Source organism: Epinephelus fuscoguttatus, linkage group LG23 (assembly GCF_011397635.1).
Source record: "Epinephelus fuscoguttatus linkage group LG23, E.fuscoguttatus.final_Chr_v1".
Taxonomy (NCBI): Eukaryota; Metazoa; Chordata; class Actinopteri; order Perciformes; family Serranidae; genus Epinephelus; species Epinephelus fuscoguttatus.
In genome coordinates, this window is record NC_064774.1 from 33,042,963 (window position 1) to 33,157,453 (window position 114,491).

Consider the following 114,491-nt stretch of genomic DNA (forward strand, 5'->3'; position numbering starts at 1 on the left):
TAAGCTATGATCTAAAAGTCAGCCACGTACAGTGCGGGTGGAACACTGGACACCAGTTTGGTTTGACCACTGCTGCTGAAGCTCCTGTGATGTCATTCAGCGGTTTTGCCTGCACATGCGGATCAGGATGCGGCAATTTCTTGCTGAAGAAACCCTTGGACGCCCAGATCTTGGTTTGTCTTCCAAGCTGTTGGTTCGTCTGTATTTCTGCAGAGTGTATCCAACTGCTGAAGGACTGCATCTGCACTTCCTGGCTTTCTGGCGGCAGCTGTACCCTTCCTGGCTGAGAATCTTTATCTTCAGGCGTGTTTCCTGCGTTAGGTTCCTTGTTTTAGCCATTTTTGTGTCTGAAGAACGTTCAAATGTGCTGTGTACTAAAAGAAATTGCACTTGAAGACCTAAGAGTGATTCTTAATGCAATATTTCACAAATGCATGGGGTGTCCGAAAACTTTCTTCCACCACTGTATATTCTGAGTGTAGTGGAGTAGAAGCAGAAAATGGCATGAGATTAAAATACCCATGTAAAGTAAAAAAAAAACAAAACAAAACCCAACAACCTCAATTTAGTACTTAGTACAGTACATGAGTCAATGTGCTGAGTTACCTTCCACCATTATTTAGCAGAGGGATGCGAAGTAACTGAAATTACAGTAATTGGGATCAGTGGAACGAATAGTATTTCTTTATTCCACCAATTTAATAGTATTAGTATTAGTAGTAATAGTAGTATAATATTCATGGCCACCAATATTGACTTAACATTCCTAGGCCATGGAAATAACACACTGGAAATCTTGAGTTGGGTGGTGTTCCCCTTTAAGAATAGCTGAGAATGTGTCCCTCTTTGGACATAAAAAGTAAGTCAGTCACAACACACTGGGTGTGTCAACTTTGTGTTTCAGGTTTATTAAACCACTTTTCCAGAAAATCATGTGGTTTACCAATTTATTTTTAAAAACATTACAAAACTTAGAAATGTGCACTCAGTAGAGTGCAGATCTGTGCCAGGAGGCCACCAGAGCTGATCGCTGCCACTCTGTCCCACCAGGCTCCCTTTCAGTCAAAAAGATAACAAACTTTTCTTCTTTTTTTGTCTTGTATCTTGCCTAACTTTAGTGAATCATATTACATCAGCCATGGAGTAAGTCTGCAGATGCTCTAGTTCAAAATGAGACCAAACTTTTCAATGGATGTCGGTGTTTGAGCCACAATGAAGACTAAAATGTGACCTGCAGATTCAGAAAGGCTTCTTGTTTTGAGCTGAGACAACTTCCAGAAATGTATTTAACTAAGTGATTTGGCTGAGGACTTGAAGCCCTGACTGGTTGCTCAAAAGGACTAAACAGTCAATGGCAGTATAAAACATTCAATAAAACAGTTTTTTTTCAATAATTATAAATCACTGCAAGTACAAGAGGTCCATGAGCATACTGTCATACTGTGTACACAAAATATTAGGCTGATGGGTCCAGTAGTATGTGAAATTAGCTGCAGGCTTACATCTGGTGGAGACAATAAACAAACCTAGTATTACAGAATTGTTGAAGCCTTTGAATTCATTTGGGAACGGAAGAGAAGCCATTCTTCTAAATTCTAGTGGTGAGGAGTCCTCAATTTTTAGATTTGGATCTCATGCTGTGTCTTCAGTGTTGTCTGATTCTATGAACGTTGAGCACAGCAGTAAAATATATCTGTATTAAAATATATTTTATTCAATGAAGAACACATATATTTCACTCATATCTGAAAGTATATCTGTAATTTTAATGTTTACAGATAAGCAGTGTTCTTGAGTGAGCTGACCCTGTGTGAACTTTGGTTGGAAATACAACAATTGAGTTAAGTTGTAAAACTCCACCTACACTCAGTCAAGTCATATCCTTATATAACCCAGTGTAGACCTTTCCACAGCAGAAATTCAAGATTATCGCAGCAGGAAAAGCCCAGCTGTAAGTGACAACATTAAAAATCACTGCTTTCCACTTACATAAGTTAGATCCAGAGTCCTGGTATCATGCATGCCACCTCCCTGTCATGGCTTAATGGACACTTGATGGAACTGAGTCATTGTTAACCCATTCAGTTTCACCTGTGCTTTTCCTGCTGTTACAAGTCAAACCGCCTGCAGAGAGAAAGGACTATGGATCTTCAAGATTGGCTAATCAGTTCCTGAGGACTCTAAATGGGAGTCCATGACCCGGTATGATGACATCAGCGGTACGTAGTGCCTCCTGGCGGTTGACCTCCTGCACTGCAGTGTTCATACTCAAATCCCGCCAGCTGTCTTCATCTGAGCAGCACTCAAATAAGTCCCCTGCAACAAGCACTGTGCCCACTGAGGTTTCCGTCACCTGGACGCTGACATCTTGTCCTGTGTGGCCTGGACTGGGGACTACAGTTACCTGTGGGAGAGGGGAGACACTGTCAAAGCCTAGGGGAAAACCAGCAGAACATCACAAGAGGCTACAAAGCTCCGTCAAAATCTGACTCCTCTTCGTTTTCATCGTATACACGCACACACACGCATGTATTCAAAACTGGAGTCAAAATTTCCTAGGATGATTTATGTGTATGAACATATTTGTTGCACAATTTATTTCATACTTTGACATCATTTAACATGCACATTTTTCTTTTCCTGTTCATCATTATGAATTAAGACTCCATGTACATTTTTGTTAAACTTAATTTCTGAGGTCCATCCACAGTTTGTACAATATAAAGCTGTCTTTCCTCACTGTAGTGACAACCCCCTCCCTTCCACACTCTCCCTTAATTCTCTACCAAATTTCATTTAACACATTTAATTGAGATGTAAAAATTATTGAAATCTGAAATTCATTGAATACATTTTATTTGGTTAAAAAATGTTTAAGTTTACAAAGAGAACACATTTAGCTGAGGTTAAAAATGCTCATAAGGATTTGTTAGGGATGGGTTAAGAGGTCGAGAATAAGTGTAAGGTTTGGCTTGGATAGTGTATTAGTGTAAACTTGGTGCTTTTTGCAAGCTGGCCAGTCCAGCTAGCAAAAATGGCCTGCAAAAAACACCTGGAAAAATCCAATGATTTTATGGTTGATTATTTTATGGAGCATACAGAGCATACACAATGCATCTCTATTGCAAGGTTAGAGCAGTATAATCATGTTCCCATAAAAGGTTTGTGCTATCTATCTATCTATCTATATGTATATATACACACACATATATATATATATATATATATATATATATATATACACACAGGGTACGACCCTGTACCGAATTATTGGGCGCAGGATATTATTTTATTTTATTTTATTTTATTTTGTTTTATTTTAATTCCGTTTTTGCGAGCCGAACAATTTAAAATATCTAGTTCCCCGACGGACATAACTGAGTGACGGACCGAGTCCTGTAAATCTCCGCTTTCACTGTCCTCCGTTTGGGAACACTTTGGTTTCAGGGTAAAATACAAAGATGGAAATAAACAAGTTGACAAAACCAAAGCAGTGTGCCGACACTGCAGAACAGCGGTCGGGTATGTACTTGGAAACACGTCTAACATGCTAATGCATCTAAAGCGACACCACCCGAGTTTGAACGTTAACCATCATGACTAGAAAAAGCAATCTGGTGCAAACTACGATATTGTCGTCGTTTAAAAAGAAAGAGCGTTTCCCTGACCATCGCACTAAAGAAATAACCAACGCCATTGGAGTTGAGTAAAATTGTTTAAGCTGCACTTTAGATATAAGCATGTTTTGTTTACTGCACTTTAACAAAGTGGGAAAGCTAAGTAAGTTCCTAGTAAATCTGAATCTGAGCAGGCTTTAAAGCTGACCAGCTGCACTATACGTTTTATTTTAATTGAGTAAAACTGTTTAAGCAGAAATTTATATTTATATTTTTCATTCAAAAAATGTGTTAAAAAAACTGCAGGATTTTATTTTTCACTTTTATATTTCTATTTTCATTCAAACAATGTGAAAAAGCAGGATTTTATATATATTTGTTTCACTCAAAAATTGTGTAAAAAGAGTTAACTGCTGTGGTGGTATGTTTTAATAAGGTTACCAATAAGTAAAAGATATTTAATAATTGTCTATTTTTTTCATTACTGTACCGAAAAAAAAAAACGAACCGTGACTTGTGTACCAAGGTACGTACCAAACCGAGATTTTTGTGTAATATATATATATATATATATATATATATATATATATATATACACATATATAGATAGATATTTATGATCTTATGATGAAAACTAACTAAAGCTCATGTCATTTTCCTTGCCTCATGCATTGCAGGGTCAACTTCCGCTTCCTATATATCTTGCCACACCCATCTACGTGATGTCACACCAATGAGAGCATGCAATTTTGATTACGTGGTTTCAAAGTTATAGAGTGCCGAAGTCACGCCCCTTCCGGTAGAGCTCATGGGACCATAGATCGGAAAAAATATGAATGGCAGTGGGGAGAGCAATATTATCTTTTGTTCCCGTTTGAGTTGCGACATGAAATCTAAATATGTTGTTAATGAATTTAAAACATAAATTTTAAGGTCAAGAAAGTCAAACTTTGTTGTAAAACTGTTGAGATATAAGCTTTTGAAAAAAAACGTAATTAGAAAAACTACATCTACGGAGTAGATTGCTTGGAGTGACTGCAACCTGGCACAAAACACACAGACATCCTCAATCATAAATTGATTAATCATAAAACAGTGGAATTTCAGAGGGGAGGCCAAGCTGCAGGAAGCGAGTGAGAGCTATGACATCACATACGCGATCTCCTCCTGTGTACTCTTGAGTCTTTCTGGTTCACTCCTACTCCTGTCATTTTTACCTTCCCGGCTGCTGATCAGAAATGAACAAAGACCCCGCTATCACAATGCACTCATATGCACGCAAAGCTTTAGAAAACCAGCTCGAGGTTTTGGATGGATTATTAAACCCCGAGAACCCATCTACAATACCTGAGGAAAACATTAAAGATCGATGGCCAGGAAAGAAAGCAAAAAAATTGTCCAGTGAAGGAGACGACGAACAAACTGTGACAAACTCTGCCTTAATGACAGTGATGGAGAGAATTGAAAAAATACAGGAAGAACCCCTCAGAAGACTGCAATCTCTTGAAACCACTGTTAAAGATAACACACAAACAATTAAAAGTATTACTGACTCGCTGGAGTTCCTGGGGAAACAAGTGGAAGATGTGACTCTCCATGTGGACTCCCTGCAGAGTCAAGTAGAAACACTGGAGAAAGAAAAGGCGGTGCTCCGCGACAAATGGATTAACCTGGAAGCTTACCAAAGAAGATGGAACCTCCGAGTGGCTGGGATCCCCGAACAGGCCGGAGAAGACATCAAGAAAACCATCATCGACATCCTCGGCATGGTCTCTCCTGACATCGCTCAACACCTGCACTTCTCTATGGACATCGTCCACAGGCTTGGACCCCGCTCTGCGGACCGTCTCTCCAGCCGCCGCATCACTGTGCAGTTCCTGTCTCACACCCACCGGGACAAGATCTGGAGAGATGCGCGAACCTCTAAGCTGCTCAGGGAGAGGAAAATCAAAATCTTCGAGGATCTGACCCAAGAGATGAAAGATGCAAGGAACAAGTTGTGGCCGCTGGTGGAACAAGCAAGGAAAGAGGGAAAGAAAGCCGGATTCAGAGGCTCCTATGCCCTCATTGACGGTAAAAGGTTCACTGTGAATGATATGAAAAATGACACTTAGTCCGGGGCACAATTTGCACAGAAGAAGAAGACCCCCCCCCCTTCCCTTTTTCCTTCCTTGTTTATAATGAACCTTTTGTTATAATTTAATTTTTGAATTAAATTGTTGCCTTACCCTGGCAACTAATTGACTTTCTAATTGAGTTTCTCCTTCAAATCCTCCCTAACTAAACCCTCACAGTTCAGGTGACCTGGCTTCCTAAGCAAGAATTACTCTCTTTATATGCAGAACCTGTCGTAGGTAGGTAGGTAGGTTTATTTTATTTGATATGGACATCACAAACACATTGAGACTGTCCCAGTGGACAGACCAGATGCCTTTGCTTAGGTGTGTGTAGCACACGTGCTAATTTTCAACACCAGTCCATAGGCGGCTTTTCTGAAAACACAGAACATATAATTAACGTAGAAGCCTGGTGTTTTTGTTTTTTTGCACTCATCCTAAGAGAGGTGTGTGAGTGCCCTGTTTTTAACTTTAAGATGAGGGGGTTCATGAATTATTGCATTGTATTTCTGGTTATCTATCCTGGTTATCTAAATATCCTAACCTGCTGTTTGTTGTTGTTGGTGATTTCAATGTTACGGTAGACAACTCTGTAGATAGATCGTCCCCCAAAAATAGAGCAAATTCTCTCTCCAATGTCATCTTATTTATGCAGAAATTTCAATTAGTAGATATCTGGAGAAAAAAGAATCCAAATACTAAATCCTATACATGGGCTAACAAAACTGGTACCTGCAGGTCACGAATCGACTACTGGTTAATCTCAAGTAGTCTAGATGAAAATAATATCCATGTTAACATCTTGACTACCCCGCTCACAGATCATAAAACTATAAATCTTCAAATTAATTTTAGACCCAATGCCAGTACCCACCAGAATTCATATTGGAAACTCAACAACTCGGTCTTAAAACATAAAGTTGTTACAGAAAAGATTCAGTTTCTAATAAAATGTTACTGGCAAAGGGCCTTGAATGATAAATGTTTCCAAAAAAACTGGGAACTACTGAAGTTCGAGACAGCAAAATACCTAAGACAGTATGGATCCTCTCTGGCCAAACTAAGAAAGGAGGAAGAAACAAAAGTAATTACCAAAATTGCCACTCTTTCTCAGTGTATGCCTGAAGATTTAACAGAAGATGACAAACAAGAACTAACTGAGCAGCAGCTCAAGCTAGATGAAATATACAGAGTTAAAGCAGAAGGAGCTTATGTGAGATCCAGAAAGCAATGGTTGGAAGAAGGGGAGCAAAACACAGCATATTTTTTTAGGCTGGAAAAGTCACGCAGCAGAGCGAACTGCATTCAAAAACTCAATATAGATGGAGCTGTCACAGATGATCCACAAAAGGTATCCAATCACTGTTTAATGTTTTATAGGAACCTGTATAAATCACAATATGATGAAAATGCAACAAAATATTTTTTTGGACATCTTTCTCAGTTAAAATCTATTAGTTTTGACCAAAGGGACCTCTGTGACAAGCAAGTAACCTTAGAAGAAGTCAGATTGGCCATTCAGCAAATTAAATTAAATAAATCTCCTGGAACTGATGGCTTGACATCTGAATTCTACATAACATTTTGTGATAAACTTGCCCCCTTCCTCCATGGTGTATTCACTGAAAGTATCCATAATCAGACTCTTCCTCCTACCTTATATCAAGGGCTTCTAACACTTATCCCTAAACCTAATAAGGACTCACTCCACATTGATAATTGGTGACCAATCTGTCTCCTCAATAATGATTATAAAATCTAGCTGGAATCTTTGCCAAAAGACTTAAAGCAGTACTGGATGACATTATTGATGAAACACAAACAGGATTCATGAAGGGCAGACATATATCTAACAACATAAGACTTGTTCTGGATCTCATTGATTATGCTGAATACTGCCCTGATGACAGTTTTATTTTATTTTTGGACTTTTGCAAAGCGTTTGATACCACTGAACACAAATTCATGTTCCAGGCACTACAAAAATTTGGCCTTGGTAAATATTTTTGTTCAGCAATAGAAACCATATATAAGAAAGCGAATTGTTCAATTAAAATGCACACAGGTACTTCTCCACGTTTTGATTTAGGTTGTGGAATCAGGCAGGGTTGTCCTGTGTCACCATATTTATTTCTGATATGTGCCCAATTGCTCTCTGACTTTATTAAGCAGAGCCCCATCAAAGGGATATCTATAGCAGACAGCGAAATCGTCATCAGCCAACTGGCAGATGACACTTCCTTATTTCTAAAAAATGCCTCACAAATTTCAGTTGCTGTTAACCGAATTTCAGTTTTTTCCAGAGCATCCGGACTTCACCTGAATCTTAGTAAGCGTGAACTGCTCCCACTCAAAACCTGTAATAGTACATCCATCTCCAACATACCTGTAAAAGAGTCTGTCACCTATTTGGGAATCACCATCAACAAAAACACAAGCAACAGGTGCCCTATGAACTTTAACCACATCATAGAAAAAACACAGAAAAAAATCAACTCTTGGCTCCAGAGAGATCTGTCCCTTCAGGGCAGAATTCTTTTATCTAAAGCAGAGGGCTTATCTCGGCTCACCTATACAGCAATACCTTTGGATGTAAATAAACAGACCACTGCAGCAATTGACAAAATTCTATATAACTTTGTGTGGAAAAACAAAATTCATTATATAAAAAAATCAACTTTAATGAATTCCCATGAAAATGGAGGATTTAACTTTCTTGAACTTCATTCCCAACTACATATTTTCCAAAGTTGGTGGCCTTAATTTTTTGTTACTCTGCTCCTACAATATTGAAAAACTCCCCACAAAACTAGCCAACTTTCATAAACAGATACTTCTTTCCTGGTCTCTGGTTTATAAACATAACTTCACCCCCCCATAGATATTGTATTTGGAACAACAGGGACATACTGTACACACACAGATCACTTTTTATAGAGAACTGGTTCACCCATGGCATAACTTTAGTCAGTCAGCTTCTCAGACCAAACGGCACATTGTTATCATACTCAGAATTCTTAAATAAATACACATTTCCTATTCCTCTGAAAGAATACGCAATAGTATTTGATGCAATACCCTCTGGTGTAATTATGTTGTTTAAGAATGTCACATTACCTGAAACTGACCCATTACCTCTGGAGCCTGTGCAGACAGAAGTCGGGCGAATCTGCTTCTCAGTGAAAAAGAACAATAACCGTACTGTACGTGCACTATTCCAAAAAAGAAATCATCAGTACCCCCAATGCCGTATCATACTGGAACAATATATTCACAAACCTGATTTGGAAAAACATATGGTCCCTCCCTTGTAAATATTTCATCACAAATAAAACCAAAGAAGTAACCGTCAAACTCATCCACCGAATCTATCCCTCCAATCTATTTATGCAAAAATATAAAAAAGACATAAACAAATTCTGCTCCTTCTGTAAACAGGCTCCAGAAGACCTTTACCACCTCTTCTGGTCATGTCCCCACCTGCAGATTTTTTGGAACAATGTCACTACCTTCATCCGTCAGCATATTGACAACAATTTTGCTTTGGAGTATCGAAATGTATTGTTTGGTTTCTTTTCAGTCCCATCCTCCCAAATAGACCAATATTACATAATTAATTTAATATTATTTTTAGCCAAAGCTCATATCCACACCTGGAAATTCAGTAATCAAATACCATGTACTTACCGTCTTGAAAAGGAAATCAAATAATACATTAATACAATTACTCAATCTGAAAACAAGAAAGCCATAAAGACTCTAGAATTATTTTCTTTGTTTCCATGTTTTTGAAATGATTTTGTGTTGGCCTACCAGAAACATATTGTATATTTTGTTTTCTCTCCTGCACTTTATGATTTCATGTAATCTTTAATTGGGATTATTTTATTTGCGCATGTAACCCCCACCCTCCGTTTATCTCTGGCAATGTGAGTATGATCAATAAAGAAAAAACAAACAAACAAAAAAAAAAACTCCTGAGTCTTTCTAATTAAAAAGCTTATATCTCAACAGTTTTACCACAAAGTATGACTTTCTTGACCGTATGACGTATGTGACGTCATAGCTTTCGCTCGCTTCCTGCAGCTTGGCCTCCCCGCTGAAATTCCACTGCTTTATGATAAATCGATTTATGATTGAAGATGTCTGTGTGTTTTGTGCCAGGTTGCAGTCACTCCAAGCTGCAGGAAGCGAGCGAAAGCTATGACGTCACATACGTGACCGCCTCCTGTGTAGTTTTTCTAATTACGTTTTTTTCAAAAGCTTATATCTCAGCAGTTTTACAACAAAGTATGACTTTCTTGACCTTAAAATTTATGTTTTAAATTCATTAACAACATATTTAGATTTCATGTCGCAACTCTAACGGGAACAAAAGATAATATTGCTCTCCCCATTCACTGCCATTCATATTTTTTCTGACCTAAGATCCCAAGAGCTGTACCGGAAGGGGCGTGACTTCGGCACTCTATGGCTAATCAAAAATTTTCTTTTTTTCTTTTTTTCACTCATCAGGTGAGAAAATAAACCCTGTAATTATACTGCCCCATTTGACCTTGTGTCCCAGTCACCCTTACTTCACCCTACACTCCAAGAATCTCTTGATCTCCTCTTGATGCATGTTTTTTAAGTTGTAGCCTAGAATTTTGGACAGTGACTTTCAGTTTAGGTCTGTTTTGAAGACTTCTGAAAGGACAAATGTGTTCAAGCTAATGAGAAAAAGTGGACGACTTCGGCCTACTTAAACTACTGTCATACCCAGTTATCTTACCTGCTTATCAATGGAGTACGCCTGTCCCTCTGCCAGCTGGTTGGGACGGTATGTGTCCCCTTCACTGACGTCATATCCCACAATCATCACTGCTGCTGGAAAAACACTCAGATTACCTACATGGTCTGAATGTCCGTGAGTCCCCACCACCACGTTAACGTCCCCTGGTTCCAGACCCCTCTCTTTCAGTGTCGTTAGAAGAAAGTCCCGGTCCCACGGCCCTCCGGTGTCCACCAGAATAGTCCTGGGTCCTGTTATGAGGGTGATGGTCCCGTCGGCTCTAAACGTACCGTCGGTTTGAGGGAGACAGTATCCGGCTTTAAGGACGGTCACGGAGTACGGCTGACCGGGGAAGTCCAGCTCTGACAGGGGGACAGTCTGAAACTGTCCACAGGCCACTGAACTGTCTGTCCCCGACATCTCAGCATGGACAATCAGTTACAGCCATAGACATCTACTTTCACTGTTAGATGCAAAGCAGCAGGACAGGCGCACACTGCCACCTGCTGGACCGGAGTGTGCATGATCATGGCAGGAAGTAAAAGTTCTTAGGTAAAATAACACTTTATTGATTCAATTTCCACACGGGGATTTTATTAAGCACACACACGACACGGCAGCTCAAGGGTCAGAGGCAAGAGAGAGAGAAAAAAAAGACTGAGCCATAAATACGGAAAAGACAAAAATACAAATTACTCTACAACAACCAGCAGCATCCGAACTGCATGGACTTTCTAATATAAAATGGAATACATGGCAGAAGAGAGGCTCTGGCTGTGTTTTTACGGAGGCTATAACTTCACGTCCTTCAACATTCCATCTCTGTGTTTTTTGTTTTGTTTTTGTTTTTTATTTAATCTTTATTGAAGATAACAACAGCAGAGTTATTAATACATACAAACATTCAAAAAAGAGCCAGGGGGAATTTCAAACAAAGATATCAGATGATGAGGACAAAGAAAAAGTTTTTGCAGCTTTCTTGTTTTAGGAATCAGGTATGCTTTGGATGTATTGTTCAGTCTCCTTTTCAAAGGTTATGAATGAAGGTTTTGAATGAGGACATTTGGCCTTGTGAATATGATATTTCCCTAAGATGATCAACAAATTTATTATATAATTATTTCTGTTTTTTGCTTTGGTTGTTATGGAGACTGAACAGTACCTAGCCTACATCTTTCCAGCACAGAAAAAAAAATCAGTCAATCTCGGCCGTAATGTAGCCTACTGGGTTATTTCTGCCCAGAAGGTGGCAATAAAGGGGCAATGCCAAAACAAATGCAACATTGTTTCAGGTTCAGACTCACACAATGAGCAGTCCACGCAAATAACTTTCTTAAATTCTAACATAAAATGCTTGGCAGGGTAACTATGAAATCATTTAGAAGACACCTCCATCACTTTATTAGTATGGGAGGTTCCACACATTGGTCCAGTGCAGGTCACCAACAAGACCAGTCCAGTATTGAACAGCAGAGTGGGAAGTGATGATATCTGTCTGAAATAATCATCTACATTTATGTGGGGAGAAGTTATGTTTATAAATTAATGACCATGCCAAAAGCATTTGCTTATGAAAATTTGACAAGGATTAGGGGGAGTTTCTCTATTTTGTAATCACATAGAAGAACATATACAAGACCTCCAATGGTAGAGAAAACGTATTTGGGTATGAAGTTCCAAGTGGATGTGGGACTATGCAGAGATTGTTTTATCCAATTGACTTTAAAGGTATTATTAAGAGTAGTGAAATCAAGAAGAAAATTTAGACCACCAGAATCACAAGTGTTCATAATCACAGACGTTTTTACAAAGTGTGTCTTGCTCTTCCAAATAAAGTGGAATAATAATTCATCAATGACATTACACAGACATGGGGATAGCTGCATAGGTAAGGTGAGAAAATCCCTCTGCCTTAGTTAATAGTATTCGTAGTTTCAGAGATAAATCTCTCTGAAGCCCAGTTTTTTCCTTGTCTTATCAATAAACAAATTAAAATTTTCAGAGCATCTATCTATCTATCTATCAGATTCTTCACAATGGTAATAAAATATATGCAAATTACGTTCCCACTTTTACGCAGATGATACTCAGCTCTACATATCCATCAAGCCTGACACGTCTCATCAACTGACTAATCTAGAACAAAGCACACAAGAAATCAAACAATGGATGTCATAAAAAAACTCCACCTGTGCTCTTGACCCCTCCCATCCACACTTGTTAAAGGATAACTTCGGTATTTTTCAACCTGGGCTCTATTTCCCCATGTGTATGTTCGCGTATGATTCATAGGTACAACTCGTTTTAAAATTGGTTCAGTATTGAGGGAGGCGGATGCAGCCGGGAGCCGCGAAATGAGCTAAAACGGTAACGGGGGCAAATGCGTCCCGTATAAGTTTGCACATTAAAAGTGCTTTTTTTGCCACTGACCGGTTCAGATCGCCAGTGTTATCTTTGTAAACAGCATACTAAGCGTTTCCCTTACCTCTGGGCTGTGTGACGTCATCTCGTGAGAGCTTTGCTCCACTGTTTCTGTAGCTCTCTACTCGTGGGACAGCCGTTTTCTTGAGGAAGAGGTGTTTCAGGATTGGATGTCTTCTCTTCTTCGGCTGGCAGTAGTCATCTTGGGAGAAATGAGCACTGCAGACCCAATGGTCTGCAAGGCGCAGTGTCTGGACAGGAGTGTTAGCATCCATTTGTAGCACAACTAGCCACAACTTCAGCATCTCGCCGTCCGACAAAGGCAGCCTATGAAAGTTGTACGGGGTGTTGCGTGACATCCTGTTCTTGCAATTCGCATAAGCACAAACATGAACCATTGTTTTCAATCAATGCAGTAAAACTCTCAACTGTACTCTTCAGGCAACAAGCAAAGCTCTCACGAGATGACATCACAGCCCAGAGCAAGTGAAGGGTAAGGGAAACATTTAGCATGCTATTTACAGAGATAACACTGTCGATCTGAACCGGTCAGTGGCGAAAAAAAAAGCACTTTTAATGCGCAAACTTATACGGGACGCATTTGCCCCCGTTACTGTTTTAGCTCATTTTGCGGCTCCGGGCTGCATCCGCCTCCCTCAACACTGAACTGAAATTTTAGAACGAGTTGTACCTATGAATCATACGCACACATACACATAGGGTCCAGGTTGAAAAATACCGAAGTTATCCTTTAAGGACTGCCTCCCTGCCGTCTCCTCAATCATCCCAGAAATGATCAACTCATCCTTTAATTTCGGTTCAGTCCCTCAAACACTCAAACTGGCTGCTGTCACCCCTATCCTCAAAAACCTGGACTTGATCCTGCCAACATGAATAATTCCAGACCCATCTCATATCTCCCCTTTACGTCAAAAATACTGAAACATGCTGTTGCCTCACAACTTAAAGCCCACCTCTCCTCCAATGACCTGTTTAAACCATTTCAATCTGGCTTCCGCTCACAGCACAGCATGGAAACTGCCCTCCTCAAATTCACCAACAACCTTCTCCTCGCCACAGACTCTGGTCACCTCTCAGTTCTTATCCCTCTTGATCTTACAGCAGCCTTTGAAACACAACCACACAATTCTCATTTCCTGCCTCCCATCTTCCCTCAGCATCACCAGTACTGCCCTCTCCTGGCTAAGGTCTTACCTCACAAACTGACAGCTGTTCATCAGTATTAACAGCTACACTTCCTCCCTTGCTCCTGTGTCCCAAGGCCTCCCCCAGGGTTCGGTGCTTCGTCGCCTCCTGTTCATCCTTTACATGCTCCCCCTTGGCAACATTATTTGCAGCCATAGTCTCAACTTCCACTGCTATGCTGATAACATCCAGCTCTACATTTCCACTACATCCATCACCACTTAAACTCTGTCCACTCTGACCACCTGCTTCAATCAAGTCCTGGGTGCAAGCCAACTTCCTCAAACTGAACTTCGAAAAATCTGACATGATCATCATCGGTCCCAAATCCATCACCAAAACCTCTTACAACTTCTGCCTCACCGCTGACAATTCCACTCTGCATTCCTCCCCACACATCCGCAACCTCGGATTCATTTTTGACAACAACCTCTCTTTCGAAAAACATGTCAGTCACATCACCAGTACTGTCCTTTTTCTCCTAAAAAACCTAAAAATACATAGATCATCTCTGCCCATCACTCTCCCCCTCTGCTGCCGCAACTCTCATCCATGAACTCATCACATCCAGAATTCACTGTGACAGCATTCTTTATGGTACACCATCCAAAGTCCTAAATAAGCTCCAATACATCCAGAACTCTGCTGCCCGTCTGCTCACCCATTCCCGATCCTGCAATCACATCACCCCTGTCCTTCAGAACCTTCATTGGCTCCCTGTCCCACAATGCATCCAATTCAACGTCTCTCTCTTCACTCATAAAGCCCTCCATAACCAGGCCCCATCCTACCTCACCGACCTGCTCTACCTTCACACTCTTTCCTGTAGTCTCTGTTCCTCTGATGCCAAACTCTTGACTCCATATCTCCGGACCAAGCACTGGACCTGGGGCGATGGAGCCTTTTCCATAGCCACTCCCTCCCTCTGGAACTCTCTCCCCAAACACATTCAAGATCGCTCTGACCTCTCCCAGTTTAAATCCATCATCAAAACTCATCTTATCAAAACTGCTTTTAATGTGTTAGTGATGTGTGTATTTTACTGTATTCTATTTTATGATAGTTTCTAACTGATGTAAAGTGTCTTTAAGTACCATGAAAAGCGCCCTTCAATGTATTATTATTATTATTATTATTGTTATGTGACTATCTTCTGGGCCCTATTTCAGAGAGCAGGCTCAACAAACTCTGAGCATAATCCCAATCTCTGAGTTGACTGAGCCTGAGCTGGGAAACTCTGAGTTCCCCTCATCTCAGGCTCAACATACTCAGAGTTTTCACTAATCCTGCTTTCTGAAATAGGGCCCTGGACTGATTTTCAGTATGGATATCCAAAGAAATTTTGGCAAGAACATTTCACTCAAAGAACCTGATTTGTTAATAATATTCAAAAATCCAAATTTCTCCAAGAATGAACAATATATAATTAATTTGCTAGGCTATATATTTTAGCATAATTGTATAGTCATACAGTAAATTTCACTCATATCCTGCTTTCAAAAAAGCACCAGATCTAGATACATATCTTAAAATAATATCAAACTTAAAAATATGTAATTAAAACTAATGACTTAGTGCAAATCTTATAACTTCATAACTAATAAGGTAAACCCCTGTCTCTGTGTTTATGTGTGTGTTCATACAAACTGTCTATTTATTTTTGTCTGGTTTTGTACAGTTGCATCGGTTTACTGAAGTCTGTGCTTCCTTGTCTCATTATTTTTCATTTATAATTTTTGATCATTAAGTACCACTTACAACGGAATGTACTGATCACTGAGTGCACTGGGTTAAAACTGTTAATACAAAGTTAAAAATAAAGTTTAAAAAAAGTATGATGTATCTGGCGCGGTTCGATGACGTCATATTAGCGCTAACATAACATCCATGTGGAAGTGTGTGGTCAAGTTAAACCCATTTGTTGAGTTGATTTTCTCGGTTGGTTTGACTGTCTGTGGTTGGATATCTGGGTATTAAAGGGCTTTAAAAAGAGTTTCGTTCTGAGTTAAATTATAGTTAAGAACTGTGATATTAAATGCTGCCAGTTAGCTTTCTGTACAGAGCAGCCGACGCGCTAACATCAGCAGCTAGCTGACAGAGCAACATTAGGCAGCAGACATCAGTCTTCTCTTCTCTTCCCAGATGGCCGATGACAGCGTGAAAAGTGAAGCTCCAGCCCAGCAGGAAAATGAGAATGGAGACAGTCAGATGAGTCAGAAGACAGAGAGCGGTAATGGAGAAGCTGCAGAACAAAACCAAAATGTGTCCAAAAGGCAAAGGAAGAAGCTTCTGAAGCAGCAGAAATGGGAAGAAGAGAGGGAGCTGCGAAAGTAAGTTCGCTCATTGTAACGCTGTCCGCAGCACTGTCAAAGTCAGTGATGGATTCAGACACAGAGGCTCGCAGTCTATTGGTTTAATATGTGCTATTGGACCTCTTTAAGCATTGTGGAAATCTCTTCTGCTAAATGACCAGGTACAGTAGAAGTCAGCAGTGATGAAAAATCTGGATTATTACGATTTGTTACTGATGCACGATATTGGGTTTTTGCCAATATCTGATATGCTGATATGTAACAACTTATTACCGATATATATACATTTTTTCTCCCAACCTAACTTTAGTGAATATCAAGTTTCTTCTGTAGCAGAATTGACATCATATTATGCATGCATGCATGCATACTCTTATCATGATGGCCCACCAGCAGATGGAGACATGAAATACCGTGCTTTTCACTATATGTAATATTCACTCATTGTGCAAAATAAGAAAAGCATGTTGTCTGATTCTGATAATTCATTTTAAAGCTGATATCAGCCGATACCGATGACATGCCAATATTGTCGTGCATCCCCACAATTGCAGCTATATTCTTGTAGTTCCAGCCATTCTGTCTGTTATAGTAATGTAAATCCTTAAAATGAGTGCACCTAAAATGTTTTTAAAAATCTTGTCCATTATCACTATCATAACATGAACTGAAACTGCTGACTGCTGCATGTTTGTCATCCAGTGTTTCATTTGCCAGTCATCATAGCATCACAATATTTTGCATGGAGACATTGTATCGATACACAGATGCCAGGAATCAATATTTTATCATATAAATGATTTTTTGCAAATCCACATTTTAATATAACTTTTGGTACTAGAATAATAAAATCAATTGCTTTTTCACTCCACTAGATGGTGCAGATATATTTTTTTCCTGGTGAGGTAACCAGAGGTCTCAGTTGGCAGCATTTGGCAGGAAGTTCATCAAAAACAAAGAGGTCTGGACTTATTTCAGATTTTTTAACATGGAAGGAAAGGTGCATTTGGATATCACTTATGTGATTTGCAAGCAGTGTCATATGAGAATAAAATTCTCCGGGAAAACTAAACCTGCTCTGCCAAAAAATCAACCAACACCGTACATACTTCCATCCAATTCTGAGAGAGCTAAGAAAATAACACAGTCCATCACCTACCTCGTGTGCAAAGATTTGCTTTGCATCATATTTTGCTGCAATAAAAATGATTTAAGGGGCGGCACGGTGGTGTGGTGGTTAGCACTCTCGCCTCACAGCAAGAGGGTTGCCGGTTTGATCCCGGGCGTGGGAGCCCTTCTGTGCGGAGTGTGCATGTTCTCCCCGTGTCAGCGTGGGTTCTCTCCGGGCACTCCGGCTTCCTCCCACAGTCCAAAGACATGCAGATTGGGGACTAGGTTAATTGGTAACTCTAAATTGACCGTAGGTGTGAATGTGAGCATGAATGGTCGTTTGTCTCTCTGTGTCAGCCCTGCGATAGTCTGGCGACCTGTCCAGGGTGTACCCTGCCTCTCGCCCGATGTAGCTGGGATAGGCTCCAGCCCCCCCCGCGACCCTCAAGAGGATGAAGCGGTTAGAAGATGAATGAATGAATGAAAATGATTTAAGTCAATGAACAGACTGAAAACTTTATCTTATGAGGTAAAACTGATGTTGACAAAGTTTCCCTTTGGGAAATAATTTGCAGTTGAAAAGAAATATTTTATTACAATACTCAGCATATCACAATATTGTATTGCGACCTAAGTATCCTGATAATATCATGTCGTGGGTCCTCTGGCAATTGCCACCCCTGATGAATACCCATGTTACACATGTTTTATGCAAACATCACACCATGAGTCTGGTAATAGTCAGCATTTAATTTTTTTTTATTAGTATAAGAAAATCTGTTCTAACAAATCTCATGGAACATGCAAAACCAACAATGAATTGATCCAACCCAGTAACAAGTAGAATATACTCCAGAAATAATAATTACAGCACAGAGTGTGTATTTACTTTAGACATTAGACTAAAAAGCGTGAGTCTGCAGCATGCTGTCATATCATGGCCCACATTTATCTGTCCTGTGCTTTCTGCTGCAGGCAGAGACGGAAGGAGAGAAAGCAGCAGCGTCGCTTACAGAGGGACAATCATCAGGAGGAGAAAGGAGGAGAGATCCTGAATGTTAGGAAACGTCCAAGGAGAGACGTGACTCCCAGCTCACTGAGGCTGGTGGTGGACTGCAGTTTCGATAACCTCATGCTGATAAAGGTGAACAGCTCTCCGGTCTATACTGAGATATGAATCGAGGTACTGACTTTCCTGATCAATAATCTTGTTGTGTTTTCAGGATGTACGGAAGCTTCACAAACAGATCCAGCGGTGCTATGCTGAGAACAGACGAGCCTTGCACCCGGTGCAGGTCAGTGACTACTGGCTGACATGAAACAGCAGAGACAGTCCTGTGTGATGTCTAACAACTACTCTCACCTCTCCAGTTTTATCTCACTAGCCTGGGAGGACAGCTGAAACAGAGCATGGATGAAAAGGACAAAGGATGGGTAAACTGGAAGGTAAGCATGATGCTACAGTAAATGACATTTACATAGATTTGAGTTTTCACAACCAAGCAACTCTTTTCAGTCTGTCTTTGTTGGGGACAAGTTCCTTCAAGAAGGCTGTCCAACTGAATTTTGAGGTTATTATGTCATGCCCAAATGAACATCAGTCAGTAACTGACTTAAGGCACTGAAAAAAGTGCCATGATGTTAAAGAGCTCCTACACATGTACACTGATTCATAAGAGTGCCCCTGTTTGGCATTGTCTGAGTCATTATGGACAGTTGGAAAGAAAACAGATGAAAATAGATGCAGCAGAACCCAAGAGTTTTTTTAATTTCATAAATTCTGGTCATATGACCAAAACTAAAAACTTGGGAAGTCCAGGGTTTCAAAGTAAAAGTAATTTTATTGCTGGCAGAATCTATCTACGCCGTGATATACACTGAGTGCCTGCAGGGCTGTAGACCGTGACTATTTAGTCACATGTTGAGACCCTGGAGCACCAGAGCAACCTGCAAATATTATTAATAATGAAGTGGAGAGCTGTTAGTATGTTTACAGCTCACAGTGAATAAATCCTCATGTTTAAAGGTACAGCAGCAACAGTTTAACTTTCTTCTAACTGCTAACATCTGACTTCTGACTGGAAGCTTCAGGTTCACAGCAAAACATCAACACTTCCTGCCCGAGAAGAGCCGGGTGCTTTAAAATAAAAGCACAGTGGTTTCGATTTGACTTATTTAATTATAACAGCACTTTGTTTAACTTTACAACAACAGTACTTTATTTAACTTTATGATAACAGTACTTTAACTTAATTATAACAGTATTTTATTGAACTTTATTAAAACAGTACAGTTAGACTGTAGTGGTCCTTGCAATTTGAAAGCAATTGCCTTCAATTGCATAAATGTTTTTTTGATATACTTTGACTTGTATTAATATCATTGTACAGATTTTCTAACTGTGGGTATATTTTTGTGTTGCTTTTGAGTGCAGGACATCAACATTAAAATGGAGCACTACAGTGAAGTTATGGTGAAGGAGGAGCTGGTGTACCTTACGTCAGACTCTCCCAACGTGCTGGAAGAGCTAGACCACAAAAAGGCTTATGTGATAGGAGGCCTGGTGGACCACAACCATCATAAGGTCTGTCTGATTTCACAACACTCTGTTGGTTGTATTCCTGCTAACTGATTTTAGAGCAGTTTGTCAGATTCTGTCTGGGTTATGTGTGCAGGGTATCACCTTTGAGAGGGCGAAGGAGTTGGGGATTGACCACGCTCAGCTTCCTCTGAGCAGTTTTGTCAAGATGAACAGTCGGAAAGTTCTGGCAGTCAACCATGGTAAGGGCTAGTATCAGATCAAAATAGGAGACTGATATGAGCCTCTGCACAAGGTTTTCTGCGAATGGGTGTGCAGTGGTGTCCATTTATAGCTTAGTCACCATAGCTCGACACAGCAGCTTCTTAAAGCTTCAGATTTCTCTCTGTTTACATGTCCAGTACTCTGTATATAAAGACCGTACTGTACAGTTATGTTGTTTTTTTGCCATTCCAAAACCAGAAAAATGGGACAAAAGTGTAACAAAGGGATTAAGCAGTGTTTCTTCTTTAATGTTAGTTGCAAATGTTAGTATATCTGCCTAAGTAGCATTCTACCTACAGTTGTAACCATTATTTTGTGGGGTTACAGGTTATTTTATTAAAAAGCCCTTTTCAGAACTGACACATCCACAGTAGGGCTGCACAATATATCAAAAGCCCCGTTTCCACCAAACATTTTACGGTATAGTACCTTTTGAACGAAAAGTAATCCTTCAGACATGGTACCTAGGCCCTAGGTCCATTTAGTGTTTCCACCACAAACAATACTCTTAAATGTGGGCGGGGTTGGTGTCACTCACTGCTCCATCCAGCACTCCCTGTATTTCGTCTTCACTGGTGACACAGATGAAAGTCTGCACCTCATTTATCATCCACAGAACAAGGTTGCAAGCCGCCATTTTCGAAGCAAAATAGAACAGGCTGCAGTGAGTCTCTCTTGATTGAAGTTTTAAAAAATAGCAGATTTGTGCATTTAGTCCTTCTCAGGCAAGATCAGGGGTTTAGTGTTGCCGTAGCCCACAGGAACGAAGGTCAGCAATGCTTTTTTTAGTGAGGATTAGAATATATGCAGTTTGCATAATCCAGATGACATTAATGTGTATTTTTAAATGCTTGAAGATCCACTAATTACTAAAACCGTGTGTCATCCAAGAGAGACACTACAAACTAATGGTATGGTCAAAGTTGTCATACTGAAATTTAAGGTGTGTTGATGGAGTCAGTGGAAACTAGGGATGGGTATCGAAACCTGGTATTAAACAGGCCCCAGGCTCTAATTATTAAAGACCATAGTATTGATAAGCTTTGACAGTAACGGCTCTGCTACTAGTATTGGAGAGACATTCAGAAGATATATTTCTTGTTCATTTAGGTTACATAAACATTATCTTGTACAGTTTTTATCTCTCCAACTCCAGTTCCCAAATACATTTTTTGTATTTGGGAAATGTTTAAATGTGTAATTTGTGTTAGAATTATTGTTTTGTACTATATTGTATTCAGAATCTGAATCTCACTCTGAGTTACTGTTGTTGTTCACAAACTAAAGAAATGAGAGATAATTTTTCTTTAGTTTTTACTAAATGTATTTGCAGGCAAACTATTATGCTGACATATAAAACTGTATCACATATTGTGTTTCAATTCTTTGTTCTTAAATTTATAAGAAAATATATATATATTTTTTTACTAATTTGTTATATCGCTAATAATATCGTTATGACAAAAATACCCTGAAATATCCTGATATTATTTTAGGGCCATATCGCCCACCCTAATTTTCACCGGCTGCTGTCATTTTCACGCAAGGTCAGTTTCTTTTTGTTGTTTCCTGTTTTGTTCATAGTCTCAGTAAGTGAAAAGCATAAAACATGAAAGCAAAACATAAAAGCTTTGCAGAATGAAAGAGAATCAGCAAATTTCTCAAAATGTTGAACTAATAAATTTGTACAGTATCTTATTAGTAGTAACTTATATCTTATAAATTTTATGGGATCATCACACATCACAACCATATATCACATCTGACTGACCTTATTCTGGGTGGATGATTTTGGTGCTCTCTAAACTCAGTTTAACGTGAGATATGTACACAGACTGTATATATACGGATACTTATGCAGTCTGTGGTTTTGTGAAGTTTTCAGATTTGGAATTTTATTTAGCTTTCAGATACATTTTCAACATACATGAATAAAACCATAATTACAACCATAGAACAAAATTTAGTTTAATTCAGTGTGCATAGGCCGTTCACTGTCTAGGGTCTCTGATAGCAGAGTGAACCTAAAACAGAAAGACTTTAAAACTGTTTATTTCAATATTTGTTTACTTATTGTATCATATTGTCATTGCAATATTCAACAGTGTTATCGCATATGGCATGCATCCTGATATCGTGCAGCCCTACTGGAAACAATAAAAAGCTTGACAGGTGTAGCAGATGTAACTGATAGAGCTGTGTTTATCAAAGGCTCAGTTGACCAGTCTTACTCATGGCTGTTCTGTGGAAAGAGGTTGGATCCTTACTGCTTTGACTCCCACTGCCTATATTTGGTTTTTAAAATGTGCTTTGGTCCCTCTGTCAGTGTTTGAGATCATCCTGGCATACCTAGAGAGGGGTAGCTGGCGGGAGGCCTTCTTCACAGTTCTACCTCAAAGGAAAGGAGCTGTGGCTGTTGACCAAGACGGAACAACTACTCAGGAAAAAGAAGGGGAGGATTCAGACTCTGAGTCTGACCCTGACACATCGGACCAAACTGAGAAAAGAGCCTAAAACTTAGTTTAAATGGACAACTTCGAAGTTCAGAAGTGTTGTTCTGGGACAGCGCCTGGATATGTTGATGCTGAGGCTGTGTTTAAAGATATGTTTCTGTTCACTAAGCATCTGTTTCTTTGAAATTTAAGGGTTTTTTTTAACAGCTATTTATTAAAAAATTTACTTTGTGCCTCCTGTGATTGGGTATAACTTGTTGAATAGCTAATGGAAGTTTCAGTTTTGCTACAATTTTTGGCAGAATGTACAGCTGTTACAGAAAATAATTTATACTTTTTATTTGAAGAATTTTCATTCTGTTTTTTGTTAATATCAAAGCTAAAGCTGTAACTGTTGCTTAATGGATTCATTTAGAATAAAGATAAAAATGAAGGATAATGTCAACAGATGAGCATTATTGTCAATGGCCCTGAAATTCTTGGAATATTATGTTGTTTTTGAAAGTACAATATAAAAAAAATAAGAATTTTATAGAAGTCAGGGGAATATTACCCAATTTTGCAAAGGAGTTTTTATATTATAGATAAGTTATTAAATTACTGACTTCCATCAGGGCATATTATTCAAAAACATATCTTTTCACTGTTATGTGAATGACATGCAGATCTACTTCCCCTTTGAGCTTTGAGCAGTAAAGTAACTGAACTCAGTAACTGTCTTCACCACATCAAATCATGGGTGGCTGCAAATTTTCTCCAGCTCAATGAGTAAAACTTAAGTTCTTTTATTTGGACCACAGCACTTAAATGTCATGTTAAAAATCTTCGAGTCATATTTGATTCAGAATTGCTTGACAAACAAATCAGTCAAGCTTGACAAACAAATCAGTCAAGTTGCAAAATTAAGGTTCATGCAGCTGCGCACAATCTCCAAACTCAGATCAAATCTCTGTACCTCTGACCTGGAGAGAGTTATCCCTGCCTCGACTATTGCAACTCGTTATATTTTTATATTACTCGGTCTTGTTTATCTCGTCTTCAACTAGTCCAAAATGCAGCAGCAAGAGTTTTAACAAGGTCAGACAAGAGGGAGCACATTACCCCCGTCCTTGCCTCCCTACACTGGCTGCCTGTTAGTGACAGAATACAAAAGATTCTCATGTTTGTCTAAACAGCCTTGCACCCTCTTACCTCATCAGGCTTCTCTCCCCATATCACACTGTGAGAGAACTGAGATTGTCTGACCAAAGACTGCTGTCTGTCCCGAGATCCAGGACTAAGTGTTATGGGGACAGGGCTTTCTCCATCGCTGCCCCAAAACTCTCTTGAAATTCTCTTGCTTCCACCGGCCGATTATCCCCCACCACTGAGATTTTCAAGAGTCATCTTAAAACACACTTTTACTCACCAGCCCTGAATTGTGCATAGTGCGATTGTCATTGTTGCTGTTAGTGTTGTGTGCTGTATAAATAAAGTTGACTTGACTATAAGGGAATCATAAAAATACAAAAAAGGGCAACTACCCATGATTACATAGACCAGCTAAAATATACCTTGACACTGGCATATAGATTGCGTACAAAAATCCTGCAACCATACTTTGAAACGGCATCAACAGGTTTTCGCATCAGAAGCTCCACACACAACTTCAGTATGAAATATCTCAAAGACACAGGAACAGTTTATAGCAGGAGCATTAAAAGAAAAATCATGTTATAATAATTAGTTCTCCTGCTAGAATAGATTGTCTTTGCCATGGACTGAAACTAAATTATGGATTTGATGTAATACTGTAATGTGGAAAGTTTCTGGGTAAAAGCAAACTGGGTCAAAAGTTTTAAATATTCTTTGAAAGCTCTAAACCAGGTGCATATTCTCAAATCAAATGTGCGGCTGTGCATGGACCTTTGAAATTGATAAATAAAATTATATACAATGACATAAGTGTACAGTTAAGGTCAAAATTTTTAGCCCCCTTTATGAAATTAAACAAAACCCTTAACCTTTGTATGGAAATGACCATAACCAAAAGTTTAAGAAGGGATCTTAGCCCATTCTTCCAAGGCAAATTGTTCCAGCTCATCCAAATTATATGGTTTTCGAGCATGGATATTAACCTTGAGTCTACTAACAGTCTTCCTTGAAACATCAAGTGAAGAGGCCAGTTCAACAATTATCTTGACAGAAATTCAAGGATTGTTGTTGGCATATAAACACACACATTTGATGAATATTTTTATCATATACTGAAAGAAGGTTCACTTTCCTGAACAGTACAACAGAGGCTTCATTGGGTCCATGTCATTTGTTCGACAGCCCATTGGTTCGACATCCCATTAGTCCGACTGTCCGCGGTGCTGAACGGCTCGCAGCGGGCGTATGGTGCACCGCAACCGGCTTGAGGCAGAGCAGGCTCATGGCTTATGTGTTTGTCACTTTCTTTTTCATTTTAACCCACCATGATCTTTTCCTAACCCTAACCAAGTGGTTTTTGTGCCTAAACCTAACCAGACCTTAACCACAGGGCATCATGATGATTTCGGAACAATGAGTTTAATATGGTCGGAACAATGGGCTGTCGAACCAATGGGCAGTTCCCGGCTTCATTATGGCTGGGGAAAGTTGCTAATCTTACAAATCATTTTTGCAGTAAAACTTGATAATTTGCTGATGATCCTCAGTGACTTCACAATTTTCTTACAAATAAAATTCACTTTCTCCAATTTAATCTTTCATCAACTAAAAGGCTTAAACGTAAGTGCTAATATCGTAGGCAACTGGACTTGCTTGCGTTTCTTGCAGAGTCGTCGGGGTGCAAGGGTTCCCACCCACACAGGGTTTATAGCCTGCAACTTCGTACCAGTCATTTCGAACTGAAGACGCTTCTTGGATGAGAGGCAAAACGTCTTAAAGAAACACAAGCAAGTCCAATTGCCTACGATATTAGCACTTAGGATTACCATGACCTGGATGACTGAGAATCTTCACCGACAAATAAAAGGCTTAAAGTGTGAGAAACTTCTTTTCTATCTATTGATACTCTAGCATAGTATCATACCTATCATACCTCCTACTACTTGATCCAAATATAATGAAATTTGATTTTCTTTAACATTTAATGAGAGCTTATTGAGTCTAAACCATCTTGCAACTCTCACCATTTCCTCATCTTACTATATCTTACTATATAATGACGAAAACGTCTGTGTGTGTGTCTGTTCCATGTTTTTCTCCTCACTGACTTGGTCAATCCATGTGAAATTTGGCACAAGCATTTGGTAAAGCGTAATGGGAGGATGCGAATGAAGCATTATTACATCAATTGGCCGAAGGGGGGCGCTATAGCAAACGATTGAAATTGCATATTAATAATTGCATATCTCATGCCCCGTATGTCGTAGAGACATGAAACTTTGCACAGAGACGCCTCTCCTCATGAGGAACAAATTTGCCTCAAGAACCCATAACTTCGGGTTATATAGATTTTCTGCCATTTTGAATTTTTTGAAAAACACTTAAAATCGATCTCTTCCTAGGAAGTTTGACCGATCTGCATGAAACTCAGTGAACATAATCTAGGGACCAATATCTAAAGTTCCTTCTTGGCAAAAGTTGGAAAACTTACTAACACTGAGCTTCTATAAGGCAATGAATATTGCAGAGGGCGTGGCTCATCACATAAAAATGTATAACATCTCAAGGGTTTCACCAATCACCATGCAATTTTGTAGGCATATGACCACACATAATCTGAGGGGACCCCTCCATTATTGACCCGATCAAACAAAATGGGGGTGCTAGAGAGCTAATTTCTTATCTAGGCCTAACCGCCATATCTGTTTTTCAGTAAACTTGGTAGATATGTAGAACAGTACGCCTCAAGGTGACTGGAGAAATTTAACTCTAATTGGCAACTGGGTGGCGCTATAACAACAGAAAAATGCTTAAAAATGGCTAAAATGCGACCGATCGCTGTAGCTCCACCTGTGGCCAAATGGTTTTTTGTTTGTTTTTTTCTATTTCTAATTTTTGCTATGACTAAGTCATGGTATGGTATGCTGCTGCAACAAGGACTAGCCGCACCTTTCCCATGTGAACTACCAGTGCGCCCCACTTTTAAGTCAATACAACATATAAACACTAACTATCTCCCTTTCAACAAGGTACCTCAACTAATAATGTACACTTTTAGCCCACCAACTATCCCACAATTAACAATGGTACTACTGTACTTTCAATACAGCAATCGTACTATCAAATTCACAAAAACTCTGTCTGAATACATTGCTCTTCTTAATGGGTTCAGTTGACTATTTAATCTGCAATTTCCTATGACCTGTATCCCAAACACACACCGTGTGAAACTATACGTGGGCAACTGTGCACTCAATGGGTATGGACTAGTGTATTGGGTCTAATTCTGCGTTGTGTTATGTAGGCAAAGACACACTCCAGAATGCTCACAGGTTTTCTCATACATGCTCTCAGTGCTCTTTCTGGGAAAAGTCACCGAGCAAAGAGAGGATTATGCATGATAGCATAAACAAAAATAAATAAAACGCAAATTACATCAACTTAAAGAAATTCCTATCAAAGAAATGAAAAAAAATAACTTGCATAAACGCACATACAGAAGAGAAGAAACATTCACAGGGGTTCACAGGTTTTCTCATACATGCTCTCAGTGCTCACCACTGAGGAAAATCACTCCATCTCTCCTGATAACAACCAGTCTCAACAGTACACTCTAGTGTGACAAGCTACGTAGAAGCCCTGCAGCACACACAGACCGCGACAACTTCTCCTCTAATTATCAAGTTTATGCATGAAAAGAAACAACAGAACAGTTCCACAACATAACACTGTGACTACACCAGCTTTACAAGTATTTTTGAGTAACTTACACTCACTTTTACAACAAAAACCATGAAAATACGGAGAAGCAGAAATGCTTACACTTCTGAGAAAAGTCACGCCCTGCGTTCCAAATCGCATACTTCTACTATATACTTTTAGTATGTACTGCAGCTGCCCTTAAAAAGTATGTAGTGTAGTATGCAGTATGCATGCAGTATGCATGCTACTGGGACACACTACATCCGCCATCACATCGCTCCCTGAACTCCGACCCTCTTGCTCACTTCCGCCGCCGTCCATAGCGCCACATTTGAATATTTTGTGTTGTTGTACTTCGGAGATGCAGCAAATCTCCTCTCGTCAAGCTCGCCAGAGTCGTGCATACCGTCGGAGGTGCCAGAGAGCTCTGTTGCTGTTATGTCGTAATGTCGTATGTTGTTGTTTCTAATAAACTGACGTGTTCACGTAAACAGTTCCAAGCCTATTATTAGTGACCTGTCTATTGAACTAGTCACCAGTAGGCATATTAACCCCCTTCACACACAGCTCTCTGTTGCTGGCAGATGTGTGTTGTTAAATATATTTACAGCTATGCAGCTGCTGGCACTATATTCTGTCTGCACGTGAAGCAGCCTTACATTCACATTACTTTTATTTGTAGTGTAACATACCTGCACATTCTTACTACATTACTTAATATGTATTTGACTTTTAGTATTTATATATTTACTAGTCTATACTAGTGTTGCACGGTATACCGGTACTAAAATAGTACCGTGGTACTAGAGTCCAAACTATACTGCATTTGGAAAATACCGGTACTTTGAAATTGATTCAATTCATTAATTTAGTTGATTCAATTCATAAATTTAGTTGTGTTTGTGTGCAATTATGCACACAAACGCCTTGTGTGCAATTATGCACACAAACGCCTTTCTTGTTCCTATTGGAGCACAGATTGCACAAGTGGTGTGTATGACAACACCTATCAACGTATCATGTATCGACATTCGCAGCTGGTGCATGTGAAAAAAGACAAGAGAAAGTCTGCCTTGCAAAGGGAGACAACACGAGACAACACAAACTTGGTACATTTGAGTTACCAAACCGTGACGTCCGTACCGAGGTACTGACCGAACCATGATTTTTTTGGTACCGTTACACCCCTACTATTTATTGTTCTAAAGGTTTGTATCCAAAAGGACTTTTCCTTAGGAAAAGTACCGAAGAGTATCGAAAAGTATCGAAATTCATATTGGTATTGGTACCGAAACAAAGATTTTGGTATCGTGACAACACTAGTCTATACTGCTCATACCTGGCCCATAGTGTATTCATATTTAGTCATATTCATTCATTATTTATACCACACTCACACCACTGCCTATACTGGTAGAATCTTCTATATTGTAGTCATAGTTGAACCCTAACATTGATTATACTATAATCACAATAAAGTTGAATGTTGTAACCGTGTTCTTGCAAAACTGTATGATATGTGACAGTATATAATCAGATCATTGCAGTCCTAATATGTAGTGTCTTAGAATCTCAAATTAAATAAACCATGTATGAAAGGAAGTGTGGGCGTTGGTTGTACGCGCAGCTCCATAGACATATATACATAGACGCCGCATCGACTGCCTGAGCGCGTCCTCGCCGGCCGCCATCTTGGATGGGTCTTGCTTCGCCTCCACAGTGCATTCACTTCTATTGAGGAAGGAGCTGTATGCACAAGTAAAATACAATAACTCACTGAATTTTCAACTGATTTTCACGCGGTTTGGTTTGTTACAAACGGCACACATGTAGTTATGATACAGGATGCTTTCGTACATTAAAAATGCGGGATTTCATGCTTTAATACTTTCTGCAGATAGCAACAGCATGTTATTTAGGTCACAACACAGTTATTTTATTCACCTCAACCCCAGAGTGGGATATATATATATATATATATATAGCCTATATAGATAGATATACACACAGATATATATACTGTTTTAACACAATATACACAATACAAAACATAGTATAGCATATTAATACATTTATTTAATATATTTTAATAAAGAAAAAGCTCTATTGTTGATTGAGTTTATTTCTCACACACACCCACTCTCTTTTATACCCACAGCCATCAGACTTAATAATTCGTTGTTAAATAGATGATCTTACAGACTTCTTTGAAATTTTCTTTTCGGGGATTAGTAAAGTTATTCTTATTACACTGACTGCTGTGATCCCTCAAAAGTAGTAAAAAACATTTTCAGTATTTACATAAACACTGAAATTAATTTTGGTATTGGTATTATAACTATGAAAATGGGACTGTGGTCAAGATAATTTGAAAAAAGATACAGAAGGATGAGCAGCAGGGGATATTTGCAGCACAGCTGGTGGAAAAGTGAATATGTGCACAAAGGTGTGCTAGGCAAGGCAAGGCAAGGCAAGTTTATTTGTATAGCACAATTCAACACAAGGTAGTTCAAAGTGCTTTACAGAGACATTAAAAGCAACAAGACACAATTTAAAACAATAAAAATAGTCGATTGAAAAGGGAAATAGAAATTGAGAATGATAGTGATAATAATAAAATACAGTAACATAAAATAAAAACAGGCTCAATACATTGAACCGTCAGGATAAGAAAAGAAGTAGAATAATAAAAGGCATAAATCAGCAGTGTGTAGTTAAAAAGTACGGGCAGTAGAATACAACAGGTAAGTATTTAATCTAAGAGTACATTTCGGTAAACAATAGTGTTTTTAACCCTGATTTAAAGGAGCTGACAGTTTGAGCAAACCTCAGATCTACATATTATGCTATACTTAATATGCTATACTGTGTTTTGTATTGTGTATATGGTGTTTATACAGTATGTTTATACAGTATATAAATACTGTATATATATATATATATATATATATATATATATATTTCAATTTCAATTCAATTTCAATTTCAATTTTATTTATACAGCCCAATATCACAAATCACAATTTGCCTCACAGGGCTTTACAGCATACGACATCCCTCTGTCCTTATGACCCTCACAGCGGATAAGGAAAAACTCCCCAAAAAAAACCCCTTTAACGGGGAAAAAAAAATGGTAGAAACCTCAGGAAGAGCAACTGAGGAGGGATCCCTCTTCCAGGACGGACAGACGTGCAATAGATGTCGTACAGAACAGATCAGCATAACAAATTAACAGTAATCCACATGACACAATGAGACAGAGAGCTGCAGGTAATGACAGTAGCTTACAACAACATTATTGAATGTAATAATATTATAGTTCTGGCTACTGTGGTACAATATGTTGAAAGTATGTATTAATATCTGGCAGTATACATGTGTGACAATAGTCGTGTATAATAACAGTAGAAGTATGACTAATGACTAATGATGGCAGCAGCAGGAGGCATCTGGCAGGACCACGGCAGCAGCACAGCCACACACGTCACGCTGTCCAGGCACCGCTGCGATATGAGTTAATCTGAGAGACAGTGGAGCACAAAGGCTCCGGAGAAGAAGCCGAGTTAGTGACATCCAGAATGGCCGAGTTAGCAAGATGCAGTAATAGAATACGAGAGAGAGAGAGAGAGAAGAAGAAGAAGAGAAGGTGCCCGGTGTATTATAGGGGGGTCCTCCGGCAGACTAGGCCTAAGTCAGCCTAACTAGGGGCTGGTACAGGGCAAGCCTGAGCCAGCCCTAACTATAAGCTTTATCAAAGAGGAAAGTCTTAAGTCTAGTCTTAAATGTGAAGACGGTGTCTGCCTTCCGGACCGTAACAGGAAGATGATTCCACAGGAGAGGAGCCTGATAGCTAAAGGCTCTGGCTCCTGATCTACTTTCGGAGACTTTAGGGACCACGAGTAACCCTGCGTTCTCAGAGCGCAGTGTTCTGGTGGGATAATAAGGCACTATGAGCTCTCTAAGATATGACGGAGCTTGACCATTTAGAGCTTTATAAGTTAACAGTAGGATTTTAAATTCAATTCTGGATTTTACAGGGAGCCAGTGCAGAGAAGCTAAAACAGGAGAAATATGATCTCGTTTCTTAGTTCCTGTTAGTACACGTGCTGCTGCATTCTGAATTAGCTGGAGAGTTTTTAAAGACTTACTAGAGCTACCTGATAACAGAGAGTTACAGTAATCCAGCCTAGAGGTAACAAAAGCGTGGACCAATTTTTCTGCGTCTTTTCCGGTCAGGATAGGCCTAATTTTCACAATATTACGCAGATGAAAAAATGCAGTCCTTGAGGTTTGTTTTAAATGAGAATTAAAAGACAAATCTTGATCAAATATTACTCCGAGGTTATATATATATATCTCACTCTGGGGTTGAGGTGAAGTGAATAAAATAACTGTGTTGTGACCTAAATAACATGCTGTTGCTATCTGCAGGAAGTATTAAAGCATGGAATCCCGCATTTTTAATGTACGAAAGCATCCTGTATCATAACTACATGTGTGCCGTTTGTAACAAACCAAACCGCGTGAAAATCAGTTGAAAATTCAGCGAGTTATTGTATTTTACTTGTGCATACAGCTCCTTCCTCAATAGAAGTGAATGCACTGTGGAGGCGAAGCGAGACCCATCCAAGATGGCGGCCGGCGAGGACGTCGGCTCCAATAGGCAGCGGCAGTCAATGTTTTTTTTTTTTTTGTATACACAACAATGTGTGTGTATGACAAATGTTAGTGTATACAACTTGGACAACAGACAGTTCAGTGTTATAAATACGCCAGGGGGGATAATATTAAAGGAAAAATGAGATAGAAATAAAAGGAATATCTAAGTAAATATTTTGTAAAGCTTGAAAAAATTACAGGTTTTAATTGCTTTCTTGTTCGTACAGTCAGAAATTGAAGAAATGTATTGTTTGATATATGCAGACAACTCTAAAAAATTTGGCTTCTTGTTTGAGAATTTAGACCTGTGAATATAAAATTTAGTTATAATAATAAGCAAATTAATTACATAAAATTTAGAGATAAGATTCTTGTCAAATTCAATGTATCCAAACAGTACATTCTTCCAGCATAAAGTCAAGTGGTGATAGACATGGTCAATGATGTAACGTGACAGTTTTCTCCACAGCTGTTGAGAGTGCGGGCAAGACCAGAATAAATGAACAAGGGTTTCATTAGAAAATCCACAAAAGGCACAGCTCACATCAATGTCTTTTTTGAGTCTTTGCAGATAAAGATTAGTTGGGTAAAATCTGTGAAGCATTTTGAATGTTATTTCTTTGACTTTGTTTGTCAAGAAGAATTTATGAGGCAATAGCCAGACTTTTTCCCAACAAATGTCTCCAACAAAGGAGGACCAGTATGATATAGCAGAGGGTGTGCTAACAATATCCTGTTGAAAAAGTTGACGAATAAGTTTGTTTCTATTCTTAGTGTTCAAAGAAAAACAAGCTTCTCCAACAACTGTTTTAGTCACATCAGGTAGTGCAGGGCAAGTGTCGTTTGTTTTAAAGTCTTTAAACAGTGACATAACACCTGAAGACACAGCATCAAATACAACAGAAAAATCCTTAGGTGTAACAGGTATACCATAATGTTGAATGAATTCAGCATAATTGTAAAGTTGCCCATGTTGGTTAAACAACTGACTCAATAAAAAAAAGTTATTATCAAACCACCGTTGGAGAAAAATTGACTTGTTTTTATAAAGAACATATTTATTGTTCCAAATTAAAAATTTGTGGGGTGTAAAATTGTGTTTGTAGATTAGACACCATGCTAGTAACATCTGCTTATGGAATGAACCCAGTTTGATAGGAATTTTGTCAATACTGTAAGAACAGAGCAACAAAAAATTAAGGCCACCTACTGAGGAGAAGACATAGTGGGGAATAAAATTCCATAAGGAGGTTGGACACATGAGGTAACGTTTGATCCAGTTTATTTTGAAAGTATAATTTAAAGTGGTGAAGTCTAAAAAATGGCAGCGGCAGTCAATGGGCGTCTATGTATATATGTCTATGACGCACTCAGTCAGTGTGACGTAACTTCCGCTGCGCAAAGGATTGTGGGTCAGAATGGCCAAAGAAGCATGCTGACATGCATACTGCGAAATATGACTGGATGTAGTAGAACATCCTGGTACTTTTGGCATACTGCATCTGATATTGGGACACACTAATTCTTTTTCTGGCATACTAAATAATATGGTAGTATGGCTATTGGAACGCAGGGACGGAGTAAAGAGGAAGTAAAGCGCAACGAAACGTGGTAAGTGCAGTTTTAGAAAATAAAATACTCACTATACTTCCAGTAATAATCAGAACTTTTCCTTAACACATATGTATTTATATGTGTTTTTTAACATATATTTGTTTGTGTTTGTCTTATGAACATTTATAATAATACAGTTTTCTCACAGCATATCAACAAGACTCCAGGAATAAAGAAAAACATGACAACAAAAACGCTACCCTTCAAAATAAAAGTTCGCCCTTCCCTGCCTTGTTCATAATATGGCCCAACAACATCACACCCATAGACTTTTATAGTGTGTGGGCCAGTTTGTGATGAATGCATCACTAATTATCTAGTAATATAATTCTGAAATGTGTGTTTTTGCAGTTTAAGTACATTTTGATGCTGATACTTTTCTACTCAAGTAGTTTTTGAATGCAGTATTTTTAACCGTAAGAGGACTTCTACACTGATGTATTGCTACTTGTAGAAGATCTGGGTACTTCATCCACCACTGCTCTTAAGATGTTTTTTTAGTCGGTTGTGTGTTTACTCTTACTTCAGAAGAGATACTTTTATTTTGAATAAATGACGGATCTGACCGGAAGTGTGATGCTGTAGCTCCTGGCAAGGAAACAAAATTTATTAGCTTGCTGGCAGTGTGTCGGAATCACACACTTTGGTTCTGTGGTGTCTCCCTGCTGCACACATAAGTAAGTACCTAAATCCAACAAGATTTAATTAACTGTCTCATAAACTGTCTTCAAGCAGGGTTAGACTAAGGTCGCTAATGGAGGAGAGTCCCCTGCTGTCATGAGCCGTAAGCTAGCTAACTCAGGCTGTCACATTCCAAATCTTTATTCGTTTACACAATGTCTGATATTGTGTGGGAAATAGCCAGTAGTAATGTTTCTAAGACTGTCCCTGTCCTTTTGTATTTTCAGACAAAAGTATGCCTTTGTAAATGTTTAACCAAGAAGCTAATGCTATCTTACGTCACAGGGCCAAATCAGATCGAAGGGTTTGAAATAGGAAGAGAAATATGAATGAAGCATGTAGGACAGGATTTCCATCTCAAGTTTCTCAACAGAAGTTCTCTTACATGTCATATGTATGAGTTGTGTTGGTTATGTCAAAATTTTCACCGAATTGTTGGCAATATGCGGGCTGTTTTGCTAAAATCGCATCTGTGGCATGATTTCTTTTTGTATAGAGATAGATTTGTATCAGAAGTATCAAAAAATCTGAAGTTAGATTGGTGTCAGTATTAGGGATGTGAACACATCGAAAAATCCGTGTTAATTTGTAATCTGTGAATATAAAATACCTTCTGCAAATATTAAAAAAAGATTTGACAACACACAAAACTATTTTGCGAATATAAAAAGATCTGCAGATACACAAACAAATTCCACAAATTAGAAAAATACTCAATGTGCATAAAACACAAGTTCATGTGTGTAGAATTGAGCGTCACAATAAAAGCTGGATTCACAAATATTTGTTTGAGAGTTATAAATGTCACGAATATATTCACAAATGCTTTTCATTAATTTAATGGATTCACATACTTTTTTGTAATGTGTGAAATGTCAGTATTTACAGATCTGTTTTGGATTTGAAAAATAGTGTTTTGACATTACAAATTAATTTTGTATTTTTTGAAGTTTGTAGAAATTCTGTGCATTAAAAAAAGGCTCATTGTGCATTTAATGCAGATCTACAAGGGCTGAATTGAGATCCATAAATGAAAATTGGATTGATTTGCAAATATCTGTTTGTACATTTTACATGTTAGGGTGATATTCACAAATGTTTTTTTTAATTCATTTATTTATAAATTAAGTTAATAAATTCATAGATATTTATTTCATTTGTGGAATTTGTATATTTGCAGATCTGTTTTATATTTGCAAAACATTTTTTTATAGTTCTAGAATCTGTTTTGTGTTTGTGGCAGGTATTTTATATTTACAGATTACTCACTTACACACTAATTGTTGATCTGTTCTCACAAAACATTTTGAGACTAATCTATCTCCACACATACACATCATTAGTCTAACAGAAATTAGCTACACACCAGTACAGTACAGAAGTTTTGATTAGATTGAAAGTGTCCACAGAATATTGGCAATTTAAAGGGCTTGCTTGTTTAAATTGTATCTGTAAAAGTGATAATTTTTGAAAACTTAATTTCAGGGATATAAACAGTTTTTTTCTACAAAACTGTGACTTAACTCAATAATGCAAAATTGGTCCCATGGTAAAAGATTTCTGAAACATAGCCATGCATGATCAGTTTTCAATCAGCAAGATTCAGAATCAGAATCAGAACTGTCTGATTAGAGAATATGTAAACAAGACTACAAATCTGAACAGACATTCACTTCCATCTTTTGTTACACTGACAGTTTTGATAATAGGTGCCATGAACACATTTAGGTTGGACTTGGCACAAAAAATACAGAGGTTCAATAGCCAGTACTAGTCATTATCAGTCCTTTCACAAACACATTCAGTATTAGTAGGTATTTCATATTCAATCAATCAATCAAAATTTATTTATAGAGCACATTTAAAAACAATAGCAGTTGACCAAAGTGCTTAACAGTCAGACTAAGACACAACAAGAAATAACACACTGCAACAAAGACAACATGTTACAGAGGAATGCAGCTCTCACACCGAGATAAAAGCCAAGGAATAAAAATGTGTTTTAAGTCGTGATTTAAAAACAGGTAACGAGGGGGCCAGCCTAATATGCAGCGGTAGCACGTTCCAAAGTTTAGGGGCTGCTACTGCAAAAGCACAGTCTCCCCTGTGCTTCAGCCTTGATCGAGGGACCTCCAGAAGCAACTGGTCAGCAGACCTGAGTGACCTTGAGGGGACATGTTGCTGTAAGAGGTCAGAGAGATAGGGTGGAGCTAGCCCGTTAAGAGATTTGTAGGTAAACAATAAAATTTTAAAATCAATTCTGAAATGAATAGGAAGCCAGTGGAGTGAGGCCAATATGGGGGTGATATGCTCACGCTTGCGTGCTCCTGTTAACAGACGAGCTGCAGGCATGAGATAGAGGCCTGGCTAATACCAACATAAAGGCCATTACAGTAGTCAAGCCGAGATGAAATAAAAGCATGTATAACCTTTTCCAAATCTCTAAAAGATAAGAAGGACTTGACTTTAGATAAAAGCCTCAGCTGGAAGAAGCTGGATTTGACAACCGAATTTACCTGTTTATCAAATTTAAAATCATTGTCAAATACCACACCCACATTTTTTGCAGTAGGTTTTATGTATTCTTCCAGGGAGCCCAAGTCGATATGTGATACATCACGGGCACCACTGGGTCCAAATAACAAAAGTTCAGTTTTGGCTTCATTGAAGCTTAAAAAATTCAGGGCCATCCAGGATTTAACATCCTGCAGGCAGTTCAGTAGTGGTTTTAGTGAATTAAAATTTTTTCTGGTTCAAGGGCAAGTAAATTTGAGTGTCATCGGCATAACAATGGAATGACATGCCATACTTCCTTAAAATAGATCCTAAGGGATCTAATATTGTCATATTAGACATTAGAAGTTGTCAAAGTGAAACACTGATGCTGGCAGCTCTGGCTGTGTTACATCACACTGTAATGTCAGTATCACACACTGACTTTGCACTTTGAAGCAGACCTTTATCCTTCTCTTTAACTAAGCAGCCAAGTATGTGGACATTCAGGATGTGAAGGCCCGCTCAAGTGCTCTCGTTATCAGTTCACCTCTCACACAGATAATGTCTCTCAAAAAATTACTTAACTACTTGTAGTAGAAACTGATTCTGAATTCTTATATTCAGCTTTTTTTTTAGTTTTTAACACTAAGTTGGACATTTCCATTTTTATAAAGATTGTTTAAAGTTACTCCAGATTGCCAAAGGAATTTAGTTATGTAAGGTTTGTAAAACATGGGCCAAGGGTTCACTAACCCTCAGGCTAATCCATTTCCACACTGAACACAGCAAGACTTCAGACTTGGCCTTGGAATTAACCCCTTTTATGCTTTGTAAAGATGCATTACATCCTTATCTAATATAGTATGCATGTGTAGTTAGCATGTTTTGAAAGACAGAAGAAATAGAAGCCTAATAAGATGTTTCATTTCATCCCTGCTTCTCTGTTATTCATTGAAAAGTGTTAAAAACAGGTTTATATTTCTGTTTCAGATTAGTACTGACACACAGAGGAGGATGTCTGTGACTGTGAGGAATCTTTTTCAACATATAGTTGAGCCTCTGGACCCTGCAGACCCAACGCAGCAATTTTACAATCTTTCCAAACTTGGAGATCCCAGATATGGTAACATCGGTTCTTTCTGTATATGAATACCCTCTTGTCAGGGTATTTGGACAGTGACTAGTAGTCATTGTATCTCAGAGAGGTTCATTGTCTATCTGTTCCTCAGACCGTCTGCCGTTCTCTGTGCGCGTCCTGCTGGAGTCTGCTGTCAGGAACTGTGATGAGTTTCTGGTGAAGAAGTCAGATGTGGAAAGCATCCTTAACTGGAAGCAGACCCAGACTCAAACTGTGGAGGTGCCATTCAGACCAGCTCGTGTCATCCTGCAGGACTTCACGTAAGTGGACACTGTTCATTTGCATCAGAATGTTATTGAGTTCCTCCGTTAGGTTTTAAGCAACAGATGGAAGAATTGACAAAGTACTGTTGTGTTGAATGATATTTTTTAACCCATATAACTTATTTTCAGATAACTTTATCACTTAAACACATATGGATCACAGTCACAGGCAGTGCCACTCATTCTGTGATATTAGTAATACAGGCTGTGTTCTGTATCGCATACTTTTTGTTCATTTGTTCATTTCACCACCGTAAGCTGTCTCAGATGTCATTTCCCTGAGTTTGATCGTACATCCAGCGGGCCTCACAACCACACAAGTCGGTTATAATGACAAACTGCTGTAAGGGTCAGACCCTGGTGAGGACGACGAGCATGCAGTCAGCATGCTAATGGCACGCTCCCTTCAAACTTGTGACATCTGTGTCATTGTGTTGTGTGATCAGACTGCACATTCTATAAAGGACTTTTATTGTGACCATCCCAAGGCACACCTCTGTAGTAATAATGCTGTTTAAATCAGCATCCTGACATGCCACACCTGCTGGATGAATTAACTTGGAAAAGGAGAAGTGCTCACTAGCACAGATTTGAACAAATTTGAGACTAAAATTTGAGAAAAATACATCTACTGAGTGCATAAACACTATTACTTAAACCTATGAAAATGGGAGCAAAAACTAAAGTATTGCATTTCAGTTTTTGTTCAGTATTAATTATCCTGAGGTAAGTGATGATTAATAAAGTGTGAATGGGTATTCTTGTGAGCGTACATGTCTCTCAACTCTTGCAGTGGTGTCCCTGCTGTGGTGGACTTTGCTGCCATGCGTGATGCGGTGATGAAACTCCGTGGTGACCCAGAGAAGATTAATCCTGTGTGTCCTGCTGACCTCGTCATCGATCACTCCATCCAAGTGGACTTTAACAGGAAGTAAGACCAGGTTCTTTCCACCATGGCGCCATTACCTCATGTATTACTTTCCATCTTGATACAGTGGCATGCAAAAGTTTGGGCACCTTGTTGATGTGAATAGTTAAGTAAGTAGAAGATGAGCTGATCTTCAAAAGGCATAAGGATGAAGATGACACAATTCTTCAATATTTAAAGCAAGGTTACTTTAATTTGAATCTTTTACAGTTTCAAAATAACAAAAAAGGCCAGAAGCAAAAGTTTTGGCACCCTGCATGGTCAGTACTTAGTAGCGCCCCCTTTGGCAAGTATTACAGCTTCTGAATACTTTTTGTAACCAGCTTAGCTTGAAAGAGTCTTTCAGTTCTTGTTTAGAGGATTTTCACCCATTCCTTCTGCAAAAGGCTTCTAGCTCTGAGATTCTTGGGCCATCTTGCATGCACTGTTCTTTTGAGGTCTATCCACAGATTTTTATTGATGTTTAGCTTGGGGGGACTGTGAGGGCCATGGCAAAACCCTTGCTCATCTTGACGTAGTCCATGGCGGATTTCGAGGAGTGTTTGGGATCATTGTCCTGTTGTAGAAGCCATCCACTCTTCATCTTCAGCTTTTTACAGATGGTGTAATGTTTGCTTCCAGACTTTGCTGGAATTTAACTGAATCCATTTTCCCCTCTATCTGAGAAATGTTCCCCATGCCACTGGCTGCAACACAAGCCCAAAGCACGATCGATCCACCCCTATGTTTAACAGTTGGACAGGTGTTCTTTTGATGAAAAACTGAACCCTTTTTTCTTCAAACATATCTTTGCTCATTGCGTCCAAAAATGTCTATTTTAGCTTCATCAGTCCACAGGACTTGTTTCCAAAAAGCATCAGGCTTGTACAGATTGTTCCTTTACAAACTTCTGATCCTGAACTTTGTGGTGAGGACATTGGAAAGGTTTTCTTCTGATGACTCTTCCATGCAGGTCATATTTGTACAGGTGTCACTACACAGTAGAACAGTGCACCACCACTCCAGAGTCCGATAAATTGTCCTGCAGGTCTTTTTACAGTCAAACGACGATTTAATTTGCCTTTCTAACAAACTGAGGAAACAGCTACCTACAAACACTTTGCTATTTTCCTATATTTTTCTCCTGCTTTGTGGGATTCAGTTATTTTAGTTTTCAGAGTTCTAGGCAGCTGTTTAGAGGAGCCCATGGCTGTTGATTTTTGGTACAAGGTTTCAGGAGTCAAAATATTTATAAAGCTTTGAAATTTGCATCACCTGGCTTTTCTAACGATGACTGTGAACAAGCCAGAGCCCTAACAAGCTAATTATGGTCTCTGAGAGACCATATGAGCTGAGAGCTCATATGTATTGGCGGCCCAAACCTTTTCATAGTGCTCCTTTCCTTTTTTAACTTTAAAATTGTACAAAACAAAACTAATACACTGATCTTGCTTAAAATGTTCAAAAGCATGTTTCATCTTTAACTTCTTACCTTTTGGAGATCAATTCATCTTCTACTCACTTAACTGTTCACAGTAAACAAAATTTTGCCCAAGGGTACCCAAACTTGTGGATGCCACAGTACATTTTGATCCTTTCCTAAGCTTGCTGTGACTCTTAACAACTGTGTGATACTAGTATCTTTCTCTACAACGTATACACACTGGCTCTTTTTCTTATAGGTCTGACAGCCTTCAGAAAAACCAGGATTTGGAGTTTGACCGCAACAGAGAGAGATTTCAGTTCTTAAAGGTATGACATTTGAACATACTCAATGTCTGATGCTTGGGTTACTAAAAAAAGTCTTACAGCACATTATAATTGCAAAGTTTTCTTTTTTCCCCTCTGTTTTTTTTTTTTTTTTTCAAAAACAAAGTAATATAGCAATTAAAAGTAAAATATTTGTTGTATGACTATTCATATATGCAGAGATGGCTTTAGTGTTATAATAGATAAAAAATAATTTAACATTTATACTTATTTTTATTTATACTTTATAGTATATATATATACTTTATATACTTAAAATTTCAGCTCTTGAGAACACCTGCATTGTAAACAACATTAGGCAGGAAGAATTAAACAAATATTGATTTTTTTCATTTACGCGGGAATTATAAAAACCTTGGGGTGTTTCCACCGAAATTACCTAGGGAAAAAACTTTCCCTCAACCCCAAACTTTCCCTGAAAAAAGTACCTAGTAGGGAGGTAAGACTTATCAGATTCCCCGGAATTCTTGAGGGGCGGGGCTGTTTGCTGAAGAACGCTAATTAGTGGAACGCACACTTGCAGCGTTCCACACTTCCTGGCACAGGCAGCCGCTGCAAACTTTATTTCATTTCTACAAGCTTCACTTCGTTTGTGTTTTGATTAAGGATGGGTACGAAACATGGTACTAAATTAGCCCTGGGGCTAAATTATCAAAGACCATAGTAGTGATAAGCGCTGGCAGTATCGGTTCTTTTATCGGTACTTTTACACATTTTGATTTAATTCATTATCATCCTGCAGTCTCTCCTCTGCACTCTGTGCTGGCGCTGAACTGCTCCACATACACAAACATTCACATACACATGCCTACACGACAAGGTAACCTGTGAACAGCTGAGCGGCTGCGGTGGAAACAAAGTGAAGATAACTCAAAAATTACTCAAGTTGATGGCAGCTACACTCGTTACTATAAGTGACATTAAACCTTAATGAGTAAGAAGCCAATACTTTATCAATACATGTGTTCAGCAAGAATAAACATGTAAACATGCAGACAGCAATATTCAGTATGCTCCCTCCACAGTCTCTCGTCCACCGACACTTAAGTTATGTAGTACATGCTAGTTTAGGCAGCACGCTAGTTCAGCTGATAGCGAATTGTTACAAAAAAGCTCAAATGACAGCTGTCTGTATGTAGACTAACTTAGTTTGACACTTATCTTAAAACACTTTTAAACGTAGCTGCTGGCGGAGACAAACAGCCCCTCCTCTCTACACCAGCACTAATGTTACAATGTTACCAGCCAGAAAGCTGGCGGAGCTAAATATAATGCACACGCCGAATCATCTACGTCATAAGCCTGATTTGAATACATTTTCTGGAACTTTGTGGCGCAATGGAAATGCAAACCACACTGATTACCAGGAATTCTTTTACCCAGGTAAATAAATTCCTTGAAGTAAAGGTTCCTGGAAATGTTGGTGGAAAACGGGCTATGGATTACATCAATCCATTCTTCAATCATGGGTGTGTCTGTTGACATCCATTTTCTCATGAGAGCTTTCTTACTCGCTGTCAGTAAAATATTAAACATGTATTTATTTGAAAATCCGTCAACAATGTCTAGTCTCAGACCCACGTACAACGTCACAAAACTAATCAGAATCGGAACTTTAAGCAACTTTTCTGTTCTTTAGCTCAGGAGCAGTAGGCAGTGCCAGAACACATGGTAATGGTTTGGGTTTTTTCCCCCGCAGGACCTCCAACATGAGATGTTTTTCTTTAAGAAATTATTTTGTGCATGAAGACATTTTTTAACATGTTGTCTCTCCTTTTTCAGTGGGGCTCCAAAGCCTTCAGGAACATGCGAATCATTCCTCCTGGTTCAGGGATTGTTCACCAGGTCAACCTGGAGTACCTGGCCAGAGTGGTGTTTAACCATGATGGGTACTTCTACCCTGACAGCCTGGTGGGCACTGACTCCCACACCACAATGATTGATGGACTGGGAGTCCTGGGCTGGGGTAAGACAGTGATCATAAGTAGGTCATCATCATCAGTAGAAGTCCTTCGTAAGGCTCAGTGCATACTGCAGCGTAATGGATAAACCTCTAGCCAATGATAACATGATTAACATAAGTCCCGTTTCCACCAAACACTTTCTGTAAGGTATCTTTGGAACCAGAAGTAACCCTTCACACATAGTACCTAGGTCTGTTTAGCGTTTCCATCGCAACCAGTACTCTTAAATGTGGGTGGGGTTGTGTCACTCACAGCTCCATCCAGCACTCACTGTATTTCCTCTAAAATAGTGACACAGATAGAAGTCTGCATCTCATTTATTGTCCACAGAATGGGATTGCACGCTGACATTTTAAGAACAAAACAGAACAGGAGTGAGAGTCTCTCTACATGTGATATGTAAGAATAGCGCGTTTGTGCATTTAGTCCTTCTCAGGCTAGTGCAGGGGTTTAGTGTTGCCGCAGCCCACCGGAACGATGTTCCGCAATGCTTTTTTTCCCCCCAAGTGAGAATTAGAATATATGCAGTTCACAAAATCCAGTAACAAGTAATATATATTTTTAAACATTTGAAGATCCACTCATTACTTAAAGTGCATGTCATCTAAGAGAGACAATAAAAACTAATGGAATTGTCAAAGTTGTCATATTGGAATTTAAGTTGTGTTGATTGACTCATGTCATTAACTCATGCATTGAGTAACATTACAAGTAAATGTAACAGTTGCCAGCAGTCGGCCCAGGGGATTGAGGTTTTTTTTTTTCAGCTTGCAGCTGCTGCTAGAGGCTGCAAAACATTTCATTTTATAATTATAGTTTACTCATGTCTGTAAAACCTTTCACGGTATGAACAGTGGTTACATAAGCTTCAAAACCAGCCACAACTCAGCCCTGAGCAGAGTTACAATCCTCTATTGACCAGTCAATGGACTGCAGTGTTCACAGCTCCACCTTTTAGTACCAGTTCTGTTTGCTACTGTATGTACCCCAACAGAGGTGTGACCAAAATTGGGGATGGTAAGGAACAGTTCTATTGGTGCCATCCACAACTTTTCACAGTAGAAATGGAAAAAATGCATTCTGAACGGTACTGGACTGCTTGGTGGAAATGGTGCTATGAATACAGAAACATAGATGCCTTATTTGGCCGCTGAATCATGTGTCAACAGGTCAGACTTGGTCTGTAAACAAATGCAAGCAAACTGGGGAGCTGCATTTGTCTTGTTTAGAAAAAAAAAACCCATAATGTTTTTTTTCCTCAGCCAATTGTAGTGAGTGGTTTTATATACATGGGTTTATGATCTACATGCAATAGAAAAAAGGTTTTGTCTGTAGTTAAATAGAATCTTAATATTCAGGCTTTAGTCACTGCTGGATGCCCTATAGAGGAGTGTGTGTCAGGCTTATATGAACTGAATTACTTATGCATTTAAACATGATTGAATGTCATGAGGAATTATAAAAAACCCTGTCTGTCAAACATGAATTCGGCCACGGTTAAGTACTTGTGGAGATGTCCCTATATAGTTTAATTTAATGTGGCAATAGACAACTTACCAACTTGCTAGCACGCTATCCAGCTAACATTTTCTACTTAATAGTGTTAACTGCTTGACCATACCAGAATATGATGACTTTCTCTGCTGTTCATTTTAGAAAGGAAACATATTCTTCGTTTATAGTACATATTGGCATTCAAATAGGTTCCCGTCTCCATCCAGGCAGGAGGCAGGCTACCTAACATTACCCGGCCAGCTACGTTAGCCCGGTAGCTACATTAGCTATGGCTAACGCTGGCAACCAGAAACAATACTCTGTGATTTATTGGTCGTTTGATTATCCGAATAAAGCTTTCTTGCCGTGGCCTTTCTTAAATGAGTAGCAGTAAAAGTTACCACATTCCGTTAATATCAAGGACTTGATGGCAGCCAGTGTTAGCTAGCTACTGTGCTAGCAAGTAGATAAGTTGTCCACATCCATATAAAATTACATTATAAATTGATGTCTGACCATGGAAAATAACCCAAATTTATGCTTGACAAATGTGAGTTTTTTACAATTCCTTATGACAATTTTACAAAACGTAAGAAATTCAGTTTATGTAAGCCTAACACACATTCCTCTATTGATCGTCCAGCAGTAATTTTAGCCTAAATATTCAGATTCTATTTAACTACGGTCAAAACTTTTTTTCCACTGCATGTAGATCATATACCAATGTAGATTTTAAAAGTACTCATTGCCACTGTTTGGGGAAAAAAAAACAAAAACATTACAAGTTGTTGTTGTTTTTAATCAAGAAAAATTGCAGCTCTCCTGTTTACTTGCATTTGTGTACAGGCATGTCTGACCTCGCCAATATGGCCGCACCGCTAACGCGTCGCTGCAATGGGCTGACACAGTCAATGCTGCGTCTGCATATATATGTCTGTGGTGACAATCTTACTTGAATTGATCATTGATGATGAGGTTCTAAATTAGATCTGTCATAAATTCATCAGGTGTTGGTGGAATTGAGGCAGAGGCTGTTATGCTGGGTCAGCCAATAAGCATGGTACTGCCTGAGGTGGTGGGATACAAGCTGTCCGGGATCCCAGACAAGTTCATTACCTCCACTGACATTGTCCTCACTGTTACTAAGGTAATTACAATCACTTTAACAGCTTGAACGATTTACCAATCTAACTTTCAAAGTAAGATAATAAGTAAGAGGTATGTGGAGACATGTTGATTCTTTGGAGTAATTCCTTTGTATTCAGCATCACAATCTGACATCCTTTCCCCTCCACATCACAGCACCTCCGTCAAGTTGGTGTTGTAGGAAAGTTTGTCGAGTTTTTCGGCCCTGGTGTTGCTCAGCTGTCCATCGCTGACAGAGCCACCATCTCCAACATGTGTCCAGAGTATGGAGCCACAGCAGCTTTCTTCCCCGTGGACGAGGTCAGCATTCAGTACCTGGAGCAGACAGGTGAGTGCCAGGCTGTACGGTATGGAGATAATACTGCATACTAGTTCAGGTGGCTTTACTGTATGTCTTGAGAAAGGTCCTAATGACTGAAATGTCAACACTTTTTTTTTTAAATGAATTAAATCAAAGGTTATAAGTGCATACAGGAATTCACCTGTTTTCTTTGAAATCTGATCTTTGTGAAATTGGATTCCCTACATCACAAGTGAGACAAAACAAGTGGTGTGTGTGTTGCCTTCCACTCATGAGGTGGCTTTATTTTCATGTTCTAAGCTATGCATTTGACTTGACATATAACTGATAGACGTATTCAACTTAACATGTTTACTTCAGCCCCATCAGTGTACGCAAGATCTGATTTCCACCATGTTGGGATTTTTTAAAGCAGCAAGCACTTAGCAGTATACCAACACTCCACAAATGTCGAAAAGTACTGTTACAGAGCTACTTTGCATTGTTCAATAACTGACTTAAGATTTTGTGTCTCGGTGACTTGTGGGAACAGCAAATTTTGGAACTAGTTTCATTTTAGCTCAGTGTAAGAGCCTTTACTTTTGTTTCCTTTCACTCATCATGGGCCAGAAAGAAAGGAGAGAGAACGACACAGGTGATGTTACTTGAGGTAACAGCCTCTTGTTACATTACTGTAAGTACAATACATCTTCCAAACAAGTGTCATTTATTATTGCAATTAACCTAAAACCAAAGATAGACTGATGTCGACCCCAAACTAGTTGAGCCAAAGCTGACAGGCTCGTCCTCCTCCAACAAGCGTTAGTTGTGGTTCAACTATTTAAAAGTATCTTTATGTTCAGATCTTTTGTAGCTTTGAACTGAATCTCTGTGGTTTGAAGTTTAGTTTCTCTTCTGCGTTGCTGTTTGTACTTTCAGATATCTTCTTTATTTAGCCATTTCATGTTCACTTTCAGATAAAGAAAAGTAAAGTGCAGATGAAACCTCCATATTTCCTGTTTTTGCTGCTTCACAATAAAAGTGATTAAATAACAAAACAATGCTAGACTTGTATTGTGAAAAATTCATAGGAAATGAAACATCCACTGATTTACAGCTGCTTAACTTCAGACCAGCAAGATGGTCTGTGTATGTGTTATTTATTGTAGAGCTGTAACTTTACATTCTGTTTTTATGTATTCAGCAGTATTTAATTTCATCACTTTGATGTTCTAAATGAAGAGTCAAAAAGAGATGAGTATTTTTTATTGTTGTTACAAGAGTCTTTTAAGTTTAAGTCTAGCACTTTGATATGTCTTATGCCAATGTTGGATTTTTAAAGACTTGGACACAAAACGGACCAGAACAAGTGAAATGTACAGAAAAACATTTCAATTCTATGTTAGAATCCTTTCCATAATGTTGTCTGTTTTGCTGCTGCTGGCTGCAGCGCTCTCTCAATACGAGACCAATTCCAAAAATAGTTGTTCCCACGAGTCACTTAAAAACAAAAACATGGGAAATAGGGTCCCAGGTTGAAAAATACCTCAGTTTCCCTTTAAGACATCTCTTGGATTAATTACAAAAAAGGTTATTCAAGGTTTGTTCCATGTTTTTGTATTCAGGGCGAGAAGCAGAGAAGCTGGCCTTCATTTCAAAGTACCTGAAGGCAGTGGGCATGTTCAGAGACTACAATGATGTCTCTCAGGATCCAGATTTCACTCAGGTCTGTCTCTACAGCATTTTTACCTTTTTGCAGTTTTTGTCAGAAATTGTTCAGCCCAGGCTGATTAACAATACCTTAACAGAGCAAAACATCCCCATCCCCATAATGGTCATAACAGCATACCAGGGTATCAAGATTTGATTCTTCTTTTTTTTTTTATGCAAGCTGTAACATCATACCAAGCACAAAAATGTGATGAATATCATAAAGTAGATAAAATAAAGATGAGATGTTTAAATATGCAAGATAAATGTATAAGCAGAAAAGTAGGAATTGCCTAGTTATGACCATGCGGCATGGCAGTGGCAGTGGTCAGCATTGTGGCCTCACAGCAAGAGGGTTCGATCTCCCCACTCCCGTGGTTCAAACCTGGGGTGGTGTAGCCCTTCTGTGCAGAGCTTGCCTGTTCTCCCCGTGACAGCATGGGTTTTCTCCAGGTACTCCGGTTTCCTCCCACAGTCCAAAGACATGCAGGTTAACTGGTGACTCTAAATTGGCCGTAGGTGTGAATGTGAGTGTGAATAGTTGTCTGTCTCTGTGTGTCAGCCCTGTAACAGTGTGGCAACCTGTCCAGGCAGGGTGTAACCCACCTTTAGCCCAATGTCAGTAGGGTTAGGCTCCAGCCCCCCGCAACTCCTTATAGGAGAAGCGGTTATGCAAAATGAATGAATGATAAAGCAAATATGTAAAATGAACCACCAATACTAGTACATCCTGATCTTTTTTTCTCACCATCAGGTTGTAGAGCTGGATCTGAGTACAGTGCTCCCCTGCTGCAGCGGACCCAAAAGACCTCAGGACAGAATCTCTGTGTCCAACATGAAAACCGACTTTGAAGACTGCCTGGGAGCAAAGGTAGGTGTAGATTATGGGGGGGACATGTCCTTCTTTAAATTTAAATCGTTTACATTTGTCCTCAAAATACATCCATTATTGTGGCAGAGCCTTCTTAATTTTAATGTAATTTCCACAACGAATTGGTGTACAACAATTCACCAGAATGCGAATTAAGTGTTGATCAAAATTGCCAGGGGGAGGAACCCCAATCTGGGGTTGGGCCGGTTATATAGAATTTTACACACTTGACTCAGTAGCTGTTCCGGAATGGAACAAAATGACACTGTGCTAAACTTAAACTAGCATCCAACTATTATTGCCAAGTTGCTATCTTCTTACATTTGCATTGTATGGATAATTCTTCAATTCAGCTTTATGAATCAGCTGTTTCTCGTTCATTGCATTGCTTTCAAAGCAAGCCACAGGTAGCCTAAAATTTGTAACAAGCCGTCCTACAGAAGTTGAGCTCTGAAGGGCAACGCATTCCATGCAGCCAGTTAGAACACCTATTATGTCGGCCTCACATCCAAAATGTTGACATATTGGTGCAGTTTTGGTTTTCTTGAAAGACTAACTCTGCTTTGTCTTCTCTCATCACCCCAGTCAACTCATGAACTTTCTAGTAAACAAACAGGGCATGCACAGCTCTGCCCCTTCCACCTCAACTGAAATTTGATCCCATGTTATTGTGCTCGGCTCACAACCTGTCAGACACTGTTGTCTTCATGAGTCGGTTTAAACACACATAAAGTTATGTTCATCACGTTGTTAGACTTATTACTAATGTAATGAGTTGGATTTAGTGCCATGACACAGTCAGCACAGGTTGATGTTGTTCAGCTGGTTCGCATTAAATCAAACTGGTTTAAGCTCATACACCAGACTGGACTGGCAAAAACATAGATCGACCCAGATCTACCCCAAACCCCCTTGTTCATACAGTGTTAATTTTGACAGCTGTTTCAGATTTAGTCTTAGTCTTGAGATGAAAATGCTCATTAGTCACATTTTATTCTTTTTGTCCTTCATTGTTTTAGTCAACGAAAACTCAAAACATTTTAGTCGACAAAAATTTAAAACATTTCAGTCAATGAAAATTCAAACTGTTTAAGTTGCTGATATTTCAAAGCGTTTTAGACGATGAAAATTCATGATATTTTAGTCAACTTTTAGTAATTATGTGTTCTTTATGTTTTTTTAACCTTTAAACTAATCCAGTGAGACTAATTCATGTATCAGAAATTAGAATCAAGCTGACAGGTTGTATAAAGATGTCATTTACAGTTTTACAAATCATTTCTACACACTTACAAACTGTCATTTCTCCAGCAGTTTTTGACAGGTTTAAGGGGTGATTGACAAACACACACTTCATGATCATCATTTGAAAAGCTCAACATCTCTCTATTTATGGTCTCAAAAATTTTTTGAGACCATAAATAGAGAGATGTTGAGCTTTCAATAAATAAACTATTTACTGGAGTTTGCCAACCCGTCCATCATGCGGCATTTGAACATTGAACATTGAACATTTTCATCATGTCTTGTCAGCAAAAAACATATATTTTGTCTTGGTTTTTATTATCGAGATATATTTTTAGCTCACCATTGTCTCATTTTTGTCATGGAAAAAGGGTTGCCCAGGCAATTATTTGCTTAAATCACAAAACTCAACAGGCTTATTGTTGGGGCAGGCATCTATATGGCATAGGCCTTTAATTCCTTTTAAACAAAACTGTTTCTCAGCAAAGATGGGAAATACGATCGAATTGTTTATTTGAACCAGTATAAATATTACTTGTATAGAAATGAGGCTTCAGATAACATATCATTTATGAATCATTCATTTGATCTAGCCTCGACAGACGGGGCATCAGAGAGAGAGAGAGCATTATGACTTTTGAGGATTATGTCACCCGGCGTACCAGCACAACACCACTTTATCCTGTTAAAACTGTACACACAGCTTGGATTAATTTTCATGAAAAACGCTTTTTATTGATTTGATCAATGGACTCTTACAGACTAAAGGAATATGAATAACTTACTAGGTAATCAGGGAATGGACACATATTCTGACTTAATGACAGCTTCAGTGGTAGGGAGTCCCCACTTATTCTTTTGCCATGGCAGTAAATTGACCGGTTTGTGGAGGCAACCACAAGGCAGTAATTCTACTTTAATCAGATAGTTCCTGATTTAAATCAAATATTGCCAATTTTAGACTTTGACTCATACAGCTCCTTCTGCTTGGACAGCATTTAATATTTTCACTTCAACTTTTTAAATTTCTCTTGTTCCTTGTTGCTTTTTTTGTTAAATGAAAAAAATGGGTTACCCAAAATTGAAGAACGGTTTTATAAAAACATGAAGTCCTGGCATGGCTACAAAAACTCAAGTATTTTGTTTGCTTATGTATCAAAAAAGTTCAAACAACACGCAGCCCTTTTTGTCAGTAATAGCTTGAACTTGTGTCCATGACTGTATTGCTGTTACTCTCAGAGCACTGGTTGACTTTACAGAGTAAATGATTTCATGTTGGTTTGTGATATTTTTCAGCAAGGTTTCAAGGGTTTCCAGGTGGCTTCTGAGCGTCACAGCACTGTGGTGCCCTTCCAGTTTAATGGAAATGAGTATACGTTAAGCCATGGCTCAGTGGTCATCGCTGCTATCACCAGCTGCACCAACACAAGCAACCCATCTGTCATGCTTGGAGCAGGTGGGTTTACAGTACTTCTCATGGGGGTTCATGGGGTTCTGAGAGGTGATTCGTAATCAGGATGGGGACTGAGGGAAATGTTTACTCCTCCAGGGTATTTGACACAGTTATTAATGATAAATGTTCTTCTTTCAGGGCTCCTTGCGAAAAAAGCAATAGAGTGTGGCTTGAGTGTGAAGCCGTACATAAAGACCAGCCTATCACCTGGCAGTGGAGTTGTCACCTACTATCTGAAGGAAAGTGGTGTAATGGACTACCTCTCTCAGCTGGGGTAAGCTGCTCAAACACCTCAGTCAGTCAGTTGTTTTTATGTATGGATGATCTCTGACATGTTCATTCATGTGGGAAAGACAAAGACACTTTATGTGTTGAGCCTGGAAAACAGTTGTTGGACACATAAACAAAACAAACTTGCAAACATAAAAAAACCCAAGGTCTACTTACTAGCTTTTTTCCTCACCTTTTGATCAAAGTTTGCTCTGCTGGATGGATTTAGCTCATGGAAGGCAAAAACAGTGCAGTGCAACTGTGGTGTAGGGCTGCATGTGTAACTGGGTGATCAAATGTGATTAACAGAAAAACACGCACACTAATCTCCTGTAATCTCCCCCATACATGTGGTCTCTCTCTCTCTCTGTGTCTCTCATAAAGACAGTAGCCTACATAAAACTATTACAACATGGGAGATGAATTCCCCCCCCCCCTTCCCCCAGCTAGCAGCCAGCTAGCCTATTTATCGGCATAGTAAAACAGCATTATACTTACCAGAGAGATTCAAAGGGGGGGGTCCTCTCGACCAGCTGGTCCTGAGGCTTACCTTCTCTAACAGTCCAGCCTGACCAAATTACAGCAGAAGAAAAAGAAAGTTACATCAACTATTGGATGACAAAACCCAAAACAAACTTCAGTGCTATTTGGCCCTAAGCAGACCGTACAGAATAGCCCCTTTTCCACCGCAGGAACTTTTATCAATTACCTGGGATTTTGAAAAAACTTACCTAGTAGGGTGTAGGACTTTTCAGATTACCCGGAATTCTTGAGGGGCAGGGCGGTGTGTCAAACAACGCTGATTGGTGGGACACACACTTGCAGCGTTCCGCACTTCCTGGCACAGGCAGCCGCTGCAAACTTTATTTCATTTTCTACAAGCTTCACTTCGTTTGTGTTTTGATTAAGGATGGGTGCCGAAACCCGGTACCAAATTAGCCCTGGGGCTAAATTATCAAAGACTGTAGTATTGAGAAGCGCTGGCGGTATCAGTTCTCCTCTGCTCTCTGTGCCGGTGCTGAACTCCTCCACATACACACACATACACCGACGCAACAAGGTAACCGGTTAACAGCCAAGCGGCCCCGATGAAACGAAGTGAAGATAACTGGAAAATGACTCGAGCAGCTACAGTGAAATTTAACCTTAGCGAGTAAGAAGCCAATACTTTATCAATACATGAGTTCAGCAAGCATTAACATGTAGACATGTAGACAGCAATATTCAATATGCGTCCACAGTCTCTCATCCACTCCCAGTAACGTTATGTCTTACACAAGGACAGCACACTGGTTCAGCTGATAGCGAATTGTTACTAATAAGCTCAAATGACAGCTGTCTGTATATAGACTAACTTAGTTTGACACGTATCTTAAAATACTTTTAAACTGAGCAGCTGACTGAGACAAACAGCCCCTCCTCTCTCTACCAGCACTAATGTTACCAGTATACAAGTTGGCAGAGCCAAATACAGGACACACGCCTAATCATCTACGTCATCATGCTAATTTGAATACATCTTCCGGAACTTTGAGTTGCGGTGGAAACGCGAACCACACAGATTACCAGGAATTCTTTTACCCAGGTAAATAAATTCCTGGTCATAAAGGTTCCTGGAAATGTTGGTGGAAAAGGGGCTAATGGCAAACTTTCTGACCGCTGTGACAGATCAGAAACTGAGAAAGACACTACCTATGCACAAACTCGTCGGCTTTTTCCACTGTCTCTTTTGGCCACACTGAGTCAAGCCATGCCGCCCTGCGTTTCCATTATCAATTTAGACACGCCATCCCATGCCATGCCATGCCATGCCAAGTTGCGCCAGAGATGGACCTTCTCGGTTCTGTCCTGCATTCTGTTTGTACTTCATATAGCTGCTTTATTTCACTGTTTCATGTTCACTATCACTTTAGCTGTGGATCAGCCCGCTGCTTTTAAACGTCATCACTTAAGACAAGCCGTCATCAGTTAAAACACAGCTTCAAGTAGGTATCCCTGTTGTAATGGAAATGCAAATGTGTTGGGCCGATGACCCAAACTAAACCAAGCCAAGCCAGCCCATGACTGTCGAAAAGGGCTATCAGTTATCACAGCCTGGCCATAGAGACTGGCAGACACAGGCAGACCTGGCTGCCTAGAGAGGACAAGCTGTGTCAGGTTTGTCCACAGAGACAAGTGGAGACAGAGCAAGATTTCCTGCTACAATAATAGCACATATGAAGACATCAGAACAAAGTTCTTTACCAAAATGACATGTAAACTCCAAGATTTTAATACACTCTCTGGAGTAAATAGTGTCACCGCCACAGAAGCAGCGAGATATATCGGTGAATGTCGCAGCCTAGGAGAAAACCAAACAACAACATATAGTTCTTCTCCTCATGCCTTTTATTTCCTCCTTCACTTAATACGTTGTATGTCTATGATTTTGTATTTATGCATTGTTGTCGTTTGTTTCTCTAATAATTTAATTACCTTACATATTCCATTGCAGTTAATTGAATTCACTGTCTTAAACTGTAAATGTGCTTTGGCAACATTTATGAAATGTCATGCCAATAAAGCTTATTGAATTGAATTGAGATGATAATACAGAGATAGCCATCACAGTAAAAGAAATGATAGAGTAGTGACGGACAGACAAAATTGTCAAAAGCCACGGAATCTCTATGAAGTAACTGTGCTGAGGATAACGGATTGTTTTGAAGCTTTTCATTCAGCAAAAGTAGCTCCATCTGCTGGCCTATCCCATAATGAACTCAAGGAGGTAAAAAAAAGAGAAGTCATGGCACCATATTGCCTCATATCACTGGGATACAGCACATTCGCAGTAATTCTGGTCTGCACTTTCTAAAAGGCTCAATAGCGCGTGCGCTATCATATATATATATATATATATATATATATATATATATATATATATATATATATATATATATATATATATATATATATATATGATTGATTTGTTTCACTGTGGCGCCCATAATCTGAAATATATTTGGAATGATATGGGTGAGAATTATAATTTAACAATTCCTGAAAAGATCCTCAATAAAATACCTAAAATAGATGCCTCCTATTTGGAAATGATTTACTATATATTGACAGTACTTGTGTGATACCCTATAGCTCCCATGAGGTCAAAGAGCGTGTCCCAGTCGCTTTGGCTTTCCATGTGCTTTACTGGTTTTTTGGTTCATGGTGTTCTGCCCAATTCTATTATGTCTGTGATGTTAGTGCCCGTGCTTAAAGACAAGGCTGGTAAGCTTAACAGTATAGACAATTATCGACCTATTGCATTAGCCAGTATCTTGTCGAAAGTACTGGAGAAAATACTGTTAACAAAGCTAGAAATGTATGTTCTTACTACTGACAATCAGCTTGGTTTCAAAAGAAAACATGGAACTGACCTGTGTATTTATGCTCTTAAAGAGATTGTATTTAAGTACACAAGCCTTAATTCATCTGTATTCCTATGCTTTATTGCTTTATTGATGCCTCCAAGGCATTTGATAGAATTAACCATGAGCATTCATTCATTCATTCATTCATCTTCTAACCGCTTCATCCTCTTGAGGGTCGCGGGGGGGCTGGAGCCTATCCCAGCTGACATCGGGCGAGAGGCAGGGTACACCCTGGACAGGTCACCAGACTATCGCAGGGCTGACACATAGAGACAAACAACCATTCACGCTCACATTCACACCTACGGACAATTTAGAGTTATCAGTTAACCTAGTCCCCAGTCTGCATGTCTTTGGACTGTGGGAGGAAGCCAGAGTGCCCGGAGAGAACCCACGCTGACACAGGGAGAACATGCAAACTCCGCACAGAAGGGCTCCTACACCCGGGATCGAACCGGCAACCCTCTTGCTGTGAGGCGAGAGTGCTAACCACCACACCACCGTGCCGCCTGACCATGAGCAATTATTTGTAAAATTGCTAGATAGAGGTGTCCCTAAATTTAGTGAGAATTTTAGTGTTTTGGTATGCCCATCAAACGTTTCAGGTTAAATGGGACAATGTTGTATCTGCTCCATTCTGTATTAGTAACGGAGTGCGGCAAGGAGGAATTTTGTCTATTTTATTTAATGTATTTTGGATGAATTATAAAATCAGTTAAATAGGTTAAAAACTGGCTGTCTTGTGGGCAACACTATTGTTAATCATCTTATGTATGCAGACGACCTGGTCCTGCTCAGTCCATATAGTGCTGGACTGCAGCAGATGTTGAAGGTGTGCTCTCAGTATGGCCTTGATCATGACATAAAATATAACGCTAAGAAAAGCCACATAATGATAGTTAGAAGCGATGGGGACAGGAAATCAACTTTTCCGACCTTTTATTTGTCAGACAGTCCTCTTGCTGTGTGTGAGGAAATTAAATACCTAGGTCATGTCATTTCCGATGACTGGACGGATGACAAAGACCTATATCGACAGCGCTGTAAAATTTACTCTCAAGCTAACATGCTTATAAGGAAGTTTTCTATGTGCTCTGACTCTGTGAAGTGTTCCCTGTTCAGAACCTACATCACACCGTTATATACTGCTCAATTGTGGTCTAACTATAAGAAAAAGAGTATGCAGAGGCTCAAGGTAGCATACAATGATGCAAAGAGGCTGCTGCTTTGTGTCCCTAGGTGGCATAGTGCCAGTCAATTGTTCGTGTCCACTAGAGTGCCAACCTGTGAGGCACTCTTAAGACAGCTGATGTTTAGTTTTATGTGTCGCCTGGACAAGTCAGAGAACCACATAATAGAAGCCCTAGTCAGCCCCCTGAAAAGCTGCTATAGATTCACTTCTAGGCTGAGACGGCATTGGTGCAATAGCTTGTATATCTTATGATATGCACAATTTTTGTATTTTTGTATCTCCTTTTTTATACTATTTATACTGTATGTTGTGATATATGGACCTGTGTCTGCAATAAAGCTTTATATATATTTGGAGTAGTCTTGCCCAGTGCTCATGATGGTCATGTGATTTTTGTCACAGTCAGCCAAAGTTAGTATGAAGCTCTTTGAAGATAATATGCTTACTTTGTAAATAATCGTTTTGTCTCTCCTGTTAGCTTTGAGGTTGTTGGCTATGGTTGCATGACCTGTATAGGCAACAGTGGGCCTCTCCCAGAACCCGTGGTGGAGGCCATAACCCAGGTACCACATCCCTACTGTATCATTTCATATCTTCAAGCACTCAATACATCTTTTTCATCCTCATTTAGTGTTTTTCCCCTTTTCCCGGCATCCTTCACACATAAATGTTGTGTGCTTACTTGGGCATTGTAGGCACCTAATCCACAATTGCTCTCTTGCATTTCACTTGTACTTTTTCCCAATCTGAAGTATCTCTCCTCTCTCCCTTTTACAAGCTATGTATATATATGAGCAGTAATACAATTCAGAATATAAAAAAACACAGTAATCGCGCAGTCTTTGCATCCTTTGAGGTGTTTATTGATTTGTGTTTCAGGGAGATCTGGTTGCTGCAGGTGTCCTCTCAGGAAACAGAAACTTTGAAGGAAGAGTCCACCCCAACACCAGAGCTAACTACCTGTCTTCCCCACCACTCGTCATCGCCTACGCAATAGCCGGCACTGTAAGGATAGACTTTGAAAATGAACCAATTGGTGAGTGATGTGGGGTTTTTTTTAGGGGGACCACACAGAAAAAAACAATTAGCTGTAAGCTTCCCTTTATTTATTGTCACACATAATTAGGCATACAGTATAATGAGCTTGCTGAAGCACGTCGCTGTGGGTGGAAGTGCTGGTCTGTCACCATTAAAGCCCTCACACCCATCATCACATACTACAGCACAAGTGACCACGACCATAGGTGAGGGTTTGGACGTAGATGGACCAGTAAATCGAAAGATTTGTCTTCTGACTCAGCTCTCTCTTAACCACAACAATCCAGTACAGTGCTCACTATACTCCATTCCTCCCTCACTCGTGAACAAGACCCCGAAAAGAGGTGATGTTCCATGTACCTAGAGCGAGTCTGCAACACGGCGGGTGCCAGCCCCTGCCTGCCGCCAGCACACATTGCTTGCCAGTCCCTGCAGGTGGTTGGCCCACAAGAGTGGCGGCTCCATGTCATTCATTCTGGTGGAGCCAACTCACTCAGTACGTTTACATGCAGCTTGAGAAAATTGAATTATTGGCTTAGTCCGACTGAAACCAGACTTTTAAATGCATGTAAACAGCTTAGTCCAACTGAAATTTAACTATTCGTAGCTCATCTAGCACACCTAGATAATTTGATTGAAAATCAAACTATTGCTGCATGTATCCACTCAGTCCGACTGGAGTCGGACTCGGCGTTCTGCGCGTGCACCATTTTTTCTTTTGCGGGCTTTCACCCAGAAGAAGAAGGAGATGACATAGCAGCAGCAAACAAACAAACACCATGGCGACTGTGAAGCAGAAGATGTACTTGTGGACGGATGAGGAAACTACATCCATCTCTGCCATCTTCATTTGTCGTTAGCTTCCTCTATGGGTCAACCGGAACTAGTTCAAAACACACTATATTAAAAAGAACACAGCGCTGCCGATCGAGGTGGAGTCAGACGTACTTGGTCAGAAATTCGATTTTCTCTTCTGCATTTACACTCAGACAAGACAAGAAGTCCGACTTGACTGATTAGCCGAGCTATGAGCTAAGCTTGACTGCTGCGTGCATGTAAACGTACTGACATCTCCAGCGCTGTCTGTAACTCCTGTTCAAAGGAAATGACAGTTCTCCTAGTTGACAGAGGAGGAGAGTTGTGTTCCTGGGTGTGCCTCCTTGTGTACCTTCCTGACTCATGCTTGTTTAGCAAGATTAAATGATGTGTTTGAGGTTTGATGCTGTTCAACAAAGTGGACAAACTGGGTCTTCAGCAAGCAACTGGTTCAGGTTGTTGGACTTTGGAGCACATTATTGACAGCTCTCACAAGAAAACTACACTTATTTCATTTCTTTCTTCATAGCTCTCTACAGCTGATTTCCTCTCTGTGTTGTCCCACCTGTTCCTGTTTTGACCACTTAAACATATCTCACCATCTCCTCCTGTCATTACAGTCCCTTCACAACTAATACTCACCTTTGCTGGAGAGTTGTCACTTTGTGCCAAAAGGGGCCTGTTTGACCCTGTGTGAAGACCCTCTAAACTGTACTTTCCCTACAATGTCAGAATGCTTGAGTGCAGCTTTTGCCCGCTGAACTGCCTCAGCAGCTGGACACCACTTCCTCCCTGCTGTTGCAACAGTCAGTGCACTTGCTTGGATAACCTTGTCCCAGGATTCTAAGTCATCTGAAGTCTGGCCTTGAATTCTTAAGTCATCCCCGAGAGAGGCAGTCCCAGCCACTTTTTGACCCACTCCAGTTTTTATGCCTCTGTATCAGCAATAGCCATATAGGAATGATGTTTTTGGGTTGTCTGTCTGTCCGTCTGTAGGTCCGTACATCCCATCCTTGTGAACATGGTATCTCAAGAACACCTCAAGAGAATTTCTTCAGATTTGGCACACATGTCCATCAGACCTTCATCAGGCATAAAATGAATACAAAATAATAATTATTAGGGAAAAAAAATAGCAATAAGTCTCAGTAAGGTTGGTTGGTTTGCTGAGAAGTGCAATGGATATCTACTCAAAATGTTCCTTCCTATGAAATTATAATATTTAAGTAGTTTTACTGCACAGTAATGCAAAGAGTCAGCTCAAATGATATTATAATACATTGAAACTGTCCTAATTTTTGAATTAAAGTGAAACTAAAAATGAAAATGACTAAATGTTTTCCTTCAGAGTTTGGCTAAAATGTTCATAATAATCTGGTTAAGGATGACCCTGACTGAGACCATATCAAATCTAAGGTTATTTTACTGTACACTTCTGGAGAAAATTACTGAGAAAGTTAGTTCACTTTACTTTCTAAAATTCATAATTTCCTCATGTTTTCAGAATCAGAAATACTTAATTGATCCATGAGGAAAAATTTTGATTCATTACAGGTGCTCCAATGTAAAGAATAGAGAACTATAAGAAGTACGAAAGGAGTATGAAAAAGAAGTATGTAAACATAAGTAATAAAATTCAATAAAACAGAAATAAATATGAATTATGCTACAATGTTTAACAATAGTTCTTAACATATTAGAAATAAAATATATATCTCTTCACTGTGCTGAGTCTGTAATGTCATTAAAAAAAGAAATCATAGGTTATCATAGGTTTGTTGAAAGGATGACGCCAACTATGACCAAGTCAAATTTAAAGTAATTTTTCTTACTCCAAACTAAACTGTTCAGCTCTGACTATGCACTCAGGGACGAAGCGGGCAGTAAGAGAGGCAGACTAAAGGAGATCAAAAAGGAGCTGTTCAATTCAGAGAAGCTCAAAACATATTTTGAGGACAACCCCAGATATCTGCATCTGCTCAGACACAGCAGGGACCCCCATCCTTCTGTTGTCAAACACCACTTGAGGAAGGTACCCGATTACTTTGTTCCAGAGACATTAAAAGTGTTGTGAATCTGCTGTCACACCAGAAGAGGAAGTTAAAAATTCAAAACCAGCCAGAGTCGTCTCGAGCAGTTTCAAGAAGAACATCCAGGTGAAGTACAAGACAAAGATAATAAGAATGGACTCTGTATGAAATGGGCTGTTAAAGCTTTGTGGCCCATGGATTAAATGGACAAAATGGATGAAATGGGCGATGAATGCGACGAGTGGAAAATGCAAGAAACATCAGTTTGAAGTTGGATTTTGTCAAACCTGATATAACGTATAATACAGTATCAGGAATACAGGAGTACAGTATCTGTATCATCTCTTTTCTAATGCAACTGTTCTAGTAACATTGAAAAGGGGCAGCAGTAGCTTAGGAAGCAGAACAGGTCATCCACTAATTGGAAGATTGGCAGTTCGATCCCCAGCTCCTCCATACCACATGTTGAAGTATTCTTGGGCAAGATGCAGAACCCCAAATTGGTCCCAATGGCTGTGTGAGAGCATGTGAATGGTTACTGAGTAGCAGGTGGCACAATGTATGGTAGCCTCGGCCACCAGTGTGTGAATGTATGCGTGAATGGGTGAACGTGACTTGTAGTGTAAAAGCCCTTTGAGTGCTTGGAAGACTAGGAAAGCGCTATAAAAGTGCAGTTCATTTACCATTTACCATTTTTTGTAATTGGTGTGATGTCATCAGGTTAGCCTTGGTGTTGGAAATTACATTTGATTTTAACTTTTTGATGTTTGATATAAATCTTTTTTGTTTAATATCTGTAAGTACATTTGAGCTTGATGCATAAGATGAAGATAGTTTTCACATATTAAATTCTGCCCTCTTGTCCTGTGTCTCCTCTGTAGGCACGAACTCTGAAGGCAGAGAGATTTACCTGAGGGATATCTGGCCGTCACGGGAAGAGATCCAGGCTGTGGAGAGAACGTTTGTCATCCCATCAATGTTCAAAGAAGTCTATGAGAAGATTGAGGTAGTGTAATCTGTAGTCTGTTGACAAGAAAATTGGCAAGCAAGTGTTCCTACAGTGTGATGTAGATGTGTGATTGACTGAATCAATCTGTGTTGTATTGTTGCAGAAAGTGAATGAGCGCTGGAACTCTCTGGTTGCTCCATCTGACAAACTCTATACATGGGACCCCAATTCAACCTACATAAAGTCACCACCTTTTTTTGATGGTTTGGTAAATATATACACAGTAATTCAAACATCTTCCCAAACTAATGCAACTGCTGTAGTTACTTAAGGCCAAGGCTGCCATTATTAAAACAGAGTCATTTAGTGTTAAAAACTAATGATAATAATTTTTACCAGAAGTGTGGGAACCAGGAAATATCAAATTTTAAGAGTTTTATAATAAAGTAACTGTAGTCATTTAGGCTAACGCAATGGTACAAGTGTCTTTTCAATTTAAGCTACTAACTGTTCAGTTGTGTTTGCATAAGTTATGAAGCATTAAGCTGAAAACACAGCGGTACCACAGTGGCATGCAATGTCATGTAACACATATCAAGTGCCGCCCCAGCATGCACTAGATGCATCGCGCTGCAGTTCGTCAACAGACGACCACACAAAGTTATTACTACTTTAACTGAAAGATCTGTACCTCTTCCACCTCTGCATTAGCTTAAAATCGTGTGTGGAGAGCCCTTAATTAAACTTTATTTCTCACCTGAAGAGCTGGGGTCGTATTCACAAACATTCTGAGAGAATTCTCAGAGAGCTCCTAACTTAGCCTAAAAAATTTTTAGGAAGGAGTCCTAGCTTAAGGGTGATTTAGGAAAGTTCTCAGAGTAACTTTGAGTGAGGAAGGGACAGAAACTTTTATCTTAGTGAAGAGAAGTGGTTGACCCTGTTGCTAGGTATGAAGTACCCTTTTAACAGACGTGATTGGTTGTCAAAGACACGCCCATTTGTGAGCCTGCAAGTTGTAGACACCCAGTGGAAATGAAATGCACTGCAGCATGAGACTGTGAAAGTCTTGTCATTGTTCGTGTGATCACTCTGATGGAAGGCTGAAACAGACCCAAGTCATCACTGCTGCACTGTTGCCTTTTTTCTAGTTTTACAAATATCTTAGTTTTGTGATCATTTTATTTCTGGCATTATAATATTAGGTGTGAAATATATGCATATCTCTAATGAGATTGACCACACGAATTATCCCAGCATGATCTAATTTGTGACATTTCATTGACTCACTGCCACCGAGTGTTTGGAGAATATTTCTCCGACCTCTTTGTGTTTCCACCATTTTCTCCTCTGATTAAGAAACTCTTAAGTCTCTTAAAAGTCTAAGATGCTCCATGAATAGCTTTTTTTTTTTTACAAGGACTTAGTCTTAACTTTAAGGATACGTTCTGAGAAAACATCATAATTCTGAGAATTTTCTTAGAATTTTGTCTCTGGGAGCAACTCTTAGCGCTAGGAAGCTTTGTGAAAACGGACCCTGATCTCCAGAGTGCCAGGAAGTATTTTTTGACTATTGTCTTTACAATGACAGCATTGTGAGTCATTTGTAGCACGAGTCATGTGCGCCACTTCACTACCGACCCGTGCGTAAAAGCGCAAACAGTCCCTCAAGGAGGGACAGCCCTGCAGGCAGGGCTGTCCCTCCTTGAGGCAATGAATGAGGAAATAATCGCCCCGGCGTTTAATAAGCAAAATGGGGTCAAACCCCCCGCGGCTATTAGGTGCCCAGCGGGTATTTGCCACCGTTATATCGAGATAACGAAATAATAAGTCGTTATCATGAGATAACAGTGCACAAAAAAAAAAAAAGAAATATGTGGCCGTTCTCATCTTCTGTAATAAGCAAATGGAAAGTGGTATTTTTCTTTTTGCTTAAATGTTTAATTTGAATGTTGGCAGCCCTGGACTTTGTTTTACTAAAATTACCCTGACTGCCACCACTACTGGTACTTCTATTTTTACCACAATGGAAACTTCTGTTTATAACTATTTATTATAATGCTAATAATTCTGGCTGTGGCTTTACTGTATGTTGTATCATGATATCTTTATTCAGACAATGGACCTGCAGCCACCCAAGTCCATACATGATGCCTACGTGCTGCTGAACTTAGGAGACTCGGTCACCACTGACCACATTTCTCCTGCAGGGAACATTGCTAGAAACAGCCCTGCAGCACGCTACCTGACCAACAGAGGGTGAGCCACCTCACTGCTTTCAACTTAAAGCAATTAAGTGCTGGCTTTATGCAGGTTTTCTCTCTTGGTTCAATTTTAATGAGCCATTTGAACTTTAAATAGAGTCTAACTAAATGGCAATAGCCTAGAATAAGCTTTTATCTAAATCTATATACCAAACGTCCATGAAAGCTTTCTGCCTCACACTTCCTGTGTTTTAACAGTTTGAGTCCCCGTGACTACAACTCATACGGCTCACGTCGCGGTAATGACGCTGTCATGGCAAGAGGGACGTTTGCCAATATCCGCCTCTTTAACAAGTTCCTCAACAAGCAGGCACCACAAACCATTCACCTGCCAACTGGAGAAACGGTTAGTGTACAACACCTCTCTATAACTTCCTAACAGTTATCATGCAGATGCTGTGTTGTTTGACAGAAATTATCGTTGCATTTCAAGAAAATGCTTTTGTATCAGTTGTCTTTTTGTCAACAACAATGAAAATTTGGGCTGCATTCACACCAAACAAAAGTGGCCAAAACACCACTCCTTCCATTTATTTGAATGTGAGTAGCGTAACCAGGCTGTGGCGTTGGGGCTGTAGGAGAACCAGTGGAATGTGAGGAAAAGCTGAAACAGAATCGACTTTTGGAGAAATGCAATCTGACATCACACTGTGGTGGCCAATCATATAACCAGTGATCAGACTGAAAGACACCTGCAGTCCATGGTTACAAGTAATAGAGTCTACTTCTATTGTTAAATATTAATGAGTTCTATAAATAACATTGAGGGTTGTTAATAACATTGATTGACTTATCGACCTTTCTACGGACACCGACACAAACATTTAAAGGAATCATGGTGTTCATGTCTTTCTTTTAATGACAGCAGTCAATACAACAACTGAACAATTATTTGAAATGTACATTGGACTAAACATAATTGTTGGGGGCGGGGCGCCCTCCTAATATAATGGTAGGGAAACACTGCTTCTGGGACAATATATCATCCAGCAAAACTAGTCATCATGACAGGCCTATGTGTGTACTGTGTGTGTACACATTTGTCAGCCCAGTAAAGCCACCACAGTAATGATAATGGAAAATGAGTTCTACAGATCTTTTAAGCCACAACTTATTTACCAAAGACAAATATTCGCTGAGGAGCTGGTTTTCAATAATTGGTTTCCCCCCCTCCACTCCCCCACAAATGGGCCACTTAAGTGACACTCCCACACCAACCCTGCAGCGAATTGTCGCAACGGCTGATTTGGTGTAAATACAACCTCATGCATGCTGCTTCTGTTCAAGCTTCGAGCAAAGACCTTTTGCTTGACCTCTCTCATGAACTGTTGTATATTTGTCCCTGTTTGTCCAGCTGGATGTGTTTGATGCTGCAGAGAGATATCAGCAGTCCAAGACCCCTCTGCTGGTCCTCGCAGGGAAGGAATATGGCTCAGGCAGCTCCAGAGACTGGGCTGCAAAGGGCCCCTTCCTACTGGTGAGGGTCACTTCTTTATAACCAGTTAAAGAAAATACATACTATTTTGTAAACAATATTAAGCTAAAATTAGAATGATGGGGATGCTTTGTTTGTTTGTTTTTTTTTTTTGTTTTTTTTTTTGACACAAAAAAACACGCAGTTTGTTCTGCATGTTAGAAAACTTGTTACCATGGAGATATGACGAACAGAGACTTAAATAGTGGATGAGACTTTCTGCTGAAATGGTTGCAGTATAATTTAGTTTTTCAAAGGTGCTGATAGCATGTGATATAATAATACATAATTTTGGGCTTTATTGTAACTGCTGGTCTTAAATTAATAGTCTGTATGTCCATGATACATGAATGAAAATACATAAAATAAAATAAATAAAGTTAAGCATACAGATGAATTGATAAATTCAGTCAGAACATTTGGAAAAGAAAGTTGCAGAATTTTCCATATCGGTATCGGTTATGGGCCAAATGAGCTGTTATACAATGGCATGTCAGATATTGGCAAAAAATCCCTTCAGAGGAGAGAAGGAAGAGCGCTAAACAGTAATTGGCATTTTTCAACTGGGAACATGCGACCTTGTTAGAGTAGCGCCAGCAATTTTCCAACTACTGAGAATTTGGTCAAACAAGAGCTAAACAACCAACCAGTCGACTAACTGACCAGAAGTTTACAGCCCTAGTGCTTTGGTCAGATGTGTTTAAAAGTGTCAAGACTGAACCTTTTTGTTTTTGTATTTAGGGTATAAAGGCAGTTTTGGCAGAGAGCTATGAGCGGATCCACCGCAGTAACCTGGTTGGGATGGGGGTGATTCCTCTGGAGTATCTCCCAGGAGACACTGCTGACAGCTTGGGACTGACCGGCCGAGAGCGCTACACCATCGTCATCCCCGAGCAGCTCACACCTAGGATGATGGTAGATGTGAAGGTTCGTTAAAGACACTTAAGTGTAGAACTGGGACATCTTTGCACTGCTGAGGTGATGTGATACTTGATGTTGTCTCTCTCTGCCCTCGCAGCTTGACACAGGAAAAACATTCCAAGCGCGGATGAGGTTTGACACCGACGTAGAGCTGGCATATTTCCACCATGGAGGAATCCTCAACTACATGATCCGCAAGATGTCTGAAAACTAACGTGCCAAGTATAGTACAGAGCGAGAGCAACGTGCCATCCCTGTAACTCTCAGCTACAGTCCAACATGGCAACACCATAGTGAGTTCATGTTAACGGTTGACAGAAGAATAGCGTCCTAAAGTAATCCAATCATTGTCCATGTACGGTGGAAAGAGCCTTTTACAGACAGTTATCACTATGTTCTCATTTTTGAGAATGCTGCTACTTGTTTTACTTACATAGCAAAGCTGGGGGGAATATATATGAGATGTGGATATTTAATTAAGATATGCAAGATTAGATGATGTTAAAGAGTTAGAAAGTAGAGATGCATCAATCGATCAGCTGGTGGCCAGCATTTGCCAATTTTCAGCTTGTTCAGTCGTAACCGATGACCAGCTGGTCAGTCTCAGATATATACGATCCTGATCCAAACAGATTTACATGCATGTATGACACAGTGTTAAACGTCGCACACACAGTGGCACAGACACTAACCAACTATTGTCACAGCTTCTGCCACCCATTCCCATTCCCAGTTCATCAAATACAGGTGCTTCGTCACGCCCCATCATTAGTGACTTTTCCAACCTTCTTCTTTGAGTATTTATAGATCTGTTGCTCCTGTTCTCTTTTGGGAAAGTGAAACACATGAGACAAAGTGGGATATACTGCAGATGGATTTGATTCATACAAAGGTTTGTGCAGTAACCGGAGCACTTTTTATTTAGAGTCTGAGTGAGAGAGCATCCTCTAACCTGCTGCAGTTTGGGAGAAAAAGTAAAAGGTATTTAATTGTCAGTGTTTTATTAACGACATACAGTTAAATTTTCTATAAAGATACATACCCTCTGCAGTTGTGGTAAATAAAAGCCCTGCCAATACGTGTGAATTTTAATTCATTTATATCCTCCATTATGAAGAAATAGCATTCTTTGCTAGCCTGATGCTAATGGCAGTACTCATCGGGATGTTAAATTGTCTCTGTTTCTGTTCGTCTGTCTGCATGATATCTCAAGACAGCTCCAGGGAATCTCTTCAAATTTGGCACAAATATCCACTTGGGCTCAACAATGAACCGATTAGATTTTGGTGGCCAAAGGTCAAGGTCACTGTGACCTTGTCTGCCTCATTCTCATGAACACGATATCTCAAGAACACCTTGAGGGAATTTCTTCACATTTAGCACAAAATTCATTTGCAAATAATGACAACAGCTTCACACAAAGGTTTAATGGAATGCAATAATGAAGTGATGACATTTTATATCCCAAAGGTCAAAGGTCAGCTTTCACTATGACATAATGTTCTGCAAAAACAACAACACTTTTCTGGCCATTATTAATGGTCATATCTCAGGAACAGAAGGGGAAGTATTTGGTCAGATACTAAATTGGTGACGCTCATCTTGAAACTGTGCTGGTTGAATAGATCTGTGTGTGAAGTATCCATGTTTTCACAGACATGGATATAAACTGTAAGAGAAACTTGTGGGTGTCGGCATACAACTGAAACATGCCATGTCGGGATGTCGTGAGGTGTTCCAAATGCAGCATTGATTGTTGTCTATGATGACACACTACATGAGATAAAACGATAGATTATCACACACAACACTCATTGTCGTTCACAATCTGAGCCAACCCAGTATGACGCCACGTCAGGCTATAATTGGGCTGATATCCTGTAGTCTAAACCCGGCATTACAGTTTCAGGAAGAGATAAAATAGGTATCACCCAAAATCAGAATCGGAAGGTCAGACTTAAAAAATTGGAAATCGGAAACGTCCAAGAAAATTGGTGCATCTCTATAAAAAAAAAAGTTAGTACAGCCAGACGCGGTAGCTGCTCTCTGAGAGGGTGGGGGGCACAACTTTTGTTTTGAGTTTGAGCTGAGCCAAGGCAAAGGACTACCACTCTACAGTGTGGGTCTTTATTTTTTTCAGTTTTGATGACATTGCCGCTCTATAGCTGGGTTTAAAGATGTGTACCTTGAAGGTACCAATTGGTACGACAGCACGAAGTAGTAAAAATGTCAGACTGTCAGTGAGTACTACATACTGATACTTCAGAGAGTAATCCTGTCAATCTCAAGTCATAAATTCTGTCCTCCCCAGCAGTATCCGCAGTGTTTGCATTCTTTCATATCAGCAAGATGTTTCACCTTATTTCATTAGTGAACATTCCGCTCGGTTGCCATATCTACATAGTTTCATTCCCTGATAATACAGCAGGTTTACCGTGGAGATGTGTGTTATTGAAAAGGAAAGGATAACTGTGTCTCTGCCGACATCAGAAAACACAAGCAGCCAATCACAGTAGGCACAGTAGCTTCAATGTATTCTCACAAAACTGCATAACTTCTGACACATGCAGCCAGCAATTCAATTCAATTCAATTTTCAGGTAAAGTTAACCTCTGATGCATAAGTAGAAATCCAACATAGCGAGACAGTGTGAGGAGTGTATCCAACACCCTACATCTTTCGTTGCCATGGCCAGATAAAGGTCCCTGTTGAGTTTTTAGTAGCCCTGTAGAAAAATGTTTTTTTGTGTGCCCCATTTTGTTAGCACAAGGAGATGATATGTTACACATTCCAGCCAATGGTTTGACACTTCTCTACTGATCAGCAGGTGGCAGTGATTTGCTGAGATATGCAACACAATAGCAGGGAAGAGGAAGGTTGATGTAAACAGTGTAGATGTCAGACTACTCTAGTGAGTAATGCTGAATGTAAACAGGAAGAAAACAAGAAAACTCCACGGAGCGCCTTAAATTGCTGCTCATATCGTCATCTGCAGCCATGCAGAGTGCACTGTTCTGCTATGATAAGAGTGAAACCTAACTGTAGCTGTTTAAAGATTTGGTCTGAGACTGAACTCAAGCATCCATTTCTTCCCCTGTGGCACCTTCCAAGGGCTGGATTAACACTCATGTTGATTCTGGTTTTATGCCTTCACGCTGGCAGTGGCCGTGACCAGAGGCATTCTGCTTTCAGGTCGTCCGTCCCTCCCATTATTGTGAAGCCAGTATCTCTAGAACAAATGGAGGGAATTTTTTCAAATTTGGCACAAAAAGTCCGCTTCGGCTCAAAAATGAACTTCCTAGAATTTGGTGGTTTAGGGTCAAGGTCAGGGTCACTGTGACCTCACAATAACTCAATAATTCATTTGTTAATCACAACAAATTTTCACACAATTGTTTAATAGGATAAAATGATGAAGTGATCAAGTCAAGTGATGGTCAGAGGTCACTGTGACCTTGCATCTGTCGCATTGTCATAAACACAACATTTAAAGAACACCTTGAGGGAATTTCTTCAAATTTGGTATAAACATTCACTTGGACTCAGAAATAAACTGGTTAGATTTTGGTGGTCATAGATCACTTTGACCTTGTATCCGTCTCATTCTTATGAACGCTGTATCTTGAAAATGACTCAAGGAATTTTCCTCAAATTTTGCACAAACGTCCACTTGGGAGTCAAAAATGAACTGAGCAGAATTTGGTGGTCAAAGGTCAAGGTCACTGTGACCTCACAAAATGTTTTGAGCTGTAACTCAAGAATTCATTTGATAATAGTATTCACACATAGTTTCACACAAATGTCTAATAGGATTAAATGATAAAGTGATGACATTTTGTATCCAGAAGATCAATGGTCAACTTCTCTGTGACATCATAATGTTCTGCAAAAACACTTTTCTGGCCATTATTCAACATCATAACTCAGAAACAGAAGGGAAGACATTTGGTCAAATACTGAATTGGTAAAACGAATCTCACTAACCTGGGCTGATTGTATAGATCAGTGATTCCCAATTTGTAGATCACGGTCCAGAAGTGGGTCATTTTGAACAGACTACAGGTGACTCGCAAACATGTCAAGTTTGTAAAAAACACAATTTATTTTGACATACAATGAATTTCCAGCACAGAGCTTATAATTTGAAGTGCCGTTTCCTGCTGTAGAGTGAGTGACTAACGGACAGCTACTTGACAGAGAAAGCAAACTAGCTTGACGTCATGGCATAACTTAAATATGACGCTGAACATATTAACCTGTGTGGACCTTGAACTAAAGACTAATGAGAAATCTGGACCCTGTGGCTGGACCAGTTGGGAACCACTGGTATATATCTTCAGTGCTTCCGAGAGGAAGATGTGTGCAAAGCATCCACTTTACCTGCAACTTTACTGGTAATTGTAGTTAACAGTGACAATGAGAAGCAGATAAACCACCGGACCGATAAGAGTAGAGGTGTCAATAAAGTCCTAACAATGCCCATCTCTTGTTAAAAATGATAAAAAGTCCCATGTTGTAATAATTCAAAAGTCCTCTTTTAAAGCAAGAATTGTGTAGTGATTTTAAAATTTATCCTTAACATTGTTAAAGAATCAGCTTTTTTTATGTGGACAAGAAGTTCTTGAAGTGCTCAGAAAAAAATAAACATTTGGTTATCTGATGTGGAAGAGCTTGTGATAAAAGCTCCTGAGAAGCTACAGCATGGACCCTGTGTGGATGTCATCAGGGATTATGTTGGTGATAATATGATATTATTGATGGTGCTGGACCAATGAATCATAAAGGAAGATATTTGGCTTGACTAGACTGAGAGTAGACTATTATTGTGGTTACTCCTTCAGCGAAACCCTCTGTGGTGAAATACTGTATCACAATAATGGTTACCTTCTATCGCACACCGTTCAGCTGTTTCCTCTTCAGGTTGTCGTCTTATTCATAATCATTTTCATGTTTCTCTTCATCTTACAGTCAAGAAAACATACGTGTTTGTTCTTCGCTCATTCCAAGCTTTGATTGTAAATCTGCTTATGTTTTTGTTATTGACTGCCTTAATAACTGCATATGTGATCGTCCTGATTTAAAGCTGTTTGAGTCTTTTTGCCCTTTTATCCTGAAACACTAATCATTTTGATTCTGAAGACTGACAAATGTTCATGTTCATTATACTGTGTGAATGCATTGTCTGTAAGTCATAGATTACTGAAAACAATAAAAAAAAATTTTGTAATTTTTTTCTGCCCTTTTTTCTGAGTTCTTAGATTTTGTTTTAACTATTTATTTTAAAGATTATTTTTTGGGGGCTTTTTGCCTTTACTGAAACAGGACAGAGTGAAATGGGGTGAGAAAGAGAGTGGGGGTTGACATGCAGCAAAGGGTTGCAAGCTGGAGTTGAACCTGCGACTGCTGCAGCAAGGCATCGCCTCTGTACATGGGTCGTCGGCACTATCCACTGCAGTACTGATGCCCCAACTGTATTTTTTCTAAGACAGGGAAATTAGAGATGTGCATCATGGTTTTCTGCGCAGAACTTCAAACACTATTACGAGACTACATTGGAATGCTTTTTTTTTAACAGACTGGAGAATATGAGCCTTAAAATAGTCCCCAGAGCTCTGAAATTCCAAAAAATGAACTGCCGGCTGTTTTTACTCTGCTGGCACCAATCCTAGATTACCCTCAAAGAATTATCCTAAGTTTGGAGATAAAGTGAGCTTTTAAACCACTCTCCAACTCTATCTGCAGTCCAAATATTTAAACAGGTAGGAGAAATGAGAGCTTTGTGGTCAGCTTGGTTGTCTCTGATGTACCTTCATACAAAAGCAGTAGCCATGGAGTCAAATCTGCTGGGGGGGGGGGGTCTGACAGCAGGGGTGTGATTGCACTGGGGCCCCTGGGGTGGAGGGGCCAGTAGAGAGATCAGGCCCCTGCAAGTGATTCAGATTGCCACCTTGGAAATACACCTGTGTTCAAATAAAAATTATAAAAAAAAAAAAGAATATTATTAATTTAAAAATGATGCCATTTGCTTTATATGTCTTCAAAAAGACAAACCTAAATGTGTCATGGTTTTCTATTTTCTTTTTGAAATAGTAGCTATCTAAAACAAAGTGATATGTTTTTTTTCTATATAAGCTATAAAATCTATAAATACACCATAAAAAGTATCCAATTAAATGATTAGAGGCCTACTTTCTTTGAGAGTCTTGTCAGATATGTGTGATGATTGCTGGGTAGTATGCCTGTTGATGTTGTACAATGTCAAGTATCTAAACTAAGCACAAAAAGCAAGGAAATTTGTGTTTGGTAGATTATTTCTTTGTTGTAACAATGCTTCTTGGCAATTAATCTTATACCGTTGGAAAGCCTGTTTATTTCCCAAATTTTTCATGGGCGCAACCCACATACTCAGCCCTGCTGCTTATCCCACAACTGCATGTTCCTTACAAATGTGGCACCATTTAAAGGGGAAATAAACAGGCTTTCCAATGGTATATGAATGACTGCCAAGAAGCATTGTTACAAAGAAATAATCAACCAAACACAAATTTCCTTACTTTTTGTGCTTAGTTTATTTGTGTCAAGACAATACTTGCACAATAGCTTGCACTGGGGTGCATCATAACTTACTTGCACCACTGTCTGACACTTTTTTTAGCAACAACTGATGGGAACTCCCATCACCAAAACCACTTACAACTTCTGCCTCACTATTGATAACTCTACTCTGCATTCCTCCCCACACATCTGTAACCATGGAGTTATTTTCAACAACAACCTCATTTATGGTAATTGGACTGCACTTATATAGCGACTTTCTTGTCATCTGACCACTTAAAGCGCTTTTTCCACTATCACATTCATCCATTCACACACACACACATTCATGGCCGAGGCTGCCATAGTAGGTGCTACCCTCTACTCAGTTTTTTTAAACACTCACACATGGATGGAACAGCCACAACCACAGGGGCACCTCAGTGGCACAGGAAACACCAGGCTTCCACGGAGGATACCATATCCACCATGCTTCACTCGGTCCTGTCTCACCTGGACCGCACACCTACACCAGGATCCTGTACATGGACTTAAGTTCAGTGTTTAACACCATCATTCCCCAGAGACTAACAGATACATTGCTTCAACTCGTCGTTAACACCACCACCTGTCTCTGTATCCTGGACTGTCTGACTGAGAGACCTCAGCCAGTCCAAGTTGGCAACATGACCTCCAACACAATATGCTGCGCACAGGATGCCCTCAAGGTTGTGTACTAAGCCCTTTGGTGTTTACACTGCTTAAACATGGCTGTGTAGCGAGACAGCAGGGGAACCAGATTTTCAAGTTTGTGGATGACACCACAGTTGTGGGGCACATCCACATGGACAATGAAGACATGTACAGGGAATAGATAGATAGATAGATAGATAGATAGATAGATTCCTTTATTGTCATTGTATAGAATACAATGAAATTCAAAACCCAAGGCAGAGAACGGAGCTCATTTAAAAGAAATAAAGAGTAAAAAAAAATGGCAAGATAAAATACATACATACATACTACACACAACCATACACATACATAGTCACTCAGTCATACAAAAAAAGTGCCAACATATAGATACATTCACATTTACAGTTATATTGCACAGGTTCATTTATTGCACTTTGTGTTTATGAGGTGTATGTGTTGTTAGGTATGGGTTCAGGTTTGTAGGCTTGTGTACAATGTGGTGATGGCTCTGGAATAAAAGCTGTTTAACAGTCTGGTGGTTCTGGTTTTAACTGTCCGGTAACGCCTGCCTGAGGGCAGAAGTTCAAACAGATGATGGGCTGGGTGGGATGGATCCTGCAGAATGTTAGTAGTTTTCTGAAGACAGTGGGAGTTGAAAATGTCTTCCAGGGTGGGTAGGTGTGTTTTTGTTATTTTCTGTGCAGCTTTGATAACCCTCTGCAGGGCCTTTTTATCAGCTGCAGAGCTGCTGCCATACCACACAAGGATCTCATAAGTCAGCACACTTTCCACGGAACAGTGGTAGAAGGACAGCAGCAGGTGTTGTGGGAGGTTGAGCTTCCTGAGAGCCCTCAGGAAGTATAGACGCTGCTGTGCTTTACCAATCAGGCAGTGAGTATTGTGTGCCACGTAAGATCCTCAGAAAGGTATGTGCCCAGGAACTTAAAAGTTGCCACCTTCTCCACACTTTGTCCATTTATCTCCAGCAGCTGATGATCATTTGTCTTCCTCCTGAAATCAACGATCATTTCTTTTGTTTTCTTAGTGTTCAAAGCCAGGTTGTTTACTGAACACCACTCAGTCAGCCTCCAGACCTCCTCCCTGTAAGCCGTCTCATCACCTTCATTGATCAGGCCCACCACTGTTGTGTCATCTGCGAATTTAATGATGACATTGGTGTTGTGGGTGGCTGTGCAGTCATGTGTGTAAGGTGAGTACAGGAAGGGGCTCAGGACACAACCTTGTGGGGCTCCTGTGCTGAGAGACAAAGAGGACAAGTGGTGGGGGCCCATTCTCACTGACTGTGGCTGGTTGGTTAAGAAGTCTCGTATCCAGAGGCAGATGTTATGATGGAGGCCAAGGTCGGACATCTTGTGAAACAGTCTGCTTGGAAGGATCGTATTGAATGCGGAACTGTAGTCCAAAAACAACAGCCATGCATATGTTCTTGGTTTTTCCATCTGTTGATCGGTTTGGTCTGTATGCATACTGATGGGGATCTAGTGTGTTTGGGAGAGCAGCCTTGATGTTTTTCAGCACCAATCTCTACCAGGCACTTCACGACAATGGGTGTTAAAGCCACTGGCCGGTAGTCATTGAGGCCTGTTATTGCAGACTGTTTGGGTAGTGGCACAATAGTGGAGGTTTTAAGACAGGTGGGGACAGAGCACTGTGACAGAGATATGTTGAAAATGTCAGTGAATACCACAGCGTCTTCACACAGAATACCACAGTCTTTGAGGACACGTCCCGGGACACCGTTTGGGCCAGCTGCTTTCCACGTGTTGATATGGCCGAATGCACGCCTCACCTCGTATGGCTGCAGAGTAAGTGCCTGGTTGTTTGTAGGTAATGCAGGTACTGGGGCAGTGGTCTCTCCCGCAGTGGTGTCTCCCGCATGGTGGCTGAAGAAGTGGTTGAGTTCCTCGGCTAGTGCAGCACTGAGAATGAGGTCTCTGGTCCCAGACTTCCATCACGGTCATGAAGCGTGCCCAGCAGAGACTGCATTTCCTCAGGAAATTAAAACAAACTTCCCTCCCACCAGCATCCTCACTACATTCTACAGAGTTGTGGTTGAGAGCGTTGTGACATATTGTATTTCCACCTGGTATGCCAGCTGCAATGTGTCAGACAAAAAGGCCCATTGGAGGATCATTGGAGTGCCACTTCCCCCCTTCCAGGGCATCATCAGGGATCCTTCACACCCTCTCCACAGGCACTTTGAACTGCTGCCATCAGGCAGATGCTCCCGCAGCATCAAGTCTAGGGCCAGTAGACTGCTTAACAGCTTCCTCCCACAGGTTGTTAGGATGCTAAACAGTGAAACTGGACTCTCCATTCCATGTACCTTATACATACTACACATGACTGCACATGGTCACTTTAAATGCCAAATGCCAATTGTCACTTTTTCTGAAAATGGTCACTGCTGATGTGTGAGTGTCATACTGGACTTTTAGTTTGTGATTTATTGCTGGATATTTAGGGTTTGATTGTATTTTATTGATGTCTATTTATGATATTAGTATTTATTAATTAAGTGTTGGAACCACCCCCTGCAAACACTTTCGTTTTACCAGCATTACTGTTGTATGTTGGTGAGATGACAATTAAAGCCTGATTTTATCTGATTGATTTGATTGGAAGCAATTTGGGCAATTTTAATATCTTGCTCAAGGATACTTCGACACGCAGACTGGAGGAGCTTCTTCTGATTGGTGGACAACCCACTCTACCTCCTTAGCCACAGCCACCTCCATTTATGACGTTATCATTTTGTTAACACTTTGCAAAAACAATTGACACTGACATAGCCTACAAAATCTTTATATTACTTTCTAGTTTTCCATTGTTTAATACTTTTGAAAGCACTGAAATAGAGACAGTATGGTTTTTTACATTGATTGTACCCACAGCAGCTGAGCAAAGGCTTCTGCTGGGGTAATAATAGTAATACACTGGATTTGTATAGCACTTTTCTGGATACTTTACATAAAATAACATCAAAGCAACGGAAAAAACAATACAAAGATGAAATAATCCATAAGAAGGGAAAGACTGCAAAGAGGGAGAATAAGAATACAACTTTTAGAGGTTTTAGGCAGTTTTGAAGAGGTGTGTTTTGAGAGATTTCTTGAAGGTGGAGAGTGAGAGGGAGTCTCTGATGTCTTTAGGGAGTGAATTAAGGAGAGTGGGAGCAGTAATCGAGACATCTGGTGCCAGATGTGGCTCTGTGGCTGTTTTTCAGTGGCTCCCTGTGGCTTTGAAAAAAAAATCATATTGAAACATATAATGGCTTTTTTTAAGCATTTTAATTTCCGTTTATCATCGTTGTAGGCCTAAATTATGCAGCCATGCATCAAATACAAAAAAATTGTTTCGTCAACTCCAACTTTTGCCAAACCTCAAGAGCAGTGGCTCCCTAGCTAGGTTAGCTATGGATTCCAAATCCAGAAAAGTGAAATTTCAGAGGGGAAAAGAGAATTTAATAATTTGTGGACAGCTGCATTTGCTTTCACTGGCAGCTGTGCAAAGTTCCAAATAATCATAAATTGCTCACTACAGAATAGCCACCTTGCGGTAAAACATAATAATGAATGCTTATTTTGACCCACTTGTAATATTGATTGGCTAGTTTAGGGTTAATAGTCTGTGTTACCATCATTATATGACTAAAAGAGGTTTTGTTTTTATTATTTTTGGTCAAAAATGTTTCTTTTGATACTAAAGATTGCTGACCCCCTGGCCTAACGTTTGCTTTTTCAGGCTTCAAAAATCATAACAGTGGTGTTTGTGGAAATTATCTTGCTGAACAGAACGTGTAAGTATCATAAACATTTGTTTGCCTCAAAGTTTATAATCTAAAATCCCATAGGCTTTTTGATGAGGGCAACGGGGGGATGCTAACTTCTTTTGGCCTACAGAAAAATGTCATCCCAGCACCGCTCTATGTACTCCCAAATCATAGAGCAAAGTCATCTCCCAAACATCATCAACAACAATCATAGGAGCTACAGAAGTCACTAACATGTAGGGGTGTTGGGGGTACAATTTGTTTGGGGGGCCCAGAGTCAGACTTTGAAACCCCCTGGTCTAGTCTAAATGCTGTTTCAAAGCCTTTGCTCAGAATACCAAAATACAATGGGGTCTCATTCATAAAATGTCAACATAATGAATTTTTGTGTAAACTGTGCGCAGAAGGAAATTTACATGTATTTTGGCATTCATCAATATGTTAGTAGCTCTGATCTTGCTTGTGTAGGCTAAATAAGGAATACACATAAATATTGCTTGTCATTTTAGAAATTACAGTTTTAACTTGTGTTGTGCTCTGTTATGTTCACAATACACAGACACTTTTGAAACACTTAACTTAAACATGACAAAAGATTATAAATATAATACATTTAGCTAAATTTGTTGGCATTTAGCCGTTTGAAGCTTCAGAGTAGGTTTCCTAAAAATGTTAATGAATAGACTTAAATCGACTCAGTACATGTGTTTTCTACATTTCTGGCATCCCGTTCCCACTTGATTCAGTTAGGAGAGAGAACTCCTTATCTTCTGTTTGAGTGGTGAGACTGTGAGACCCACTTACTGACCAAACACTATGATGCAGGCAATGCGCTCGTCTGCAGCATAGAGCTGTGACTGGGAAGAGCCTTCTGTTGCTGTCATGAGTTTTTTTGTGTGTATGTGTGTGTATTATGCAGTTTTTGCATCAAGTTTCATACCGAATCATTTTGGTTTAACTTCTTGGATGGTTCTTACAACAGAGGACATGAAGTTAACACCATCCACTAACTCCATCCACTGTTTTGGTCCCCAGATTTACCTGCAGAGTGAGCACTTCACACTGCTCTTTGGAATTGTTAACTGCTGGCATGATGCAGCCGCACAAAGGAGAAGAAACTTTCCATAAGGCTCCAAGATAACATTATCTTGTCTTTGCTACTTCGAAGTGGTGAATTTACAGCTCGCAGCAGCTTAATACGACACAGTTTCTGGTTTTTGTTTGAGATCTAGTGCCAGGAAAAAATGTTACTTGAATGGGAAAGTGTGTCCACACATTTGACTGGTACTATATATATATATATATATATGTGTGTGTGTGTGTGTGTGTGTGTACTGTATATATATATATATTTTTTTTTTTTCTCAACTCCACTTCACCCAAATTAACTAATGATTTTTTTTTTTCTCTCTGTCTCTGTTTGCTTCATGTTCGCAGGGTGACAGGATGCACCTATCCATAGTAATTATCACCTCCATATATGGTGGTCACTGGCTATTCAAAGGCGGGGATTTATGCTAATTGCTGAGTAGTGGAAGTGTGATGTCAATTTATGATTGGCATTCATGAACATACATACGTGCTTATGATCAAATCCAAGTTTTCCTAAATGCAGTGTAGGTTTTTAGTACCAAGGTTTTTTATGTGCAATCTACTCAAAGATTTACCAACATTTCATGAATGCGACCAAATGAGTCTAAAAACAGTGAAAGTGGCCTATAAAATAACAGTTTCTTTTTTCCCTTTAATTCTTAACAAAATGCCCAGATTCCCAGAAGAATACAGACCTCAGTGTCCTCAAAGCTGTGGTCCTGATCTTATGGCTGTACTGTTACACCAAATAGAAACATTGTAGATGTGCATCAAAAAATTGAATCTGACTAGATTATGATGAAACAGCTGGAGAAAACAATGAAAGCAAAGACCGCGTTTGTACTTCTACTTCGACAAGCACCTGCATAATAAACAGAGAAAGTGATACCTCTAAATAGGGGAGGATGACCTGTGGCAGGCTGCCACAGTGAAAACTGTGGACATATGACACTTGATCATCCTCCTCTTCCTGCCCATCTCATTCATTCTTAATCTCTCGCCACTCTTGACTCTGTTAAATTTACTTTTGTTACAGGATTTTTGCTTTTTTATGTGCAACATAGACACGTTTCCTGCGGTTATTCTGCAGCCTCTTCTCTGTGAGACATAATTGGTCGTTGATTCAGCAGTAGATCTCCTCTTCGAGGATCTCATATTTCACCAGCCACTTGTTTGTGGCTCAGGTTTCCACAGTAAAAACAGACAGAGGATGGAAGAAGCCAGTGTGGGGGAGGAGTGGAGTCAGACACAAAAAAGCCAGCTGCACGTGTTGCCCACACGCATGACCCTGCCACATGTACATTGTGTGCACACACTCACGCAGAAATACACACAATTTAAAAGCTGAGGCATTGCTGGACTTGCAAATGGACACAACTCATTTGAAAACATTTGAATTATTCAAAACTTTAAAACCACAAACCTCACTCCACCTAACCGTCTAAGTCAGAGACTAAAGGTATAGCACCTATGAGAAGCTGCTGCTCATTACACACAAGAAAACATAACAGGGGCCATTTTAAGACATCTGACACTCAGATCGTCAGGCTCAACTGACGTGGATGAACATTTTGAGCAAGAGCCCTACAGTATATGCTCTCTTTTCACAATGAGAAGATAATTAACAGTCTAACGTTTGCCTGTGGTCAGGATATGGGTGGATCTTGCTTTTTTATTGTGTACAAAAATTGTAATGTAAAACAATTTGCAGTTTTAGTTAGAGTTAGGAACTGGAATTATTTCTTGACAAACAACCGATAATTTTATCCACCCAACATGTGCAGTATCTCCAGCAGGGGCGATTGCTCTGAGACAACAGACAACTAATATTTCATAGCAGAAATGGTCAAATATGCACTATTGAATTTACATTAAAATAAGAATTTACATTACATTGAACATGCGCTAGAATGCGTTTAACATCATGACTATGATGTTGAAACGTCAGCTGTTTATCACCAGTTTTCAAACGCGACCTCCCTGTCATACATTCTTGTGTCAGCACGGTTGACGCGGCGCCTTCAAGCATTCCTATGAGACAGCGCTGTGCAGGTTTTTTTCGCGCAGCAAAGCGAAAGAGACGCTCGGTGTATGCATGATGATTGGAGGAATTGTCTAAAAGGCTGAACCCCTTTGTGACTGACAGCGCTTTGGAAATACACACATCGGCGAGTGGAGTCTTCTGACAGAGTGCCGTCCAGAGTTCCTTGTTTTCATAAGCGATATAGCTCATTTTCACCATTTGTACAGTACACACACAACACACACTGTAAATAAAGACATAAACGTTGCGTTATTGAGTTTGTACCCTGTTTAGTGTTGTTAGTTTGTTCCTTGAATCACAAAGCTATAGTTGTGTTGTGTGTGTGTAGTTGGTCACAGACCATTTTCTGCAAAAGGAGCAGAGGCCAGAATTGATAGGCTATATAAATAAATGTGTGTTTCAGTAATATCTGAGAATGTTCAGAGAATGTTGCTATATAGCACTGTTTGTTACCTGGGCCAGTGTTAAGGTGCTGCTCCTTGCGGGAAACTTATTTTGAGAGAAAATCACTTCTGGTGGTGTAGACACAGTTCAGGTGTTAAAACCCATCTGAAAATCTTTGAGGTGTGTTTTGCTGTGGTTACATGGCGTGAGTGTGGTTGAAAAAATGTTCCTTTTATAACTTACTGCCTCGCTACAATATGACAGATTCTATGATGTAAACTTAAAGTGAGCTTCCCCTGTTTGGAAGACCAGCAGCCGCCACTGATCTGGGTCACTGCATGTATACAGTAAATTGGACCCAAACTGGCCTTGGTGCTGTGAGCATGCCCCACAGTTTCCAGCGCTGGCTTTGAAAAAGGTCCAATACTAACAAGCTGAAAGGGGGGATATCACCACCTATCATAGCTGAGTTCTTCAGTCAATACATCGATTCCCCTCCCATGCTTGTACACTGGGACAAGGACAGTAGTCCAATTAAATGGCCTAGTTGAGCTGTAACTGTAGCTCCACTTAACTGTGGTCGTAAGAGTGAGCACAAGTTCTGGTTTTGGTCTCTGCAGAGTAACGATGGTAACAAACCTGGCAACTTCAGGAAGTTGTGCACAGTCACCCAGGCCCCCAGCAAGTGCTGGACTTTGAAGCCAATTTGACATAGTAACCAAATTGTGAAACCACAACTTTAGGGTCTGTCACATGATGCCATGTGGCCATAAAAGACTTATTCCCATAGAACTAGATTGGGAAAGCGGCGTCTGTAAACTGGCGGATACATTTTTTGAGCGTCATCCCTGCAAAATGACTTGTTTCACTTTCAGGATTTGATCCATCTGGTCTGAAAACATATTCTAGCAGAGCCACATGATTAAATCATTTTATCCCCATTAGAGTATGCGGAGGGCAAGACCCAAAGTTATCTGCTCAGCCGGCCAAGTCTCTGATGTGCTATGAGCCCAACAATTCAGAGGATCTGGGTTATTTTACACCTGGGAAGTCGAACTTTTTAGCTTTATGTGCCACGTTGGATGTATAAAGAGACCTGGATACAGTGGTGGAGGTGAGGCCTAGTTTATTTCTGAGAGTTTCTCATTAGTGCATGAAGCCAAAACAGTTCAAGTGCCAGGTATAAAATTACCCTGATGATCACCACTGCATCTACACCGTGCGGCCCCAAAAGCAGGTGCACTAGAGACTGATGATGGCCGAATGCAACCGAGAAGCCACCTCCTGCTGGCCGAACTGGCAACTTCCAGTTCAGCACTCTGCTAACTTGAATGGGGATGAAATCGTTTACTTGTGTGCCCTTTCTAGACTTTCCACTTCCGGGATAGTAAAAGAAGTCATTTTGTGGGGGTTTTGATGCTCAAAAACATGTGTCATAATTTACAGACCTCTCTTTCACTGTGGAAGTCAATGGGAAAAGACTTTTTGGGCCACAGACGTGATGGTGTAATTCCACATAACCGGATGCCAAGATGACGCCTATTCATTCCTATGGAGTTGCTCACCTCACACATACACTCAAAAAGTTTTCTAGCTACTGGGTTTACGTCTGCGGTATATGGCCCACTGAATATGCGCAGTAGGTTTTCTCCTGGTGGCCCCGCCTGCGAGTTCCTGCTCGCCTCATAGACTTTACATTGTGATGATGTCACAGATTTTTAAATCACTTTTCTCAGCTTGAGGTTTTACAAATATAAAACTACCATGGCCGCAGGGGATTTTTTTTTTTTTTTTTTTTTTTGCTGCAATATTGTCAGTGGCCACTGGGGAAAAATTGATGCAAGGCTGAGCTGCTCCTCTGGAGGACTGGCCTGAGGACACTGAGCAACTTTCATGGGAATGAACAGGGCCCCGCCTCCAACGCTGTACACATTACTTTTATACATCCATGCAGTCACTGCACCTGACTGTCATTCACCAAGCAAAAAGTTCAAGCCCGTAAGTCCCTCTACAAGCACATTTCATTCTTGAATGATACCATTATCTGGTCAATGACTATTGATTGTGGGGCCATGGTCCCCTAACCCCAAAACATGTTGACCAGAAATCAAATAATCTGCCTGAAACACCCATTTTACTCATTATGTGAACAGTTTCTATGTCTTTTCTGTGAATCTTGCTTCCAAACATGAAATGCTTCTTTTAAAGTTTTCTTATTCATCTAAAAGAAGTCAAAATATCCACCAAGTGTTCACTGTAGAACATGAATTGCTTAAAAATTGATAATGTTTTACTACTCCACTACTACTACTTAATACTGTTTTACTGTTTACTGACATTGTCTGTCGTTATTTTTAGAGGAATACTGTTTGTACAAGTCAAAATTTTGATCTGTGGCCCTACATGATAAGTCAAATAAGATCATTAAAGTCTTAAGGATTCATCCTCTGGGGATCATGATGCAATCATGCAATTCAGATATTCTCTCTGGAGCAAATAGTATCAGTGCTGCTGATGGCTACATCCAAAGTTGGCTAAAATCTAGAGCCATGAAGCCTTGTGATAAACCTCTACGCAGTAAAAGAAATCAATGCCCACAATGACAATTCTCCATATAATTTATTCAATAAATGTTAAATCATCCATATTAGTACTATCTGACACATCTGTTAACATAATGAAGGTGAGCTGTCACTCATTCAGCATTAAGTTATATAATCTATAATTATCCTCCACCTCTAGTTATTCATTATTTAAAGGGGCTGTATGCGAAATTCAGAGTTGCCTGCACATGGTTCTCAACATGGAAGTAGCTGAGCCAGCAGCTAGCAGCTAAAGGTGCTAACTCTGTAAACAGCAATAAACAATATAGCTACAATGCTGACAGAGCTAACGGTGTTAACCAGGAGGAAAGTAAAGGGTTAGCTATGTTTCTATGTCACCGCCATCCCAATATTAGTGGTAACTGCTGTGTGAGCGGGGATGAGCTAGCCAGTGGGGTACACACACAAACTAGAGGCATATGGACCAGCAACAACCCACAAAGCAGCTCGGATTACAACACACACAGAGGGAGCGCGAGTTTTCTATAACACCATTACTCCACTATATCTTTACATAGCAAATACTAATGTTGCTGCTTTATTAATGCTCTGAATGTCGCATTCAGGACCTTTAAATGCATGTGTAAATAATATATGAGTATCGTTCCTCAATTACCTCTGAGTGCTTGACTGGGTAAGATACAGCAGTGTTTAAGTCTAACATTCACATACTGAACTTTAATAGATTCAAGTGTGGCATCCACAGTCTAAAAAGATGAGTGGACAACATCTGTTTCTACGATGTTCTTCTCAGTGACAGAGTGACACATGTGCTCTATTGAGGTAGAAACATCGCTTCAATACTGGATGCATCGTTCATTCTTTAGAAAGCAAACCTGAAATGTGCTGAAATAATACAGTACTGCAGGGCTGACCCTTATAAAAGGAACGTTTGGAGGAGCTTTACAGAAGCTTTAAAGTGCACCGTAACAGCATGATTATCACATATATGGTCCTTGTGTTGTCATTCCAGTGTCGTACATAATTAACAACTCAGCTTTCATCTAAACACTTTCTCTTGTGCAAGTGAATGCAACAAAACATAAGTAAATGTGCAGATATGAGTAGAGCTAATTCAGCAGTAATCATAACATTTCTGAAATTAGACAGTGATCAACATGAATTAATAACATGTAAATGTGACGTGAGTAAGAGCTTACAGTCTAAGATGTAACTCCCCTCTGAAAAGGACTGCTTGATGGGACACACACCACAGAGGACATGACAGAATAACAAGTAAACACAGAGAAAACATACATTAATCTCTATCCAAGCACTGACAGGACTGATCCATTTTCAGTGTGCAAAGAAAACAACAAAGGAACTCTTTTTCATAATTCTGTACTGAAATCCTATTTCCTCTTCCCTCATCAGGGAGGTCAGGCTCAGGAACACAGCAGCACTAAGCGTCTTGTTTACCTACACTTTGAGCTCTTGAACCCACCACATTCATTTTTGTTGAAGACAGACTGAATAGAAATGACTACTACATATCACCCAGCAGAAATGAAAACTAGCTAGCATGACGAGAATTTTGTCAGACTAAACAAATTATAATGCTTATCACTGACATAAGCATGTGTTAGACAATATATTGACAAGACCTGTTGAGTAGCAGATTTAAGAAGAATGACAGGAAAGCAGACGTGGGTTATCCTGACATGAAGCTACAGCAATGACATACTGTACCCGCTAACAATTTATGGCTAAACACTGTTTGTGTGGTTAAAAGTTTCTTAAAATAAGCTGCTATGGCAATGTTAGCATTTAATCAACATGGTGGCCTCAGTTTATGGCTCTTGCAGACCCAGGCATTCTAAGATAATTAATACCCAGTGATCTTTGCAAACCCAGAAGGTCTTTAAATAGGGATGCGCAATAATATCTGCACGTCATCGGTATTGGCCAATATCTGCTTTAAAATGAACTATCAGAATTGGCCAACATGATTTTTCTTATTTTGTACAATGAATGAAGATTACATACATTGATAAGCATTCTATTTCATGTCTCCATCTGCTGGTGGGCCATCACGAGAAGAGTATGCATGCATAAAATGATAATTCCACTACAGAAAAGACTTGACAATCACTAAAATTAGGCAGCAGAAAAAAGTGGATGTATCGATATCCGCTATAGAAGTTGTTATATAACAGCATATCAGAAATCAGCACAAGATCCAATATTGTGCATCAATATCCTTAACAACACATAATGTTGCTTTGAAAATTCAATTTTCTGTCCATCGGGATTACAGATGTCAACTATTAATCAGTTAACCCCTGAGGATATTTTGGAGCTGTTAAACATGTCTGCCTATAGGTTAATTTTGCTACTCTTTACAGCACTGCGCACCACCCAGGTCTGGTAGGAGCTAAACAGCTAGCAATGCTGCTCATTTTGCAGTACTTGCTATGACATTGTCTTGACCCAACAGCATTGCTGGGTCACACCAAATCTAAATGGACAGCACTTTGAAATGCAGTGCTAAAGCTCACTAAGGCAATGGAGCACCAGATTAAAACAAAAGGCCTCTTGTATTTTTTGTTGTTGCTGTTGTTAAATATCAGCTAGTTAGTTACTAGTTAATGGGTGTCGGCCTGTCAAAAGCAAAAATGGACAGCTCTAATATCCCTTTTTCACAGCGGACATTTTGACATGTCATAGTAGGAAAAGCACAGGTGAAACTGCAGATTAATTCAGTTCAATTCAATTTTATTTATAAAGCCCAATATCACAAATCACAATTTGCCTCAGGGGGCTTTACAGCATATGACAATGAGCATTGGCTCAGTTCCATTAAGTGTCCCAGTAAGCTATTCAAGCGAGATAGCATGAACAATGTCAGGACCTCCCCTAAGGATGCAGCTATCATTAATGTTAATAAATACACCTGTGCTTTTCCAACTATTACAAGTCAAAATGGCTGCTGCAAAAAAAAAACAATAAAAAAAATTGAACCTGTTTCCATATCTGCCTTTCTGCTTCTAATCCAGCTAACCAAAAAAATGACACCTCTCTTTGCTTATTTTGTAAAATACAAGAAAAGTGTATTTTCGTATAGAGCTATGATATAATAATGAAACCGATAATACAACTTTTGAGGGACTTCAGGGGCCCTGTATGAGAGGCACTGAGGATTGTGTCAGGACCGTCAGAAAAGCTGTGAGTGCTATTGAATAACCTCTGGGTTTTTCAAAGATTGTGGGGTGTATATATTTTTTGAAAGATGTATGCTTAGCTCTGTGACTTAAATATTATGATAAATACATGACAGCTACAAACTGCTGGGTGAAATATTAACCTTATCTATCTATGAAGTGCAAATCTATTCAGGAAGTTCCTGATTAAGTAGTACAACAGTACAATACTGCCAATATTTCAGCTATCACTTTTCCAAAGTATGGCTTTTACTCCGAGAGGTTGCTATACATCACATGATATAAATAGCAGCCTTTGATTTCCTCATTTCATCTATGTTCGCAAAGCAGGCTTTCACACTGTTCCTCTGATGTTTTTTGAATGATGAACATGAGCTGTCTGCAAAAAGATATGCATGTACAGTGTGTACCAGGCCCAACAGCTTTTCATACTGATTAGAAAACATCTGATTTACATGACATTTAATCTGAGCTAAAGGACTTTATGCAGTGTGAACATAATCTGTTGGAAACTAGCCATCAGCGTAATGAATACAAATCATACAGCAGATGTATTCACTATACACACTACTCACATCTATATAACCCAAGTATTCCAGCAAAACATGTCAGCAGGATGTCAATGTATGCTTCAGACTGTTACACATCCCTTAAGGTTAAACACGAGCATGGCTTCTTAATGACAGGGCAAGTTTGACTGGCCTGCTGAAAGTGCTTTGCTGTATGACTGATATGAGCTCTCAGCTATTTCTGCTGCTTCGTCAAGGCCACTGCACTGCCTGCTGCAAGGGTCACTTGAAGAGAAAGGAAATGAGATTGCGTGTGAGCGTTCATGAAAGTCAGAAGAAGAGGTGTGGTTAGCATAGCCCAGAAAAAGATTCAGTCAGTGTGAAACAACAGTTTAAACCATAGCAGAGAGTTTTTTTTTAAAAGATGCTGTTCAAGGTCAGAGAAAGGGGGAAGTGCAGCAGGAGGAACTACTTAACAACAGACTACACATCAGCAACTTCTGTAAATTGTCACGCTGACATTTAAACCACATCAGCCAAATGTTTTATGAAACATGTTCTCCTGGGTACCAACACCTTTCCTGTGTCCTCAAGTGTGCAGTCCCTAGAGGTAGTTATTATCGCCACTGCTCAGACATCCTGTTGGAACATGCTGGAGCAGCTCAGGGGAAAGAACTGGCAAGGTCTTTCAGTATCCACTCAACCAGACAGCCACCCTGTGGTGCGTTCAGAATATAATCCTTTCATCTGCCGTTGTCCCTGATTTCTGCTTATGAAAGCTTGAAAAATATTCTCTAAGGGGTTGGAACATATGAGGGACTTGAAATGAGGAGGGAAATATTGTTTTACTTGTGCGCTTTTCTTTGCGGCATTACTCTGTATGCATGTGCAATTCTTACTTCACAGTTGGGATGATAAAAAAAAGATGTGTGATCAGTGGCATTTCAGGTGTTTCTTGGAATGTTCCTTAGCTAGCTGGTCTCTCTGGGGTCCGTAGATGCAGTTGGCACACCAGGAGAACCACACAATGATGGAGATGATGGTGGTCTGGAGGAGGAGCATCACCCCGTAGGTGGAAGCTATAGTAGGTCCAGGTAGGCGGGAGAGGGTGGCAGGGGGCAGCAGCAGAGTTGGGCTAAGTAGGATTGCCCTCACCTCGGTCTTGATCATATGAAGTTCGTCGAGAATGGACAAAAAGGTGCAACAGTGAAACCACTGGTGGCTGTGCCCCCAGATGTCGAAGTGACCCGGGGCTAGTCGCTCAGGGAACTTGCTGATGTTGAAGACGGCTGACACCAGCAGCCAGAGGCAGTGGCGATAGAAGAAGCTGGCCGTGGAGGTGGAGGCAGCAAAGGAGGAGGAGTTGGTGGCATATGGCGATCTGGTTAGGAGGCGGTAGAAGACTGGTGTGGAAGACACGAGGAATGGGAGGAGGAAAACAAGGGTTCGGATGAGATATCTGTGTCGCCTCCACCTTTGGCGAGTATTGCAGCAAGATAAGACGCAAATGATTGCAACAACACACGCGCATGGGATGTAGAAGGTCTCAAAGAACACACTGAAATCTGAGATTGCATAGGATGATGTTAGAGATCCTGCAGGCTCATGTTTCAAGTCAATATGGGAGCCATTGTGGCCTCCTGTCTCCACTATCCCTGCCCGGGGGTGGATATAGTAGTAGTACGCCAATGATGAGCCAACCGTGTAGGAGCTGATAGTGCCGTAATCCACAAAGAAGCAGACTTCTCTAACCACCAGAGACATTGAGTTAAGTAGGTGGGCCATGCTGCTAGCCATTAACAGACAGAACACCCCAATAAAGTAGTTCCACAATGGGTAGAAGAACGGGGTGTCACCATGCGGCGCACCTTCCCAACCAAAAACCTCCACAAAATAGTACGAAAAAATGAAAACTGGGAGGAAGTGTGTCCAGAAGTTGCCTGTTTCATTAGTGGGCCTGAATGCTGATAGTAAGCAATCCCTCAGGCTGTAGTTTGGGAAGCGGTAGCCAGTCAGGATGAAGTTCTCTATAACCCGAGGCGGTACATCCGTATGCTTCAGAAGCGGTAACGGCTGCCCGCATTTCAGAAGCATAATGGCGACAGTTGATGTTGCTGAAAGCCAACGATATCTCTTTGACTTTTCCTGCACAGCACCTCACTTTTTAATGCTTGGCTGTTAACTTTATTGCTGGTCACAGCATAATTAGTGACTGCCATACAATCTCTCACTTACGAGTGGATAAGGCATCTACAGGCTGCTTGCTTAAAAAGACCTTTCAGCCCTGCTTGTCTTTGGACCTTTGATCCCAGCTCCACTGTGGGCCTCATGAGCTGGAGGTTAATCCAAAGAGCAAAACTGGCGTATAGTCCAACAGTATACCGAGAGTAAATTTTAGAGCCACCTGCTTGAGTAATTTTTCCCTTTGGTTTCCTCTTGACTCCAGAAGGTTAGCAAAACATCCAGCATGCAATGCTTTTCATGCTCTTCCCTTATTTTGCATTGAACGTATGCACATTCACGTGTCTTGTTATGGACAGTCCTGCAGCAGCAAATAAAAATGAAGGTCACTTATGACTATGTTACAAGGTTGAACAGGACGTCAGTTACTGTATCCATCCGCAGAGATGTCCTGAAGACGCTCCATGAAGCTCTGTGGTATGTAGGTCATGCCGGCGTTCAACACTATATCGGGCTACTGCAGGCTTCTATTCCTACTGTTGTTCCTCGTCCATCAGCCTGTATCCACGACCGACTTTCAATTCATTCAGCTCCCATTCCGTTGCAATGCAGGGCGCTGCAGAGAGGAACAAATCCTCCGGGACTGAGAAGCAAAGCGGTAAGTGTGCCGGTGTTCACCCCCTTAACGCAACGTCACGTTTAAATATATAGGCTACGTCGGGTTAAAGGTGGGAGGCTACCAGGAGTCTGTAGCCCTGAGAGGCTGGAGCCGACCGGCATTTCGGCGAAACACTGAGGAGAACAGAGACTGTTTGACAGGTACCGTAGGAGCATCAAGATACACACGCTGTAAAATGGGGTTCCGGTTATGACTTTCAAAATAAAAGTCAGAGGTTTGTTTATGTAACACTTCATTGAGGTCATATTGCTAGTTTACAGTTACCTATTAGCACTGTTGGGCAGTAATGTAAATGTAAATGTAATGTATTAGTGGTTACCTTCATTTGAAAGTGATAAGGTACTTTACAACAGTACTCTTTTGTAGAGAAGTTGCTTACTACTACTACTACTACCAAAATGAGCTCAGAAGAACTAATGTTCATTTTAAATGGATGATAGTCATGTTGTTTCACAGCAGGTAATCGAAGCACAGAAGCTCCAGTTTATTACAGTTCATTTCAAACTGCAGGCCTGACCCACTCATGCATTCACATACAGTGGTTACCACTTTGTATTAAAATTCTCTCCGGGCACTCCGGCTTCCTCCCACAGTCCAAAGACATGCAGACTGGGAACTAGGTTAATTGGTAACTCTAAATTGTCCGTAGGTGTGAATGTGAGTGTGAATGGTTGTTCGTCTCTATGTGTCAGCCCTGCGATAGAAGGTTAGAAGATGAATGAATGATAAATATTTGTGGGCCTATGATATGAAACACAGTAAACAAATGTTGAGGTTAGCGCAACAAACAGAATGGTGTGTGAGTCAGTCATTATAACTAGCCTAAATTGATAAATGTTAATGAAAACACACTGAACATGATAACTGCAGTCCCAGATATGCTGATCACCGGCATCCAGCTCAGCACTGCACTGAGACCATTCCATAGTTTGACTCCCAAAACTGAAACACATCTGTATTTTACATCGGTTCTCACTTTAGGCTACATGTTTAATAAATAAGCAACCCTTTCAAATTGTAATTTCATTCTCTTTGAATTGAACATTTGAATTAAACTTAATTCTGAATAGTGATCACAATTTTTGAAAACATTTTTATGAGTGCTGGAAATAATGAAGCACATAGAATTTTACATAGTCCCAGACCAATAGAAAATTCATAATTTACATAGGGAAAAACTGCCATTGCCACTTCAATTATACAATGCTTTGGAAATACAGTTCCTTATCATAGTCAGGACAATAGAGGAAATTTGAATAGGGTATAGTAGTATCAAAGACACTTGACATTTTTATTTTGAAGGCAAACTCCCCCCGTTTCCGGCTTCTTTCTCAGTAACTGTGTGCCTTGAGGCAATTGAACGGAGAGTGCTGAAGTATCTCAAAGCTTTGGCTTTACTACGGTTTTCTTTCCTCGTATTTTTTCGGTTATGCCTAGAGACGCATGTTGATGGAGACAGAAGCTGTTTATTAATGACAGAGAGTAGTGTAGCCGTGCCGAGCCGGCGGTGTTCCTAAATCTGCTTAAAATGCACAGTCCGTCCTTCAGTAATCCCGTTAGAGCACCACTGCTCTCCCCTCCCCTCTGTACCTCTGAATATCTCAACCTTTTATAGAGCTCCTTATCCTCTCTTCCTTTGTTTCCGTTGTAATGTTGTAATGTTCACTGAACATACAGTGCAGTGGTCAGATTTATATCGTTATAACTATTCTAACATCTTATATCTTGGTATCTCATAGTGTTTTGTTACGACTGTTTTATTATAGTCTATAAATGTGCTGTCATGGTACAGTAACAGTACAGTAACCAAGCCAGTCGCCAGAAAAATGTTGGCACTGTACGTTTCTGCAAAGCACATATACATTTGCGCATTATTATGTAGTAGATACATTTAAACTGTACATTTCAACAACACTGGTAATGTGTGGTTAGCTTTCAGCACAAAAACCACATGGTTATGGGAGTTAATATTAATAATAATAGCCTAATAATTAATTATAGGAGGCTTATCCCTGCAGGAAAAGCAGCAATGTCTCAGTAAATAACAATCACTTTTTGTGCCTAAAAAGCTGCTGGAAAAACAGCGACAGGTTGCTACAAACTTGCTAATTATTTTATAATTTGTTCCATCCATCCATCCATCCATCCATCCACACAGGACTGGATTTAACCTGTACCTGTACCATGTTTGCTTAATTTCACCATTTTATTTGTAACATTTGTTACTGAACAAATTTATGATTCATCCAATTTATGATTCAATCCAATACCACACAGACAACCTACAGAGCCTGGTCTCACTCAGAAGTCATTGAAATCCGGCACTTGGCCAGTGACGACATGATATGCTGCCATTATAGTTAAATGGTGCCTGGTGGCGTCAGGGGGGAAACATGGCGGGACAAGGACAAAAGGTAAGGTGGCGAAAGTCCGACTGGGGCTGTTGGGAGGGGCAGTGAATGGGTCATGCAAACACTGACTTTCACCCATTAGAGCGCTGGTCGCGTCCAGTAGGATTCTAAAACCAAACCCTGCTCTTTTATCCTAAACCTAACCATGTGATTTGGTTGCCCAAACCCAACCATGTGTGTTTGTTGTTGAAGGAGAAAAAACATCAATTTGCAGTGTTGTACTGACATAGTGGGTTTATTTTGAAAAAGACTGTATGTAAAGGTCCGTTGGGAGGTGTTTCGGGCATGTCCAACCGGGAGGAGACCTCGGGGCCGCCCCAGAACACGCTGGAGGGATTACATCACCTGGCTGGCCTGGGAACGCCTCGGGGTTCCCGCGGAAGAGCTGACAGAAGTGGCTGGGGAGAGGACTGTCTAGGCTTCTTTGCTGAGGCTGCTGCCCCCGCGACCCCGACCCGGATAAGCGGAGGACGACGAGTACGAGTACAAGTACGAGTACGAGTACGAATAAGTCAATAAGTAATTTATTCCATTGAAATATCATTGATGTATTAGGCCTATAGAAAAGTGATTTATCTTTTTATAAATGACAAAAGGCATATCTGCCTAATTTTTGCTGTGGTATCGTGATACTACTCAGAACCATGATACTTTCACTGATATCGTACTTTCACTGGTGGGGGGGGGCTCCAAGGTGCCTCTTGCCTAGGGCCCCCAGAGTGTCTTGAAACAGCCCTGATGTCAACAACCAACGCACCCAAAGTACCTTGCACATTGTATATGGATGTGGAAAGTCCATGACCAAACGTAAATATGTGACGAGGTCAGAGTGAAAATGTGTTGACTACAGCATGTTGGATGTTATGTAATTTAAAAGTAACAGCACAACAATAAAACCAAAGATGCAGACCGCATAGAAACAAAATGATATAGAAGCTTATTTTCCACAGGTACGTTTTTTTTCGGCTATTATGTCTTTATGTCTCTTGTTGTTTTTTAGTGTTTTTTATTTTAGGCCAGTTCTAGTTAAATGTATTTATGTAGCCCATTGTAAGCACAGATTTTCCACACAATATCACTTTATATACCTTTATATGTGTTTATACTGTCTACACAGTGTTATATTATTTCTATACGACATCTATTGTACGTCTGGAGAATCTGGAAGAGGGATCCCTCCTCAGTTGCTCTTCCTGAGGTTTCTACCATCCCCCCCCCCCCCCAAGCCATTTTTGGGGTGAGTTTTTCCTTATCCGCTGTGAGGGTCCAAAGGACAGAGAGATGTCGTATGCTGTAAAGGCCTGTCAGGCAAATTGTGATTTGTGAAATTGGGTTTCATAGATAAAATTGATTGACTGATTATATTATTATATACAGTATTTTGGCTGCTCTTCAGCAGCCTTGCAGAAAATAAATGTTGCTCCCTTTGTCATGTCCTGTATATCAGTTAACCAGGACTGCAGGCAAGTAACCCTGCCCATCACCCTCCAGCAATGACTGTTGTTGGCCAGATGTCAGGAAGTCTTTGAACCAGTAATTTTGGCAAGATGGGGTTGGAGGTGGCGGTGGAGGTGGGGGTGGGTAGAGTGGCCACTTTCCAAAATCCCCTGAAGAATAAAAAGCAGGCCACACTTCAGTGTGCAGGAGAATGAGAGAGAACTACAACATGCCTTTTTTAATCAGTGACTGACAGGCACAAAGGATTTCATGGATGGGGAGCCACGCCTGTTGCTATCTATTGTGACATAAGGAGATAAATGGTTAGATAGATTTACATTACACACCCCCAGACAGACTCACAAGTAAACTGAAAAACTGTACTCTGTAAAACATTCATGTCTCAATTACATTATAGTCCAACTGAAAGCATTTTTTAATGAAAGGGATTTATGATTTTGTCAGTGACTTCCTAACACACTTAGTTATCATTTGATTTGCCTAAGGATCAATGACATTCCTGCATGTTGCCCTACTAATACCACTTTGAAAAGCTTGGTGTCTTTGAAGTGCAGAGGAGCAATGAGCTAGTCTGCATGTGTAAACAAGACACAGACCTGTCACAGCTGCAACAAATATGCAGTGAGTCGTTCACTTGAGTGGTCGTGTTTTACAGAGGGGAAATTGCTGCTTTTACATATTTATGTCTTTCAGCCATAAAAATGATGACCATCTCACTGTTTTATTGAATGATGGTAGCACTTTCTCTTTCTCTCCATTTCTAGAAATCCTCTAGCAACCCTCCTCTCCCTGAAGGTCTGGTGTGGCGACTCCAGGGAAGATGGTGTGTGCTGATCAGGCCAGACACTGGAGTTATAGGTGTACTATCCAGGATTGTCACTTACTGTTTGTAGCCACACTAGCCAGTGAAAGAGAATGCCAACGCCAGATTCACTCCCATATTAGTCTTGCGTAGCTAAACCTTTCTCCACAGCATTAAGACAGGTCTGCAATCACTATATTACCATTCTGTTATTGGGGGGAAATGCTCTGGCTTGTTTTGGTTTGTCAAAACCAATCACAATTGTCCTGGGTTGCTCTAAGCCCAGGATGTAGCAACAGTGCTGTTGTAGCAACGGTGCAAAATAGTGTCAGGGGAAACACACACAGTGACAGGGCTAAGTGTTAGCATCAGAGAGCTTTAATGGTTATTGATGGGTTAAACAACAGAGCCGTGCCGTTTTAGTATTATTTAGTACGTTAGGTGGAGCTACAGTTACAGCTCGACGAAGCCATTTATTTGAACTACTGTCCTTGTCCCAGTATACAAGCACTACAGTAGAGGGCAATATGCCCCCTTTCAGCTTGTTAGTATTAGACCTTTTCTTCTGCATAGCTCTTGATATAGATTTCACCATGTTGTTATTGGCTTCCTCTTCTGTTACATATTTAATGCTATTTGACCTCCAAATTAAAGCCTAGGGAGGAAACCTTGGAGCATGCACAGAGTGCAGAGAACAGTTTGGTTCTGATTGACTGTATACGTGCAAGAGTAATTTGACTCCCAATCATATTATCTGGGTGTGTTAGTCCAAAGTAGAGAATCTCGATTTAGTACGATTTCAGTCAGACTAACATGTTTATATGTACTTCAAGAGTCTGGTTTTAGTCGGACGAACACTATAAATCCTTTTTCTCTAATGTCATGTTAACATACTGAGTGTGAGTTTGTTGGGACTGTTTAGTCAGCCCATTCTCATTCCGAAGTCGTCAAATACCGACACTTTATCAGTGATTTGGACGTGAAACACCTGACACCAAAACCCACCTTTTGCGGCTCCTCCCCCTGCTGCGATATATGTATTTTCATATTTTAAAAACAAAATGTAACCTCTGAATATCTAGAAAAATGGAAATATCAAATTTAAAAGTCCTTTCAAGTCATCTGTCTCAAGTCAAAATCAAATCAAGTGATGAATACCAAGTCAAAGTCAAGTCGAGTCTTTCTTTAGCATTTGTCAAGCAAGTTTTAAGTCCTCAAATTTGCGACTCAAATTGGACTCAAGTTAAGTCATGTGACTCAAGCCTGGTGTTTGCTCCTCATATTAACGTAGAGCAAAGCCATGGAGTTGTTTTCTACATTTAACCATGTATTTTTTTTTTGACATCCTGGCATTCGTTGATTGATTTGTTGACACAGATCGTCAACAGCAGACACAGCAGGATACCCTGCATGTAATATGTACATGTGAAAGGCCACAAACAAAGCAACGATATGTTACAACTTAGGATGAGAACATGTTGGTTTAACAGGTCATTGTTGGTTGTTAGCGCTGCTGCTGTGTTAGCTAGTTCTAACCAGGTAGACTCGTTTGGAGGACAGCTTTGTTTACAGTGGCAACAAACAGTCTGCTGGTCTGGCGGGGAGTCAAGACGGTCTGAAATTAGACCCCCAGCACAAAAATGATCATTTTCGAGTATTGACTGGAGATGTTTTGGAAGATGTGTCAATCAAATCTGTCTGGTCGTGTCAGAAAAGAGATCAATATCAGGCATGAAAGTCCTGCGACTCTCAGTCTGGGCTTTTCAGCGGCGTGTTTACAAGTTGTTTTATTTGTTGTAGATCTTTTCCACAATTCACCGAAAGAGAAAAACAGGCATGCCTTATTGGACAGTTAAAACCTTGCTATTTCAGCATCTATGTTGTTAGCTCGGAAGGTTGTTGTGTCTCATAGTGAAAGGTATTTGGAAAAGGCTAACACACAGAGAACAGAAGAAAGGGAGAATTCCCGCCAAAATAACTGGCCAGTGAAAGGATTATAACCACAGTCTACATCTGCTGAGTCAGACCACTCTTGTTTGGTGTTTCGCCTCACTATATTTGAGTTTTTTCAGTGCTGTGTCTCTTGGATGCCTGCTGCTTACGGTTTGGCACCTGGTCTCTATCTTTGTATATAGCCTCAACCTCACCTGATTGCTCTGGGGATACACAGCCAGAAATGTCTCAAACACAAAAAATAAGAAGAAAATAAGAAAAAACAGACAACAAACGGATTAATACACCACCACACACTGAGAGTGTGTCAGAAGTGATGATCATGAAGGATTACTTCTGTTTGAGTCTATACATAGTTTTCAGGAAAATCCTGCAGAGTGTATCTTGAATGACCCTCACTGAGTGCTGGATTTTTGCTAATGGCTTGTACATGAAGTGGAACATAAAGCCACTGGAATACCTCAGAGTCAAAGATACAAAGAAAAACAACAGAACAGAATAACATGATTAAAAATGTAACAAAGAACAAGGGAATAAGAATGCAGATTAGAGATTGATCCAAACTGTTTATAGCCGAGAGCATTCATGGACTGATATCTCCAGTGCTGCAGTAACATGCAGCTCAGTCACAACATGTCCAAATTAACAGGATCTCTTCCAGCTGATGAGTCAAACAGTTCTTCATTGTTACAGTTCTTCTTAATCTGTACACACATTTCTTATAACCAGAGGCTAGATTGGAATGAAAAGACGTGGGTGCACTAAACCAAAAGCTGCATGCCATTCCACAAGTGATCTGCTTTGAGCTTTTTTGACATCTGTTTGATGAAATATGATTCAATTTTAACAAATGTGTCAATTCACACAAACTCTGAGGTGAATGCTGCCTGCATTTATTTAACTATGCTGACCACCTTAGACTACTGAGTCAGTGTGGATTGAGGAGATTGACGCTTCAGTAGTGCCTAAACGCTGCTGACGTTTCACATCTGTTCTGACAGCCAGAACATAATGTTGCCATGGCACATTTTTGCAAACCACAAATACTTACATTTGCAGGTTTCATATCAGTGTTTCTCAACTGCCATTTTTTTTGTTGAGACATTGCTGCTTTTTGCTGCTGGGATAGTGGCACAAAAAGTGGTTGTTTTTTATTGAGACACTACTGTTCTTTCTGCCTAAATAGCAGCATGGAAAGCAGCTATGTTTTTTTGCCAAGACATAGCTAATTTTCTTGCCTGGATAGTAGCACAAAAAGCAGTTGATTTTTACTGACACATCCCTGTGTTTCCAGCGGGGTTTGTGCTCACCAAATTAGGTATTTTAAGCCAAAACATGACCTTTTTCTAACCATAACCAAATGTTTTTTGTGCCTTATGATAATTATGACATTTTTGCAAATTTGCAAGTTTCAACAAATACCCTGCATAATAACATGCAAATGTAACAAATCTGTGATTTGCAGAAACATACAGTGCCAAGATTTTGAGTAGTTATTTAGCTGGGTCTGAATAAGTGTTGCACTGTGAGCTATTAGTGTGTGGCTTGGTTTTAGTAGCATTTTGATTGAATCCAAATTCTGGATCACAACTAAATACCAAAGATCTGTCATCAGCTTTTGTTAGGCAGAAACCATGTTCATATTCAAAACCTGCAGCTACAATCTGAAAATTAGATGACCCCCAGATTATACTGTACATAATGACAAAATATGTATTTGACACCTTAAAATTACACCTTTTGCCTACTGACTTTTAAATTTTCCACAAGCTACCTGCTTGAAATATTGCAGGTCCTAATGCACAACTCTTTAGTTGATAGCTTAAAATGCTGATACAGAACACATATAAGTTTAACTGGGAAATTCTCCTGAAACTTTTGTGATGCGATACACATGACCATTTCGGCACTCTGCTGGTCTTGTTGCGTTACAAACACACACACACACACACACACACACACACACACAAACACAAATACACACAGAGATTGCGCTATAGGGCCACTACTAAGTCCCCATCCCAGTATCGCGGAATCAACAGTCATGACAGGCCTGACATATACCATACATGTTGGCAGCACTTAAACAACACCAATGACATAACATGGCGATAACAATAATTTACTATCCATTATATGGCAGCTGATCTCGTCCTCTGCTCGGAGGGTAAGGAGCTCCTGGACCTCATTGTTTTCCCAGTTTGCTGACATCTACAGCCATTGTTCTTTTTGTTTTACTTAGTTGCTAACTGCTATCAGCTGCTTTTTAAATCTCAAACAGTGGGTCACATGTATAACATGTTTTCAAAACGGCATCAAAACATCACACCCATCCTGCAAAGTGGCCCGTGTAAGCGGCTTTCCTGTTTATACAGGCACTCAGTACGTTTACATGACATTAGAGAAACTTGATTCCATCGTGTTGGTCTGACTAAAACCAGACACAACCAGACATTTAAAATCCATGTAAACATATTAGTATGACTGAAATTGTACTAAATCGAATTTCTCAAAGGCAGACTAACACACCTAGATATGCGCGTTGGAAATCGACTTATCCTGCATGTATACAGTCAGTCAGACCCAAACTGGCCTAGGCGCTCTGAGCGTGCTCCACAGTTTCCACCCTGGGCCTTCACCTGGAAATCAAGTAGCATTAAATGTGTAAGAGAGGAAGAAGCCGGTTACAACATGATGAAATCTACATCCAGAGCTGTGCATTTTTGGATGGACCACTTTGCCACCAGTGAACTGTAGCTAACTCGTTTGTTGATTGTTTGGTCTTTGACGTAATAGGAAAAAGGTCCAGTACTAACAAGCTGAAAGGAAGCATATCACGACCTATCATAGCGGAGTCAGACATACAGTACAGGCCAAAAGTTTGGACACACCTTCTCATTCAATGCGTTTTCTTTATTTTCATGACTATTTACATTGTAGATTCTCACTGAAGGCATCAAAACTATGAATGAACACATGTGGAGTTATGTACTTAACAAAAAAGGTGAAATAACTGAAAACATGTTTTATATTCTAGTTTCTTCAAAATAGCCACCCTTTGCTCTGATTACTGCTTTGCACACTCTTGGCATTCTCTCCATGAGCTTCAAGAGGTAGTCACCTGAAATGGTTTCCACTTCACAGGTGTGCCTTATCAGGGTTAATTAGTGGAATTTCTTGCTTTATCAATGGGGTTGGGACCATCAGTTGTGTTGTGCAGAAGTCAGGTTAATACACAGCCGACAGCCCTATTGGACAACTGTTAAAATTCATATTATGGCAAGAACCAATCAGCTAACTAAAGAAAAACGAGTGGCCATCATTACTTTAAGAAATGAAGGTCAGTCAGTCCGGAAAATTGCAAAAACTTTAAATGTGTCCCCAAGTGGAGTCGCAAAAACCATCAAGCGCTACAACGAAACTGGCACACATGAGGACCGACCCAGGAAAGGAAGACCAAGAGTCACCTCTGCTTCTGAGGATAAGTTCATCCTAGTCACCAGCCTCAGAAATTGCAAGTTAACAGCAGCTCAGATCAGAGACCAGATGAATGCCACACAGGGTTCTAGCAGCAGACCCATCTCTAGAACAACTGTTAAGAGGAGACTGCGCGAATCAGGCCTTCATGGTCAAATAGCTGCTAGGAAACCACTGCTAAGGAGAGGCAACAAGCAGAAGAGATTTGTTTGGGCCAAGAAACACAAGGAATGGACATTAGACCAGTGGAAATCTGTGCTTTGGTCTGATGAGTCCAAATTTGAGATCTTTGGTTCCAACCGCCGTGTCTTTGTGAGACGCAGAAAAGGTGAACGGATGGATTCCACATGCCTGGTTCCCACTGTGAAGCATGGAGGAGGAGGTGTGATGGTGTGGGGGTGTTTTGCTGGTGACACTGTTGGGGATTTATTCAAAATTGAAGGCACACTGAACCAGCATGGCTACCACAGCATCCTGCAGCGACATGCCATCCCATCCGGTTTGCGTTTAGTTGGACAATCATTTATTTTTCAACAGGACAATGACCCCAAACACACCTCCAGGCTGTGTAAGGGCTATTTGACCAAGAAGGAGAGTGATGGAGTGCTGCGGCAGATGACCTGGCCTCCACAGTCACCGGACCTGAACCCAGTCGAGATGGTTTGGGGTGAGCTGGACCGCAGAGTGAAGGCAAAGGGGCCAACAAGTGCTAAACACCTCTGGGAACTCCTTCAAGACTGTTGGAAAACCATTTCAGGTGACTACCTCTTGAAGCTCATGGAGAGAATGCCAAGAGTGTGCAAAGCAGTAATCAGAGCAAAGGGTGGCTATTTTGAAGAAACTAGAATATAAAACATGTTTTCAGTTATTTCACCTTTTTTTGTTAAGTACATAACTCCACATGTGTTCATTCATAGTTTTGATGCCTTCAGTGAGAATCTACAATGTAAATAGTCATGAAAATAAAGAAAACGCATTGAATGAGAAGGTGTGTCCAAACTTTTGGCCTGTACTGTACTGATGTCAATAAATCGACTTCCCGTGCTTGCGTACTGGTACAAGGACAGCAGGCCAATTAAATGGCCTAATTGAGCTATAACCATAGCTCCACATGCATGTAAATATACTGAGTGTTTGGGCGCTGACACTACCTCTTGTGGCAGATTAAAGGGGGATAACTGTCCCCCATTCTGCAGTCGTAAAGGCAGCATTACCGCCTTAGACAGGGAATGTAAAAGGGGCTATGGACACAAAACAGGATGCTGTCAGTCACAGTAAAATTGCTGTATCCAGTCTATTGAAGTCAAGAGATTAGTCACCTTTTTTAATTAGCGTTCGGCCTATTTTAAGCCCAAAGTAGTAACCAAAGCAAAGCAGCTGAACTAACTGAATATTCTCACATTAGCCAGAGGACATTTATAGGAATTTTTCAACTTTCTTTCCAATCAGATGAAAAGATTAATATCAGTCTCATGTCTGTTTGCAAGTAAAGAGCTGGAGTCAGGATGTGGAGGCAGCATAAGGGCTAAGGAAGCAGGGGATAGCTAGCCTCACCCTGTTCAAATTTCAAAATGACACTTATAGACACCCTAAAGTTACATGCTTAACATGTTATATCCTAAAGTAATTGTGGTTTTCTAGGGTTTTACTGAAACAATGGATGAACAAGTTTATCCACCAAGCACTTGCATACACCTGTCTATACCACTACTGCCTATATGTTTGGTGTGTGAGCAGTCCTAACACGACTGGTGGTGTGTGTGTGTGTGTTGTTCTTACAACCTGGAGTTTGGGAAGAGAGCTGAACCAAGAGATATTACACAGGAGAGCACGCTTGAAACCTGTGAATGGAAAAACACACGCAGACACACACATACACACACACACATACACACAAAATAGTATTTCACAGACAAAGGCTGTCTGCTCAAGGGAAGGAAACTCTGGTTTCCTTCCCATCATTCAACAGCTGACAATATATTTCACAAACACAACTTCACACGTAGAAAACAAGCAACTAGTGTACTGTACTTTATGTCCTTTGAAAGTTGACACAAACACAACAATCACTGATGACCAGTGGCTTCATTTATGAAACTTTGCAGACAATCCACACTATGTGCTTATGTATGTACAAATGAGGAGATGTTCATTCATTCATTCATTCATCTTCTAACCGCTTCATCCTCTTGAGGGTCGCGGGGGGGCTGGAGCCTATCCCAGCTGACATCGGGCAAGAGGCAGGGTACACCCTGGACAGGTCGCCAGACTATCGCAGGGTTGACACATAGAGACAGACAACCATTCACACTCACATTCACACCTACGGACAATTTAGAGTCACCAATTAACCTAGTCCCCAATCTGCATGTCTTTGGACTGTGGGAGGAAGCCGGAGTGCCCGGAGAGAACCCACGCTGACACGGGGAGAACATGCAAACTCCACACAGAAGGGCTCCCACGCCTGGGATCGAACCGGCAACCCTCTTGCTGTGAGGCGAGAGTGCTAACCACCACACCACTGTGCCGCCCATGAGGAGATGTACATAGGCAAAAAAATTCTGATTCATAAAACCCTGCATACACCTGCCATTTCCTTTTAGAAATCAACCTATAATTGTCTACACGTGGAGCAGCCTCATATCCTGCCATCTACTTGTCCACATTCAACCAGAAATGTTCAATACAAAGTACCTTATAAATACTGATGCATAGAGATGAGCTTCAGATTATTAATAATAATAATAATAATAATAATAATAAACTTTATTTATGTAGCACTTTTCAAAAAACAAGTTTACAAAGTGTTTCACAAACATAAAAACAAATACACAATTCATCCCAGTATTACACAGTCAAAAAATAAACAGAGATAAGACAATGAATAATAAAACAAACAGTAAAAGCATGGGTCAGATAAAAATTATTAGTTAAAAGCCAACCTATAAAAGTACGGAGCCCCTAAAGGGACATGGAAGGGAAAAAAAAAATAGACGTTTTAAAAAAAAAAAAAGTACTTTTGCGAGATCTCGCAAAACATTTGCAATATCTCGCAAAGCTTTTGCGAGATCTCGCAAAACTTTCCTTTAAGTAATGTACTTCCAGGTCAGTTTGGCCCATAGAGACTGCAAACAAACGCAACAATGGAGCGCATTCACCCGTGGGAGTGGCTCATAGAGTTTTATTTTGAGATTGGCCTCAAATATAAAGACATTAAATCAGTGCTCGCGAGTAAACACGGTTTTCATGTAAGTGAGAGGCATCTGAAGCGACTACTTAACGCAAGAGGACACTTTCGTTGAAAAACTTTCAAAACTCAATTCTGTGACTTGGCGGTCCTGATTGAATTCATTAGCAACCAAATACAGTACTCTGGACAGCTTCATGGTTACTGGTGGATGTTTGCTAAATGCAGAGAACATGGACTACGAGTGAGGAAAGAGGATGTGTGCTTGGTGTTGAAGGAGCCGTGTTTACTCGCGAGCATTGATTTAATGTCTTTATATTTTACGGAAGCGCATTGAATTCACTGGATAAAAAAAAATTAGACACTTTTAGACAATTAGACAATTATGAGAAAAGATCCCGTAATTGTGAGATCAGGATCTCATAATTACGAGATAAGGAGATGGCACCACCCGAGTGGCAGCTGGTTAGTTCCGACCCCCCTTCGTGGAGGTGCAGTATGTGTTTCTTAGCGAAGCAGTGGCTAATGTGGCACCTTTCCTGATCTCATAATTACGAGATCCTTATCTCGTAATTATGAGATAGTACTATTTTTTTTTTAACCATCTATTTTTTTTTTCCTTCCATGTCCCTTTAGGGGCTCCATATCTTTATATTTGAGGCCAATCTCAAAATAAAACTCTATGAGCCTCTCCCACGGGTGAATGCGCTCCATTGTTGCGTTTGTTTGCAGTCTCTATGGGCCAAACTGACCTGGAAGTACATTACTTAAAGGAAAGTTTTGCGAGATCTCGCAAAAGCTTTGCGAGATATTGCAAATGTTTTGCGAGATCTCGCAAAAGTACTATTTTTTTTTTTAAAACCATCTATTTTTTTTCCCTTCCATGTCCTTTTAGGGGCTCTGTAATAAAAGTGAGTTTTCAACAGAGATTTAAAAGACGACACTGAGGTAGCTTGTTTGATACCCAAGGGAAGTGCATTCCACAACTGTGGAGCCCTTACAGCGAATGCCCTGCTACCTTCAGTCACAAGTCTGGATCTGGGGACCAAAAGTAACAGCTGGTCAGCAGACCTGACAGTGCAAGGAAGAGTGTAAGCGGTAAGGAGATCAGAAATGTAAGAAGGGGCAAGGCCGTTCAGTGACTTAAAAACAAACAATAAAATTTTAAAATCAATTCTGAACACCACTGGTAACCAGTGCAATGAGGCCAGAATAGGGGAGATGTGCTCCTACCGTTGGGTTTTTGTGAGAACTCTAGCTGCAGTGTTTTGAATAAGTTGAAGGTGGTTGATGGATTTCAATGGCAGTCCAGTAAATAAAGAGTTGCAATAATCTAAATGGCTAGAAACAAAAGCATGGATTAGGGTTTTAGCATTACTGAATGAAAGAAAAGATCTAATTTTGGCAATGTTCCTGATATGACTGATGGCTGACTTACTGATATTGCTAAAATGTATAGAAAAACTCAGCTCTGAGTCAAAGATTACACCTAAATTTCTAGCCTCGTGAGTGCACTGTAATCCTAATGAAAGTAACATCTGGGTTACAGAATCTCTGTGTGGTTTAGGTCCAAACACCATCACTTCAGCCTTATTGTTGTTCAACATAAGGAAGTTGCTGGACATCCAGGCTTTAATGTCTGTGAGACAGGCTATGAGTGTTAACTGAGGTGAGGTCTGATGGATTTATAGATAGGTATATTTGAGAATCATCGGCATAAAAATGGAAAGAGATGTTGAAATCGCGAATAACATGACCCAATGGTAGCATATAGACTGAAAAAAGTAAAGGGCCAAGAATCGATCCTTGGGGAACACCACAGGTAATGTTAGCATAGTTAGAGAAAACATTTGCCATAGACACTGAGAAGGTTCTGTCACTGAGGTATGACTTGAACCATTGTAGAGCAGTCCCAGTCACCCCTACCCAATTTTCAAGATGACCAATTAAAATGTCATGATTGACAGTATCAAATGCAGCAGAGAGATCTAATAACACCAGGACAGTACAGCAGCCAGCATCTGAATTCATCCTAATGTCATTCACAACCTTTAAAAGTGCAGTCTCAGTGCTATGATGATAATAATGGTTCTTTATGGTGAATATAGCAACAACAAAGAGTCACCACTGTGTTTATGTTCACAGCAATCTGACTGGTTGCTTCATAGTATTCCATTTGGAAATAGAAGTTGAATAGTTGAACATAATGTATTTGTTTGTTGAAGTTTTGCCATGGTGTACTTGCAACGTATTCCCATACAACGGCTCTTATGATATCCTATAAATTTGCACCCCACAAATGATGTTACGTCCTTAACGTACAGTTAGATAATTAATGTAAAGTTATGGAGGTTAGGTTTAGGCAAGAAACATGGTGAGGATGTACCTTAAAATGACTCAGAGTTTACTCAGATTATAACATGCAACTCCAGGGGAAATTCCCAGACAAAAGTATTTTTATGACCCATCCACCACCCCATTCTGTCTCCTTACAAAGGACTGCTTACTTGTTCAGAGCCACCACAGCATTGGTCATGTGATCGCAGTCTTTCTAAATTTGTGGGATATGTATGAATTTGGGTGCATTACTTTTCGTAGAAAAACATCCGAAAAATTTGTGAGAACAGCCTGAAAATTGGCCTGCATTATGGATGGGACTTATAATGAGAACAGTTACCTAAAGAGTGGTGATGAAAAAAAAAGATGGAATGCAAGGATTTTATTGTTACTGAAAGGGAGGAAGAAATCTGCGTAAGCCAACACTGGTGCAGTGGTGAGTTTAGTTTTCAGTGCTTGAAAGCTCTGTTGGCACTCATCAACAACTGACAAGACTTACCAGTCTTAGTGCGACCCAACTCAGCCACAGCCTTGTGCAGAGGGGCTGCCAGCTTGGCAAAACCCTCCACAAATCGCCTGTAATAGCTCGCAAAACCCAGAGAGGACCGCAGCTCCTAGATGGTAGTGGGAAGTCCACTACCACTTCAGTTTTACTTGGGTCAGTGGAGACACCCTCACTAAAAATCACATGGCCCACGTAATGTACTTCCTTCTGAAATAAGGAACATTTGCTGAGCTTGGCCTTGAGGCCCTCAGTTTGAAGTCGGCCTAGCACTACCTTCAGCCTCTCAAGGTGTTGTTCCACTGATGATGAAAACACAACAATGTTATCAAGATACAACAGTAGTGACTGACTGACACTGCTGATCCCCAAAAATGCACCGCATTAACCTCTGAAAGGTGCTGGGGGAGTTACAGAGCCCAGAGGGCATTCTGTTCCACCCAAACAAGCCAAATGGTGTACAAAAAGCCATTTTTGACCGGTCTGCCTCAGTGACTGGTACCTGGTTGTAGCCACTGGCCAGGTAACGAAACAGAGCTATTTGCATTATCATAAAGAGACTCTATAGTAGCTCAAAATTTATTCCCGAAGCCTAAAAGTTTTAAAAACTGAAAAATAAAGGGATGTTCCATTGAGTCGAAAGCTTTATAAAAGTCGAGAAACAAAATAAAACCATCATCTTCTATTAAATGTTTATAATCCAGGAGATCAATCATCAAGTGAATGTTATTATGAATGGATCTACCTTTCATAAATCCAGATTGGGAGTCACTTATAATTTTATCCAGATCACTCTTTAATCTATTTGCATAAACAAGGGTTACAATCTTATAATCAGTGTTCAATAATGTGATAGGTCTAAGATTATCCAATATTTCGGAGTCTTTACCCGGTTTGGGGATTAAAGTAATTATACCTTGTTTCATAGTGGGAGGGAATGACAGACAGTTGCTTCCTTCAGCATAAGAAAAAAAGCATTTTTTAATTGGTTCCAAAAATGTTGGTAGAAGTTTGATGTAAGGGCATCGCAGCCGGGAGATTTATTTAAAGACAAGCTATCTACAGCTTTGTCCAGCTCATAAATAGTAATATCAGCCTCACATAACTCGTGCAAACTCCTCATCTATATGGGGGTAAGATCTTTGATATGGCTGAAAAAAGAGTCAGTGTCAGTCACAGAGAAGGCAGATGAGTATTATTTACTTTTTTACTTACTTTCTCTCTTGCCTTCTTTTTTCTAATCGACAGAAGTAAACTGTGCTTCTTCCACCGTCTTCTATCCATTTAGCCCTGGATCTTATATAGGCCCCTTCTGTTTCTTTTTAGATAAATCTCATCAAGTTTGGTTTGCAGAGTTAGTAATTTCTGTTTTTCACTGTCAGTTGGTGATGTCTTATTGCAATAAGTGTTTATTTCTTTAATTAAATTAAGCTATGATAGTTTGTTACTTCTGTTAAATGATTTCCCAAAATTATTGGAAAATTCTCGAATTTTAAATTTTATAAACTCTCACTTTGAAACATACGATAGCATCCTCAGCCATCACTTCAGCTGTTAGAGATTTTATACCATCACAATATGCTTGACAATTCAATAAGGTTGAATTGAATTTCCAGTAGCCCTTGTTTCTACAGCTACCACCAGGGGGTTAAAAATTCAATGTAATAACAGAGTGATCTGTTAGAGGAGCTGCTGACATACAGCAGTCTGAAGCAGAAAGCATCTTTGAAGCAGAAATTACCCAGAAGTCGATTCTGGATTTTAATGCATTATTTGAACCAGGAGTATTATTTAGTGTCAGGGTGTTTAAAACGCCAGGGATCTATTAAGTTATGATTGCCACAGAAATTAGATAAGACAGGGTTATGAGAGCTGTGTTGACTTTTAGAAGGGTGTCTGTCCAGATATTCATCATAAACCATATTGTAATCTCCTCCTACAATAACACTTGCAATTGGATAGGTAAGTTTAAGGTTTTTAATAGTATCAGAAAGCTCTGTAATTAATAGTTTGTTTTGAGCTGGGTTACTGAAGCCGTAGACATTAACTAGAATACTATACTGATCATCAATATTCAAAACACAGATTAGCCAGTGACCATTGTTACTGGATTTAGAGGTCACCAATTTACCATGAGAGTTACAGAACAGAATTGCCAGCCCAGCTGATTTTGTGGAGCCATGGTCAAAAATAGTTTTATCCCCCCATTGGTTAATCCAAAATTTTTCATCCTCTGGTTTTGAGTGTGTTTCCTGTAACAAAATAAAGTTTGCTTTCCTGCCCTTACAAAATAAAAATATTGATTTTCTCTTAGTGATATCTCTTAAGCCCCTAGCATTCAATAAAATACAAGAAAAATCAACATTCATTGTGAACCACAACTAGCAACCATGATTAAACAGTAAAAAGTCCAACTGAGTGAAGAGAAGCAGAAAATTTAAAAAAAAAAAAAAAAAAAAGGCCAAAAAGTAACTTTAGGCAATTTCCCTTCAATGTCAAAATATCTGTAAACTTAACCATCCAACCTTCTTATAGCAGGGAAGATTAAGACCCTGTTTTAATATTATATATTTATATATATAATTTATATTTATTTATATTTAATATTTATTCATAGGTTTTAACTACCAGTATACCTCAAGTGTTCTTAGCCATGTTAGCTAGCATAACAGATTTCTGTTGTATCTGGGTGCTGAGAGTATCTACTTTATCAGTGAGCTGTTTTATCGCTTCCAGGATGGCCTTCATACCTCATATTTTTTACAAAAAAAAAACAAAAAAAACCACAAAAAATAAGATGCTTATTGCTGGCCCATATGAACATGACACTCGGATGAAAACACCCGTTCTGACCTCACTGAAGTGCCAGGTATGACCAGCTTTTGCCTCGCTATCTGAGCAATGTTTGGATACTTCAGTGTGTAGTTTTCCACCACAAGAGTGGATCCTGGTCGGCTCGTAGTGGTGTCTCATTCTGGTAACGTTTCATCTCTTCTTCAAAAAGGGTAGGCAGGGAGGCAGCAGGTACAACACTTTCTCTGTAGGTCTCCCCGAACAGGTCACACATTGCGGACAGCACAGTGGGGGATGTTGGCGCAGCGGGCTCCTCCGTCAACATTTTTAATAATATGAATTAATTATTAATGATATTTGAATTATCAAATTTAGGTTCAAACTTAAAAAATATATATATCAATCAATCAATCAATCAATCAATCAGTCAATTTTATTTATAAAGCCCAATATCACAAATCACAATTTGCCTCACAGGGCTTTACAGCATACGACATCCCTCTGTCCTTAAGACCCTCACAGCGGATAAGGAAAAACTCCGCAAAAAACCCCTTTAACGGGGAAAAAAAAAACCGGTAGAAACCTCAGGAAGAGCAACTGAGGAGGGATCCCTCTTCCAGGACGGACAGACGTGCAATAGATGTCGTACAGAACAGATCAGCATAATAAATTAACAGTAATCCACATGACACAATGAGAGAGAGAGAGAGAGAGAGAGAGAGAGAGAGAGAGAGAGAGAGAGAGAGAGAGAGAGAGAGAGAGAGAGATGCAGGTAATGACAGTAGCTTACAACAACATTAATGAAAGTAATAATATTATAGTTATAGTTCTGGTTACTGCGGTACAATATGTTGAAAGTATGTATTAATACCTGGCAGTATACATGTGTGACAATAATCATATGTGTATAATAACAGAAGAAGTATGACTAATGACTAATGATGGCAGCAGCAGCAGGAGGCATCTAGCGGGACCACGGCAGCAGCACAACCACACACGTCACGCTGTCCAGGCACCGCTGCGATATGAGTTAATCTGAGAGACAGTGGAGCACAAAGGCTCCGGAGAAGAAGCCGAGTTAGTGACATCCAGAATGGCCGGGTTAGCTAGATGCAGTAATAGGATACGAGAGAGAGAGAGAGAGAGAGAGAGAGAGAGAGAGAGAGAGAGAGAGAGAGAAGGGGCCCGGTGTATTATAGAGGGGTCCTCCGGCAGACTAGGCCTAAGTCAGCCTAACTAGGGGCTGGTACAGGGCAAGCCTGAGCCAGCCCTAACTATAAGCTTTATCAAAGAGGAAAGTCTTAAGTCTAGTCTTAAATGTGGAGATGGTGTCTGCCTCCCGGACCGTAACAGGAAGATGATTCCACAGGAGAGGAGCCTGATAGCTAAAGGCTCTGGCTCCTGATCTACTTTTGGAGACTTTAGAGACCACGAGTAACCCTGCGTTCTCAGAGTGCAGTGTTCTGGTGGGATAATATGACACTATGAGCTCTCTAAGATATGACGGAGCTTGACCATTTAGAGCTTTATAAGTTAACAGTAGGATTTTAAATTCAATTCTGGATTTTACAGGGAGCTAGTGCAGAGAAGCTAAAACAGGAGAAATATGATCTCGTTTCTTAGTTCCTGTTAGTACACGTGCTGCTGCATTCTGAATTAGCTGGAGAGTTTTTAAGGACTTATATATATATTTGAATATATTTCGAACTTCGAATTTTTTTGACAGCCCTATCAGACGCCGAATCTCTCATTTTGGCAGCCGGTTGGTTTTTTACCTGAGAAAATGGTTCTTTTCTTTTGAGGCTCTCGGTCGAAACTTCTATCTTAGCTGCATAGTTGTTGCAAGTAGCAGCCATACTCTCGCAGGCTGAAGTGGCTGGTTTCATTGCTCAGTTTGGTTTTTTTTGTCAATGTTAAACGTTGAAACAATACAAAGCTTAAAAGGGTCAGATATAGGCAGTTAGACAGTGAAGTTATTGTAAAACTGGGACACCATCTTGCCAGAAGCTGATGAGTGTTTCCTAAGGTAAACATAAAATTAGAATTGCTAAGTTAAAGGTAAACAATAGGCTTTTGAGAGCTACAATAAACAAAAACAGCAGACCTGTTTGTAGAGTCTAATATGCACAGGGAGAGGGAGGGAGAGGAACCCACTCGGCTACCAGCATTCACCTGCGACCACACTAGCGTTTAGCCACTTGATATCATGCAGCATGACACAGGGAGAGAGGACACCTACGAATACAAAATGAGGCCAGGCTGCTCTGCAGTGAGACACAAATGCCTTAAGCATGACAAAAGACCAAATGACTGTGAAGTGAAGCAGCAGCGAGTGGCAATACCCGTTAGGACAACACACCTCTGGACCGGAAGTGACATGGCGGGGAAGCGCAAATGAAGAGACGGTGGAGGACTGCTGCATTTATATCCAGCCTCCCCAATGATTAGTCACCAGCTGTGCCCAATTAAATGCGGCCACATAATGCATAGATCACTGCCCTCTATGCTGCTACAGTACCATCCTCAACTTTTGATAAAATAGAGTCACAAAAGTAGCTGTTCTAATGTGTACGAACTTTAATAACTGAACCGCTGGCTGGAAACAAGGCTCAAGTTTCCACACAGGTATTCACATCTTCCTATCAAGTTTTCTTTATAGATCTCACTTTTGTTTTTGAGGTGGCATGCTCAGGGGCCAGTTTCACAAAGCACTTTAAGTTTGCTCCTTAAGTATGACTAGGCTTAATTTTTCCTTAGCTGAAGAACTTATTAAGAATATTGTCAAAATCTCTTAAATTGTTTCCTTAGTTAAAGGCGCTGTATGTAAGAATGTGGCCAAAACGGTTACTGCACTCAAATTCAAAATACTGCCTGCCGCGAGTCATGTCCGCCCCCCTTCCCCTACAGATTCGAGGTTGCTGGACAGCGGCACGCTGGAGACTGATTTGTCTACCCACGGGCGGCTGCCGTGGCAGGGCCGCATCGCCGCGTCCTTGATCTACGGTTTTCCAGCGGACCATTGGAGCAAGTCCGGCTTCTCTGTTGCTAACGCTGCTGCTGGGATACAGCTGAGGAGACTGCTAATGCTATGTACTGTTACACTGCTAATGCTGCTTGCCGTGCTGCTGTAGCTCAGTCAAAACTGTAACTAATGCTGAGACTCTACTGACTGCGTGACTGGTAGACGGCGGTGGGTAGCGCAACAGGCCAAAACACAAATTCAAAACATAAACATGATTTGCGGACTGTAAAAAATTTTTTTAAATGCGAATATTCTGGCTGCACTATTGTTGTTGGTGAGATCAGTATGTTACATGAACATTATTCCTTAGTCTCTGTGACATATTAGGATGATTTTACGACTATTTGCTTTAGATTTCTTACATATAGCTCCTTTAAGTAAAGATGTTTAAGGCAGAGTTTATGCTAGGCTTTTTTTATTTTTATTTTTTTATGGCCAATACAGCCATTAATATTCTGGAATTCTGACCATATAAAGACACTACTGGACAAGTTTTAAATAGCAATATATTAACCTAAACAGCAGTAAAATGCTGTGGTAAAGTGAAGCGTACCTCCTGTCTGAGGAGACTTGTAATTTGTTGATGGTCTTTGTGGAGAAGGTGATCCGGGTTCACACAAGACATTCATTGTTGGATTTCTTAATTGTATGAAGTTTCTGCTGTTCCATGCTAGATTACAAAGCTCCTGAAAAGGTTATGACCGCACAGGGGCACACATTGTAAAGTTAAACATTAATAAAGTGGAGGCAGCTCAAAGTAGTTCCCAGAAATATTCTGTGCTGGAAGGATCCTTCCAAGTTGGGCCCTACAGAGGCAAGGCAAAACTCCTTCCTAGCATTTGGTGAACACACAGTGGAACAGGCTAGCGAGTGCCCCAAGGATCGTGTCATTAACCCTTTGGGGACTGAGAGTGTTTCAGGGTACTTTGGCACTCTCTAATGTTGTTGTACAATTTGAACAAATGTAAGCAGTAGTTTCAGAGGCATGTGACATTTGGGGAGAGTGTATCTCTGGATTATACTATACATTAACAGGTGAAAAGTGTTCCATATTTTACATGTGTCACCATACACTAAGCTACAGTAATATGAATAGCGGTTCTCATCCGATGAGCTGTGCCGCTCTGAAATAGCTGATGCAGCACCTGTATATCATATCACCATATAATGCTCCAGAAAATGTCAGTGGGTTAGTCTGTCAGTGGGATTCAGTGACATAGCCTCCTTGACTTTCAGCTATTTAAGGGTCCTTCCTTGATTTTGTGAAGCACTCTCAGTCTCATTCATGTCTAAGCACGTCTTTACATTGACTTTACATGTAATTCACTTGTGTAAATTGTTTTATCCAGTCTCTGTGTGTGAACACAAGATGAGGGGGAGAGAGCACACTTCCCTGCCCTTCCACACGCATATTAGGAAAGCCTGAGGCATAGAGAGCCACCCTGCCCTTCCATGCACCCACATGGAAAGCTTCAGGCAAGGAGAGCAGCGGTAAAGACAAACATCAATGACAAACAGAAATGACATTGATAAGTCAGACACAGCATGAAAAAGAGGAGCTGGGGTGGAGGCGGGTTGCAAAGCAGCTTGCAGAGGAAGCAGCAACATTAGGCAGGCCAAAGCTGTTTAAATAGGGCGCCCTGACTGAGATCTGCCAGTTGGTTTTATAGAAAGGAATCATGTGATCTATCAGCTGACTCCCCTCCATCAATCAGCTGACCCATCAGTTGATTGGGCTGCTTGAGATCAGCTGATGTAGCTGGGATGTGAGCTGAGCTTGACACTGTGTCCTGCCTGAACTAACGCTATGCCCAATTAAATAAATTAAAAAGTAATTGATTGATATAGCACTTGCCCAGGGTTGTTTCATGATCGTGACCCAGGGGTTTTCTATGCTGAAGTTACTGTAAACACACACTGGATTTGGGTTGTAGTCTTGAATTCTTGAACAACTAGTAACCTCTAAATAATGCATTTCATGTTATGAATGCATATCATGCAAATGCCCATATTATTATGGGTTTTAAGTTTTTAATGCCACAAGATACAGAGATGTTTTTTTTTCTGTAGTAGCACACATTGCAGGGAATAGTACAGGTCAGCCTCTACCTGCTGCACAGCTGAACAACAGGTCTGCCAGCTGGGCTTCATGCTCTGTGTGACTTGTCAGTTTGGCACACCAGTGCTCATGCTTGGCATCAGCAAGGAAACACTCTTTATATTAAATGACTCCCTTACACTGGGAGCTGTGGAGAGGTACAGCCATGCATGTAAAGACAGAGGAAGGGGGGCAAAGAAAGAACATCGAGTACCAGAGCAGGAGCAGAGGAAGGAACTCAGATAAGATAAAGAATGCAAAGAGGAGAATTGAAATGGAAAAGCTGTGGCACTGCAAAGCACAGAGTGGAAAAGGGGTTTTCTAAGAAAACAAAGCATGTGGTAGGAAGTTGGCCTGTGTCAACAGGAGGGAAACAATGTGCCAGCATTTCACAAAAAAGGTGGACATTTTGTCTTTCACTTGGCCTGTTTCACTTAACTGCTGAAGTAGTCTTTAGCTTTTGTACTGTGACGTGTTTCCCAGCAAAACGGAATATTTGATCATGCACAGTTGCAAGAGGGATGTAAATCAAATCCTTTGCATTTGATTGGGCCACTAAAAGTGGGCAGGCTTAGGCCCTGATCACACAGAAACTGTTTTGCAGGTTGCAAAACGTGAGGCGCATCACACTGCCTTTTCTTTGTTTAAACTGAATGCCACTAGTAAAAAACTATACTGCACTTATACACTTCCACGCCTGCTGTTTTCTATTGAGATCAGGTAACTGCGGATTGTAAAGTTGTATAGCTCTGGGTATCCAGCAACTGCTACCACCAGTTTCTCCTCCATTGTTCACGAACTGTAAACTTGTTGTCATGACCACCACAGAATGCCCGCCTCTCAAATCATCCAATAGGACAAAGAGGAGGTGACGTGGGGTAGTGTTTTCAACTCGAGGAGTTCAGAGCGCTTTGGCATCACTAGACACCTAGAGCACAGAAACGCCAGGTGCAAGGTAACGGAGAAATAGTGAGCAAAAAGTTTCATTCTCATTAAGAAAAATTACAAAAAGCTGCCTCTAGCTGCTAAAACACTTTCTGTGTGATCAGGGCCTTAGAGTTTAGTGAAGCTTAAACCTGA

At 40.1% G+C, this 114,491-nt stretch overlaps 4 protein-coding genes across 8 annotated transcripts; 2 read left to right on the plus strand and 2 right to left on the minus strand.

The window, feature by feature from the left end:
• Positions 1 to 883: 883 nt before the first annotated feature.
• mblac1 (metallo-beta-lactamase domain containing 1) lies at positions 884 to 11,011 on the minus strand. 2 transcript variants are annotated; one of them, XM_049568909.1, is made up of 3 exons: positions 10,506 to 10,711; positions 5,300 to 5,702; positions 884 to 2,404 (listed from the first exon to the last, which is right to left on the minus strand). In XM_049568909.1, exons 1-3 carry the CDS (start codon positions 10,577 to 10,579, stop codon positions 2,165 to 2,167), a joined length of 717 nt encoding a protein of 238 aa, XP_049424866.1. In that variant the 5' UTR covers positions 10,580 to 10,711; the 3' UTR covers positions 884 to 2,164. The 2 variants fall into 2 exon arrangements, with proteins under 2 accessions (XP_049424866.1, XP_049424867.1); XM_049568910.1 differs by lacking the exon at positions 5,300 to 5,702 and having other exon boundaries at positions 10,506 to 11,011.
• On the plus strand, positions 3,396 to 23,255 carry trmt10a (tRNA methyltransferase 10A). Of its 3 annotated transcripts, none has more exons than XM_049568899.1 (8): positions 3,396 to 3,522; positions 16,275 to 16,462; positions 18,530 to 18,698; positions 18,778 to 18,849; positions 18,926 to 19,000; positions 19,989 to 20,138; positions 20,230 to 20,335; positions 22,684 to 23,255. In XM_049568899.1, exons 2-8 carry the CDS (start codon positions 16,275 to 16,277, stop codon positions 22,869 to 22,871), a joined length of 948 nt encoding a protein of 315 aa, XP_049424856.1. In that variant the 5' UTR covers positions 3,396 to 3,522; the 3' UTR covers positions 22,872 to 23,255. The 3 variants fall into 3 exon arrangements, with proteins under 3 accessions (XP_049424856.1, XP_049424854.1, XP_049424855.1); XM_049568897.1 differs by lacking the exon at positions 3,396 to 3,522 and adding an exon at positions 16,000 to 16,070; XM_049568898.1 differs by lacking the exon at positions 3,396 to 3,522 and adding an exon at positions 16,011 to 16,102.
• A 10,448-nt stretch (positions 23,256 to 33,703) lies between these two features.
• aco1 (aconitase 1, soluble) lies at positions 33,704 to 70,926 on the plus strand. Of its 2 annotated transcripts, none has more exons than XM_049568819.1 (21): positions 33,704 to 33,916; positions 38,087 to 38,219; positions 38,326 to 38,494; positions 39,291 to 39,428; positions 41,087 to 41,156; positions 42,957 to 43,140; positions 45,640 to 45,779; positions 45,935 to 46,106; positions 47,684 to 47,784; positions 48,523 to 48,639; positions 51,181 to 51,340; positions 51,476 to 51,611; positions 56,685 to 56,769; positions 57,086 to 57,242; positions 60,972 to 61,096; positions 61,203 to 61,307; positions 63,153 to 63,295; positions 63,499 to 63,646; positions 64,655 to 64,777; positions 65,516 to 65,701; positions 65,793 to 70,926. In XM_049568819.1, exons 2-21 carry the CDS (start codon positions 38,111 to 38,113, stop codon positions 65,907 to 65,909), a joined length of 2,685 nt encoding a protein of 894 aa, XP_049424776.1. In that variant the 5' UTR covers positions 33,704 to 33,916; positions 38,087 to 38,110; the 3' UTR covers positions 65,910 to 70,926. The 2 variants fall into 2 exon arrangements, with proteins under 2 accessions (XP_049424776.1, XP_049424775.1); XM_049568818.1 differs by lacking the exon at positions 33,704 to 33,916 and adding an exon at positions 34,457 to 34,596.
• An 11,912-nt stretch (positions 70,927 to 82,838) lies between these two features.
• On the minus strand, positions 82,839 to 89,483 carry paqr9 (progestin and adipoQ receptor family member 9). Its single transcript, XM_049568887.1, has 2 exons — positions 83,281 to 89,483; positions 82,839 to 82,974 (listed from the first exon to the last, which is right to left on the minus strand). Exon 1 carries the CDS (start codon positions 88,603 to 88,605, stop codon positions 87,445 to 87,447), a length of 1,161 nt encoding a protein of 386 aa, XP_049424844.1. The 5' UTR covers positions 88,606 to 89,483; the 3' UTR covers positions 82,839 to 82,974; positions 83,281 to 87,444.
• Between the last annotated feature and the right edge of the window lie 25,008 nt (positions 89,484 to 114,491).

Coding starts and splice junctions, on each gene's coding strand:
- mblac1 (XM_049568909.1), bottom strand. CDS start 10,579: ATGACGTCAGTGAAGGGGACACATACCGTCCCAACCAGCTGGCAGAGG. Junction 5,703..10,505: donor CGTACTCCATTGATAAGCAG/GTAAGATAACTG, acceptor TATCATTCACAG/TGAACCTTTTACCGTCAATG. Junction 2,405..5,299: donor CGGAGGTTCCATCTTCTTTG/GTAAGCTTCCAG, acceptor CCTCTCCCACAG/GTAACTGTAGTCCCCAGTCC.
- trmt10a (XM_049568897.1), top strand. CDS start 16,020: ATGTGGAAGTGTGTGGTCAAGTTAAACCCATTTGTTGAGTTGATTTTC. Junction 18,850..18,925: donor GAGCCTTGCACCCGGTGCAG/GTCAGTGACTAC, acceptor TCACCTCTCCAG/TTTTATCTCACTAGCCTGGG. Junction 20,139..20,229: donor TGGACCACAACCATCATAAG/GTCTGTCTGATT, acceptor TTATGTGTGCAG/GGTATCACCTTTGAGAGGGC.
- aco1 (XM_049568819.1), top strand. CDS start 38,111: ATGTCTGTGACTGTGAGGAATCTTTTTCAACATATAGTTGAGCCTCTG. Junction 56,770..57,085: donor TGGTGGAGGCCATAACCCAG/GTACCACATCCC, acceptor TTTGTGTTTCAG/GGAGATCTGGTTGCTGCAGG. Junction 65,702..65,792: donor GGATGATGGTAGATGTGAAG/GTTCGTTAAAGA, acceptor CTGCCCTCGCAG/CTTGACACAGGAAAAACATT.
- paqr9 (XM_049568887.1), bottom strand. CDS start 88,605: ATGCTTCTGAAATGCGGGCAGCCGTTACCGCTTCTGAAGCATACGGAT.